We start from the raw sequence: 144,179 nt of genomic DNA, 5'->3' as shown, positions 1-144,179 counted from the left end.
AACTGTTTTTGAAAATCCTCTTGTATTGTGACCTCAGTTGTCAATGCGTGGACCACCTTGACCTCAGGGTCTCCCACCAATAGCTCTGGTGTTCCTTGGTTGGCCACTATTTCTCTCTCCCAGAGGAAGTGGGGCCCTGTAAGCCAAGTCGAATTGATAAGCTCCTCTACCTTCAGGCCCCTTGAAGCATGGTCAGCAGGGTTCTCCTCCGTGTTGATGTAATACCACTGTCTTGGGTCTGTAGATTCCCGAATTCTCTGGACACGGTTAGCAACAAAGACATGGAATCTTCTGGCTTCATTGTTAATGTAGCCAAGGACTACTCGTGAATCTGTCCAAAAGTATTCCCTGTCTACTTTCACCTCCAATTCTTCATGCAGCATATTGCTCACAGCAGCAGAGACCACAGCTGCAGTAAGCTCCAGCCGTGGTATAGTGACAACCTTTGTGGGTGCGACTCTTGCCTTCCCTATGATCAAGGCACAGTGGATCTTATCTTCACTCACTAATCTGATGTAAGAACACTGGCCATACCCGTAACTGCTAGCATCAGAAAAATGATTCAGTTCTACTTGCAAAACTTTCCCAAAGTTTAGAGGCATGAGGCATCTTGGGATCTGTATCTGTTCAAGGTTTGATAAGTCATTCAACCAACTCTCCCACCTTGGCCTCAACGCACTGGGTAGTGGTTCATCCCAACTGATTCCCTTTTGACACATTTCTTGCAGCACCCTCTTTCCTAATAGGACAAATGGGGCCAAAAATCCCAATGGGTAGTAAATAGAAGCCACAATTGAGAGAATGCCACGTCGCGTAAATGGCTTTTCACTGAGCAAGACTCTAAAGGAGAAGGAGTCATGCTCTACATTCCACCTCACTCCCAAAACACTTTGCACCGGAAGGTTGTCATGATTCAGATCAACATTCTTCACTTCAGCAGCACGGTCTGACACACAGATGGACTCCAGCACCTCTCTATTGTTTGAAATGAATTTATGAAGACATAGCTTTCCCTCAGCACACACAGCTTGAGCTTCTTTTATCAGGTTAATCGCCACATTAACTGACTCCACACTTGTTAGGCCATCGTCCACATAAAAATGATTTCTGATGAATTTGGCAGCCAAGGGGAACTTAACTTCATTCAAACTGGCAAGATGCTTCATGGCGTAATTAGCACAGCCTGGAGATGAGGACGCACCAAAGAGATAGATGTACCTTCATGCGATATTCTATAGGTTCTGTGCCCGTCTCTCCATTTTCCCACCACATAAAATGCAGATAGTCTCGGTCTTCTTTGACTACATGAAATCTATGGAACATCTTTTCAACATCACACATGATGGCAATTGGATGTTTTCGAAATCTGCAGAGTACCCCAGTCAGTCCATTGGTAAGATCTGGCCCCGTCAACAGATGGTCATTCAAGGCTGTACCTTCATATCTAGCAGAGCAATCAAAAACTACCCTGATCTTTCCTGGTTTCTTCGGGTGGTAAACCCCGTGGTGTGGAATATACCACACGTGTCCTGCCTCTGTTTGCAGCTCTGCTCTTTCCGCATCGCCATCTTTGAAGATACCTTCCATGAATTTCACATAGTCATGTTTGAATTTAGGATCTCTATCCAGTTTCCTTTTGAGGTGCTTTAGCCGGACTTGTGCAAGTTTCTTATTGTCTGGGAGGTAGGGTCTTGCTTTGAAAGGGAGGGGCATTTCTAGGTGGCCACAATCATTTTGATGCACACCTCCCTTTAAGATCTCCAGGAACTGGATGTCCTCCTGAGATATGCTCCTTTCACCTGGTCGGGTATCTGCAAAGTCCAATTCAAGCACTTTAATGGCAGCAGATGGCGCTATAGAAGGGAATTCTCTGACTGACACCCAGTGGCACAGACCTGTCACATCCTTAGAGTTCAAACACTGTGATGCACTCCCTACAATACTCCAGCCTAGGTCCGTTTTGACGGCATAAGGCTCGTAGTCGCCACCAGTAATTACCTGCCTAGGCGCCAGTGCTCTGGAGCAATCGTAACCAATTAAGAGCCCAACGCCACAATCCATCAGCATGGGCATTTCATCAGCTATAGCTGCAAGATGTGTCCATTTTCTAGCCGTTTCACGGGTGGGGATATGTGTACGTTCAAGGGGAATAAAATCTTTTGAGTAAGCAGGCGGCAAACAGATCAATTCATTTGAGGAGAATCCTCTAACTTTGAGTCCCTCAACTCTTTGGCTCATCACAACCGCATCCTTTCCCATCATGGTGGAAAGTTTTAATTTTACAGGCTCCCTCACTGCATGCAAACCTTCACATATTTCTTGGTCAGCAAATGTATGACTGCTTTGCGTATCCAATAAGGCGTACACCAACATTTCAGACTCTGTATTATGTGATGAGAGCCAAACTGGGACAATCATGGAGGTACTACCTGCTCCCCCCCCATTCACATAGCATGATGTTAAAGTCGTACCCCTTTCAACTTGCGAGACTCGTTGTAAAGATGACTGGTCTGCTACAGGACGTTCTTCATGCAAAAGGGTTGGATGGCGTCTCTTGCATAATGCACAAGTAGCTCTGTTTCTGCAGTCCTTGGAATTATGTCCCCTCCTCAAGCATGCAAAGCATAGTTTATTGTCAAAGACAAACTTTTTTCTTTCGTCTGCAGATCTTTCTATTAGTTTTTGACATTTATGTATGGAGTGGCTTTCTCCACAACATGCACATTTGACTAAACTAGGATCATTTGTCTGTGAGGTTTTAGGTTCCCTGGAATCTCCAGAGTCATCAGCATCATTTGAGTTAAAAGTAGCACATTCTGCATCTGAAGCCTTAACATTGGTGACAAATGTGTTTGCCCGTGACTGTTTGGTTTCTCTTAACAGCCTTTCATCAGAAGTCTTTAAAGCGTAGAGTGATGATACCGGGTTGCATGCTATGCGTGCCTCCTTTGAGATGAATGATGCAAACTCACTGAAGCCAGGATAATCATTGGCTTGGTCTAGTTTCTCTGTCACCAGCCGGTTCCATCTACTCGTCACCCAGTCAGGGAGTTTGACCAGCATCCTTTGGTTTTCCTCACAATCATTTAGCACCTGAAGGCCCTTAACATGAGGCATGGCATCACTACATGACTGCAAGAAGTCACTAAATTCTCTTAACTTAATATACTCCTTTGCCCCAATTTTCGGCCATCTATTGAGCCTCTCTCTGAAGGCACGCTGCGTCACGAAGGAATGACCATATCTTGCATTCAACTTATCCCACGCTTGTTGATAGGCCTGATCATCTTTCCTGTAAAAGCTGCCTTCCAGAGCAGATTTTGCATCACCACTAAGGTATTTTTGTAAATAGAACAGTCTATCCGCTGGATCCGAGCACCGTCTTTCTATAAGAGCCTTGAAGCTTGTACTCCATTCAATAAACTTAAGTGGGTCCCCAGAAAATATGGAGGGCTCTGGAACAGGAAGTCGTGTTAAGGACATTGACTCTTGGAGTGCTTGCAATAAGGATGTTTCATTCTCTGTGACTTGCTCTTGCGGACTTGGCATAGTATTGACGATTGAACTGGGATCAGCTGTATCACTGCGTGCTAGACCTAGCACACTTTTAACCTTTGGCTCTTGCAGATGTGATTTATTATTGACAGGTGGACTTGGATCAATTATACCACTGCATGCTTGGCTACATTGCCCAGTTTTGGCTTTTGACTCTTCCTCTGCATAAACTTTTAGCTTGGCTTCCATAACCTCAATATCTCTACGGTTTTCAAGCCTTTTCAGTCGCTGGCGTTGTGTCTCAATTTTTTCTTCCATTTCAGCTTCTGTTTTTCTTGCTGCCAGTTCTGCAGCGATCTCTGCCCTTCTAATGGAAATGCTAGCTGACTCCGATGCGGGGTTGGAATGATAACTAACAACTGAGGCTCTAGAAACTGTAGATCCGAATATGGACCTAGCATATTTATTATCAAACAGCATGCGTAATCTTGCCTTCTCTGCCTCAGGCTCAAAATCAATGTCATCTTCAGTTAAACGAACCTTCAGTAATTTAATTAGGTCTGCAGTAACAGCTACACATGCGTCAATTTTCCTCCTAATTTCTTGATTTGGTGGTGCATAGACTCGCAAATCATCATATAAACCTTTCAATACAGATTCTTGCTTCTCAACGACATCCATAAGATTACACAGATCACTCTCTGAACATTGTTGCTTTAACTTCGAGCGAATGTTTCGGGCTTCAGTCTTCCATTTTTCATACGCAGTTGTAAATTTTCTCTCCCTTTGACCATATTCCTGCTCTTTCAACTCTTGCATCTTTGGTGTCAAGTGTTTCTCACGAACTGATTTCCTGGTTTCTTCATTTGTCTTCGTCAAAACTAAACTAAGCTCCCTTTGTCTTGCTTCGGATTTCGCTGTGCATGAAGTGCAAGATACATGGCGATCCCTCACAACATCAACTTCATTCTCACTTTCTAGTGCAATCTCACCGTTGATTACTGCCCCTTCCTCTAATAGGGAATAATTTTGCCCTGCTAATTCACCACCCTGAGAGGTTGATTCACCTTGTACTGACATTTTTACAACTTCTTAAGAATGTGAGATGACTAAACTTCACATAAATATTTAACAGGCACTTAAAATTAAACATGCAATAAAACAGTTTGTCAATAAGGCACTCTCAGATTGAATACTATTAAACCAATACCCCTACATTCAACCATAATAGGCTAAAGGAATGACAACATAATTTTATCAACATTTAAGCAAAGAAATATCCATTCACAATATAACCATGTTTACAGCAATAAAGTAGCAGTTGCGATGAGAGCATTGAGTTTAAACTTTCAGTAATCACTTTGTCAAAGTTGCATGTTAGTAAGGCACAGTCTAACCTGGGAGTACACGGCAGTGGCTGTTGGATGAATGACAGGACCTGAATCCCACCGCAGCTAGTGTAGCAAAGCTGTGCGCTGAACTTGAGAGTCCCGAGGAGCAAACGTAACGATGAAGCTTGTAACCTGTAATAATCCACCAGGAATGGAAAACATGGGCGAAGGTCCGTAATCCACAAGGAAAGGGAGTAGCACAAGTGCGATAATCTGTAGTTCACCACGATAAGCAGCCGATTGAAGATCCAGGAACAGCTCAGCAGTCACACGTTGAATTCGGTAGGCTACCTCACAGGAGCAGAGCAGGTCTCAGTAGGATGGAAGTAGGCCGTTTCCACCGGCCTATTCTTTCCGCGTTTCAGGCACGTTTTCACTGTAACTATCCACTGGCTATAGCTTAAATTCATTGACTCCACGTCTCATACTGATGTCCAATTCCAATTTTATTTGCTGTTGGAACACCGTGAAAACTAAGACATACAAAGACAAACATACAACAACAGTTTTACACATAACATCACAACAAGAAACATACAATCAATCTTTAAAATACGATACATATAAAATAGTTCATTACCGTGTGCGCCTGATAGCCAGCAGTAGAATTCAGTTCAACTTCACATACAACTTAGAATCACGTACATGCGGCCTTATTCTTAGTCCATTCTGAACGCTAACGCGTCCGGGTCAAATAAGGAAAGGTCACGTGAACACACCCGCCCAAGTACAAATTAAACATGATCAATTTACATGAATTGCATAATCCAAATACAATGACTCAATTCACACAATATTCAATGATACATTCAAATAAAATCTCTTATTTCCTCTTATGCTTCAACTGACCTTCCAGCGTCAGCTACACTAGGGTTGGGCGAATGAAGCCCAAGGGGGCAGGCGAACGTTCGGAGAGCGTAGACACTATGGCGAATCTGAGGCTAAATAGTAGACCAGTTCACCTAGCCATCCCCATTGAAGCCCATTCAATTTTGGCGCCACTTTGACATCAAATAACGTTACAGCTGAAGCGTTTTAAGCCTTTATATTAACTTTTTCTATTTCCGGAGTAATACAACATTGTGTGATTGGCGTCATAACCTCGTAACTGACTTAGACTGAGTAATAAACTTTTTTCCGAAATCAATGCTAAAGTGACGTAATAAGCATATAGCCAGAGCGGGTGAAAGCGTCGCACAGGAGCAAAATAACCGTATTCTCTGGATAAGAACGAAAGCATCGGAGCACAACATTTCAGCGAAGTTTTGATGGATTGACAGTAGCCTTGGCTATGAATGTGGCGAGTGCTGTTTATATTAAATCACATTTATCTACGAACAACTAGGACATTTAGAACAGTAATGTAGACATGGTGGTAACGAAGTAAGTGGCTACATACCCAATCTCTCAGTGCAGCTATCACAAGAGTTACACAAGTCAGACTACGTGCCTACGTTACATTTACGTCCCCTGAGCCTGCGCAGAAAGCCTCGTCGACCAAGAGGAAACGGTTGAAATTTGCTTCACTCGCCTCGATTGACGTCTACGTGATGACTCTGTCCATATCTTTTACTGTCTATGATGAAGCCCCATGAGGCTTTGGAAGGTTCTTCCTGATTGTATCGTAAGTGTTTCGAAGTGTCAAAGCATCGAATACAAAACAGTGACATCTGGTGGTTAGCAAACATAACGGCGGCTCTCATTAGCGAGAGGATGTTTAAAACAATCACAGACGAAGCCACATGCCGACCAAATGGCCCTTCTCTGACACTGGTAAAACAAAGCGGAGAGACAACGTGTTCTGTTCCCTTGTGAGTAAAAACTATTAGGCCTACAGTCATTGGAATAAACATTATAGTTTTCATATGCTTCTAATAATTCGAATTGAAAATGTAATGTGCTTGGTTTTAAATAATGCTATGTTTCCTTGAAAACCTTAAAATGTCCTTGGGAGGGTGGTAGCGTGTTCGTATACCGCGCGTGTGACCGGGGTACAAATCCCGCCATGTTCATAATTGCCATGCGTTAGCATTATTTGATATTGCATGCTTCTCTATAGTGGTTGTTTAAGACTTCATTTGATGTTTTGCAAAAACTAATGGCAAAATAACATAGGCTAATTGCTGCAGATGACCACAGCAGTGTCAGATAACAGAAAACATATAAAGGGCATTGTGAAAACATGGGGCATTGTGTACAGTGGAGATTGTGAAGTGCTTGTGTAGGGCTACAATTTTAGAAGGGTGCTTGTGCAACAAAACATATGTGTTGGGGACTTTAAAGGTTTATCGAACCCGTAACGCTTTAGGGGTTTGATACAAGCACCGGTGCCCCTGTGTCAAATGTCCCATTTAAACTTTTCAGTGACGTCCGAAGCTTCGTACGTCATCAGTTACGTGACCTTACAACTTTGATACGCGCTCCGATACATTATGCCGAAGCAGATTGCTTCGCGGAAGTGATACGAGCTTCGGTGCCTCGGTGTCAGACTTCCCATCCCTACTATGTCTCTAGGCTTCCTCAGTCATTGTAAAGCTGCCGAAGCTGAACATTATCCAAAACTCAATTTCTCAGACGATCGTCAATTTGGCAGCTTGCTACACTCCTTCCTTCTCAAATGACTTGAAAAGGCTGTTTGCACAATTTCACAAATAATCACAGGGACCGAAAAATACCTAACATGCCAACTTTTTCCGGGTTTATCATTTTAACTTTTCCCCGCTGTCCTGCCGTTTTAATATTTTCCCGTAGAATATCCCATATTACTGTAATACTCTCATAACATTAGTCCTGCATTCTGGTCTGTCTCTGTGTTGTCCTGTTGTTACCCTTGCCCTTCCAGTGAAACAGATGTATTCAAGTCATCGTTTTGCTTGCTTGAATGCGAACTCAGAGTGATGTTAAACTAGGCCTATTTAAGTTAACGGCGTGGTTGTCGCGAGAGCACGATTCATTGGTGCTTGCAGTGTTCGGGCGTAAGCTATGTCTACGTGCGCACCTGCCAGGCTACTCGGCTACGAGTAGACAAAGAATTCCCCCTGTATATTCACTCCAAGTTGCCCTACCGTAACTTACCAACTCTACACTGTAGACCATAAACTCGCTATTTATATGACCAATGTATTTGTTCAACTTTATAAAGCAGAATTACGCACTGCTACTTGGAACGTGACACATTTTTGTTGGCAGGAGAGAGAATGACAGCGATTAACAAATTGCACTTGTTGCTGGTTACCAATAAATAGGGCCTACTATATATTTTTTTGCAACAACAAAAACAGAAAGGATGGAGACAGCAAAGCTAGAGATGGGCAGGAACAAGGTCAATTGGTAGAAATGCTTGTCAAAACGTTGGATGTGTGGATGAATGAAGCACAAGTATGCTTTATGTTAAGCATGCACACTGTTTAAAGTTAGGCTACACAGTAAACTACAATTAAACCAAAGTTAAATTTAGCTTTTTTAGGGCTGGATAAAGTTGACCAAATGGATATAGGCTGTTAGGCGTGAATAAAGTAGGCTACTTTGTTGCTCCAACCCTTCCAACGTTAATGGGGACGAATGTTGACATTTTCCGTATTTTGCGTGAGAAACCCGGGAAATCTCCCTTATTTTCATTGTTCAATGTTGACAGAGTTATGGAACGAAAGAGAACGTTATATGGCGACAGAAATCAACAATCAAACAAGCCACTTTGATTTTTTGCTGTTTTCATTAATACAAAAGATGGGTGACCCCCCCTCCTAGACAAAAAAAAGTTAGGTGACCCTCCCCTCAACAAAGAATAAAAAGACATGACCCTCCCCTATTTTCCTCCGGTGGCCCCGTATATAAATAACGAACAGTCCCTAAACGGATTTCTGTAGCTCAAACAACTCGGAATTGTAGTTGAGAACGTCAGTTATAATGACCCACATATTTAAAAAAATGTCGGGTTTAAATCGGGCTCGGGCTCATAATTACAGTAATGTGTCGGGCCGGGTCGGGCTCGGGCACAGTGTGCACGGGCTCGGGTAGGGTCGGGCTTGATTTTTTGAGCCCGATCTAAGCTCTAATCTGGATACGTTTAGAGGTTAGAAAGTGGTTAATATAGGTTTTTAATATATATGGTAGACCTCACAATTGACAGTGAATATTTTAGTAGAGGAGAGTTTAGCCAAGAAACGTGACATGGAAAATAGGTTTTGTCTACTTTGTGAATTTAATTTTTTTTTCTCTCTTCTATATTAGCATATTCTACAATTCTCCGGGTTGGTCAGTTGTAAAGAACTTTGTTGGCATTGCATCGGTTGTGAAGACACCGCTGTGCGCATATTTCACGCGGGTCATCATTGCCCTTGGACATCAGCTGGTTTGGAAATTGGACTAATTTAAAAAAAAAATTCTTTTTAAATGTATTTATTTCTTTTTTTACTTTTTATTTCTTAATTTGTTTGTTGTCTGTCTTGGTGTCACTACGCCTCTCCGTCCGGCATCTTTTGTCTTTCTGTAATGTGCTAAAAGAATAAAACTGACTTTACCTGACCTCAGACAGTAAAAGTCCTGCCACATATTTGCTCCAACCATTCACTCACCCCAGACTGATTCTAACTGGTACAACTCCAGCCAGGCAGATGAGCTAATTAGGGAAATCATCTATGTTAAATGCACAGGTAGAACTTTTTCTGGTATGATGTGGGGCTTCACATACATTTGGAGAGACAACCACTGATAAACAAAATCAACAGATGTGAAGTTGTCATCGTCACTTACTGTTGTCAAGTGGTGTCATTGCACTATATGGATGCAGCCATTACAGCCAGGGGTGTAGTGGTAAAAAAAGAGGTGGGTAAACTATGAATTTTGTGATCTAGAACCACGACTCGGTCACCAGTAAGGCAGACTATGGTATACCGGTGTGTATCCTGACCACATCGCTATAGGCTACCTGTCTGTGTGCTTCTGCCTTTCCTGTTTTCAGGTCCCGCCCACCTTTGATTGCCAAAGTGGAGTTCCTGCTTGGGTCTGATTGGTCAGCTATTAAAATGCTCATGATGGCGTCAGAGCGGGGCCTTGCTGCCCACCAGCATTCATGGTTGTGAGAGCCATGGATGTCTGTGTGTTTGTGTTGTATGTCCTATGAGTACACCTCTGCTAATTTAGGGCTGGATCTGCTCATAGATATGTCTTTTCTTGAGCTGTCTTAATGACTGTTGTGGACCTGCTCATTTTAAAATTACTATTGCAGTGTGTGCCGGGTTTGGCAATTTCTCCCCGTGGGGAGTTTGTGTGTTTGTGTGGCCTGAGGTGTGCAAGTTCAGTATGATCTGGACCTGCTCATTTTATATAGCCTGTGTGGTCATTGTTTGTTTGTTATTTGTTTGTTTGTGTGGTCATTATTTGTTTGTTACATTTAAATTGTCTTAGGCCGAGCCTACAATTCAATTTCAATTTATTGTGCTTATATAGTGCCAAAACATTACACATGTATCATGGCGCTTTACAGAATGTAGGCAATCAGAGAAAAAGAAAAGAGGGAGAAAAGGAAGAAAGAAAGAAGGAAGGAAGGAAGGCCCATGGGTAACAGGGGCGAGGAAAAACTCCCTAGAATTGGAGATACATATAGGAAGAAACCTCGAACAGATCCACGACTCAAGGGCCTGACCCATCTGCCTAGGTTCAATACGGATAGTAAGGTCTATAAACAATGACAAATGCATATGACAGTCAGGTGTGGAGAGAAGGACATGGTGTTTAAAGCACCTGAGGTGAAGGTTACAGAAGGTGGGATGATTACGTGTACGGTATGATAAAGCATAATCCTGATTTAGTGAGAAAGTGCAATAGTCCGGCGTCGTAATTGTCCAGGAAAGAAAGTTGTGATGGGGCCAGTGGTGGGTCAGCAGACAGGCCAGAATCCGGGCACAGTTGTCATAGGCAGGTGATGGGGCTGTACGGGCCAGGAATCCAGGTAGGGGGACAGTAATACAGCTGTCAAGGATGGGACTTCAGGTGGGATGGGTAAGAGGAGGGCCAGGCACATGGATGGTTGATGACTGGTGATGATATACCTCACAAGTGAGGTACAGTAAGGGAGAAGAAAGAGAAATGTAGAATGGGTTAGTATTACTTGAAATCAATGTGGTTAATGTCAAGAAGTGATCAGTAGTGCTATATATTGTTACAGTAAATCATAGTGAGAATGGGCAAGAGAGGGAGAGTTGAGAGAAAGAGGGTAGGAGAGAGAGGAGGGGGGGAGGGGGTTGTACGGCATGGCACATGAGAAGTCCATGACAGCACTATGCTATAGCAGCATAACTAAGGCATGGTGAGGGGTAGTCAACACCAGCGCAGGTATGGTCAGTGACCACCATCTCACGCGCGACTGGGGTGCCAGTCACACAAGGACTCAGCAGGGTGGTGCATTCCAAAATCCCCGAGATGGGTGAAGTTCCACACCGCACCATACCATACCTAACTATGGGAGGCAGTAAAGAGGTATGTTTTAAGTCTAGACTTAAAAATAGGGAGGGTGTCTGCTAATCGAATTGAGGAGGGTAGATTATTCCAGAGGAGGGGTGCGCGATAGCTGAAAGCTCTGCCACCTACTGTCGTTTTTGAGATTCTTGGAATTACAAGAAGGCCAGTATTCTGTGATCGTAACGGTCTGGGCGGGTTATATGAGACTAGGAGATCTTTAATATATTCTGGTGCCTGGCCATTAATGGCTTTGTACGTTAGAAGTAATACTTTGAAGTCAATGCGACTTTTAACAGGCAGCCAATGTAGAGATGCCAGGATAGGGGAAATATGTTCATATTTTTTAGTTCTAGTGAGTGTGCGAGCAGCTGCATTTTGTATAAGCTGTAAGCTCTTTAGACAGGTGTTATTGCAGCCAGCTGCAACAGTGCTGTTGGCGTGCCCGGTTCGCGAGGTGGCTGGTGGTGTGAGCTTCGTTATTTTCGCCCGGCGGAAGGCCCTGGGTGTCGGGTGTTGGCGGGACGAAGTTGTCCTCCAGATTGCTGGAAGAGGCGTGGATTTACAGTTCCATGATAGTTGTCTTGTCTATGCGAACGATACTCAGACTGAATGATTTCGCGGACGCCGGAGCGTGTGACGTATGGAAAAGGAGGTCGGCTTAAATAGCCTACCCTGCGGCGGCAGTGGGTGAGTTAATTGCTGTCAATCATCCCGAAGGCTCCTCCCGAACTTTGTTTAGAAAACAACATTTAGTTTAGTTTTGTTTTGTCCGGTGTTTCACCACCTTTTCCGTTAGGCATACTGTTATTTTGTAAACATTTAATTCATTGACTTCCTTGTTTGTACTGTATTTATTACTTTTCTCTTTAACTTGTGACGGCATCCACATACCCCTATAATTAAACATTCTGTCGTAACGTGTAGATACAAATTTTACAGGTGTTTTTGCCACTGTATATCTGCTTAGATTTGACTGAACTCTTAGTCCAGCCTCCTTCAGCATCAATCCAGGATTTATGACATGGTCAACTAGTGTAGCACGCATTATGCCTAGTCCAGGACTAAAAAGAGAATTTTGATAGAGAAAAATCTTAATCCATGTTTGGGAAAACCCACATTATCGGAGTGCAAGTGAATGTGAATCAGAGATAATAATCAATGTGAATGAGAGATAATAGTAAATGTGAATCAGAGATAATAATCAATGTGAATCAGAGATAATAGTAAATGTGAATCAGAGATAATAGTAAATGTGAATAAGAGAATCGTGCAGTTGTTGCATTTTGTGACCACTCTGATGCCTCCCGTAGCACAGTTGAAATCGCTACTCCTGTGTGTGTGAGTGTGTGTGTGCGTGCACATGGTGGAAACTTATGTTTGTGTCTGATGCGAGGGTCCCTTTTCGACGGGTTTGGGATGAAGGAGAGGGTTGATCCGACTGAGAGGCTCTCTCAGGGTCCTTATTCCCTCATTCCCTCATACTTTTGACCTTTGATACTACTGTTCCTAAACTAAAAAGTTGAGAAAATTTTAAAATTTAAGAATCTACTGCATCATGTTGCCTTGCACAAAAGTAGCCTCCCGTAATACTCCCATTTTATTCAAAGGTAGAACGCTACTTACAACTCCAGGCTTCCACGCATGCTTGTTTGTTTACACCGAATACAAGCTAAAGTGCAAAACGAAAGTAGGCCTAACGTTTGTCTACTGCCCCCATCAATGCAGATATTTAAAAAAAAACAAAAAGATAAAAAATACCATATATATATATATATATATATATATATATATATATATATATATATATATATATATATATATATATATATATATATATATATCCTTGATATCCTATGTTGGGTTTTGTGGAAGAGAAAATGGACTGTTTTAGTAGTAGTATTAGGCAATATGCAGTCAGATAGGTCACCATGGGCATATTTGGATTAGCTACAGATGGATTCACAAATAAATAAATTAGCCTACATTTGGCAGGATACTTGATATACAGGCTAAATGCAAATATGGCAATGTATTATATTATTTTACATTAACAAAATGTAAATAGAACAGACTGAAAATAAAGTAGGCACTGATCTTTAAAATCCTGTTTCCTGTAGCCTAAATGTTGTCAGTCATTCTTAATATTCACAATTGGTGCACTGGCACGTTTAACTGTTAGCTGCAGTGTAATGTTAGATTATGTGTAAGTTAAGTACAGAAGTGACTGTGCGCCCAAATTTTTATCTGTGCTCCTAAATTTTTTAACTTGGGCGCACAAGTGCTCCTGGAAAAAAATGTTAGTGTAGAGCCCTGGGTTTATAGGTTACTTGGTGTTTTAAGTCCCCAACGTCATCTTCCAGGCAGCGCTGCATGGAAGGCAAGGGTTAGGGTTAAGGTTTGGTGCCTCTAAGTCAACAGTCGCAGAGCTGCCTTGAAGTCGACAGTGGGGGCTTAAAACACCATTGAACGGAATACCAGAAGTTGTGTTAAGAGAGATATGTACGCAGTTTTAATGACATTTGAGTCTGTTAAAGAGAAACTATGCAGTATTGGCAATTTCTTTGCTGTTTTTCTCGGTTTTTGCTTCTTTTTGCTGGCTCTGTCATGACGAATGTCTGAGAAACTCCATTGCTTTCTTGTTCTAGCTGGTGCCTGGCGTGTATGTGTATTTAATAGGGGTGTCATGATTCTCCAAATCCTCGATTCGATTTAATTTTTGATTTTAAATTCATGATTCGATTCGATTTTCAATCTTTTTTAAAAATATTACTATTAATGCATTCCTTATATGTTATTTACTTTATTTTGGCCTTTTCTGTTTCGGGGGGCTTTTATTTTGATTTAGGTTGTAATGTAAACAGAACAAACATTAGCAGAGACGTGAACATAGTGAAATTAAACACATGAATGACAATTTGATTGTTTTAGCACACTCCGAAGAGACCCAAGGTTAGTGTTCATGGAATATGTACTTATCAATGCATTTTAGGCTTTAAAGTAATTTTGGACTGTAACTAGATGATCTTTTCACTTGCTACGTTGAGTAGGCTAAGTTAATGTTAGTGTGAATTGACGTGAATGAACGTCAAAATACTTCCACACCGCTGATTTCAGAGTTGCAAGAGGGGCTTCGATTTCGGTAGGTTTGCTGCCATCTTTAGGGGAAAGTCCGTAGGAGTCGATTGCCAAGTGTGCTCTAGAAATTCACAATTTCGTCGCCGTTTAAAAAAAAAAAAAAACATAGTCCAGTATTTTTTTTGAAATTGAAATGAAGTTGTATGGACTGGACTATGTTTTTTGTTTTTTTAAACGGCGACGAAATTGTGAATTTCCAGAGCACACTTGGCAATTGACTCCTACGGACTTTCCCCTAAAGATGGCAGCAAAGATGGCAACATTTCCGGAAAGGTACTGGCTTGATGAAATTCATTCTGGACTCTCTATCCGAGCACATAAAGACCTCGGGATACTTCGGTTTGGCTTTAGGGACCCTCTTCTCACTACCACGTAAGTGTAAGTCTCCCCCCGTGCTGGGCCCCCCGAAACCCAAAAAATGCAGTTTTTCCTAAATAACTACCTGAACAGTGGCACTGAGGATGAAGAATTTGTTATGGTATGTTGGTCTCAAGGGCCCACATCAACCTGACCCAGAGGTTTATGGTCAGTTTCAAGCTCAAAGTGTAGTCCTAGAATGAAATCGCTAAATCTTTCACAGGCCCATGTCAAAGCTAGCGCTTCTTTCTCTAGCTGGGCGTATCACTGTTCTGTTTCAGTCAGTGACCTGGAAGCATACACGACTGGTAACCATATCTCTGCTTTCTTTTGCAGCAACACTGCCCCTAGCCCATAGGATGAGGCATCTGCTGATATCTTAAGTGTACAGTTGGAGAACTGGCACAGAGGTGAGCTCGAGTTTGAGACTGCAGAACGCCCTCTGCTGGTCGTGACCCCAGCACCACATGTTCTTCTTAGACAGGAGTTCTCTTAGAGGTTTGTCCTTCTCAGACAGGTTAGGGATGAACTTCCCAAGCTGGTTCACCATTCTAAGGAAGCTCCTCAGCTCACTTATGTTCGTTGGCTCGCTCATGTCCTGTACAGCTTTTGTTTTTTCAGGGTCAGGTTTCACCCCGTCCGCTGAGATGATGTGCCCTAAAAACTTCACCTCTCGTCTCCCAAACTCGCACTTTGACATGTTGAGCGTGACACCCGCCTTTTCTGCTCGCTCCAGGACTGCATGAACTCTAGCGTCGTGCTGCTCCATCGTAGCTCCTCAGATGAGGATGTCGTCCACATGGCAGACTACACCGTCCACATGTCAGACCACACCGTCCACATGGCAGACTACACCGTCCAAGCCTGCTGGGACTTCTGATGTCATCCTATTCTGGAAATGCTCGGGGGCGGAGCTTATTCCAAAGGGTAGCCTGTTAAAGTGGTAACGCCCAAATGGCATAATAAAGGTGGTATAGCGAGCTGATTCTTTGGACAGTGGTATCTGCCAAAAGCCCATGTTTGCGTCGAGCTTTGAGAAGTACCGAGGCCCTGTGAGCATGCCTAGGGTGTGTTCAACAGACGGCAAAATTAACTTTTCCCTGCACACCGACTGGTTCAAAGGTGTCATGTCCACACAGATTCGGACTTCATCTTTATTCTTTTTGTGAGCAACAACCATGCCACAACACCACTCCGTTGGTGCCTCGACACGGCTGATGATGGCAAGTTTTTCCATTCTCTCTAACTCCTGCTTCACCTTCTCCATGAGCGGCAGTGGTACTCGCCGTGGTACTTTAAGAGAGAAAGGTTTTGCATCCGGCTTGAGTTTTATAGTGTAGGGCTTCTGGACCAGCCCAAGTCCATCGCAGAGTTTAGAATAGGTCATCCTTACTGTCTCTTGGTCTATAGGGTCTATTGGGCAGCCGTGGCCCACTGGTTAGCACTCTGGACTTGTAACTGGAGGGTTGCCGGTTCGAGCCCCGACCAGTGGGCCGCGACTGAAGTGCCCTTGAGCAAGGCACCTAACCCCTCACTGCTCCCCGAGCGCCGCCGTTGTAGCAGGCAGCTCACTGCGCCGGGATTAGTGTGTGCTTCACCTCACTGTGTGTTCACTGTGTGCTGTTTGTGTTTCACTAATTCACCGATTGGGTTCAATGCAGAGACCAAATTTCCTTCACGGGATCAAAAAGAAAAAAGAAAAAAAAAAAGTATATATAGTGTCAACTCTGACTACAAGTCTCACTGAAGCTGGCCTGCTCAATAGACCCATGTGCAGATCTTTGACAATGTAGATTTTCTCCTCTCTTTATAAGTGAGTGTTTCTGTGGCTGACCCCAGGTCTGTCAGTTTCGCACCACCAGGACCATAAAGTTGTTGCGTTCAGCTTTTCATCTCCGTGCCGGGGAGTTTATATACTTGCTCAGGTATGGCTGTTACATCGGCACCAGTATCTATTTTGCTGCCTCTTAGGTCTATATCAGCCATCCATGGTTCATCGCCAGAAGACACCACTCCGAGGAAAAATCCATCCATGTCCTCTGCAAGCTCATTCACTGTGTTGGCTAGTCTACACACTCTCCCACAGGGTCCTCTTTTGCCACAGTTGTGGCATTCAGCACTTTTTGCTGGACACTGAACAGCAGGATGAGGTGGCGATTTTTCCACATTTGTGGCATGTTTTGTGTTCTGTTGCACTCTGCGCCATTTTCTTAATTTTTGGAGTTCCCCGTGTCTGTCCTTTTGGTTTAAATTGCTTTGCGTTCGATGGCTTTCCTCTGGTCTTGTTCAGTGCATCTACAGCTTTACTAGCAGCGCTCAACTCTCCCCTCAAGTCAGTCTGCTGCCGCTTTACTTCCTCTGGGTCACGGCTGTATGGCAAGGCAAGGGAATCCTTGAAATACAAGACTCTTTATTCTAGAACACAACCCACATAGACTAATAACTGACCGGGACTGAGAGGAGACAGAGGGTTTACATACACAATAGGTAACAGGGCACAGGTGGACAATGATCAAGGTAAAACAAGAGACAGGTGGAAACCAATATTAAACTAACAGACTAATTAACAGAAAGACAGAGGACTGGACGAGACCAACAAGACATTAACGGGGAACAGGTGTGGAAACAGAAACGGAGGGAAAACTAACAAGACAGGAGGTACAGACCAAATAAGGAGATGGGGCGGAGACAAAGACAGGTGACAGGCAGGTAAACACAAAGCACATGGGGAACAAACAAAGGAGCACATGGCACCAGACCCTTACACTCTGACTCTCAGGGGCGGAGCCAGACATTGTAAAAATTCGGGGCTTAGCCCATTTAATTTTTTTTTTAAATAACCCCTTAAATAATGACTTCTAGTGAATTTTGTGTAAACTAATGGACACATTGAGACTTAAAAAATGTGAAACTAACATTCAACAGATTCAAGGTATCTGACTGGCACTACCCTGTGTAAAATTATAGTTTTGGGTCTTTCAAGAGGCAATATCTGTTCATATCTGTTTAGCATGTACTTAGTTAATTAAGCGTTTCTTATGGTTTGTATATTATAGTATTTGTTTATTTTCATTAGGCTATTGTTTGATATGACATTATTGTTTATTATTGCTATTCTCCTTCTTCCTCTTCCCTGATCTCATCTGTGTGACAAATATATATATAATATCTTATACTAATATAATAATATTATGATATAATTACAGTATGGCCAGTCATCATGATACAAGGGTATTTTAGAAGGAATGCATTAGCATCTTGACATAGGCGTTTCTAAATTATATTAATTTTGTAATTTCAGGTCCCTTTACACAGGTGCATAAAATCAAGCAAGATTATGAATGCAGACTGCATGGTGCTTGATTAACACACTTATGGAAAGGGCCCTTTCCTCTCAATATATCATTGTAATGTAATGTTGATGTTAGAAGAACAAAACAATACATCTTCAAATGTTCATTGCTTAATACATGTGTTATAAAAACAGAATCCTTGTCTGCTTTCTGTGTTTTTGCATGCACCTGTCAACAGGGGTGTAAAGACATATTTGTTCACCATGCACTTAGGCTGTTCTGAGTCATTGTTTGTATGTTATAGTACAGTATTTGTTGATTTCCATTTATTGCCCATTGATATTGCATTCACATTATTGTTTATTATTGCTATTCTCCTTATTAATGTAGTGTCACCAACATATAAAATAATATCAACTGACATTGTTATTCATTTATTCTGCTCTTATAACTGCTAATACAGTGCACATATTTATATTTCATTCATACTACTCTAAACCACCTTCTGAAAATCAACTGTATAGTACTGTTTCACTGCACCATATTTCTTGACCTGTCTCACCACCTGCCTATAGGCTACTTACACCACCTTACTTACAACACTTTGAAGAGCAAAAACAAAGCTCAGCACACCTGGGGCCTCATTTATAAAGCGTTCTTACGCACAGATTTGATCTTAGACCGTGCGTACGGTCAAATCCATGCCAACGCTCAGATTTATAAAAACCGTCTTTGACGTGGAAAAGTGCTTACCTCCACGTCAGGTTCAAACTTGACGTAGCCTACGACCATTTCCTTGTGGTAATGCCGGGGTACTGCAAGTAATCTGAGATCTAAGTGTGATGCATTTTCAAAATTCCAAGACCAACGATCTCATGTCTTTCTTTGCCATATGCATGATCAATATCAGAAGATTTTTAAAGACGTTTTTGGACGCAGCTTAATGTTTCATGGTTTGGCATAAAACTGCTAATGAGAACTTTAGCCCACTTAAGAAAGTGAAAAGACGTATAGCTTACTTATTTCACAATATCTAAAAAAGAAAACACCAAGACCTACGATAGAATAATTGAAACATTCTTACAGGTGATATAGTATATTTAGTATTCTCACCAATCTAATATTGACCATCAAATGTCCAATTGCCCTCGTTTAGGAGAGGAAGGCATTCAAAAAGGCATTCGAACAGTTTGATAATGTTGGAGGTTATTGTGCAGTATTGGGAATATAGGATAGTATTTGATCATACCGTTTTGAATGTTAAAAGTGAATAAACTTTTTTGAGAGGTGGATAAACTCTAATAAGAGGTGGATAGGCCTAAACTCTATTCCTGAAATTTCAGAGGTGGATAAACTGCGTTTACTCGCGTTTAGCCTCCACTACATCCTAATTTGCGCTCATAGGCCTATTCCCAGCTTCGTAACAGAAAGGTAATATTTGACTGTAAGCTATACAATGTAGGCTATAGATATTTTATATTGTAACAATCTTGCAAAGTTGTCTTAGAAAGGTCTTTATTGGTCACGCACCAAAACACACGAACGCATAATGCCTAATGCATAATGGCCCTTATGCTCCAGCACTAAACATCTATGTGAGGCTGTATCTACAACACACACTAGTTAGACCCGGTTATGAACACTGTAATCAACTATAAACATAAACACGACAGTCAGGACGCACAACATTGGTAACTTGCATGGTTAATATTAACATTCAACATAACACATCAACCGAACAGCATCATGGGAGCACAGTCATCAACAGCTAGGCTCAGATCATTACACAGACCCCCGAGACTTAGTCCATGTTCCCTTGACTCAAGTCTTACCCTACGTCAGTCCATGAGCCTGGCTGGGACGCGACGCTGGCGTTGTGGGCGCCCCGCTGTCGCGGCGGTGACTTCCGGTGAAGGCTGCACGGTGACCGGTGTTAGAGCCACAGCTCCATTGTCACCAAGTTCCACAGAGTCAGTGTCAAAGTCTCCACGACCCTCAGCCGAGGCAAGGGGTCAATACGGGGCCAGTCGATCACGGTGGAGAGCCACAACTCTCCGACGCTTAATCAGTCTCACACGATAGACCACATCAGACAGCTTCTCTAAGACATCGCACGGTCCGACCCACTGGCTAGTGAGTTTCGGGGAAATGCCTTTCTTTCTCTCCGGGCAGTACAACCAAACTTTATCGCCGGGCTGAATCTCCTGGCCGTGACAGCGCGTATCGTAAGCTCGCTTTTGACGCATTCCAGCTTCACTCATAGCCTGCCTGGCCAACTCGTGTACTCCTTTCAGTCTCTCGCGTCCAATCTCCACTTCCGGAGGCGAACTGAACACCAAGTCCACTGGCGTGCGTAGCTCTCGCCCGAACATCAGAGCTGCTGGTGTGCATTTCGTTGACTCTTGCACCGCTGTGCGATATGCCCAGAGCACCAGGGGCAAGTGTAAGTCCCAGTCCTTTTGTCGGCGGTCGGCCAATATGGCCAGCTGCACTGCTAGAGTCCGATTAAACCGTTCCACCAGCCCGTCGCTTTGTGGATGCAGAGGTGTCGTTCTCGTTTTCCGGATGCCCATGCGCTGGCAAACCTCAGCAAACACCTCTGCCTCGAAATTCCGCCCTTGGTCGCTGTGGAGCTCTTCCGGTGCCCCGAACCGGCAGAACATCTCAGTGACCGCTGTCGTGTGGGCGCTCTGATCTGGCACCGCATACGCCTCCGGCCACTTAGTGAAATAGTCCATGGCCACGAGCACGTAGCAATTTCCCCACTCTGTGACTGGCAGTGGGCCCATGACATCGACGGCTACCCGCTCCATGGGAGCCCCGGCTGCGTATTGCTGCAGCGGAGCGTGCAAGCGTCGCGTGGGGCCCTTCTTCGCTGTGCAGGCGTCACGGCAGTGAACATGCATTCAACATCCAGCCCGCATCCCGGCCAATAGAAGTGGCCTCTCAGCCGAAATGAGCCGCCCCCACTGCCCCATGCACATGTTCCAGTACACAGGCTCGTAATCCAGCAGGAACCAGCAACTGGAAAATGTCAGATTGTCTATCGGGAGCTCGCCAGTGTCTATACAACAGTCCTTGACGTGCTACTATTCCCGGCCACTGTGAATAAATCGCTTTGGTCTCTGGATCGAGTGCTGATACGTCAGTCCATGGCGGTCGCTGACCGGCTTCGATCCATGACCACACTCGGCCGAGCGTGGCGTCTTCCAATTGCGCCTTCCGGATCTCCTCCCTCGACATCACGTCCACCGGCGACTGCGCGTCCGTGGCCCCAGCTGCCGCTCTGCAGTGCTGCGTTGTGGCGTTGGGCTGCGGTGCGTTGTCTCCGGTCTCTCGATCACTGTAGCTGGTAGCGGAAGGCGGCGAGACGACCTCGGGGTGCTGTTGGCGAGCGTTGACTCTCTCGCTGGCGTGAAGCTGGCGAGCGTTGAGTCTCTCGCTGGCGTGCTGCTGACGAGCGTTGGCTCCCTCAATAGCGTGCTGTTGGCGAGCGTTGACCCTCTCATTGGCGCGACGCTGGCTAGCGTTGAAAACAGCGACTCTCTCTCTCTCTGCCAGCGGTGATGCAGCCTGTAGCCGACGATCGGGCTCCAGTTGAGCCGTGGCCAGGCTCCTCTCCTCCCTCCGGTGGCAGTGTTGGCACTGGTCTGCTGCACACGGACGCCTGGACAGGACGTCCGCGTTGCCGTGAAGGCGACCCGCCCTGTGTCGAATCTCCATGTCGTAGTCCTGGAGCGCCTCCAACCAGCGAGCCAGCTGGCCCTCTGGTTTTTTGAAGTTCAGCAGCCAGGTGAGCGACGCGTGGTCCGTTCTCAACAGGAACCGTTTGCCGTAGAGGTAGGTTCGGAAATGGCGCACTGCCACCACCACAGCCAACAGTTCTCTGCGGGTCACGCAGTAATTCTTCTCTGCTCGGTCCAGTGAGCGGCTGAAGTATGCGACCACTTGCTCGCCCTGCTCGCCTGCTTGTGAGAGGACGGCGCCGACGCCCACGTCGCTGGCGTCGGTGTCCAGGATAAACGGCAGTGGAGGATCAGGGAAAGCGAGCACTGGGGCCTCACATAGCGCCCTCCGCAACCGCCGGAATGCCGCGTCGCACTCCCGTGTCCACTCGAAGAATTGGCCTTTGTGCGTCAATCGATGTAGCAAAGTCCCGATTGAAGCGCCGGTAATATGACGCCAGGCCCAGGAAGCTCCGCAGCTCAGCACCGTCGCGTGGAACAGGCCAACGTCTCACCGTCTCCACCTTAGCTGGGTCGGTGGCCACTCCGGCAGCCCCCACTACATGGCCCAGGAACCCGGTTTGCCTCTGGAACAGGTGGCACTTTTTCGGGTGCAGTTTGAGCCCAGCACCTCGTATGGCGTCGAGCACCTTCTCCAGATGTCCTATGGCACCGGTGAAGTCTGTTGCATGACACAGGATGTCGTCCAGGTAAACCACGCAGCATGTTGGTGGAATGCCCGCCAGGACACGCTCCATCAGCCGCTCGAAGTTCGCTGGCCCGTTGCATAGGCTGAACGGAAGTACCCGGAACTGCCACAGCCCTTGGCCGATGGTGAACGCTGTCTTCGGCCGAGCTTCCGGGGCTAGCTCAATCTGCCAGTAGCCACTGCGCAAGTCCAGCGAGCTAAACCAGCAGGAGCCGGCAATGCTGTCCAGCGCATCGTCAATGCGGGGGAGCGGGTAGGAGTCTTTCCGGGTTACCTGGTTGAGGCGCCTGTAGTCAACACAGAACCGTCACAAGCCGTCCTTCTTCCGGACGAGTACAGCCAGCGCAGCCCAGGGACTACTGCTTGGCTCTATTACTCCTGCCGCGGCCATTTCCTTGATCTTTTCTTCAGCTGCTTGTCGTTTGGCGAACGGTAAGCGATGAGGTTGAAGTCGGATGGGCCGGGCATTTCCGGTGTCGATATTGTGTTGGACCAGGCTCGTTCGGGTGCAGTCCTCATCTCTTGCGGCAAAGATGTCGGTGTATGCTGCTAGTAGCCTCCGCACCTGGCTACCCTGTGCTTCACTCAGCCCCTCACACCTACGAGTGCAGAGTTCATTTACGGCTTGCTTTGTCTCTACAGAGGGCCGCGCTCTCTGAGCGGAGAGTGGTGATTGCTCAACCCGCTCTCCTGGCTCCTCTCTAGTGGGCGTGAGCTGAGCAGTGGCCTGGATGAGGCCTGTTGTTTTCGCGGGCTTGAGTTTCGCGGGCTTTTGTGGGGAGGGGCGGTGACTCAGCAAGCGGACCTGGATGAGACCTGTTGTTTTCGCGGGCTTGTGTGGGGAGGGGCGGAGTCTTGGATGGCGAGCACTCTTTGCGAGTTTGGTTTGGTTTCTGCAGGCTTGTGTGGAGCGAGTTGGAGGGTTCTTCGTCGCGCCAGCTCTCCGCACTTCGTGCTCTGTCTTCCCCGCAGTGTGCAACACTACGCTGCTCGTCCCTAAGTGTAGTGTGAACCGGGAAATGTCCACCACAGCCCCCCATTTCTCTAGCACGTCCAGGCCGAGAATGCAATCATCCTGAATGCTAGCCAACCAAAGCTGGCGGCTCGCCGTCTCACCGTTGATGCACACACACACCACTTTTTGTCCATACAGTTCCGCTCGCTCTCCGGTAACTGTGGTGATGCGTGTTTTTGTCTCTTCCCAGCCTCTGGGTCTGGCTACCAGCGTGCCGGGTAAGAGACCGGGGCGCACCAGCGAGATGGTGGAGCCAGTATCGCTCAAGGCGCGACACCGAGTCCCGTCTAGCGTACAGTCCACATAGAGTCCTCTTGTTTGGCCGAGCCGGCCCAGCCGTATGCAGTCCATAGCCAGGGAGGTAGTGAAACTTGAAGGTGGCATCCCTCCCGCCATGCCACCTCCCTCTAGTTTGACTGGGGCGCGCGCGTGAGGGGTGCTGGGGCGGGACAGTACCTCGCAATGTGCCCCGGCTCGCCACACCGGTAGCATCCGTCTCCGCTGGCCGGCCTCTTCCATTCGCGTGGGCGGCGTTGTGGTGGCTGTGCTGTGGTCTGCCGCGTCGTCTCCAACTCCCCCCCGTCTTCCTCCATCGATGTCTGGCGTACGCAATGCCTCGACTCCGTTGTGTGGAAGATGTTTTCCACCCGTTCGGCCTCCGCCAGTGCCACAGCCAGCGAGCTGGGGGCGCTCAGGCGAAGGTGTTCTCTCAGCCGCTCCGGGTGGATGCACAAACGCTTCCAGTGCCATCTCTTCATGTAGACTCTGGCTGTACGTTGGGCAGCCCTGCCGGGCATACAGCTGCAGGTCAGCCGCGAACTTGCCCAGTCTCTCGCCCTTGTGGCGCCGCCTGGAAGCGAGTTGTTCGCGAGCATCGCTGGTGAAGATCCTCTGGCCGAATCGTCGTTGCAGAGCGGCCTCGATTGCAGTCCAGGTTGCTTGCTCTGCCGGTGGCAGGTCTTCTAATACTTGTAGCGCTTCCCCCTCCAGAGCCAACGCCACCTGTACGCCTGTTCTCTCCGCCGACCAGCCATTCAGCTCGGCTGCCAGCCGGACCTGCACCAGGTATGTCGCCAGCGGCCTCTCACCATTGTAGAGGGGCAATTTGGCGTTGGAGCGCCCTTCTGCCGCCGTCGCACCGGGGACCAGCCGATTTCCATTGCTCCCATGTGGAGCGGGTTCCAGTGGCGGGATGCTGCCATTAGCCCGGTTCGTCTCCTCCTGTGGCCGGGGGCGGGTTTCTTCGTTACGGTCACGCTGCAGGCTGGCTCCGTCTGCTGGGCCCAGCAGGTGGCCATGGGCGAGCGCACTGTCGAAGAGCCGTCTTGGCAGGAAACTCATCATCGCCGGGGTATCGGTCGCAGCTTTCTCCTCCCGTCCAGTAGGGGTCGGCATCCCACTTCTGACACCAATGTAACAATCTTGCAAAGTTGTCTTAGAAAAGTCTTTATTGGTCACGCACCAAAACACACGAACGCATAATGCCGGGCCAGACCTGGCCCTTATGCTCCAGCACTAAACATCTATGTGAGGCTGTATCTACAACACACACTAGTTAGACCCGGTTATGAACACTGTAATCAACTATAAACATAAACACGACAGTCAGGACGCACAACATTGGTAACTTGCATGGTTAACATTAACATTCAACATAACACATCAACCGAACAGCATCATTGGAGCAGTCATCAACAGCTAGGCTCAGATCATTACAATATCATACATAGCGTACACAACCAAGGGACGGAAGTTATCCTCTGAAAGCAGGACATCTTCATATTTAGTGTTGCGTCGGAGTTGCGTAAAGAGGTGCAGAGCGCGCACCTGTTTGCTTTTTTTGACTGGCAGTGCCCAAGATCAGATGACAATACGTGAGTTGAATAATGTAGGATAAAATATAAAGGTAAGCCTAAAGCAAACAATAAAGGACAATGTTTAAGGCATTGGACATTATTGAAAGAAAATGATAGCAAAGATATGCAGAATGAATGAAAAATGACCGGCGAACTAGGCTACTTTTTCAGCAAAAACATAGCCTACCCTAAAAGAAACGTTAAGCCTACATGACATATCACGCTTATAATTTAGTCCTCTGTTTTGTAGGCTAAATCAGCATATTACCCTGGATCATATTGGAAACGTACAATAGCCTACTGTACCATAACGTACAGGATTATATAGGCCTAGAGGTCTTTCCTTCATAAGCTAGGCCTACCCATTTTTTCTACAAAGTAGGCCTAAACATACTAAATGTTGATTATTCACATTACTGCAAGCAAAAGGAATGAAAGCGAGCAGAGGACAATGGACATGGATGCATACGATCTCTTTCCAGAAAGCTTTGCTGGAAAAAACATAATTAGTTAAGCTATTCGAACTGACGCATATAGGCTAGTTAACATCAGATGGCATAGGCTAGGCCTATACAATGTTTTCAATATATAATTGTACATAAGCTACAGCTTTTAGGCCATTGATTTCATTAAAACATATGCTAATGATATTGATGAGGGGGTGTTTACAAGGCGGAGACCTAAAACCATCCGGCTGCGCACAAGTTGACGTTCATTTGTGATTTATAATGGGCAAATCTGGAAGGCTGGCGTACGCACGTTTTTTTGTGCGTACGTTCGTTTTCTCTGAATCACACGTACGATCATTTCAGAAATGATCTAAGATCAAATGAAGGATGGTTTCTACGCAACCCTTTTATAAATGAGGCCCCTGTTCTGTGCATCAGCAAAGTTGGAGGGTCAATTTATGAACCATCACTTCTAGCTGAAACATCACTTCTAGTAGGCTACATGTGACGTGTAGGCTAGAATAGAAGTCTTCATTGTCCACTACTGGGGCAATTCATCGGCAACACTTTATTTTAATGTGTCGCTGTTATATGCCTAATTAGGTACAGTGGTACAACCTGTGTAACAACATGTACTATCAGGTACTGTACTATCATTGTACTTGCATTATGTATTTGTGGGTACCTACATAGGCTATAGTTGTTACATTGTAATACTGAGTGCTTTTACAAAACTTTGCCAATTTGCCTAAATTTTCATCAGAGGCAAAGAGCTGACCTGAGACCTGCTGGATGGGGTAAATCTGGTCATGATAGATTTGATATACAAATCATTCTTAGCGCCAGTCAAGGCCTCATTGTCTTCAGTGTACATGTAACAGCTGTGCTGCTACAACCTTGTTACTCTTTGATACAGTGGAATAAACCTATTAAGTGTACCAGTTAATTACTTACATGTACATATGACATGTATGTTGTGTCTTCGATGTCTTGGAACAGGTCTACTAATTCACATGTACTGTGTGGTGTAACAGCAGACACGTTTCAACACATCAATTACAGGATGCATGACATCATTGACAGGATGTATATAATATGTACATGTAAGTACTTAACTGGTACACTTTATTTGAATGGGTTTATTCCACTGTATCAAAAGAGTAATAAATAACACTGTTCTGCCCTTCAGGCATTTCATTTGAAGTTAATGCTTTTAATTTTGTACAATTTCAGTTTCATCCAGACTTTTATTTTGATGTTTGTATTTGTGGGCTGTATAGGAAGTAGGCAGGAAAATAGTTTAGATCACGTTAGAATTTGTGTGTGAAAAACGCTAGAAACGGCAGGTTGATTAAAAGTGCAGACGGTCATTACCCCAGAGAAACTGCTTCTTACATGTTGATTCCCCAGCAGAGGCATCACTTGTATGTATCACATCTTTGTTGTAGCTAAGTTAGCTCGTTAGTATGTTAATTTCATGAGGTAAAAAAAAACGGAGTTATAAGGCAAAAAACTATGGATGCTAGTTTCAACATGTGGATGCCTTCAGGATAATGTTAGCTCTAGGAAATGTTAATAGTTAACTTTACATGTGATTTCTATACTTAAGGTATTGTTCATGGAAACTAGGTGACTTGACTAATTGCAGTACTTTGCTGTTTGTTTTCTAGTTTCACTCTCTTTCGCTATTTGATCTCTTGATCTTATCAATGTGGATTCAGTACAATGTGAAGAGTGAAAATAAATCTGCAAACAAGAATTTAAGGCATTCTTCATGTTCATGAATAGAAGAGAGTTTAGCTCACTGTCTAGTTGGAGTTAGCACACCTCACCGAGGACAGTACAAACACAGTTGATACATGTACTACAGTAGGCAGGGTTCCTACACATTTTCCATTTCAAAATTCCATACCTTTTCCATACTCAAAGTTTTCGGTACATTTTTTTTATTGTTTTAATTTTTAAAGTATATTTCTTTGGGCTTTTATGCCTTTAATGTGACAGGATAGTAGAGAGTGACAGGAGTGGGAGAGAGAGTCGGGGTGGGATCTGGAAGGGACCACGGGGCTGGAATCTAACCCGGGTTGCCGGCGTACGGTGCAGGTGTCCCATCCAGTTGCGCCATGGTTGGGGCCACGGTACATTTTTCTGACCATATTCTAGACATTGTCAATGGAGCGTTCTACTAGCATTGTGAAGAGCTGTATAATAATGTTTATTATTAACTTGGTAGCCCTTGGATACTTTTCGTTGAACAGTGCTGTGTTGGAAGGTGCACTCACATTCTGTAGATACAGCATGGAGAGAACTGCCACTCTCGGAAAACTTCCGGTTTCTGAACTGGTTGCAGTTCCTTCAGTGGTTCCACATGAGAGCGCTCGTCCACGAGTGCAGAATGCATGGAGGTCTATGGAGCTGTACCCCTCAAAATCCACTTTTCTTGGGATATAATTTTTTTTCAAGTAATTTGAATATTGTATTCGAAAGGGGAGGCAAAGAAAATACACTTGGTGGAGTATTATATTTTTTAAAGTCACTTAATTGTTCTAGAAAGCCTTTCAAACGTGTCAATGACGTCACTCATTAGCACAATGCTAGCGTGTTATGGGCAACGACCCAAACTGTAAGAAATCAAAAGGACATAAGTACTCGTTCATTAAACTTTTGACCTATAACCCATGTTGAAGTTATACAAACTACAATCAAATCTGAGATTTGTCAACGACAATCAGGTGAAAGAGACAAATTTAGCCGTCTAGCTCCATTGACTCCCATTCATTCTGCACTCATGGCGATCGCCCCCAGTGGAAATCTGGTGGAACTGCAACCAAAATTCGGTACAATGGGACTTAATACGGAGTGGCCAGGCTCTCCGTAGACGGGCTCTGATGTCAGTATAAAAAATAATGTGGAAGTCAAGAGAAAAGTTCCCGTTGGGCCAGAAGAGGCCAACCAGATTTTTATTGACTTCCACGACAGTCCCCGTGGAGGTCACTTTGGGACTCAGAAAACAAAATATGCCATTTCAGCCAGGTTTTACTGGCCTGGAATGGGTGTTGACATCGACAGATGAGTAAGCTGTGAAATTATTTAATTTTAGCTTCAGCTTTAAGCGTTTTCAGATAGGCTATTTGGACACTTTCTGGACAGCATTTCACATGTCTGCTTTTTAAACACCAGGTTTCACAGTGTGCTAAGTGCCAATACACCAGGCTGTCGATTAAACAAGAGACCCAATACATCCCAATATGTGTAAGCCTTTATCTAACAGAAAGTTGATAATAATAATAATTATTATTTATTATTATTTGTAAAGAATGACACTGTATTTGTTGTGATTTCAAGGTGGACCATCCCTTGGAGCTTATTGGGATGGATTTGGTTGACAAGCTGTCTCCAACAAACAAAGGGAATGAGTACATGTGTGTCCTAGTGGATTATTACACCAAGTGGTCGGAGGCTTATGCTATTCCGAATAAAAGTGCTGAGGTTGTATCTCAGTGCATTATAAACTTTTTTTACCGCTTTGGGGCACCACAACGGATACTGACAGACCAAGGGAGAGAATTTGTGAATGATGTTAGTAGTTTTGCTTGTTGAATGTTGAACCACTCTTAATTGAAGTTCAGGAGGATGTGTGGGATTCTGTGAAACATATTTATGGCTTACTATTGTATTATTCTACAAATGTTTTCAAAACAGATCAACAAAAATCTATGCAAGTTCCTCAATGTGGAGAGAAGTCTCTGTGCTCCGTATCACCCACAGACCAATGGTCTAGTGGAAAGATTAAATGGGACAATTCAAAGGTGAAGCTACATTTACAAAATGAATAGGCTATAAATATTTGTGTGTTTTGAATGAATTACTGATGACAATTAATAATGGTATGTTGTGCCTCCAGAGCACTGTGTAAACTCGTCGAAGACAAGCCTCAAGAGTGGGACGAGTATCTGGATGCTGTAATGTTTGGCTTGAGGACCAAGATACACCTCACCACTAGATTCAGTCCATTTTTTTTAATGTTTGGTATGGAGGCACGCTACCCATGTGAATCAAGTGAAAATTATGAGGTATGCCATAATGTGTATTTGACAGAAAATTGAAATTAATGTAAACATTACAAACTCATCCTACACATCCTTTCTTTCAAAGTTTGACAGCTCAGTGGAGGACATCATGACAGAACAAACCAGCGCTCTAAAAGAAAAGATGGACAGCATTGTCAAAGCCCATGTTAAAAAAAAAAACAGGACAAGAGGCACAAGGTCCTGAATCCATCCATTCTGTTGGTGGGGCAAAAGGTCCTGAGAAAAAATATCAGCAGAGGAAAGGGGACCTTATTATATATTGGACCTTATACAATTACCAGCATTGTCAATAAAAGTGCAGACCTGGTTGATGAGGTGGGGAAAGTATTTCCAAAAATCAACACCGACCATCTAAAACCATTCATCGAACCACAACCCCGCATTCCTCACAGAATCCGTACACAACCTACAGATGCACCACCAAACAAGAAAACACGTCTCAGCAGCTCAGAGCAATCCCCTCCACACACCCAAATCATTTCACCAGAAGATTCACAATCACCATCCCCTCCAACGACTCCTCTTGACCTTTCAGCTGCACCACCATACCACTGTGATTCACTAATAGACCTCACAACCAAACCACAACCACAACCTGTTCCATTCACTCCCCTGTCACCAGTGGACCTTTCCCTTCCGAAAACATCATCACATCTGTCACACCTGACCCCCAGCTGAAACCAGATCCACTGAGCTGGAGCCAGAGCAGGAGGACTCCCAATCCCCTGAGCTGGAGCCAGAGCAGGAGGACTGCAGCCGTGAGTCTGACACAGTCATCCACAGCCGTGAGTACGACATGTCTAGTAATGTATGCAAAAAGAAGAAAAATCATTTAAATTCTGTTATATTTGTGAAGTGTGCTACTATGTGTTATAGGTATCAAAAATGCATGCAGTGGGAATGACAGCCATGTACTATTATCAAAGGTTGGTCCATATAAAATATTTTATAAGGACATACTGTACAACAGCTTGGGCCCGGGAAGGAGTTGGAGAGTGAGGTGCGCATATCTTTGATTCTCATAATGCTTTTACCGGCTAAATGTATTCCTGTTTTTTCATGTTATGACCATGCTTAATATTGATGTAGGCCAATGCATGTCTCAGACTAATGGTGAGGCATCACAATAAGAGGTCCATAAAGATTTCCTACCATATGGACACGTTTGCCATTACAGCCATGTGGCCGAAAAGAAATCTAAAACTGAAGGTGTGCTAAATGCAATGTTGGTTGTGGTGGTGATGGTGGTGGAGTGGAGAGGGATCTGGGATTCAAACCAGAACACTCAGGGTGTTGATTTCACTCCTAGGGGCTGCAACTGTAAGGCACTTGCTTTGGATAATAACTACATTACCAATAATGGTCAATTCCTTTCAGCAAGGTCTTTGTTACAAATGTGTGATTGTTCTTATTTTTTGTCAGCTGGATCCAACCATGTACAACATCATATTAGGGATAGTAAATGACTGCCATCACTGGTTTCATGTTGTAAGTATTTGTGGAAGAGAACAGTTTCCTTTAACTTTCCCCTAACTGTTACGACCCCCTGTGCCCCTTCAGGTCCTGTCCTGTCAGTGCACGGGCAGGGCTGGGCCTGGTTAGGCTAATTGCATTATTAGGTGCACCTGTATTTGGAGGTGGGGGTACAAAAGGGTTTCTCTCTCTCTCTCTCTGTAGGCACTCTTTGGCTCTTTTCTTTTGGCTCATTTCCTTTCGACACAGGCACATTTCTTAATTTCTCCCTTTTCTCTCCCCTTATCTCACTAACTCTCTTTCTCTCTTGTTCTCTCAATTTTCTAACATACTGACACATTCATTGCATCCACGCAGGAACAGCATTACATACCACATTTTATTCCCCTAGACATTCGTTGCTTATAATTTTGCTCTATTTTCAATAAATTATCTTTTTGATTAAACATTTGTCGTCGTCTCCCTTTACGTTGCGGTCTGTGAACGAGCCGTAACACTAACCCATAATCTTTATCCTTTCATATTCTTCACATTGTCTATATTTCATATGTTGCCCAGGCTATCTATCCATCTGAAAAAAACTCTCCCTTGGAGAGTCAGACTTCAAAATAAAAAGGTGTTTGGAGACAACAAGGTATTTAGCAGCACCACAGTCACATAATGTATTGTTCGTTGAATAGTATTATCTACTTCTTTTTAAAGAACTGCACTGACTTCTTTTCAGAGCCCTGATGAGAAAAATGGGTGTGGCTGTGTCACGCTGGACATGTGGCACAATGCCTCACCCACTGCAGCGTGACACCACATCCTGTGGAGTGTTCGCTTTAAAAGTGTGTGACAGCAAATACATATCACATATTTCGATATCATAAAGTGGGTGATGTGTGCATGTGGGTTTATTTTGTTACATTTTCAGTTTGCAGAACACATCCTGAATGACACCCCAATGTTGTTTTCTGCCAAAAACATAAAATTGACATACTCTGTCATTCCAGTAGGCCTATCACTTTTTATAACTTGAGGTGTGTGTTGATGTGTGCTTTTTATGTGCATCTGAAATGTCCATTGCATGGCAAATTCATAGATGACAAAAATATATAAGAAGACCCAGTAGGGTCGAAACATTGCCTTTGTACATTAAATATGGAAGTCTAAAGCAGTGTTGCAGACATTATATATATTTTTTTCACTGGAGTACGTTTTTTGTCCTGCACCTGCCAGAAGGTGGGATGTGCACACAATAACTTTATTTTTTAAATTCATAGATGACCTAAGCAACCTGTGTCACTACTGTGGGGAGGCAGACACCTTTGATTCTGAAGAAGTTGTCTGGGTAGCCTAGGCCTATTTCTGGATATTGTTGGGTTGGTGTTTACATGGATTAGTAACCAGGAACCTGTACTACGAAGCGGGGTTACTGGCTTATCTGGGTAACTTCGAGAGTAACTTGATCACGTGTGGCGTAAGTTCCCGATTAACCCGTAGGCCTACTACGAAAGGTGGATAGGTTTTAACCGAGGTATGCTGCCATGGCAATTTACGCTGCATCTCAAACCTGCTCCGAGCAGGTTATGTTCTTGGTTAACCCGACGTTTCCGTTAACCACACCCTTTATAAGTACCACCCCTCCACTAACAATTCGAGACTATGTCGGCGTACCTGGATGATCCATACGACATCGGAGCGCAAATCGTGAGGTGCTGTCTTCGAGGGGTTTTAGAGACCGCCATATATATATATATGTTCTCTATGAAGATATAGATTGTCAGTCGAGGTTATTCGTTATCTTTGTCAGATGATCTAGGCAGAAGTCTCTAATGTCATAGTCATAGCAATGCCCTTACGTGGACATTCATGTTTTCCATCTAATCGGTGATGCTGAACATCTGAGCAAGAATACTGTATGTCCGAAAATAAATCGGACATAGGCCTAGCCTATGCTGAACATCTGAGCAAGAATAGCCTAAAATAAATCGGACATAGCCTAGGCCTAATAAATTAAAATCACCATTTTAACAAACTTGTTGAATTGAATGTCATATTACTGTACCCTGCACATAAAGGCTACACATTTCCACAGCACCAGAATCCGACCAAATGCCTCCCTCAACCCCTTCCACAATCGGCCTTCCACTATTATTTGCGATGGCCAACTCCTCTGCTACTGTAAAACACTCCTTACAGTAGTGTTCAAAGACACCTTTTTCTTGTTAGCTGTAAAACAGAGGCCAAGTGAAGGCTATAAGCATACTAGGCCTACATGTTTTCATAATTAAGAAATATTAATGCAAGCTATAACTATATAAACCTACTATTCAGAATAATGTGTTTGTGTTTCATTTTCACCTGCTGCCATGTGCGTTTGGCAATGGTGTAGCATCTGAAATGTTCACAGGATTAGGCATACACTAAATCAGTCAATGGGGGCTACTTAAACATTCAATTATCCTATTACTGTAATCTATATGCCCACTTCTAAATTGTGTTGCATCTGTAGGCATTTCTATTAACTCAAAATAGGCAATTTAATTATTTCAACTCATTTCAGACATTCCGCAAGCTATTAATCCTCCGTAACACATATTTGAAGAACATGTGGAAATAAAACTTTACTTTTAGGCTATACCCGATCTGCAATACCAGCCTTGCCTTGCTTTGTTCACCGCCGACGTATTTGATTTTTGTCGTAGAGTGGGTTTTAATTCCTCATAACTTGGCATAATAATTGTGCATTCCTCATCCGTAAAATAAAGTGATGGCGTCATCATTGAAAGTGGTGACTTGCGCTGCAACCCGCCCCTTTTATGTGAACGCGCACAAACTCCAATTAGGTTAACCCCGGCTCAACTAATCAACTTCATAATCAGCGTCGTAGTACCGATTAACACCACTTAAGATAACCAGGTTTTGTCAACCCCGGTTTAACAAAGTAACCCTGGGTTACATCTGGGTAGGTTAAGCTCCCTTCGTAGTACAGGCCCCTGGACTGCTATTTCTTTAAAATTATGAGTATTTTTGTTTTTGTTTCAGATATCCTGTGATTCCTGTGACAGATGGTTTCACGTAGGATGTGTGGGAAATCCCTCAGTGGAGAATCAATATTCATGCTATGCATGTGCTTATTAAAAATAAATGATGTGTGTGCTAGCATTTATGGAGAATGTTTTCTTTCCCTCCCCAGTCAGTATGTTTTGTGCAAATATTGTGAAAGCAGAATATAAAAAGCATTGTCCTTTCATTACTTTCATAAAATTTTATTAGTCAAGCATTGTTTATTCAGGGGAAATTAAAAATAACAAACGAATATACATAACACAATGTCTAGTTGTATAGCCTATACATTTGCAATCACAGTGGTTTAGAAAAATAACATTACGAAAAATAGCACAGCCCAGTGAAACGATGTTTTCAAATTCCAGCAGAACGAAAGAAAATACAGTTTGAAACATTTCGCTTGCCATACATCCAGTTGTGTTTCGACTTACGTTACTTCCAGAGGTGGAAAAAGTATGAAAATATTGTACTCGAGTAAAAGTACCAATACCTTGATGAAATATTACTCAAGTACAAGTTAAAATGCCGATCTGAAAATGTACTCAAGTAAAAGTAAAAAGTAGTTCATTTAAAATGTACTTTAAGTAAAAGTTACTTTGTTACTTTTTTTTGGGGGGGTGGGTACCAGAACAACCAGTTTTACCAGAGACTTTCTAATGAGGAGATACAGCACTTAAAAAATCCTCCATAGTAATGCATGGGGTTAGTTTGTAACAGTTGTCTACACATATCACAACCCTTCCGCGGCAAAACGTTGACATGTGAATACATTGAGCCAATCATGTGGTGTGTTGTAAAATACATTGAGCCAATCATGTGGTGTGCTGTGAAGACATCGTGCCAATCATCTGTTGTGATCTCGCTGCTGGAGCAAGATTGGTGTCGTGAAGCCTTACGCACACGCATTTCTGCCGAAATAGATGTATGATAAGTGCCCAAAAAGTGTTGCAATATGGCCGCCGAGTGGAGGTACTTGCCTGATAAGGATGTTGAGAAATGGAGATCTTCGTGAAAAATCACCGGAGTTCTCCTTTAAGTTTGAGCAGTAGTTGATTTTCAAAGTTAGTTGCACTCATCCTTGGGTCGCTTTGCAGTGAACCAGCACAACTGAAAAGCCCCTCACAGGCAGCTGAGGCAGGCAGGCCAATGTTGAGTTGCAGAGAGTTTTTTTTATATTTGGAAACGAGCAGAAGGTTCAGCAGATTAAAGGGCGTCGAACTGGGGAGGAAAGTGGGAAGTATAGGGCAATGGAGGAGAGGGCCCTTGAAAAGTGGAATACAGGGTGCACAACATTTTCATCAGGCATTAGTAATAACTCAGGTAATCCACACATAAAAAATCCAAACAACTCCATAAGTAGAGTCATGTGTAATGAAGTGGAATAACACAGGGAAAAAGTATTGAACACGCTAAGAAAAGGCACTAAGGCAAGGAAAGGGAAGGAACGAGCTGGAATCTGTAAGTAGTTAGAGATTAGTTATCCTTTCTATCTGCGCAAATTAATATAAGCTTGGTTAGTAGCTTACATATTGATGGGCTATAAAAAGGTTTTTCATTACCAAGGTGTCACACAAGAAACATTTCATGATGGATAAAAGCAAAAAGCTCAAACAGTTCTGGAAGTAATCTGGAACTAAAGATCAGGATTCACAAGAGGGACCCCTGGAATCTGTTTAGAACAATGGACCAAAATCACACCTGATACTGCGACTAATAAGTTTTGTCATACAGTAAATGTCTTGAAGCTGTCTTTACAAATGTGAGCACGCCTACTGATTAGGCGCACACTAATTGTGCCCACTTGTGGACGTGACACTGAGCCAATGGGCCCATCACTCCTTGGAGATATAATGGTGTTCTGTGAGGCTCGTAGGATGAAAGTTGCCGTCGCTGGCAGTAGGCTAATCTGGAGGAGCGTTTTCTTGTGCTTATTTCACGCTGGGCATCGGTAGGTGGACTTTTATACTAGGCTAACGTATGCGGTTGTGATTCATCTTGAACTGCAGTATCGTAGTCGATGGGCTTTAGCTATGTTTGTTTCTCTTGCTAACCAACAAACAAACCTTGGGCTGCTTGGTTAGTGACGGTAAGGGGGGGGGATGATTCATACTGTTTAGCTTTATGGTGGTTTTTAAGGATGTTGGCTGATTGTGCTGTTCCGTATGGCCCAATCTCACTGCAGTGTGACAAAAGCTCCCTGGAATCCTGCCTTATTTCACCCGACATTTGACTAGTAGACTACCCATGTTCATCAAGGTAGGCGATGCATGCTAATGAGCCTAGCAAGTAGCATAGTTGAGTGTTAATGTTCGTAGCGCAGCAATGACGTCTACAGCTGTTCTGTCTTGCCGTAACCAGGCCCTGCCTTTACGTTAGCTATGCCCTGTACATTGGCTCAATATTCCTTTTTTTCCATTTATAGCTGACGCGCCCTCCCTCCTCCACTCTGACCCCTCGGGCCTCTTGCCCATAGCACAAACAAGGCCAAGGTAGGCAGCAATGGCTTACTTGTACTGCCAGTTAACCATGCAATAATGATTGGGGTTGCTACATGGGTTTAGAAAAATGTGTATTTGTATGTTATTTATATTTTAAGATTTAAGTGCATACATTTTGTACTGATTAAAAGTTCTTTGTATTGATAACTGTAAAGTTATGACTTGTGGCATGTAGGTGATAATTGAAGATGATGTATGTTATTAGTAAAATCTTGTTTTCTTGTTTGCTATAGATCACAGCTGGCTGTCAGTATGACAGCCTGACCACTGTTTTCCCCTGATTAAATTTAGTTTGTGTTTTTTTGATTGTATGCTCCCTAGTGGTGACCTGCTCTGTCCTTAGCCCATTATTGTGCCTTCCAACGCCAAGTAGCGGCGCTAGGTTGGTTTATGGTCAGGTTGAGTTAGTTGGTTGTTCATCCCCAGTTTGTTTGTTTTCTGCTTTTCCCTTCTCCTACCCTGTCGGCACTGGCCTAGTCGGCCAGTGTTTTTGAGCAGCCCTCTTAACCATCCGCTCAAGGGCTGCCTCAGTTAATGTTCCCCTCCTGATTTTTCTCCCTTTTACTGGTTTGAGTTTTATTATTTTTATTTGTCTCCTCTTGTCTCCTTGCCCCTCCTAGCTGTGACCAATTGTAATTTTGCTAGATAGCCAATGCCTGTATAGCAGTAGGCTCCTTCTTAGTATATGCCCTAGTGGCCAGTGTGGGTTTCAAACCATTTCATGAGTGTTCTTTAGTGTGATTGATTACTCACTCCTGATGATTGCAGTGTAGTGGCACTTGTGGGTGCGTGTGAGCACAGTTTTGTTCCCTCCTAGTCGAGCGACGGCATATGGTATTTTGCTAACTAGTGCTTAAAAGACAGTCACAGCTGTACCCAGGGGTCCTTGTCTTTGTGTTATCCCCAAGTTTATTGGCTATTATTGTTTGTTTCTGTTCTGACATTCTCCCTGACCAAGTCTCCTTTCCCCCTCCTGGAGCAGTTAAAGAGAAATAAAAAGCAAAAATTATTGACCAAAGCTCTCTGTTCCTATCCATTTATTTGGGTCACCTGCAACACACTTAAGGTCCACCTTGTTACATTTGGCGCTGCGAGCAGGGTCCTTTTGAACAGAGGCTGTTCTAGGTGTTTTGTTTAGCATTGTTGTTTTTTAGTTTTGGGGGAAAAGTGGTTGAAGACCATAGTACTTCGGACGGTGAACCGGCAGGAAGGAAGCCATCCATCAGAAGGTCCCGCCACATCCTACTGCCACCATTTGGCAGTTACCTACTCTGTGTATTTGATAAGTCTAATTTTGTTTGTGTTCTTCCCATTTTTTTCCCCCCTCTCTCAAGTATGGACGGGGAAGAGATGGCAGCTCAACTTAGAGTCTTAACCGAGCTTGTGCAACAGTTACAGGCAGACAACAGTAAGCTCAGGGAAGAGGTTACTAAGATGGCCACCCCCACTCCAGATAATGTGGGTCCTTCAAGCAGCTTAACAGGTCAATATCTCACAACTGGACTGGCCCACCCTGTCCGACAAGGAACAACAGGACGCTTGGGCCTTGCTTGAGAAGTACCGTGGCACCTTTAGTCGGGGTGACGGTGATCTAGGATGCACCACTCTTGTCCAGCATACCATCCCCCTGCTTGATGATGCCCCTGTGCGACAACGGTATCGCCACCTCCCACCCTCGCAGTATGACTTAGTCAAGCAACATGTCCAAGAGCTGTTAGACCAGAACATAATCCGGCCCAGCTGTAGTCCTTACGCCTCACCGATTGTGGTGGTACAAAAGAAAGATGGTTCAATTCGACTCTGTGTGGATTATCGCCAGCTTAACTCCAAAACACGCAAGGATGCATTCCCACTACCTAGGATAGAGGAATCCTTGGATGCCCTGAGTGGAGCCACTTTGTTTAGCACTTTGGACTTAGCTAGTGGTTATAACCAAGTCCCTGTGAGCGAAAAGGACAAAGAGAAAACCGCCTTCTGCACACCGTTTGGGCTCTTTGAGTTCAATAGAATGCCTTTCGGATTGTGTAACGCTCCAGGAACGTTCCAGCGACTGATGGAGCGCATATTTGGCGATAAAAGTTTCCATGCACTGCTACTGTACCTGGATGACATCGTTATCTTCTCCACCACTTTCTGTCAACATCTTGAACGCTTAGAGATGGTTCTGGCCAGACTTCAGCAGCATAACCTGAAGTTAAAGCTCAAAAAGTGTAGTTTTTTCCAAACCGAGGTGAGCTACTTGGGACATGTAATATCTGCTGCGGGGGTGGCCACAGACCCAGAAAAAATTCGGGCCGTGGCAGAATGGAAGCGGCCATCTTCAGTTAAGGAGCTTCGCTCATTTCTGGGCTTCGCCTCCTACTATAGACGGTTTGTCGAGGGCTTTGCTGGTCTGGCATCCCCTCTGCACAAGCTGGTTGGAGCTCTACAGGGGACCAAGAAGCGACCGGGCCCAAGGGTTCAGGGGTCTTTTGAGCAACACTGGAGCCAAGCCTGTGAAGATGCGTTTTTAAGCCTGAAGAATCGGCTGATCCATGCACCTGTTCTAGGGTATGCAGACTTCACTCGACCGTTCATTGTGGAGACGGATGCAAGCAATTCCGGGCTGGGGGCAGTGCTGTCGCAGGAACAGGACGGGCACAGACGGCCCATCGCATATGCCAGCAGGGGGCTACGTCCTAGTGAAAGAAACATGTCGAACTACAGCTCGATGAAACTGGAGCTTGTAGCCCTTAAATGGGCAGTAACGGAAAAATTCCGTGAGTATCTCCTCGGCAATAAGTTCACTGTATATACGGACAATAACCCCCTCAGCTATTTGCGGTCAGCAAAATTGGCAGCTGTCGAACAACGTTGGGTGTCTCAGCTGGCCCTGTTCGACTACGAAATCAAGTACCGCCCTGGGACTGCCAATCGTAATGCGGATGCACTATCCCGCTTGCCTTCAGCTTCCACCCCCCTGACCCAGACTGTAGTTCTAAATGCCCCTGTTCCCCTGCAGGGTGTTGCACAAGGCCAGGCCCCCGGGCTGGGCCCCCGGGTGGGAACATCAAGTGTGAGCACCATCACTTCGGGTGCAACGTCAAGTGCCACCCTCGGGCTGGGCCCCCGAGGGTTGGAAACATCAGAGATGAGCACCATCACCTTAGCTGCAACACCTGGGCTGGGCCCCCGGGTGGGGGAGGCAACAAAGGTGGCCAGACCACTGCAGCAGGAGCGGGAGCTACTTGTGCAAGGTATTCCATTCCCCTTACAATGTGCACAGATTGGCGTGACTCCTGGGTTGGGCCCCCAGGAGGCAAGGTCAGAGGAAGTGGACGCAGCACCTTCGCGCAGCAAAGAGGACCTTCAGGCATTGCAGGCCACCGACCCTTGTATCTCTGCCTTCATGCACTTCTGGAGGCGGGGTCGCCCACCTAGGACTGCAGAGCTAAGGACCGCACCGGAGGGACTTCGAGAACTAACTAAACAATGGTCTCGAATCAGGGAGCGTGGGGGTGTACTGTATCGGGAAATTCAGATCCCTCCCTCTAGGGCCCAAGTATTCCAACTGCTATTACCAGTAGTCCTGAGGGAGGGGGTCCTGACTGGCTTACATGACAATCACGGCCACCAGGGAATAGACCGGACCACAGATCTAATCCGGCAACGGTGCTATTGGCCTAAAATGTATCTGGACATCAAGCGGTGGTGCGACCAATGCCAGCGTTGCACTGTGGCAAAGGCTACCCAACCCAAAGTCAGGACATTTCGGGGCAGCCTGATGGCCACTAGGCCTTTGGAGATCATAGCGATTGACTTCACTACATTGGACAAGGCAAGTAGTGGCCACGAAAATGTACTGGTGGTGACGGATGTTTTTTCCAAATTCACACAGGCCTACCCCACCTCAGACCAAAAGGCAAAGACTGTTGTGAAAGTCCTGACAGAAAAATGGTTCTTCACCTATGGAGTGCCTCAGCGTATTCACTCAGATCAGGGGCGATGTTTTGAAAGTGAGTTATTAACCCAGCTCTGCTCATTGTATGGAGTTCGAAAGAGCCGTACCTCCCCCTACCACCCTGAGGGAAATGGGCAGTGCGAAAGGTTCAATCGCACGCTCCATGACCTCCTACGAACTCTGCCTCCAGAAAGAAAGCGCAGGTGGCCACAGCTCCTCCCACAGCTCCTCTTCGCCTACAACACCACCGCACACCACTCCACCCAACATTCACCTTACGAGCTCATGTTTGGGCAGAAACCAAGGCTCCCAGTGGACCAGCTATTGGGGATTTCTGAAGAGGATACGCCTTACCAAGACCCGTCAGACTGGATGGCACAACATAAGGAACATCTTTCAGCTGTGTATAGCACTGCCAGACAGCAATTGGAAAGTGCTGCTGCCTACCGCAACCGGAATCACAACCAGCCCGCCCCCACCCTGCTCAGAGGTACACTTGTGTATCGTAAAAACCATCTCCAGGGCCGGCATAAAATTCAAGACATTTGGAACCCTGCCATCCATGAGGTATTAGAGTGCCTAGATGAGGTGGGAACATTGTACAAAGTTCGGCCTGTGGGTGATCAGGGCCCAGGAAAAGTGCTTCACCGTGCAGAGTTAAAGTTGGTCCCTGGTGAACCCAATGGCCGGCCCAACGATGCAACCCACAGCTCCCTACCACAGCCAGATGCTGATGGCCCATTGTCAGTAGTCCCAGTAATGATTACCCGACCCCCTGTTGCTGCTACCCTCCGCCCAAATCCCTCAGCCCCCAGTAGGCCGCCCGACTCTGACGAGCTTGAAGATGACCTCTGGGCTATTGCAGTTACACCTGCAAGTCTAATCCTTACGGAGGAGAACAATCCCTCAGCCAGTGCCGGATCAGACGACGTGTTGACTCACCCCCTGCACCCCAACAGCATAAGGCCACCCCCACTGTCAAGTGGGCATTCTTCAACACTGCCACTTGATGGATCCTGCAGTGGTAACCCTATAGCCGAGGTCCCAGTGGGTTTTAACACGGAGCAGACTGGGGAAGGACCCGCTCCCAACTTTACCAGTCCATCTCCAGGGGAGCCTCCTTTGATGCCTCCAGCTGGACCTTTCAGCAGACACTCTGAGGCCCTACAGAACTTGTCCCCAGAGCCAAACCTGGATGACGCAGCCTTAGACCATCAGCCCAGCATTAGACGCTCTTGCCGTAGTACGGCTGGCCAGCACTCCAACCCCCACCGTCTACCGCTGTCTGTTTTCCATGAACTGGGCCATGATGCAACGTCAGGACTCCGTAACGTTCCAACCCCTTGCCCCCCGAGCCACCCAGAGACGGTTCACCGGGACGGTGAACATTCAACGCCGGAGTGTGTGTGAGCACGCCTACTGATTAGGCGCACACTAATTGTGCCCACCTGTGGACGTGACACTGAGCCAATGGGCCCATCACTCCTTGGAGATATAATGGTGTTCTGTGAGGCTCGTAGGATGAAAGTTGCCGTCGCTGGCAGTAGGCTACTCTGGAGGAGCGTTTTCTTGTGCTTATTTCACGCTGGGCATCGGTAGGTGGACTTTTATACTAGGCTAACGTATGCGGTTGTGATTCATCTTGAACTGCAGTATCGTAGTCGATGGGCTTTAGCTATGTTTGTTTCTCTTGCTAACCAACAAACAAACCTTGGGCTGCTTGGTTAGTGACGGTAAGGGGGGGGGGGATGATTCATACTGTTTAGCTTTATGGTGGTTTTTAAGGATGTTGGCTGATTGTGCTGTTCCGTATGGCCCAATCTCACTGCAGTGTGACAAAAGCTCCCTGGAATCCTGCCTTATTTCACCCGACATTTGACTAGTAGACTACCCATGTTCATCAAGGTAGGCGATGCATGCTAATGAGCCTAGCAAGTAGCATAGTTGAGTGTTAATGTTCGTAGCGCAGCAATGACGTCTACAGCTGTTCTGTCTTGCCGTAACCAGGCCCTGCCTTTACGTTAGCTATGCCCTGTACATTGGCTCAATATTCCTTTTTTTCCATTTATAGCTGACGCGCCCTCCCTCCTCCACTCTGACCCCTCGGGCCTCTTGCCCATAGCACAAACAAGGCAAAGGTAGGCAGCAATGGCTTACTTGTACTGCCAGTTAACCATGCAATAATGATTGGGGTTGCTACATGGGTTTAGAAAAATGTGTATTTGTATGTTATTTATATTTTAAGATTTAAGTGCATACATTTTGTACTGATTAAAAGTTCTTTGTATTGATAACTGTAAAGTTATGACTTGTGGCATGTAGGTGATAATTGAAGATGATGTATGTTATTAGTAAAATCTTGTTTTCTTGTTTGCTATAGATCACAGCTGGCTGTCAGTATGACAGCCTGACCACTGTTTTCCCCTGATTAAATTTAGTTTGTGTTTTTTTGATTGTATGCTCCCTAGTGGTGACCTGCTCTGTCCTTAGCCCATTATTGTGCCTTCCAACGCCAAGTAGCGGCGCTAGGTTGGTTTATGGTCAGGTTGAGTTAGTTGGTTGTTCATCCCCAGTTTGTTTGTTTTCTGCTTTTCCCTTCTCCTACCCTGTCGGCACTGGCCTAGTCGGCCAGTGTTTTTGAGCAGCCCTCTTAACCATCCGCTCAAGGGCTGCCTCAGTTAATGTTCCCCTCCTGATTTTTCTCCCTTTTACTGGTTTGAGTTTTATTATTTTTATTTGTCTCCTCTTGTCTCCTTGCCCCTCCTAGCTGTGACCAATTGTAATTTTGCTAGATAGCCAATGCCTGTATAGCAGTAGGCTCCTTCTTAGTATATGCCCTAGTGGCCAGTGTGGGTTTCAAACCATTTCATGAGTGTTCTTTAGTGTGATTGATTACTCACTCCTGATGATTGCAGTGTAGTGGCACTTGTGGGTGCGTGTGAGCACAGTTTTGTTCCCTCCTAGTCGAGCGACGGCATATGGTATTTTGCTAACTAGTGCTTAAAAGACAGTCACAGCTGTACCCAGGGGTCCTTGTCTTTGTGTTATCCCCAAGTTTATTGGCTATTATTGTTTGTTTCTGTTCTGACATTCTCCCTGACCAAGTCTCCTTTCCCCCTCCTGGAGCAGTTAAAGAGAAATAAAAAGCAAAAATTATTGACCAAAGCTCTCTGTTCCTATCCATTTATTTGGGTCACCTGCAACACACTTAAGGTCCACCTTGTTACACAAACAAAGGCTTTTCCACAAAGTATTGAAGAAATTTCAGTAGGCACGTTCAATACTTTTTTCCTGTGTCATTCCACTTTAATACACAAAACTCTTATGTTTGGATTTTTCATATGTGTGTTAATATAATGTGTGGTGAAAATTTTGAATAGACTCACTGGAAGTTTAGGCTAATTACTGAAAAAAAAAAAAAAAAGCGTTCAATACTTATTTCCACCATATATTTATTTTACCTGAATATTTTAACTTCCAAATTAAATGTAAAAATGAATGTCAGACGAAATGTAAAGTTTGACTGACTGGATTGTGTATAACGTTACAAAACATAGTGAAAACTGTCTAAGGTCACTCTCACTCTCCCTTGCTAAAGAGCTAAATGGTTTAGTCCGCCTGCACGATTCATAAGGTAGTCTATCTTTTGTTTATTTAGTTGAGCATCGCTAGTAGTGGACCGCTAATTGTTGTGCTGCTGGTGCAATGTGTTTCTCGCCAAGAAAGCCAAGTCAGGTTACTAAAAACAAAGGCCAAAACAGGAAAAAGAGACATCAAAATGAGGGGAAACAACTGCTAATAAACTTCTTTCCATAGAAAGGTGAGCACAAACGTCAAAACACGAAATCCCATGGTGTTTGCTTGAATATCTCCGCAATCATTGGTGCTAAAACGAACTGAGACAACCCATTGGAATAGCGAAAAATACACTTTTATAGGTTAGGCTAATCTGATTCATCTCGTGATCCAGCTCTATCACTTTCAGTAAGACTGCATGGCGCCAGCTTGATTCATGTCCTGTTGTAGGCTACATGCTGATCATTATCACTAGGCTAGTGGTTGGGCGCGATTTTTTTTCTCTCCCTTTCTGTTTTCGTTAGTCTTAACTTTTTTTTTACTCAAGTGTGACGGGTAGGAGTGGGGTAAGGCTAGGGGGTCACCTGATTCATTCACCTGACGTGTCATTCACGTGACCTGTTGTAGCAGGTAGATAGCTACCGGGTTGCAGGCCCTTTGTTTAAATTGAATGGCGCGGCAAACACAGTGGTGAGAGCACTGTTTTGCGTGTGGATTTTTGGCCGGCGGTGATTTAACAGAGCGGGTAAGGTGAAGTTTATTTTAAAGCCGTTCACGCATATAGCCGTGTAAGATGCTCACCAGCATTTCGTATCCGTCTGATTTCTACTCACAGTACACTGCAGTCATCCTGCCCGTTTGCTTCCTTGGGCTTTTGTGCAACATTATCTGCAGGTAGTAAAACATTTTCATTGCCTTGTTTGTAACAAAGTGTCTTACCAACGAATGATTTTGTATGTATTTTAAACCGTAGCTCGCTTGGATTTGTTGGTTCCGAGCAAGAGGTCAGCCGACTAAATGCGTGCAGTTGCGGGGGATTTTAAAGAGGTAAATTAATTAAAGCTGTGGTACATTTTAATAAGGGGAATGTATAACTGTTGTGTATTGACTGTGTAACCTATATATCATGTAAACCATGTAGTGGGCAGGAAACTGATGGTTTTGTTTGTGACTTTCAGGAACGACCTGTAGCCACTTTTTCCCACCACCATTGATTGTGTAGCCTATCATGTATTGTGATGTCTTACCTAAACCGACGATATAGTGGTAGCTCGTTTGTATAGGTATCCTAGCTCATATCGATAGTACATCCATACTGGTATCTTATTTGATCTAAACCTATTGATAGTCCATCCACACTGGTAGCTTGCAGTCCTATTGATAGCCCACCCACACTGATAGCTGTCGGTGATCCAAACCTAGTCCATTCATACTGGTAGCGTGTTTGATTTAAAGCTTGGTCATTCATACTGGTAGCGTACTTGATCCAAACCTATTGATAGTCCATTCATACTGGTAGCGTGCAGCCATATTAATAGCTTATCCACACGGGTAGTTTGCTTGGTGTCTTAAGCTAGAGTAGCAGCGGTCATACTGGAGCTGTGGCATTAGGTCTATTTACGTATGTGCGTACTTTGTGTGTGAAACCACCTCCAAGTTGTTAGTTTTCTTTATATTTTGGTGGTGAGGCTTATTCTTTTCTTTGTTTTCCTTTTCATCCTTGCCATGATTACTGTGTGTGTGCCCTATTTGGGGGTTGAAATATTTGCTTGAAGATTATCATTTCAATGGTTTGCATTTGTTTTGTAGTGGGTACCCTATACTGAATACGGCTTAATACTACAACAGTATTGATTAGAGTACATCTATCTATTCATCCAGCTTTTATACCATGACAAACTACGTAAAAAAAAAGTGCTTTATTTTTGTACAGTCTCCTACTCCATTCATTCAGTTGAATACACCCTAGTGGGGAATTCTGGGTAATCTAGACCTGTGGTTTAATGGTGACTAGGTAAGCTTAATCGTGTAGGAGTCACACAAGTAACGGATGGGATTTTTGATGTAGCGAAGTACAATACTTCACTCAAAAAGTAATCAAGTAAAATACTGATTTTATAAACTACTTAAAAAATACAAAATACACAGAAAAACTACTCAATACAGTAACGTGAGTAAATGTATTTAGTTACTTTCCACCTCTGGTTACTTCTGTGAGTACGTACGGTCACCTAGCAATTCCGCAAGACTTTTAGTTTAGCAGTGTAAAAGGAAACGGGAATTCAGAGGGAACGAAATCGGGTGCTTCACCGGACCACAATGCGCAGCAGAGGGGTCTTGTTCCGCCCTGAAGGGACTTATTTTCCCAATAATGACCGGCGTTCTATACATTATCCCGCTTATTACACGGCTACCAAACCGAAACAGTAAACTCCCCACGATATGACTCTTTAGCCTACATAGCCTAGGCTATATGGGGCGCCAAATGTAACATGCCTTATTTCGGACAGAATGACTTTTGTGTGACTAAATACATATATTCGTTACAAAACCATGTTACATCGTAACGCCTTTTGTCCACGGAATGCACAAATTGGTTTGCATTGTGTCCACGAAACACTAAGAGAGCACATAATTTCGTGGACGAAATTGACTGGTGGCCTTTTCCTTTTGTGGACATAATGCTGAATGCACTATTCACTGTTGTAGACAGTGTAGACTACACTGTAGTAGAATGCACCTACACGCATCATTCTATGAATCCCATTTCAATTTCGTCCACAAAAGTATTGTGTTGTGAAGGCATTCCGTCCACGCAATAGTAACTTAATAACTTACAAAATGCATTCAGTGACATATGCTTTCATTCTGTGGACGAAATGCATAATAGAATCTATATGCTGGTTCACTCACTCCCTTTCAATCAAAAATAAGAAACACCTCCAGAGCATTGTCTACATGTTCTAAAATCATTGGCCAGCCTCTATCGTGCAGTTTCTGATATCACTGCACGATAAGGCAACATTAAGGAAAGTCAACTGCATTTTAGAAGACTACCCATGTCCTACATAGAGTTTTGAATGGCGGCCCCCTGGTAAGCGTCTGCTGTCTTCTGGCTAGGACTACTAACATGAGGAAGGCAACCTTTGCTTTTGAGGCTATGCCTTTTCAACTTGAACACTCTTTAGGCAAGTCAAGGCAGGTTGGCAAGTGTGTAAGTTGTGTAAGTTTATTTATTTCTTACACAGAGGCAATTCAAAGCTTTAAATGAATAAAACCAAAACAGAGATAAGAACCAAACAATTAGAAGATAGTTAAGTTAATAAAGTAGAACAATTAAAAAAATGTAGACTACATTGCACATACAGTATAAGCTATAAGCAATTAAGCATTCTAAAATACATAGTTTCAGTCATGGAATATGATTGGTATGTTTGATGCCACTGTAAAACCCAACACAACCCTTCAGGTGGACCACATTTCATTCTATATTATTTATGTGCCGCCACAAGTTGATACAAAATTTAGAGTTGCTGCACAATGTAATAAATGGAAGAACATCATTTATAGTTGCTGCATTATATAGTTAAAATAAAGTTAAAGTTTACTGATATGTTCACCTGGTCTAAATCAGAGCTTAGGTTGCAACGTTTGCAAGTTGGTACTTAATTTGGTACATTAGACCCGCTGCATTTTTCAAGCTTAGGTTTTTTTAAACTCTTTGAATTTTTCAGATTTAATACCTAAAAGTTATATAAGGCTACATTAGAAGTATAGCTCATGGATGATTGTGTTTTTAGGAGGTATGAGATGTTATGCATCATTTTCCTCTGGAAGATTTCATGAACAACCATTGGAAATACCAAAACATATATGCTCACATTTTACCTTGAATTTAAAAATACATTATTTTATCAGCCTTATTAATATTAAATACCCTCCCATAATTGAGCAAAATGAGATCTGACCCGTTTCTCCTAAAAAAAACCCCTTTGGTGACATAAGGAGCAATAAGAGGAGATTCAGAATGAAAAATGGTATTTGAGTGGTTGTTAGTTGATGATCCAAAAAAAGTAGCTTAGCGAAATTTTGGCATTTTGTAAAATCCCATTGATTTCTGTCATTGCAAGTTGATATTACTGCGCCACCGTCTATGCTTCAGGTTCAAATACGAATCATACATTGCGCCGATATATTTGCTTTTAATAGTCAACGAACTCCACTAACCACTCGGTGAGTTGCACAGTTTTGAAAACGAACGTTAAGGGTTGTTTTAGGACCTGTTTGAGTAGCCTACTACAGTATGCTCATTGCCAGCCACCCTGAGAAGTCAAAGGCGATTCAAAATGAGGTCAGAAAAGTCGAGACAGGACCAATCGTCAAAATTTCGGTGTCTACCACTCTCGTTCATCCAAAACAAACCAGAAAAGGGCCTTAAAGTGCTAAAAACCGGAATTTTCCTTTCAGTTACGCGCCTGGTGTAGCTCACACCTAAGCCGTCTGGCTGCTGCCTAATGGGCCTGGCTGTCTGTGTATGTGTATGTGAAGATGTGTCCATGTAACTTTTGACCTGTATGTCCGATTTTCATAAATGAGGTACCGTTGGAATCCTTTTTTCAGGCCCGAACCGGTGTAGCTTGCTTGTTCATTTTGTGTCGCTGGCCCTTGTCGTTTTCGCGTTATTCCCGTTTTCCGGCGTTTTTTGGTCCCATTGAAATGAATGGCGGAATGTTCAGGATTTGAATTTTGATTATGACATCACAGCTCTAACGGCTTAAAGGGGCGGTTCAGGATTTTGGACATAGGACCTCATTTCCAAGTTGGCAAGTGTGATATTTATCAGTGGTCAATTCATCCAGTCCTTCTAATTGCAGAGTTCGCAGGTGCTAGGCTAGCGCAAGTCATCGGTATGTGTTAGCCTGTCACTAAAAACAGTCTTGCCCACTCCAAAGTACTTGGAGTTAGGCTAACGTTAACGTTAGCTATTTGCTGTTGTCATATTCATGCTTTACGTGATGGCCGTTCATTCATAATGTTAAACGTGTCAACAAGTTAGATTCTGCCCCACAAGCCACAGTGGGAACGTTCAAGTAAGCGTTAGCACATACAAACCTATTAATGTTAGCTAGCATGCTAAGCATTGAAAATGAATGAGTTCGCAATAGCCACTGTTTTTTATGACCTGACGACCCCTGGAAATGCTTTAAAAATGTGATCAGCCAACTTGGCTCACTTCTTAAGACCCTTGGTATGGTGTTACAACGATGTGGAGTCGAAATTTAAATTGTAAGTATGGTTTTAATGTGTAAACAGACCAACCGCGATTTTGCAAGCTAAAAACAATGAAGTGAATGGAGTCATTTTAGTACCGCTGTCACGTCATCTGGAGAAATATTCTTTGGACGCCGCCATTGACCGATTTGCGGCTCCCATTGATGAAGTCGAATCACCCTATTGATTGGCTTTAACCCTAGCAACCACCATAGTAACTGTGTTATTTAGCATAGCAACCACCAGTACCCTAGCAACACCCTAGCAACCATGCTAATTACCCAAGCAACAACCTAGCAACCACCACTTTATTTCGACCCTAGCAACCAGCATAGCAACCACATTATTTATGCATTTTGGCTTATTGGATGTTGTGTTAATGCAGATAACTTTTGATCCGTGTGCCCGATTTTCAAAAATGAGGTACCGTCGCAATCCTCGGAAACGCAATTCTAGTTGCTCCTCATTTCTCCTAAGGGGGGTTTAGAGGAAACAGGTGAGATCTTGTCATTTTTTGGCTCAATAACTTTCCCTTTGGGCTTCAATTGTACCTGATGAATAGGGAAATAAACTGACAAAAGAAAGATACAAACACCACAAGGCTACTTCTCTAGATTTCCATTCTTAATATTTTTGAGTATTTCTTTCCAGGCCGTCTTCACTGCGTCCAGACTGGCTCTCTTCTTGCAGTACAGCCGGAACACCTGCTCACCAAACGTCTGTGGAAGGAGAAGAGAGTCCTGCCAAGACAATCAGAGTTTTAGTTGCTTTTCTTCATGTCTCCTTTAAAGGTCGACCTTCCTTCATGTCTCTACACATGAACGTGAGCATTTAGAACATTGTTAGTGTACACAGTTTACTAAAAAGAGAGGTTTTGGACAACTCACTCCTTGACTGGCATGATGGCAGCGAGCAGAAAACCCAAGGAAGTTGTTCAAAACCTTTCTTTTAGTGAATACTGTGTACATGAACAATGTTCTCAATGTTTGAGTTCATGTGTAGAGACACTGATGATACTTCGATCAAAGTTTCATGTTGTGTCGAGCCTTCTTAGCGTCAAAATCGCTATTTTTAAAACACTATCATGTATCAAAAAATAGTTCCCATTCAAAACAACATTTGACCCAAAAACGACAACACAGACAAGCTTGAAAGTGGCGCTTCAGACGTAATTATTATGCTTTTAAACGAAAGTTTGACTCGTTTACATTCACAAAAACACCCTAGGGTGCATTTTGGCGAGTTACACTTTCAGAGAGAAGTTTATGCTTCGACGTGCTAGGAGTCCAGTCAGAACTAGTGTCAGTTTTGATGCGAGACGGCTCCAGTAGTTCTAAACGAGGTAGCGCTTGAGAGGTTGGTTGCTTTATAACTCCTACTAGATGGGAGAATTTCTTACACAGGGGGGCTTTAACCCACAGGGTTACAAACAAAAAGCAGTAAGAATAGATTGAGAAGGAAAAATTTATATTTTGAGATCATATGTTTAACTTAATTGCACTTCCTAGCTGAGCCCTCCTCTTGTGTTAGGCCATGTCCAATAAAGGGGAAATCTGGGCCTGTATTTAGGTGATAATGAGTGAAAATTTTCGTTGGAGACCAAAAGGATGCAATGGGGATAGTTTAACCCCATAAAACTATAATATGAATTTACACAAAATTGCATATAGCATAGCCTTGAGAGTGTCGAATCCTACTCATCGAAACGTCCTATCCAGGCCCTAATGCGCAGGCATTCTACACATCACAGTCTTGACTGCAAATGCCTGTCATTTTATTGTATCTTCAATTTAAAAATAATTTAAATTTTTTTATTAAATGACCCCCGCTGTTTTCAAACATCAAGACGACAATGTTGTTCTTACTGTTGATCAGTGAAAATAATAGCCTCCCACCAAATCAAATGTAAAATTCCATGACTTTTCCCTGACAAAAAAGTCTGAATTTCCTGAATTTCCCTGACTTACTATATATTGATTATTACGATATACTGACCAATGACTTCAGAGCAGCTGTGTAGCGTTCAAAAATCTTTAACTTTTTTAGAGCGGGTATTGAATAAACAAAGTTGGGCTACTCAAGCATGCAGTAAATCTAATATCCAGATATTCATGCGTGGAAATATTTGTATTAATGTATTTTGGCAAGTACATTTTAAACCGCTACAACAAAATTCCCTGATATTCCATGACTTTGCCACCAAAATGATAAAATTCCCTGACTTTCCATGTCAAAATTCCAAAATTGTTTGCAAGACATTGGCCCAATCCCGGGGCCAAGTCCGGACTCACAGACTTTGCTGCGCGTTCTCATGGAATTCCTGAAATCCGGAAATTACAAAGGTAAACAAAAGCACGACACACGTGCAAAGTACAAGTGTCAGCAACATCTTTGTTATTAAACGTCGTCAAGTTAACATGTGATCTCGTGAAGTGCTGTCCCAATGTCATTTATACCTATCTGAGCCCATGTGGCCTCACACACTCACTCACTTAGCACCTGAGATCAATTAAGTCTGTGAGTCTTTAGTCCTCAGGGCTCACTTTGGGATTCAGCCATTGGGAGTTTATTAGTGACCAGCTATTACTTTATTATTATAATGGACTTAAAGGAGAAATCCGACGATTTTTCACATAGATTTCTCGGTCACTGAGTACTCTCGGTACGGGAAACCCTCCCGGAAATAATCGGTTTTACCTAGCTTGAGTTGCTGCAGCCAACAGCTTAACACCCAGGCAGCTAGATTACTCTCTGGGGCAGACATGGATAACATCCGGCCCATGGGCTATCCGCCCATACGTTTGTACGATACATACCACGTAAACACTCTCACTGATGTGAGAGTGTTTACGTGGTATGTATCGTACATACCACGTATGTACGATATGAACCGAGGGTGAACCGAGTTTATGCTTCTGCGTCGTACGACGGAGTATTAGGGCCACACATGAAGAAAAAAATATTTTTTGCCATGACGAGATTAAACTCGACATGTCGACTTTAAAGTTGCCATGTTGACATTAAACTCGACATTTCGAGAATAAAGTTGAAATATCATGTCGACTTTAATCTCGACGTGTCGACATTAAACTCAACATTTTGAGAATAAAGTTAGTTTGGAGAGAGAACGACCGCTCGGGACGATTGAAAGGGAGGACGAATGAAACATTGCAGTTTTCTTCGAGTCCTACACCATGTGGACAAAACATAGAACTAACCACGGAGTATGTATAAATGCGATGGTCAAAAGTAAACGTCATTAGCGGTTTATTTATTTATTGTAGGCCTATTATTGAAGAGTGTTTTTCATCTAACGGTTCAACTTCATGCTTATGCACTAGGTATACTAACTGCTCTCCCCAATCCCAGACTTTCACATTGCATGTTTGTTTGTAATGGATGCAAAACAGCCTGAATGTCTATGGAGGGATGAATGAAACTGTCCTCCCGACCATAGGCAACGCCGTGTATTCTAAGTAAATGCAGACATATTCCCTCGCGGGATCCAAAGAGTATAGGCCTATATACTTATACATATCTGTGTTTATAGCCTCCTATATGTATCGCAGGTGAGACATGGAAAAGCAGTTTTAGAAAAATGAGTTTTGCCATGTTAACCTATGGAGAGTGACGGCCAATGGGTCATGAAGGGCAGTTATTTGGATGTGCTGTGGCCTTACCCATGTGAAATAACATTTTGTAGCCTACTATAGAAACATTATATCATTGGAAACATGTATTATTCTAGCTATATAACACTGCATGGTAGGATATAACCGCGTGATACAGCGCTTCACGATGACTGCATTGAGTTAACAGAAGACGCAATATCTGAATATCTGCAATCTATCTGAAATAAGACCTATTTGAAGTAGGCCTATTATTCATGTCACATAGTGTAGGCTACATAGCTTAAACTGTAGGCTATGTTTAAACTGTATTTCGAGTTTAATGTCGGCATGTCGACTTTAAAGTCAACATGTCCAGTTCAATCTCGCCATGGCAAAAATATTTTTTTTCTTCATGTGTGGCCCTAATACTCTGTCGTAGCGTCGACACCACGCAGTTGCCTTTTAGGCCGGCGTAAACCTTTCGAAGTTGTGTCGCTCACCACCGCAGTAGTCAGAATGTCGAACTCTGATTACTTGGTGGTGATTCTAAATGCTGATTTCAAAACGCTCGGTCCTCCTTAACAGTTCCAGTTTGTCATGTGGCCCCTTGGGGAAATTAGTTGCCCACCCCTGCTCTGGGCATGAACATGCCCCCAGAGTGTAGTACCGAAGCTGCCTGGAAGCACGGAGATCTATGTGAAAAATCTACGAATCTCCTTTAAACCTGAACATTTAGAAATGAACACAACTAGTGAGCACTTCTGTAAATCATGTGGTTTCACTGTAGAGGTGTCACAATCTGAAGTCGAAAATAGATCTTGAAACTTCAAACTCAAAGGTAGAATCGATGATCTAGCCACACGCCCAGCCGTCACGTCCAGCATACATGCCTTCCCAACAGGCAAAAACACACACGTGTTGAACTGTGGCGCATCAACACTCCTCTAACTTTAGGCTGCAGCCAGTTAAAAAAACAACAACATATTAACCGACAGAAATCAAAGCCCCTCTTGCTGCTCTGAAATCACCGGTATGAAAGTATTTTGTCGTTCGTTCACATCAGTTAACACTAACTTACTCAACTTAGCAAGTGAAAAGAAGATCTAGTTACAGTCCAAAAGGCATAATTGCAGGCAGAATGCACATTGATAAGTGCATATTCTATGAACACTAACCTTGTGTCTCTTCGAAGTGTGCTGAAACAATCAAATTATCTTCTGTGTTGTATCATTTCGCTATGTTTATGTCTATGTTTAAAATCTGCTGTTTACTAGCTTGCGGTAGGAACATTGATATCGAATCGCGACATGAAAATAGAAAATTAAATTGAATCGAGGATTTGGAGAATAGTGACACCCCTATTTCACTGTCATTTTCATGAAATTTGGCATAACAAAAGTAGGTCTACCATTTCCTTCTTTTTCGCCTTTCTTTTGTCCATTTTGTTGTAGAAATACACATTTGTGAGTGGATCTTCACTGTTATTGCCATAGTTTGCTGTGATCACCTTGGGGAAATAAGAGATAATGTTAACAGTGTTGGTTCAGAAGTGACAGTTTCAGAGCTTTCTTATTCACTCTAAATAAATAATTATAATAATAAAATAAAAAAAACACACATGTACAACAATGTCCTGGGGACTAAATTCCAGTTCGGGATTTTTCTCCTGAACCTCGGACACCATGTCCTTCACCAGTTTATCCTGTGAAAGAGACAACCACGTTTGTTACACATGATCTTGTTCTCTAACAATTTGAGCTTCTGTTTCCCATTTGTTGAGATATTGTACAGTGGGCATCGCTTTCAAATGGCCACTTCAGTCGCGCATTACGAGGCGTGAAGCTGCGTGAAGCTTTAGTACCACTTTCAGCCACTGTGCGTCGCTCTGCCACTGTACATCGCTCTGTCAGTAGCCTGACTGCCGCCCCTTCTGAAAAAGCAGGAGGCTAGGCTACCTTTAAACGTAATTGTTACCGAGAGGAATCCCAGCCTACGAATTCAATAACAAAATAAATCGTAATGAAACATTACCTCGATTAAGGCTACTTGGGTATGGCTTAAGGCTTGAATACACGGCGGTAACGAAAATCGAAATCTGCTTTTGATAGCCTACCGGTGCTGCTCCACAAAACTAAAAATATCTTAATTTGCTGTCTGTTATTGTCAGTGTTGGGGGTAACGCAACTACGCACATCAAAACAGTGTCTTAATTTGCCCTACTTCTTGACTGCAATGAAGTCAATTGACTGCTTGACATGTCATTTTTATTTTTCTGTACAATAAACAAATACATCTGCTTTTTGCTGCAGAATTACATTCATATTTGGCTGACTGCAGACACGCCACTTTCCTCCCCATATTCCAAGATTTAAGATAGTAGCCTATACAAATAGCACTTCATACTATCATAAAAAAAATCGTTAAAACGAATAGCTATTTGCAATTTAACAAAACACTGGTCCTCATTTTGCGAATGCGAGGACGATATGCCTGTTGCACTTAGTTAGATGTCCGAGTCACGCATGTTTGAAAACCACTGGATCGTAATCACAATAATTTAACACACGACAGTTGGATAGCCTACTTCATCATGCCCCCATGCCTACATTTTTGTGGGTAGCATAAAGATCGTTAAAAACAATAAAGTATGGCTCTCCGTTTGGGACATCGAAAACTTATATTTTTAATACCGTCGAAGATGCTGACTTGCAAAAGCCTCGGGATAACACGTTATCTCCACTATCATCAGTCATGCCCCTTGATCAAAGTGGGGAATGAAATACAAGTTTGAGAACCACTGGCTTAACAAGTTACCTGCAGTCCAGAACACAGAATCTGTTGCAATATTCTGATGATCGGCGATGATATCGGCAAATGTTTGTTTTCCAAAGTAAGAATTTCACTTCACCATGCACCTTCGACAATGAATAGCTCATTACACTTGTTACTGTTAAACGTAGGCCTACCTGGTATCATTACAAACATTATTCTGTGTCCTAAAACTGGCATATTTTATGGCATTGTCATGTAAATCCGTTGCAAAATCTAGAGAAATGTGTGAGGTGGTCAGCGGGGGACAATTGAGACACACATTGGATTGTGTTATTACTTGAACATTCCACACTATCCACAGCTGTGGTAGGCCTATCAGGGGCAGGAGGATTACTGTCAGCGCAGGCTTTATATAAAATTCTTCAACAGAAGGCCGCTTTGCTTTGCTTCTGTAATCTCGGCTTCATTGAAAATGAGGGCTTCCCTCAATGACCCTCCGAGAATAAATAAAGGTTGAATGAATGAACGATTGCAGGCTTGCCCAAAATAAAGGCATGTGGTTTGCGCAGCCTACAGTAAATAACAGACCCGCCAGAATGTGCGTTATGATGCTTTTTTACGAGCAAGATGTTTTTGGTACCCTAGGCACACTGCATGTTCTTAAATAACAATGATCATCAGTAATATTCGACCATTAATTTGGGTAAATGGGCAAGCGTGACCACCTTGATTGGCTGATGATGCGGGCATGATTCCAAACACCTCCCTTACGATGATGAGTGACAGGTGACAGGTCTCAGAATGCGTGCGCTACACAAGGACGGAAGATGATGAATAACTGGGGCCGTAGGCTATTCACAAAGGCTTTTATCTTACTACTAGGAGTAGGTTACTCCTACATCGCACTTAAAGATTTTAGCTTGGAGTTTTCTCTTAAAAGTTATTCACAAAGCCTTTCAGACAACTCCTAAACTAGGAGTGAGTCTTCGTGGGTATGGATGACGTCATCACTCATGCACGAGCTTGACTGAAGTGACCACCTTGATTGGCTGACGATTGTAACGCGGGAATTCCAAACACCTCTCTTCCGATGATGAGTGACAGGTCGGAGAATGCCTGCGCTACACAAGTAGTGGAAGGACGGAAAATGATTAATAACTGAATAAAAAGGCCTAGCCTAAATGAATAAAGAGTAAGGCAAAACAAATAGCCTAGTAGCCTAATGAAACAGGCCTATGGATTGATGCAGTAGCCTACCTTTGCAACATTATTAAATTAATCTGTCACCATAGGCTACGTTTGCAAAGAGGAGAACATTTTAATTTGAAATTAAAACCAGAATGTTTAATTTGTCCTGCGTTTCTTCTACGGCTGCAAACGGGATTGACTCGCAGTTAACCAAATATTTCTTTATTAGGACAGGGCAGGCATATTTCTGGCTATTATTTCTAAACCAGTCTGCTAAAGTCTGTAGTGAAGTAGGGTTTTCCAGGCTCCATTTCTTTTTACAAGACACCCTGCTCACCTTGAGCCATCTACCGGTTGTTTGGGTTGTTGCAGCGTCTCACTGGAAAAATACAAATTAAAGTCGCGTGATACCGCGAGATCCCACGTGCGAGTGAAGCTGGCCAAGTCGAAGCACTGCCCACTGTAGTGTTGAAAATGCTGGATATATTTAAAAAGTAAACTAGCTTCAGCATAAACGCTATAGTTACAAACCTTAGAGATGGTATCTAGCTTGTAAGGTGGACTCTCTCCTATGAAATGATACAACTCTCTGCAGGTAACTCTTTGGAGGATTTTCTTTGCTTGTTTCAGGCCTGGCTCATCAGACTGGAGAATCTGGTCAAAGACTGAGTCTAAAAGGAAACACATAAACACAGTTTCTTGCAGGAGGTTCCCTGCAGACAAAACAAGGAATCTTTTTGTGTACACGAAGAGGATTGTTTGTGCTGTCTGGGCATTACTTAAATTCTTCTCCAGTTGTTGCCATCTCGCTAGGAGTAGTTCGTACAAGTCTATTACCAAATGCAACATCAGCTAATGTCAATGAACACAAAATGTGTAGGATTCGGTAATAGACTAGGAGTTGGCGGCGACCGGAAATAATAGTAATGCACTGACAGCACAAACAGTTTTCCAGGAAATAATCTAGATTGTTATCCATGACTGACCTACAATGATCAACTCTGACTAACCCACTAGCCTATTTACTCTCTTGAGTGTGATTGACCAACTACTGACTCGCATCATTACTTGCTGATCTGATAATTGTGAGATGACATGAGGTTGGATTACTAGGCCTGCCTATTTGATTGGCAGATTTTTCAATAAATACTTTAAATAGATAAAAAAACATAGTGCCCCCATACTCAAATAGCGGCCCGCGGGCCTTTTGTGGCCCTCGTGCTGTTTTGAAAAGTTTTTTTTAATTATTATTATTTGATTTTTTTTTTTAAAATTCAATCTCGCTGCACGCTCTTATTTTGAAACCGCGCGCCACGATCTCAATACGAGGCTGGGGGTTGCCTTCATGGCAACGATAAACAGATAGCACTCCAGTCCAGCCCTCCCAAACTCTCAGCAGCAGTCACACGTTTACCGACCGGAGCCGTAATGGCATGCTCGAAATTTGCCCGAAAAAGAAAACTGGACAGCGAAAACCGCCAGTTCCAACCAGAGTGGACAGAAAGGTTTGCGTTCTTTCTACCACCGTCCAGCACTCGCCCTCTGTGCTTATCATGTCAAGAATCTGTCGCGGCAATAAAACTAAGCAATGTGAAGCGACACTACGAATCAAAACACAAGCATTTTGAAGAGACATTTCCGCAAAACTCCGAGATCAGAACAACAAAATGAAATGCTCTTAAAGCATCATATCATACATCCAACCGAATCCTCCACACTTCTTTGACAAAGCAGCAAAAGGCAACACAATGCTCCCTTAGAGTAGCGTGGGTTTTGGCGAAGCACATGAAGCCATTCACGGATTCAGAGATAATGAAAGAATGCATGATTGATGTGATGGACACGTTGCTGGAAGGCGAAGAAAAAGAGGAAATGAAAGCCAAAATTCAACAAATTAAATTAATCAATTAAAATTATATTTTTATTTTAGTTTTTAATAAAAAGGAAATTTTATGTTATAAAATATGTTATAAATGTTATACATAAGTTATATTGTTATGATACGTTATCGTACACGGTCCCAATAAATGGCCCCTTGAGTCACTGAAAAAAAAAAATTGTGGCCCCTCATCATTTCTATTTGAGTACCCCTGACATAGTGGAAACAAATGGCATCACTGACCGACATGCAAGCATATAAGCCAAGAAAGTTGATCAGACATGAAAAAGGTTCTCATCATAGTAACGATTGAAAATACAATGTACATAATCAACATATAAAGACGTTAAGTGTTTCATTCAAGCGAATTTCTCAACTATCCTATTCCTTATAATTGTAATCAGAGCAGCATTAACTAATTGGCTAGTTAAAAAAAAAAAAAAAAAACTAACAAAAAACATAAAGTGAAAACAAATTACATCATTGACAGACATGCAAACCAAGAAACAGAAATCGATCGGAGATGAAAACGTTTTTCTTATAGTAACGGTTGAAAATACAATGTGTTGTGCTGGGTTTTATCAATAATAAAGACGCCAACACTTGACTGCATTCAACTCATTTATCAGTAACTTCTGTGTTCTGAACTCTCATCCTGGTGTTCCCTCTAAAACCGTCCGGGTACAACACATACATTGTAACATCCCTCCTTTTTTTTTAAAAAACAAATACATGAAATGTTAAACACTGAGCAACAGTAAACACAAAGTCCATTCAAACAAAGTCACGGAGGTGTGCTGGCCTTTTGATGACCCTGTCACATCTTGTAGTGATAACATCTTGCGCCGTCTGTGGGTCAGGTGAGGCTGGAGTGGGTGGTGTGGTGTTTATGATGGTCTCCTTTTTGGGTGAGACCCCAGGGGATGGTCTCAGGTGTCTCCGATTTCGTCTCAGGATGGTCCCATTCTCCAGTTTGACTGTGTATGATCTGTCCTTGACTTGCCCCATCACGGATGCTGGTGTCCAATATAAGTGGCGGCCCACTTCTGTCTGCACCCTAACTTGCTCTCCTTCCTGCAGTGGTCTCAACTGCTTGGCTCCTTTGTTGTAGTAGTGAGCCTGTCGGAGCTTGTTCTCCTGAACGGCTGTCTCAGTGTCTACTACTGCAGGCTTTAGCAGGCTGTCACACATCTGTAGTAGTGTTTTAGTTCTTCTGCTCATTAGTCTTTGTGCGGGACTGGCCTGGAATCCTTGTGCTGGGGTGTTTCTGTGAGCCAGTATGGCCAGGTAAGGATCTGATTTTGCTTGCATGGCTTTTGCCATAAGTCTCTTAAGGCAAAAGCCGACTCGGCCGACTCGGCTTTTCCATTATTCTGAGGATGTCGGTGATGTCACATGTTCAAATTCCCAGGCCTTGCTAAACTGTCTGAATTCATGGGAGTTGTACGGCGGGCCGTTATCAGAGATCAGCACATCTGGGATTCCGTGGTGTGCAAAGTGTGCTTTCAGTTTGTGAATGACTGACTGACCTGGTGTCAGGGAGATGGTCAACCTCCCAGAAGTTCGAGAAATAGTCCACGGTCACTAAATAGTCCTTGTTGTTGAAGGTAAAGAGGTCAGTTCCCACTTTGGCCCATGGTCTTAATGGGAAGTCATGAGGGTGTAACGGCTCTTTCTGCTGCCGAGTGTCTGCCTCTCTGCAGACACTGCATTTTGCCATGTATGTCTTCAGCTGTTCATGCATACCAGGCCAGTACACACATTCCCTTGCTCTCCTGAGACAGTTTTCAATGCCTGTGTGAGGCGTGAATCTTCTCCATGATTTCGGTTCTCAGGTTGTTTGGAATGATAGCTTTCTCACCTCTGAGGATGACATTGTTTTGCACACTTAGTTCATCTCTCATAGAGAAAAATGGCTTTACCACATCTTCAACCTGTGCCTTTGCTTCCGGCCACCCCTGTAGTATCCTCTGTTTCAGTGTCTGAAGAGTGGTGTCCTTCTCTGTGTTTCCTTTTGAATTCTCTGCAGTCTTTCTTCAGATATAGGTAAGTAATGAATCATGTTCACAATTTCAATTTCAGCTTCAACTGATCCCTTTGGTGCGCATTCTGGCAAGTATGCTCTGCTCAGTGTGTCGGCCACGTGCCTCAGCCTACCTGGGACAAATACCACATCTATTTCATACTTCTGAAGTCTTAACAACATTCGCTGTAGCCTTTTCGGTGCGCTGAGCAAAGGCTTCTTTGTGATGGTCTCTAGGGGTTTGTGGTCAGAGTGTACTACTACTTTTCTACCGTATGTATATTGGAGAAATTTCTCCATCCCGAACAGTATGGCCAAGCAGTCCTTATGGAGGGGGATAGCTGTCAAAAATATTTGTGTCCATAGATTTGATACACGTGCGTATTTGTCTGTAGTTGTGCATAAAATACATATTTGTGAATTCTCGAATGAGTCCAGTCGTGCATAAAATATATTGTGTGTATTTTATCCATCAGAATACGGATGAAAAAAAAATATGAATTCAAAAAAAGTACGAAATCAAACTTTACAGTTGGCTTTCTTTGGTATGAGTACGACTTCGCACAAGTGACTCAACTGTCAAAATACGTCATCGCCGCATTCACAGGCATTACTTGTTGAGAAAAGAAACATACAGAGCCATATAAAGGTACCCAAGACTATTTGTTCAACTCCACAGGTAGCTATCAGCTATCACAAACGTTAGCGCCGACGTGCCTAACCCGCAGTAATGGCACTGCCCCCGCCGGATTCGTCTTAGCGCATGCGCAGTCTTGATCTCGATCTATGTTTCTATTTTCATCCACCTGAATCTTTCAAAAGGTGTCGCAAATGTTGTTGTGTAGCTTGAGTGTTCCGTCAGTTTCACATGCCAGAATCCATTCTTCACATCACACACTGTGATTACATTTGCATTTGCTAGGTCTGGAAGTGTCATCGATCGTCGATAGTGGGAAATGTCGTCTCTTCAGTGCTTTATTTAGAGGTCTGGGGTCGATACAGATCCTCAGTTTTCCAGACTGCTTCTTGACCACTACCATGTTGCTGATCCAATCTGTGCTTTTTTCAACCTGCATAATGATTTCTCTTTCCGCCAAACTTCTTAGCTCCTCCTTCAGTGGGTTCATCAGTGCCACCGTAACTCTGCGCTTTGGTAGCTTTACAGGCGATACGCTTGGATCAACTTCTAATTCATACGTCCCTGGTAAGCAGCCGTCACCTTCAAATACATCTGCATATTGCTGTCTGATGTGTACCTCATCCAGCGGTTTCTCATCAGTGAATGTGTGACGATTTCGTCTATGGCCATGATCCTTCTGTATCCTCACTAGGTCCATGGCTTGTACTGCTTTGTTTCCCAGTAGGGGAACAGATGAGTGTCCTTCGACCACCATGAATTCAAGTTTGTACAGTTTCTTGGGTTTTGTATTTTTATCTTGCATTTGCCTAAGGCAGTGGTCTCCAACACGGTGCCCGGCTATGAGGCGCCCCCAGCGCACCTTCTAAAAATAGCCTTCAGGTCGCCTGCAGATCACGCTCTAAAAACACGCTCCATTGTGAAGTTTTCAATAGATATTTAAGTCTAGACCAGAACCATTTTAAAGATTGAATGGGAAACGGATTTGGAGCCAAAGACTAAAATTTAAAGCAGCTACAATTTGTAAGGCATCACCAATATCAATTTAATGTTACAGCTGTATGGCTACATACATTCTTAAACAACGGAAGCGGAGCGCATACACGCTGCTCGCATGCATAGATAGTAAAGGGGAAAAAACTTGCTCGTCTGGTGTAGCCAATGGAAGCATATCTTTGCAGAAGTTCTGTGGCCATTCTATGTTCGTCAAATACGGCTCTTGCATGATTGTTCAAGGACTGAACAACAATTGCTTTAGCTCACAGGCCTTTTCTCCTCCGTAGGCTACTGCCGTATAATAGCGCTGAAAATTTTGTGGCATGCTTGACTGAGCAGGACTGCATTACCTTTTTTGTCAGATCATGGAGAGATTTCAGGTGTGCAATAACTTTAAAAGGAGTCTTCATATGTTAGGTTGGTGTGGGTGATTACTATTGAAATGTTAAAACCGAATTGTCCACTGAAATCAGAACTTAAACAACCCCTGAATTCATAATGGTGGGTGGGTATAAATTGGGTACAAATTGTAACCCAAATTATTAATTGCACAAAAATATTGTTTTTTTTTGTTGTTAAAAAATTAAGATTAGATTCCCCATGCAAACTTTGAAATGAACAAACTGAACAAATATGTTGGTAGTGTTGCATATTGATATTAAAGTATTGAAGAATCAGATGAAAATACAGTTGCTTAATATATAAAGACTTATAGGCCTACAGAATATTGATAATTTAAAAGTAAAAATAACATAGGCCTATTATTTAGGAGGACTACCCTCGCAAAAAAGGGGTGAGGGTCTGTTTGTTTCAAATGAGTAGCCCTCCATATGATTTTGGGTCTTCAGGTAGCCCTCATTACCAAAAAGGTTGGAGACCCCTGGCCTAAGGGTTTTAAAGTGCTGTTGTTGTACATGACCAGGAGTTGTTGGGTGTCTGGATTCAACAGGTGTATGGGAATGATGTTGCAGCTCACTCCACAGTCAAGTTGGAATCTGACTGGCCTCTCTCCCAGTTGCAAATAGTTGTTTTCCTTGTGTGTGCTCATGTCCATCTAAATAGAGGCTAAGTATTTCCTGAAACTCATCAGTCTCTGTCACACTATGTATTTGCTTGGCCTGTGTGCTTGTGGCTTTGCACTTCGAAGCAAAGTGGTTGTATTTGTTGCATTTGCTGCAGGTTTTCCCATATGCCGGACAACTCTCTTTTCCATTCGTGCTGCTTGCCACAGAATCTGCAGTTTTTTTTATTTCTTTTGGTCTTGGTCCCTGATCCCTTGTTGCTTTCCTGACTGTGTGAACCTCTTCAATATGTTGACCTACGATTGTCTTTGCATTCTCTTTAAAGAGTGCTGCTGCTCTGCATATTCGCATGCATTTCTCCAGTCACAAATCTGCGAATTTAGAATTGTGTGTGGAATCCAATCTCTGATCAATGAGTCTTTAACAGTTCTGAAATTACATGTGTCTGCAAGCACTCTTAAATCAGTGACATATTTGTCAATGGTTTCTTTTTCCTCTTGGTCTCTAGAGAAGAATTTGTACCTTTCCACCGTTTCGTTTGGCTTTGGGTTGCAGTGTTTGTCAAAGAGATCTAACACTCTGTCCAATGTCTTGTCTTTGCCTGACGGGAGTATAGCCCATAGCTTTCCGCTAAGTTCTCTTCCAGTTTCTCCTATCAAATATTTGAAGACTTTTACCTTCGTTTTTTCATTTGAATCTGCTAGTGCTAGTGCGACGTACAGGCAGAACTCATCCTTCCACGTCTTCCAAGCTTTCGCCAGGCATGTAGAATTCCAATCCAAACTGGCGGATGGTTTCAGTCCAAACGCATCCATATTTTTTACTGGTCGTTGCGTGTCTACGTGTTCAGACTGTAGGCCTACTTCTTCCTCCTCCAAGTCACCGTCTTCATCCGACATAAGTCAACGTTCGTTTCATACCGCTGCCACCATGTTATGCTGGGTTTTATCAATAATAAAGACGCCAACACTTGACTGCATTCAACTCATTTATCAGTAACTGTGTTCCGAACTCTCATCCCGGTGTTCCCTCTAAAACCGTCCGGGTACAACACATACATTGTAACACAATGTGCATAATCAACATAGACGTTAAGTGTTTCATTCAAGCGAATTTCTCAAGTAGCTTATCTTGGCAGGCATCTTGGTAACAGCTTCTGGCAGTTATTTTGGGCAGCTATTTTCCCATTCAAATCATCATCATCATCAAGAACCGTTTTTTATTCAGGGAGAAATTGACTGAGCATCAAGCTCTTTTACAGCAATGCCCTGAGTTACAAAACATACAAACAACAATAATCAAAATAACAAAACTAGAACAATAAAAAGATACAAAAGACAAATAATAATAATAAAAATATATAATAATAAATAGAAAGAAAAGAAGGGGAATATGTATGTTTATCACCTGGAGAGAAGAAATACTCTTTTCTGATTGGCTGGCGGGGTGGCTTTTAATTCTGAATAACAGGACACCTATGAAGTAGATCTGGTAAAAAAAGTTTAATCGCCGTTCCATATCAATGCTTATGAATGGTAACTATAACAACCATAGTAGGACGACGGTTGAGCCTGGAGGCAGGCTTCACAACAACTTTTTAAACGTAACTGCGTGTTTCCTTTGCGTGCTATAAAGGCATGGCTTTACAGTGGCAACCGGGTGATAAGCGGGATAACGGCCTTCGAGGTGTGTCCAGTTATACGGAATTAATGGACTCGGGCGGAGTTCTCTGCCCCTCGCCCTCGTCCATTAATTCCGTATAACAGGACACCTCGGTGGCCGTTATCCCTTACATAAATAAAAGCTAGAGGTACCGCAAAGCGGTACAAAGTATGATCGCCGCCCAATCCAGCACATTTTTTCCACAAAAATGTCATGCTTGTCAAATTGTGTTCATTTTCTACTTTGTTCCTTTTTTGTGTGTTTGTAATTGAGTGTGTGTGTGTGTGTGTGTGTACAGTATGTGTGTGTACGCGTGCGTGTGTTTGTGTATGTAGGTGTGTTTGTATGTGTGTGTGTGTGTGTTTGTGTGCGTGTTTGTGCGTGTCGTGTGTGTGCATGTTATGTGTGTGTGCATGTGTAGTGTGTGTGTGTGTGTGTGTACGCGTGCGTGTGTTTGTGTATGTAGGTGTGTTTGTGTGTGTGTGTGTGTGTGTGTTTATGTGTTTGTGTGCGTGTTTGTGCGTGTCGTGTGTGTGCATGTTATGTGTGTGTGTGTGTGTGTGTGTGTGTGTGTGTGTGTGTGTGTGTGCATGTGTGTCTTTATGTATGTGTACATCAGGGAACCACCTACTCTTTGAGATAAGTGCCATGGGATATTTAACAACCATGGTGAGTCAGGACCTCAATTTAACATTCATGCAAAGGAAAACATCTCCTGCAGTACAGTGTCCCTGTCACTGCAATAGGACATTGGGATTGATATTTGTTTGGTGGCTTTTGGCCACAGGGAAGAGTGCCACCTACTGGCCAGCCACCAACACCACTTCCAGCAGGAACCTACTCTTCCAAGGAGGCTTCTTATCCAAGTACTAACTAAGCCTGCTTAGCTTCAGTAATTCAGTAAAGTCAGGGTATCTGAAGCGAAGCGGCGGTCATAAAGGTTTAGTCAGATTTTTTATTTTTTTTCGCATGCACAATTTTCCATCAAGGATTCCCGGGACACTGAAAGACCGGGGTGCATGAAACTTGGTGGGCATGTAGCCCCACAAGGCTAGCATGGAACCATTGTTTTTCGTTTTGATCTGTAACCCCCCCCCCCCCCCGCTGGACTGGACCCCACGAAAGGAGGTTAGGGCGGACACAGTTTTCTGTGAATATCTCAAGAACCGTAGGGCCTATGAGGACCACCTTTTTTTGTATGTTGCTCTTAAGGGGCCATGTCAACCCATCCCATAACCACTCATTTCATGTATAGCACCACCTAGTTAAAAATAAAAAAGCAAAAAAAAATTATGTGTTATCACAATATCTCTGGCTGACATGGTCAAAACAATGCATGAAATTGAAAGTGTAGGATAATTTTGACACCCTCTAAATGTATGCCAAGTTTCGTGGACTTTCGTTCATGGGGGGCCATACAATGAATTAATTTATGTGTACATTTAGTGACTGTACACCAACAGAGTTTTCTGTGAATATCTTGAGAACCGTAGGGCCTAGGATGACCAATGTTTTTCATTGGGTATACAAGTATATAGTATACAAGTATTTCAAAATATTTGTGTAATTTGTGCAATTTTAAGTGTAAAAAATTGCACAAAGAAAGTGCAAAACAACAAAATGGGCAAATGTGATCAGTCACCACAAACCATCCTCCTTGGCTTTAAAAAGACCATTTCAAGGGCCCTTTGGTAATTGCACTGTTTTACTGTTGGCCCATTAATGCCCATCTTTATGCAGGCCAGACTGTTGCCCTGCAGCCTGTTCCGCAAGTCTGTCCTGATCTCCTGAATGAAGTTTAGATTATTTTATAGTTTATAATATGGATGGAATTTGAGCGCAGAGCGCTTTTGAATTTAGAGGCTGGAGCGGCCGCTCTGTTCCGCTCCGATACCACTCACTCCAAGAGTCTGAGGCCCCGTCCACACGGAGACGCTTTTTGGGTTAAACGCACAGGTTTTGCATCGTCTTGGCCGATCGTCCAAACCAGAGGTTCCCAAACTGTGAGGCGCGCCTCCCCTGGGGGACGCCAAATAATTTGAGGAGAGGCGCGGAAGGTTGATTAAAAAAAGAAGGAAACACGTTTATTTCATGTTAGAACTATCTATATATTTTTTTCAATGATTATGTAATTGTCAACATTATAAAATCGAAATAAATCATAGAAGAGATGTATACTAAATCTTTGGGATAGTGGAAAGTATTATTGATCCCTATCCTGAGTGAGAATGTATTGTGCCAAACTTCATAACGTAATTTAGCAACAGTGCCGCCAGCCGAGCTAGCTGCAAGTTACCAGTGAACGGTAACTTGCAGCTTGGAGTACTGGAGTATTTTTTGGTACATAGCTAATTTAGATAAACTTATGGTGTGGGTGCTTGCGTTTCTTTAGGAATCCGCTGCCTTGGTTTGTATAGAAATGAATATTAAGTGACAGATACACGTAAGAGGTTGGACATACGTGACGGCAATATGTGACGTTCCGATAGCTAACTTAAAATGGACAGATTTGTCACATTTTATCGCTGCACGGCCCGAGCCTGATATGGGCAACAAAGCCCATGGTCCAAACGAATCCTGTAAACGCACTGCCCGAAACCGCACTTTTTTGAAACCTGGTCCCAGGGTGGAAAAATCTGAAACCGTAGCCCTTGCGAGTTTCTTTGGACGGCGAAACCGCATACTTGCATATTGATGATGTATACTTACGCATACTTGCATATTGATGACCTCAGCTGCTCTGGACTTGACACTTGCCTAACAAGTTTTCATACATGACATTACCTACGATTACACTCAGTAGGATAAATATCACAACTGGTGCTGCGCAGCGCCGATAGCTTATCATGACTTAGTGGACTTAACAGTGTTTTCCCTGTGTTTTCTTGATTCTAGCATTCTAGCTACTGTCAGTGACGCGAGAGAACTAGTCAGAAGTTATTAGGGAAGTGCGGTGTAAGTTTAAATTAATTTGTGCGTAGTGCCGGTGTCATTCATTCATTTTACATGTCTTACAACACAAATAAATGCATTCATAGTCTAGTGAAGTCAGATATGAGCATACAAAGACGCTTAGAACTCATGTTAAGCCTATGGTAGATGCGCACTAAATGCGAACACACAATTTGATGCAGGCAAAAGTATCGACTGTTACTAACGAAGGTATTATAGCAATATTATAAATGTGGCGACGGAATAGCCTAGAACTTGGGTAGGCTTAGCGTTTAGTAGCCTATGCACTTGCGGTGATAGCCAAAACTAATGTGAATCGCGGACTACCCTACAACCAAAGAAAGTAAAGGAGATTATTTGTGCCTGCGTTAGCCAAATAAAGGATGGGACTGCACCCTTCACAAACCGTAAAAATTAAGTTTAATAGTTTTACAGTTGACTACAGTTGACAGTTCACTATCGGTCCAAACAAACAATTCTGGTTTTCTTGCACTAGCCATTTTCGTCGTAGCCTATTCTGTCTGTCTGTATAGCCTACAGCGCGCAAGCTTTGGTCAATTCTGTAACAGAATTGTGCCACCTATAGGCCTGGGATATGAAGTAATGTGTTGAGTCGTGTTGAGATGGATCCGTTTGGACGCAAATATTCTTGATTCAAATATTCTTGATCGTTTTCACTCACCATCTTAAAAAGTCAACACTGCGCTTCGCTCAGGTGGCCGTTTACTCAGCCGCTCAATTCCGCTCCCTATGCTTAAAAATCATCCCACTGCAGTGAAATCACTCCATGTTCGCTCCAATTTAAAAGAGGGAGAAATAATCTACAAGCCGAATTGTCACCTTAAACAGAAAACTTAAATCCCAAAGAACAACGGCAATATATTTCACTCAGAACATTTATTTTAAAAGATAGTGAAACACCTATAGTGCAACAACAAACAGGCTTGGCAACGTTAATACATAAGCCTAAAACTAAAGGGAACAGTGGGATTAATTGCCTAAAAAATACAGGCTTAGCATCCAAGTTTTACTTTAGCCTTCTACTTGATATGAAGCATATTCAAATTGCTCACGGTTTTCTTTGCTCTCCGTAGCACACTCTCATGTTTCCGCGAAATGTGTCCTCTTAGATTTCAAAATGAATTTTTACTCACTGAAACTGTGTCACCACATAGTTATTCTTGCTCTGCATTGTTAGTATCTAGTTGTTGTGTAGGAATACTACACTTGTATGACTTATCAGTTTCCTTCCTAACAGTAGCGTAGCCAGAAATGTTCAAATGGGTGGGCACAGAAAAAACGGGTGGGCAAAGCGAATTTGATTGAACATAAGAGAGGCCTAGATTAGATACACCATACAAGCATTAATCATAGGCATGTTATATTTATGACATAAAAGAGGTATTTATTGAACGCATTTGATCACAGCTGACAAATTACGCAGAAACATTTTCAACTGGTGCAAAACAATGCACGAATGTCGCATGAAACACAATTGGATTGACCATATTGGACAACTGCCTTATCATAGGCATGTTTCATGCATGACATGAAAAGTGGAACTTATAGAACGAAAATGACAAATTACACAGTCGGCTAAACGTTTTAAACTTGGGCAAAACTGATGAACCCAGCATCGTCGGTGCGTCGCATAAATTAAAACACAAATTGAAGCAACAACTTGACCATTGGACAATCCTACCACAAAACCTTTCCATAGGCCTGCAACGTTTCTGACATAAAAAGTAGAATATGAACGCATTTCATCACACCTGACAATTAAACGGAGCTGTGGCTGTTCGTGATTTGACTGATGCTTGAGAGCGAGGAGCGGGATATTTGCACCGCTCAGGTCCGTTCAGCTCTGATTCGGAGGCATATCATGACATATGTAAAGATTATAAAAACTGATTATTTTTCGATTCATGGCACGTTTCTTATTATTTTTTTAATGCGTTCTGCGGAGAAGGGAGACTGGCGTTGGTCACGGTTTTGAATGAAAGTGAGAAAACAGGACAGAGTAACACGGTGGACTACTTTTTTTTTTTTTTTGATGACGTAGTTAAGGCGGCAGGCCTGTTTTTCCAAGGCGGCCGCCTTTATTGCAAAGTGCTGTGGGAAACTCTGGTGTAGGTTCCTGCTGGAAGTGGTGTTGGTGGCTGGCCAGTAGGTGGCACTCTTCCCTGTGGCCAAAAGCCACCAAACAAATATCAATCCCAATGCCCTATTGCAGTGACAGGAGATGTTTTCCTTTGCATGAATGTTAAATTGTGGTCCTGACTCACCATGGTTGTTAAAGATCCCATGGCACTTATCGCAAAGAGTAGGTGGTTCCCTGATTTGCTGGCTAAATACTTTACATTTGATGTTCCTTAACATTGTTAAATTATGGTGATTCACTAGTCCCCAACAGTATTTTGAAGGAAGGAACCAGTTCTGTGTGCATTATTGTAACAGCTGGGCTATGTTATTGGTAAAGTGGTTGAATAGCAAGCTACACATGCGCACACACATGCATGCACACAAACAACACGCACACAAACACATAAACACACATACACACCTTCACACACATGCACTCACACATACAAACACACCTACATACACAAACACACAAACACACACACACATAAAAAACTACAGTAACTGACATGCAGACACACTCACTCAATAAACACACAGAAGCACACATATACACAAAAACAACCACACACTCTGCACACACTCAATTACAAACACAAAAAAGGAACAAAGCAGGAAATGAACACAATTTGACATACTGTACGTGACTTATTTTTGTGGAAAAAATGTGCTGGACTGGGCGGCTGTCATATTTTGTACTGCTCTGTGGTACGTCTAGTTTTAATAATTCTTGCAATTTGTTCCATTTATAAGATGTAAAAACTGTAAAAGCTAATTTACCAAATTCAGATTTAATTTGAGGAGTTTGAGGAGATATAAAACCCTGTGAGTGTGTGTTGTGGCAGATTGATTTCACGTTCAGAAGAGAAGTTAGGTAAAAAGGTAACTTTCCCAGTAATGCCTTAAGGAGGCAGTGCCTTTCCCTCCTATCATAGACCAAGACCATCCTACATTTTGGTATAATTTACAGTGATGAGTTCTAAACCCATTTCCAGTTATAAAACGTAGTGAACTGTGGTAAACTGCATCAAGTGATTTCAGAGTGGAAGGGGCTGCATGCATATATACAATGTCTCCATAGTCTAGGACTGACATTATAGTTGCTTGAATAATGGTCATTCTGCTTTCTAAAGAGAAGCAAGACCTAATCCTGTAAAGTGCACCTAATTTAAAGGGACACCAGGCAACGTTTTTGTGTTAATTACTCATCTTCGTAAGTCGGTATATGGTTAAATGACTCATTACAGGGCGAATGAAGACTCTCTCTCGCCCGCCCTTACTGCCTGTAGGAAGAATATCCCGCTTGCAAGTTCAGTGTATCATACCCGCCGACCGAAGCAGGATCAGTTTACATCCTGCATCCACAGCACAGAGGCAGGCTAACGAAACGCTAGCGATTGTTGCAAACGTGTGTATAATGGCAGAGCAGCGAAACCCCTTGACAGAAGATGCAAAGAAAAGGAAAAGAGATTCAGACCGAGCGAGGGGGAGTTTCGTAGAGAAAAAGCACCAGGCTTGCCTGGTGTCCCTTTAATTTTAACCTTTTTTGTGAGATCAAGCACGTGTTCTAAATTGTAGTTTGTTATCTAGCCAAATGCCCAGATATTTGTATTGATAAACTTGCTCAATTTGTGTCCCATTTAGGGAACAAATGTTATAGGCATCAAGGTCACACTTTCTCGATCTAGTAAAGATCAAATATTTTGTTTTTGGTTAATTCAGAACCAGTTTAAGATCTTTCAAGGATTTCTGCACACAATCAAATGCACATTAAAGATATGACATTGCTTGCTCTACAGATGGTGCATAGCCATACAAGATTGTCATCTGCATAGAAATGCACTTCAATCAATATCAATATGTTTTATATAGAGATACCACAGTGCCACCTGTGGTTGTATAGAGTAACCTGTGGTAGCGCTATACAAAACATATCTATCTATCTATAAAGCAAGAAGCTTCTGTGTGTCTGTGGCACGCATATCTCGCTGACCGTTTGTCAGACTGATCAAACTTGGCAGGTGTCTTGCTACGGGCATGAGTAAGTGCAGTGCCAAATTTGACGTTGTTTGAATAAGAAATGCAAAAGATATCGTTAAATATATTGGTAAAAGAAGCACACATTGGCTTTCGCCACTAGCCCCTCCCCCTCCCACACAGCACTGTGCTGTAAGCTACCAGTGAGGATAGAAGCAAGGCGTTGAACTGGATCAGTGTATGTTACACGGGAAAAAGTTAAGCGAGTGCAACATGTGTTAACATGTCTGACCTCAACAATAAAGACCCCCTGTATGCGGTTTGCTTGCATAAAATGACTTTGCGGATTTTGCAACAACACGCTAACACAAACAGGTATGCTGTGGCTCTTCAAAATGATGTAAAAAAGGATGTGCAATAAATGGACACTTTGAATAGCCCAGGCTACTTTGGACTGTCTTTAGACTTTGAATAAGCAAACGACAATTCCAACTGCAAGGTCCTAAATTGAAACGAGCGATAATGGTCCCGAATTAAAGAACGTCTCAGAATGCCGCACATGCAAAGCATAACCAGCGACAAGCAACGAGTGGCAGACAGAGTGTGATGTCACTTAAATGAATAGCCCAGGCTACTTTGAACTGTCTTTAGACTTTGAATAAGCAAACAACAATTCCAACTGCAAGGCCCTAAATTGAAACGAGCGATAACGGTCCCGAATGAAAGAACGTCTCAGAATGCCACACATGCAAAGCATAGCCTAACCAGCGACAAGCAACGAGTGGCAGACAGAGTGTGATGTCACTTATAGGCCACCAGAGACTGTTTGAGTCACATCGTTGCAAATTTCATATGATCCTTTGATCCACAAAATGGTTTGTTTTCTCTATCAAGTTATTCAATAGGCTAAGCATATAGCCTTCACTCAAAACAGCTGTTAGGATTATGTCATTTTGATTTGTAAAAAATGTCACATGAAGCCATGCTTAAATTCTGCTCACTTCACATTTATTTTATTATCTGTAGGCCTATTCATTATTGAATGCTTATCTGGAATTATGTTTTTCCCTATCATCCTATTCTTAAAGCAGGCCTACCTGCAGGCATGTAATTGGGCTACAGGAATAGCATGTTTGAACGGGCACTGCACTAGTTGATCATAATGGTGCATTTTGCCCATGTCCAGGGTGGAAAGTAAAAAATAAAGATTTGCATATGACAAGTCAAATTGGTATTTTTAAAAAGAAGGGATCATAGAGAATAAAGAAAAACATATTTAAAAAATCTTTGTATATTCCCACAAGGTGTTTGGGTGCTCTGAAAATGACCCTGAAGGAATTTATTTTCTGTTCATTGCTTTTTCTGAGAGTGTTTCTTCTTATCTCAGACAGGAAAATAAATCAAGAGCCTATGTTGAGTACAAATATGTCTTCTGAAGGCCTACACAGAGCCCAGACAACATTTTGATCAACTTTGAGGACAGCTATGACCATGCAGGATCATCCAGACCAAACATGGTGATTTTGCTACATACTATTCCTATTTATGTACCAGCATGCAAAATTTGAGCCTCCTACATGGTTTAGTTCTTGCACTACGGGCTTATGAACTTTGACAAAAAAAGAGGCCGAACAAAATCGACACCCCCCCTCCCCCTGTAAAACTGGCTGTATCTTGGAAAGTATTGATCTTACATAAAAGTAATTTTATAAGTAATAAGTTTCCAAAATGCAGTTGGTAATTTTATAAAGTAATAAGTTTCCAAAATGCAGTTGGTTACATGTGTTTTTTTCACATCATAATAGGGACCGCCGCCGTGATAACGTTGTTTTTCCCACTGCCAGCCCTCGTGTGCTTTTGTCATCGGAATGTGTGGAGAACATGGACGCCACAACAAAGGTTAAAACATATGCTCATTAATCTTAAATAAACTGTATTTGGTTAAAAGTATGGTGTAAGACATTTCTTGTGAAAGGATATACAGCTTTCAAGTTCCTACTTCACATTAAAATAGTTTGACATGCAAGTCCACATGGACTACAAATTAACTACAACTTGACAAAAGTGATGACAAACCCCCAACTGGGCAACTCTTCCCCCAGTTCCCCACCAATCATTCCCACACGTAGCGTGAACGATGACATTTTCACTGGGAAAAATGTTTTTACCATGTGCATGAACGCACCGTCACGTTACAGGAAGGGGTGTAGACAAATAACGAGTTCAGTCAGGAAAACTCAGAGTGATGCAGATAATTGGTTTCGATGAGAACCAATCAGCACTAGCTCCAAACGCAGCGTTTGTTTAAATTTCTGTGGTCTGCAGGTAGACTCATGCAGCTCCTGCTAAAACCCAGCTAGCAGATAGTGAGGTGATGTTTGCAGTATGTGGCAAAAAATGTTTTAGCTTAGAAATCGCGCAACATCGCTTAGAGCACCTTTTAAAGCTAATGACTGATTCCAGTAGTTTGGTTATTTCAAAGCCAGTTTGCTATTGATTTTTTTTCTTTTTGACAAAATGTAAATACAGAAATGTTACAAAGACATACTTTCCGATGTTTTGGGCTCACTCTAACTGAATCACTGTGAATGCATGGTGATATTTTTGCAATAACATTGTTAATCATGTCAAAACACTACCACTACAAGTCAATTTCTTATTATATTTGTAGCAATATGATGATGGTGCTTCTGTAAACACCGCCTGACCTGTGAGTTTGGCATAGGCCTCCATGTCATTCATGGCTGTGGAGATTTTTTGGGGGTTTTGACTTCCCGAGCTTTCCTGGCTTCCCTTGATGTCGAAGTGGTCATTTGCTGCTACAAAGGCTTCTGCTATCCTGATACAAATGAAAAACTCAGTTTAATTTCCATCATGAAAGTACCACGTCAAAATGAGCCATTCTTAAGTAATTCTGTAGTATAACAGTTATTAAACTGATGCTAAGAAGGCTTACATGTGATCAATTATATTTTTGACAGGATGTTGGTATGCTCTACAGTGCAGGAGGTGTCTTGTGTAAAACATGTTGTACAGGTTACCAGCCTCCTGGAACAAAATGTTTTCTCTCATTAATTAAATACCCAGATATCCAGAGCCAAGACTGGACTTACTTAATGCTCTCGAATTACACCTCAACATGCTATGAACAGACTATAAAACACTCCATACCTTCTCTCTGTAGCAGATATGTTTTTTTCCATCCTCAATGGCAGTACATACACGAACAAACTTCAGTAAACGGCGGTGGTCAAAGCTTGTGCCAATGCCAAGGTAATAACTGTCCCTGTACACACAGATGGAATAAGTGGTTAGTGTGTGTGTTTGTGTATGTGTGTGTAATGTATTATTAATCACTCTGTCTCCCTTGAATGTAGTGTATGTCAGAGTAGTGTCAATGTTCAGGTCACTCAGATTGCTCTTAGTATTATTTTCTATATATTAGGGCTGTCAAACGATTAAAAAAAATTAACTAATTAATCTCATATTTTGAAATGAATTAATCTAGATTAATCGTGATTAAAAAATATTTTCCCCCTAAAGACTAAAGCTTCTTAAAGGGCATATTAAATACAAAATAAATCACCAAATCAATGAGTAACCACAAAGGGTGTGTATTTGGACACAACTACATCATAAAATACACAGAACTACATAGTTTCAGAGAGAAAATAGCTATTTGTAAAGAGCAATTTGTTTATGCACCAAGAACTTTATTAGCACCAGAAAAATCTCTGTTGTGCCACTGACACAAAATAACAAGAGAGTATTCAGCTCCTTTCCTCATTGAAACAATAGGCTCTTATTTGTTCTTTGAATTCAGTAACCAAAAAGGTGTATTCCAGTATTTACTGGCATCTTAAACATTGAACATTTACAAAGTACAAACAGATGCAAAAAGGTAACCATAAAGTAGCTGCTGGCTAGATATTAACTTAAGAGTCTTTCACATTGTAGCATGCAAAAAGTAGGATGCAAATGCAGTTTCAAAAAGAATAAAGCCAAAACCATAAAGTGTTATGTGCCAGGAATCAACTTAGAAATTCTAAATTTGACTTAATCTTTCTTCACATTCAGCCAATTGCTGAGACATACAAGTTTAGCAGGAGACAAAGCTGCCCTCTTTTTTTTTTTAACAATGTGCCCTGACAGTGAAAACAGGCGCTCGCAGGGCACTGTAGTAGCTGGTGTTGAAAGGAATTTACGTGCGATGGCTGCAAGCCTGTCATGTGCTGCCTCTCTGCTTGCCCACCATTTTAATGGACATTGCCTAATCTCAAGTTTTGGCTCAAGTTTATAGCGGTCAAGACATGTGTCTACAGACTCCTCTTCTTCGTCGTCGGTATCCATGTCAGAGGAGGCTAGCAAGAAGGATGACTTTGTTGGCCGGCGTTGTCTCTGTTTTCTCAGACAGAGATGCTTTTGCAGGTTTCTCCTCCAGCATTAGATTGCGGACTGAGGCCCAAACCTCATTTCGCTCGTCTTTGGGGAGGCATTTCAAGTCCTTAAACCTGGGGTCACACACTGTTGCGATCTTCAACCAAGGGAGATTGGTGCTCTCTGCGTCTCGCAAGGTCTGCTGTAAAGGTATTCTTGAATTTCACATACTGTAGACCGGGTCATCATCTGATGGCACCATTACTCTGGTTAAGTGGCACAAGGCTGGCAACACCACTGAACAGGAAATATACTGCTCTCCACCCAGTAGTTCAGATACATATCTGCAATGTAAAGTACAAGATGTTTTAAGGGCCTTAAATCATCACGCCGTCATACACAGACACACACACAAAAAAAAACAAAACACTGGCAGATTGAGGGACACTGCCACACATAGAGAGAGAGAGAGAGAGAGAGAGAGAGAGAGAGAGAGAGATTACTTACAAGGTTCAAGCAGTTCCTCCAGCTTCTGCAGTTTAGCTAGCTCCTGTGCCGTCAACATCGAGAAGTTGGTCTTGTGTTGAGCCAGGGTAGAGGCGAGCGGTGACTTACTTCGCTGGATACGCTTGATCATATCAAGGGTGGAATTCCACCGCGTGATGACCTCTTGAACGAGTGGTTCTTCCTGTTGCCCAAGTGCAGCTTGTTGTGCTCTTAATTAACGGTCGTTCGCAGGGCTGTGTTTGAAATGGCCGACAATCTTCTGTACAGCTAGAACATTTTCAAATCCACTCTCTTGGAGGGCAACGGTGATTGTTCTCTGTAGACTGTGTGCCACGCAGGGTAGATGGTCAAATGGAAGTAGTCTAGCGGCTGCAATCATATTACGGGCACTGTCAGTGCCAAGAGTGCTTATTTTCCCCACAGTAACTCCACTCCTTAGTGACATCAAGGAAATCATTAGCACAAGCCTCTGCATAATGTCGCTCTTCAGTTCTTCTCACGGTTATTGCAAACGACCGCAGTTCCCATGCATTGTCAATGAAATGTGCGGTGATACCCAAGTAATAATCATTGCTCACAGAAGTCCAATGATCGCCAGTAAGGGCAACGTTCAGAGCTTGTTTGAGCATGTTCAATTTATGTACCTTCTCGGCCTCGTACATTGTTTGTATACGTGACGTGACTGTTGCACGCGAAGGCAAACTATAGGAGATGTCTCCTGATGCAATTTGAATGATATTAGCCAAACCGTCTTCTTCAACTATGTTCATGGGTCGGCAATTTCTGGCTACCCAACAAGCCAAGGCATTGGTGAGCTTTTCACTCACGAGTTTAGTTATTCGCCCACGTAATTCTGGAATTGTGGACTGGCGGGTACTGCCAGGATTTTGGAGAGGGTTTCGCATTGACATGATATTTCAACGATGTCGAGCTTCTATGGTAATTAAATTCCGGTTTGCAAATTGTACATACCACTCTGTTTTTAATAATAGTTCCATCCGGCAACTTTTTAAATTGAAACTTTCCGCTTACCAGCCCCTCACCGTTCTCTCCATCTCTGCACTGCTGTAGGCTGCATCCGTTATGTGACGTCAGCCCCCCACAAAGGAAGTAGGTAAACAAAATTAGTTAATTGCGTTAATATTTTGTAACGCGATTTGCATTTCAAAATTAATCAGAGATTAACGCGTTAATTTTGACAGCCCTACTATATATGTTTTTCAAGGTAACTAATATAAAATATCATCATAACTGTGGGTCTTATGCTGTGAAGTAGCAGTAAACGTGATTGGTTCCCTTAGTCACATGACTCAGAGTAACGAGTAAGCTAGGAAGTGAGCTCTGGAGCGGGAGACTTGTGTATGGCTGATGTATTCCTGCAGCTTTCAGTAAACGTTGTTCTGTTATTGAAACCACCGTCTAAAGTGCATTATTATAAACCCACAAGATATCACAGTGGAGACGAGGATTACCGGTCTGGTCCTACCTGGAAAGATTTGAACTATGGCTATTGGCAAACGACATAAATACAGAAAAACAGGTCAGTGTGTTTTAGCCTGCATTGGACCAGAAACTTATGGACTGCTGAAGAACTTGGTAGTGCCAAAGAAGCCTGCAGAAATTACTTATAAAGAGTTGACTGAGGCATTGAAATTATCAGCATTATCAGCCGAAGCCGTTGGTCATCGCAGAGAGATTTCGTTTTCAAAAACGTGATCAAAAGGAAGGAGAGTCAGTGACTGATTACTTAGTGGCAATAAGACAATTGTCGAAGTATTGTGAATATGGAACTCACTTAGATGAAGCTTTGAGAGATCGTCTTGTGAGTGGACTGGCCGCTGAATCAATTCAAAGAAAATTACTGGCGGAATAAGAGTTGACGTTTGCCCGAGCATGTGAGATAGCATTGGCAATGGAGATGGCGTCGAAGAATTCTCATGAAATCTTGGGAAAAGCACAGAATGCAGCTGTTAATCAAGCCTCCCAATCATATTTTGGAAACAAAGGACAACGCCAGTTTAGACTTTAGTCTGAAAGTCAGAAAATGGACAGCGAACAGAGATGCTACCGTTGTGGGAGAGGGGGACACTCACCCCAGGAATGCCGATTCAAAAATTAGAAATGTCATGCGTGCTTCAAGACCGGGCATATTTCCAGAGTGTGTCGGAATAGGAGACAGACCGCCAAGGCCCAGTACGTGGAAGCTGAAGATCACAATGTAGACAGTGAGGATGACCCGTTAGGGGTTTTTACAGTTTACATGGCATCCAGTGGTGATGGAGGCATGAAAGTGAGTGATGAGGACATTATCATGCAGTTGGATACTGGGGCGGCAGAAATCTACATTGCCTCTCATCATAGTGAAAGGCAATAGGCCTGCTCTGTTTGGCCGAAATTGGATTGAGAAGCTGAAGCTGGACTGGAAAAGTATCTTTACAGTCGAAAAAGGACCTAATCACGGCGACCCGGAATTACAAGCAGTGCTGCAGCGCCACTCAGTGGTGTTTTCGGAGAATGTCAGTGCCATAGAGGATTTCAGAGCAACAATTAGAATGCAACCGGATGCACAGCCAGTCTTCCGCAAAGCCCGCCCTGTGCCATATTCATTGAAAGAGGCTGCGGAAAAAGAACTGGATAGGTTAGAAAAAGATGGAATAGTGTCCAAAGTGGATCGAAGCAAATGGGAGGCCCCGATCGTAGTTGTACCGAAGGCCGATAAATCCATCCGCATCTGTGGGGATTATAAGGTCACAATAAATAGCCAACTGGAAGTAGAGACTTACCCCCTGCCCAACACTGAGGACTTATTTGTGACCCTAGCTGGAGGGAAATGGTTCTCAAAGTTAGATCTTTCTCATGCTTATCAGCAATTGAGATTGGAAAAAGACTCTAACCATTAATACCCACAGAGGACTGTACCGCTAGCATCGCCTCAGCTATGGGGTTGCCAGCGCACCGTCAATTTTTCAATCAGTGATGGACCAGATTCTGCTGGGGCAAGAAGGTGTGACATGTTTTCTCAATGACATTTTGATCACAGCCAACACAAAGGCCCTGCACTTGAAAAGGCTGGAGGCAGTGTTAAACTGTCTTGCACATTATGGCTTGAGAGCAAAGTTGGCCAAGTGCAGATTTTTACAGTCCAGTGTAGAGTATTTGGGGCATCGGATAGACCAGGAAGGCCTGCACCCCACTCAGCAAAAAATGGAGGCAATTGTAAAGGCCCCAAAGCCCACAAATGTCTCTGAATTTCATTCTTATTTGGGACTGTTGAACTATTATGGACGCTTTCTGAAAAACTTGTCTAGTGTGCTACAGCCATTGCACGCTCTGCTAAAACGGGAGGAAAAGTGGAGCTGGACACCTGCATGTGAGGAAGCCTTCAAGAAAGGTAAAGAGATGTTACTGAGCAGCACGGTCCTGATACATTATGACACAGAGAAGCTGTTGAGATTGGCATGTGACGCATCTCCGTACGGGGTAGGGGCAGTCATTTCACATGTGATGGACAATAGGGACGAGAGACCCATTGCGTTCGCCTCACGCACTCTTACTGAGGCAGAGAGAAAGTATGCGCAAATAGAAAAAGAGGCGTTATCAATCATTTATGGAGTGAGGAAGTTTCACAAGTATCTATGGACGCAAATCACAGATCACAAGCCCTTGCTGGCTATTTTAGGGCCAAAGTCAGCTGTGTGTACATTGGCAGCTTTGCATATGCAGTGCTGTGCATTGATTCTCACGGCTTACAGTTATGAGCTAGAATACAAGATATCGTCAGACCACTTTAATGCTGATGCTATGTCCAGACTTCCTGTGACCGAGTTGGACAACACAGCACAGGAATCCAACATTTTCTACTTCTCACATGTGGAAGATTTGCCCATTTCAGCTCATGACATAAAAGTAGGCACCAGCAGAGATCCGTTGTTGAGCAAGGTTTGGAGTTATACCATGAATGGCTGGCCTAATTACATGTATGAGGAAAGCCTGAAACCTCAGGAAGCATGAACTGTCAGCTGAGCAAGGGTGTGTTTTGTGGGGTCTCAGAGTCATTGTTCCTCAGGCACCGACAGCAGATTCTCAAAGACCTGCACCATGAACACCCTGGTATCTGCAAAATGAAGGCCCTAGCCCGCAGCTATTTATGGTGGCCAGGTTTGGATGGCGAGATTGAGGACATGGTCCAGAACTGTGCTGTGTGTCAAGCTGTGCAGAAGGGACCTGCGGTGGCACATACCTGGCGGTGGCCTGGCAGAGGATTCATCTTGACTTCACGGAGAAGGATAGACAGTACTACCTAGTGATGGTGGATAGTCACTTTAAGTGGCTGGAGGTTTTCCACATGACCTCCACAACGTCTAGCCGAACCACAGAGGTGTTGCGCAACCCATTTGCGGCATACGGCCTTCCGGAAGAGGTCGTGTCGGATAATGGAACCCAGTTCGTCTCTGCAGAATTCAAGCAGTTTCGTAAAAAAAATGGAATAAAACAGATTCTGGTCCCACCATATCATCCAGCATCGAATGGTGCGGCTGAGAGGTCGGTGCAAATATTGAAGCGTGCTCTTGTGAAGCAGGTCCTAGACGCAAGTGGACAGCCCAGCATCTCGCTGCAGCACAGGCTGTCAAACTTTCTGCTCATGTATAGGGCTACGCCGCACTCAGTCACAGGTCGCTCTCCAGCTGAGCTGTTTTTAAAGAGAGAGATTCACACCCGTTTCAGTCTGTTGAGACCAGACATATCACACACTGTAGAGCACCAGCAGGCAAAACAGAAACTGTATCAGGACAAAGGGAGACTGAAATTGAGACAGTTTCAGGAAAACAACCAAGTCCGAGTGAAAAATTTCAGGGGAGGAGAAGAGAGATGGACTCATAAAGTGCTTAGGTCATGTGACATACCGTGTCTGGGAAGGAAACAGACAACGTTCCGTTCATGTCGACCACATGCTGTGGAGAAGAGGAGAACTCGAGGAACTGGAGCCATGCACACTTGAGGACCAAGACCTTACACCAGTGGTTCCGCCAGCGCCTGACCCAGTATTAGCCAGTGGAGAGAAACTGCCTTACTCCGACACCTCGGAGAAGGGCGTCTGTCTGGGCCAAGCATTGTCCGGCAATGCTACGTCTCCCCTGCCCAGCAGTAACAGCACCACTGCTGTACCTCCAGGGGTGCAGCCAAGGGGAAATCCAGAGAGACTCAGAAGTGCTCCCAAGAGACTGGAATTGTAATGAGTTGAATTGAGTTGTTTAAAAAAAAAAAAAAAAATGTTTACAGTGACTGTGCCTGTGTGAATAAGACTTAGTAAGTTTATGGTTGATTTTTAGTAACACAGGTCTTAAACTAAAAGGGGAGGAATGTAATAGACTGGGTCTTATGCTGTGAAGTAGCAGTAAACATGATTGGTTCCCTTAGTCACATGACTCAGAGTAACGAGTAAGCTAGGAAGTGAGCTCTGGAGCGGGAGACTTGTGTATGGCTGATGTATTCTTGCAGTAAACGTTGTTCTGTTATTGAAACCACCGTCTAAAGTGCATTATTATAAACCCACAAGATATCACAATAACTCATAGGAAATAATCAGTAAACGTCTGCTCAGTTTTTGCTGATATCCTTTGTAAGGCCTAAACACTGAGTGTTTGTGACCTACCGTGCAAAGTAGTCCCATTTGTCCACGTCAACTCCATTCTCTTTGTTTGCCACAATCTGAAACAGGAAGTCCTTCTCCTACATAACAGGTTTGTAAAAGTTAGAAAAGACAAATTCCGAGCCATGAGCTTGTTAATGCTGTTGTAAGAACTTACGCCTTCTTTTATAGGCCCTCCCATTATCAGTCTTCCAATGAAGTCAAGAGCATCCTGGAAATCACCTAGGTCACTCAGCCAAAACACTCCCTCCAGATGGTTCTTCACCACCAGGTGTTCTAACATCTTAACAGAAGCAACTTCATGCTAAACACAGAGACACACACACACACACACACACACAGAGAGAGAGAGAGAGAGAGAGAGAAAAGAACAAATCAGCTTCTGATTTCAGTTCTGCCCACCTAACATGGAGGGAGGAAAAGAAAAGTGCATCTGAAAAGGGGCTCTAGGCATGAGTAGGTCTTGCCCAACCAAACCAAGTCTAGGTTTAAAAGTAACATACAAACATATTATATCATATGATTTTAAGAGCCTACAATTTCAATCAAATTGTTAATAACTAACTATCAATCACAAAAAAACCTTCAATGTGGAGAAACATCTAATTGATCTTTCTAACATTAGTCAATTACAGCCAACCAATCACAATAATTATGATAGCAGTTACAGCTGCTATTACTGTAGTCTTATTATAAATATTATACATTCTGTTAATATCTTGTACCAAAATGTAGTTTATTATCAAAATGAAGTGGTTGCTGACATAAGTCAGCGGCATTAGTTTGAGCAAATAATTGAAGTGTTATTTTGATGTGTTGAATGAAAGTCAATGGGAGCCGTAAGTCTGTAAATAGAGGTAACCAAAGAATATTTCTCCAGATAGTTTGACAGCGGTCCTTTCTGCGGGAGTCTCCCAATTGCTCTGGTTCACGTCTGAAAGTTAACTGAGTTAACTGGGGAGGGAGGGTAATATTGCCTACTTGTTATTAGGGTTGCAAAGGGGCGGAACATTTCTGGTAAATTTCTGGAAACTTTCCATGGGAAGTTAAGATGGGGAATTTTGGAAATATTCCAAATTGGAAACTCATGGAATTAAAGTAAATTATGGGAATTAATGGGAATTTACGGGAATTAACTGATAATTTTGGGTAATCCATACAAACTGTTTCATAAACAAACATTAACATTTTGTTTCGTAATAAGCAATATGATTTGTTGGTTCGTATTTTCGCTTAGCTTAGCATACAAAGCTAGATAGCTTGCTAGCGGGAATCCCATTCTCTGCCTATGGTTTACTAGTGTGCTAAGCTAGCAACACTGAAACCACTGAACTGCCCAAGATAGGCTACACCACGCCACTCGCCACTCAACAACAAAATCCAATTGGTTGGAACATTGACTGACTATCACTTTGTCCAGTCAGAATCCCAGAAAATGGTAAAACAAATAAAATAAATATATAAAAAATATTGACCCCTAACCCTTTAGATTATGATTATTTATAAAGTTGTCAAGCTTAATCAGACAGCCAATATGAGCATATGGTTAATTAATGATCCCGTTAGAGCTTATACAAAATGACGTACACCCATTTGAATGAGGACAAAAGTGACGACAAACCCATAACTGGGCAACTCTGTACGCAAACTTCCCCCAGTTTCACACAAGTCATTCCAACGAGATGACATTTTCACTGGAACTTTTTCCCCCCATGCACATTAACGCACCATAGGTTTCCTTTACTGTATGTCTAGTGAGACGCAACTCGTTCACTTGGGCAGGAGGGGCAGAGCCCTAAAGATTCATCCACTAGAAAAGTAGATCCACAAAATATTTTTTTTAAATAAAATGTTGTTTGTTTATTATTGTAATCAGTGGCAAAGTACTCAATCGTGTTACATTTTTGTATAATTTGCAAAGAAATTTCGAAAAGATCGCAAAGATCTCGTTGATCATATCTGTAGTTGTTGTAGGCCTACTGTAACGTTACATTTCATTTCTGGTAGGGCAGTGACGTCACTGCCCTGAAGAAATTGAACAGCGCCTGCTGTTTGTCTATGTAAATCTGTCGACCGATAATGGAACTGCAGCTAGAGTGGTTAGTAGAAGGTCGGGTGGGCAGATCATGCCACTGCCCACCCTATGCGATGTCAGAACTTACTGTAATATGCCTACTGTACTGTAGTATGCCTACTGTATTAGTCCGCACGAAGTTTGTGAGGTCAGACAGACAGTTGAAAAATGGCGAGTGAACAGCGTGTGTGTAATAGTGTGGATTTTCTCTTAAAGAACTCATTCGAAAGACTTGAGTTTGTAGTTAAATTAGCTATGAAAGACCTAGGATCAGCCCGACATTAACATCGTATACCAACAAACAAAGGACAAGAGTCGGTCATTTAATCGGACATTTTCACGTTCGTGGTAGGCCTATGCCTGATAAGAAGCTCTGGTTGTCCTGAACGCAATAAAATGTTCTGTTTTCCATGCCTGCTTTTCCGATCTTCTGGGGGGACAAGGGGATGTTTGGAGTAGGCTAGTGTAGGTGTGTGTGACATGAAATATTTTTCAGATAAGGCAAAAAACATGAGGCTAGCATCTGATTTGTGCAAATTAGCCATGCTGGGGAAAGCTAATATTGCAGCACAACTCGATGAGGGCTAGTGTAAGTGCGAAATCGTGTTCAAATGTACTTCCAAGACCATTCAAAATGAGTTACTGGATTGCATGTTTGATGTAATGCAGGATCATATCATAACTGATTTGATCAGAACTAATCTAATCTGTGCAAGCAGAGGAGACTACAGACGTGTCCACCCACTGCCAATTAGTTGTAGTGTTTAGCTAGGCCTACATCTGTGAACACTGTGCAAGAACGATTTTTCTGTTTTAGATCCATTGATGGGCAGACGAATGCATATTCGATCTCAACCGTGCTTTTGGGGCAGCTTGGTATAGTTTGTTCACCTGAGAGTGCCACAGATAAAGTAAGGCTGATTGCACAGACATTTGATGGGGCTAGTGTCATGAGAGGAGCATCTGGTGGAGTGCGTAAGAAAGTGCAAGACGTGTACCCTAATTGCTATGCACATCAATTGAACCGGGTGATGGAAAAGGCAGCGTCAGCAGCATCCTCAGTGCGTGTCTTCTCGGATCTTTATGATTTCTCCGCTTTTTTCACAAGATGTCCGAAAAGATTTAAAAGCTTATTTTGGAGTGTTTCGAAATAATTGAAACATCTGGATATTTTGATACAATCTCAGTTAGAGAGGCTAAAGGGTTTTCTCGAATGCTCTTAGATCCCGAGTTTTTATTCCTTTTAGACCTGTTCTACAAGATCATGCCCAAGTAAAAGTACAACAGTCAGATGTCTACTTAAGTAAAAGTACTGAAGTACTTGTTTTTAAAAGTACTTGAGTATCAAGAGTACAAGAGTAGCCTACATGTTCTAAATATTGCATTACTACTGCCACAGTGCTTACATTTATGTACAGAAACGTCCTACATGGAGTTATGAAAAATGTTAATGTTAATACCTTGGATAATGTAAAAGGAATTGAAAGTAAAATCAAGTCATTTTCATCTTTTTACCATGTTGCCAGGGATGGGCAGTATTTCTAATACATGTATTTAAAATACGTATTTCAAATACAAAATACTATTTTGTAATTGAAACACTCGAAGTGAAAACTATCATTAACTTGTTCAGAAAATTCCCGGGATGGACCTGCTATGTCTTCATCCATTGTTCCGTCCATGGTTTCGTCTCTTATCTAAATCTGACCATGGAGTGGACTTTGGCGGAAAGCTGAAGGTGATCGCTGATAGGCTGTCCCAATCAGTGGCGCCTGCACAATCCAATCACGTTTGAGAGGGAAACAACAAATTGAGGGTTTCCGAAATTTTTCTTTTTTCCTTTTTTTTAGAAGAAGTAACTGGTACTCACGGTTATGGATAGAAATGTAGTGGAGTAAAGAGTACAGTATTTGCCTCTCAAATGTAGTTGAGTAAAGTCATGAGTACTCCCCAAAAATGATACTCGAGTAAAGTACAGATCCCTCAAAATTGTACTCAAGTACTGTGCTCAAGTAAATGTACTCGGTTACTGTCCGGCTCTAAACTTGACTATGAGAGCTGAGTGGTGTAAGGCGGCGTGAAGCTTAGAGTACGCTTGGAGCTCCAGTGGAATCTCCGTGGACCACCCTTAGTGTGTGTCCAGCTGCCGGTGACCTGGAACTATGCCAATTTTTTCATCAGATCATCAGACTCTGCCCCGCCTATTTGTCAACCCAGGAGCCTGCTGTGTGCATGTGATTGACGTTTGTGCAAGGTAGAAATTTGACTGAAATGGCATTAAATCAGGTTGTTTTAACTAATATTATGCTGCAAGATGGGGTTTTGTCCACTACATTTAAGTTCCCTGTTATAGACTAACTTGCCATATTAAAAATTCCCAGTTTATTCCCATTATTTCCCGTGGAAAGTTTCCAACTTTGAAAATTCCCGGAATTTTGCAACCCTACCTGCCATCGTTGATGTGACGAACTCAATGTAGTAGCCTGCTTATTTATGAAAGGTAATCCAGAGACCCTTTTGCTCGGGCACTCAAAATTTAGCAAGAGCTACAGCTACACCATTACACGGGGCAGCAGTGGCCTACTGGTTAGAGCTTCGGACTTGTAACCGGAGGGTTGCTGGTTCGAACCCCAACCAGTAGGAAGTGCCCTTGAGAAAGGCACCTAACCCCTCACTGCTCCCCGAGCGCTGCTGTAGCAGGCAGCTCACTGCTTCGAGATTAGTGTGTGCTTCACCTCACTGTGTGCTGAGTGTTTTTCACTAATTCACGGATTGGGATAAAAGCAGAGACCAAATTTCCCTCACGGAAAAGAATAATATACTTATACCACAGACTTTGAAACTATTGTGATTGGCTCAGCTGGCTAAGGGTGACATGAATGAATAGAACTCTATTAATTGGCCTAGTGATTTTGTTTAGAGACATTTGGCAAAGTTCTTAATATCAAAATATTTGTTCAGTCTTTCAATCCAGTCAATCAAGTCTTTGTGTCTTTTGGAGAAATTATAAACCCAATGACATGCAATTGTAATTTCTTATAAATAAAGTAACGAAAATAACGCCACCGTCTTTTATATTCTACCCATTTGATAATTAGGGCCCAACCACTGAAGGGCACAAGGCCCTATTGTTTTGGTAAGGATTATTATTATTATTATTATTATTATTATTATTATTATTATTATTATTATTTTTCTATATTATTATGAATGCCGCGCAGCGAAGCGGCGGTCATATAGGTTTAGTCAGATTTTTTTTTTTCTTTTTCGCATGTCCAAATTTCTGTCAAGGATTCCCGGGACACTGAAAGACCGGGGTACACGAAACTTGGTGGGCATGTAACCCCACATGGATAGCATGGAACCATCGTTTTTCGTTTTGATCTGTAGCCCCCCCGCTGGACTGGACCCCCCGAAAGGAGGGTAGGGCAGACACAGTTTTCTGTGAATATCTCGAAAACCGTAGGGTTTAGGAGGACCATTTTTTTTTTTTGTATGTTGATCTCAAGGGGCCATGTCAACCCATTCCATAACCACTCATTTCATGTATAGCGCCACCTAGTTAAACACAAAAAAGTAAAAATGAGGTGTTGTAATTCTGTTAGGCATCTGTGACCTAACATAGTCAAAACTGCACGAAATTGGAAGTGTAGGATCATTATCCCGCTGGACTGGACCCCCCGAAAGGAGGGTAGGGCAGACACAGTTCTCTGTGAATATCTTGAGAACTGTAGGGCCTAGGATGACCAATTTTTTCCGTATGTTCGCCTCCAGGGGTCATGTTAACCCATTCCATGTGCACACATGTGCATAAACAGATACACACGCACACACATACATTTACAGTAATCATACGTATGACACATACTCACACAGTAGACATATGTACGCATGCATGCACATGCACAAACACACATACGCAGGCGAACACACAAGCACGCACATACACACACACACACACACACACACACACACCCACACACATAAACATAAATTTGTACATGCACACAATTCAAGAATTTTTCCCGTCATCTACTCCCTGAATTTTTGGTCATTGATACCCGGGACACCGAACCACCGGGGTACATGAAATTTGGTGGGTATGTAGCCCCACTAGACTTTTACGGAAAATACCGGAAAATACCAATACCAAGCAAATGTATAGCAGCACTGTTTGTATCTTTCGACTGTCATTTATTGCACGTGCTACAAAATCATTCTGTGCAATGGAAGATTTACCAACGTTACACCGGTCTGATACAGTTTTGCCTATACATGCGTGAGACTGAGACGCCTGTTTATTTTGTTTTAAGTGCGTGCAGGGTGTGAGAGGGGAATCGATGTGCTTTGATTACAGCTTGGTAGTTGTAGTCTGTGAAATTAAAAAGCACGTGTGTGTGAAGTATCCAAACTATGACACCTTCATTTCATTATGGCTGCTTTAGCAAAACACCTTAAGCTACTGTGTAGTGGGTCCCATTTAGAAGTGGCTACTTCATTCGCGCTTTCCTTGACTCATGGAGCTGCGTAAATGTTATTACAACTTTTCGCCACGATATGACAGTTTAAGTCCGCTTGATACTGTAAGGCGTAAGCCATTGGTTTCCAAAGGAGATTTTATTTGTGTCGCCAGCATAGCCTATTGACAATTTATGTTGTAAATAGGCCTACCTTATAATCCTACCTGTAGCTTAGGGAAGCTAACAGCTTTCTATTAGGATCTAGTTTGTTAGTTACCGTTTTGTCATAACTCCCTGATGCATTTTTGCATTTAGAATAGCCAGAGCGTGTATATCTCAATCGGAAAATTAAACAATATCGGGTGCCTATGGACTAGGCTGAGTGAACCCAGCCTGATCTGCCCGCTATTTATTTTTTGATTTCTTAAAAGATTGAGCTTGGTCTGATGAAAGCCAGACTAGCCATGGACCTCAGTTAAACAATGCAAGGGAACATGAATCAGCCTATATTTGCACGAACAATAACGGACAAAAGCTCTTCAACTTTGGCCCGTTAAAATGTGTATGAACAGTCTAGCGACGCATTTCATCAAGGCCCATTTGGACATGTCAGTTATTTGCACCACTGGTTAGATGTAAAACAGCATTTCGTTTCAGACTAGGCTACTGTTACTTAATTTGTGCATTAACAATAACGTTTCAGACTACTGTTACTTAATTTGTGCATTGACAATAAAGTATTACATGAACTAAAGATGACTAAAATCTTATGTAGAAGAAGAAACATTCACAAAAAATCCATCCATCCAAAAATGACCTTTGTTTTTGATAGCTGTTGAAAACGGCATGGAACTGACAGAGATGTTTTTGTTTATAAATACATAAAAAAAATAAATAAAAAAAAATAACATTATGCTGATCCCTTTTGCTTTTCCCAAATACAATGTAGCCTACAGGTGTAAGTGACCTTTCATCAATCCAGTTGCAATGGATGAACTGTGATGAACTGCCCTACTTGTGATTGTTTAGAGATTTTAAAGGTTTTATAACAATGCTACATCTTCTTTGGCTATTCTACAATCTATTCACCTTTTCAGCACCAGTAGGCTACTTTCTGTGCAGCCGCACACACACACTCAGGCATGCCAAACAAGCATACACAAAAGTTTCAAGAGTGGGGGATGGAGTAAAATATGGAGACAAATTGAAGTGTGATTTATTTTCGCAGAACGGATGTACAGGACTGAGCGGCGGTCATATTTTGTACCGCTATGCGGTACATCTAGTTGAGTATTATTATTGTTATTCTACTTTTTTGCTTTCCTGTTTTTGAGGTGGTTAACATGGTCGAAAACTCTTGAAATTTGGCACACACGTCAGGTGTCACACATCGCAGTTAGGTACAAGAGCTTGACCCCGGGCGTGGCCCAGGGACTCGCTAGCGCCCCCTTAGGTGACTGATCCCGTTGTTGGCAAATATTTTGAGGTGGTTAACATAATCGAAAAGTCTTGAAATTTGGCACACACATCAGGTGTCACACAAAGCAGCTAGGTAAAAAAGCTTGGCCCCGGGTATGGCCCAGAGACTCGCTAGCGCCCCCTTACGCCCCCTTAGATGACTGATCCCGTGGTGGGCATATACTTTCAGCTACACACACCAAATTTGGTAGGTGTCTGTATCTCCCCAAGATGAACGACTTTCGTATGTACAATGCATTAGCCACGCCCAACAGGAAGTGAGGTATTTGGGATTTTGTGCAGACTAATATGTGATGAAATATGTGATGAATCATGATGCCAAAAGAGGTTCTTCCCATGGGTGAAAACGCATGAAATTTGGCACACACATCAAGTGATACAGTGAATAGACAGGGATAAAAGCTTGGCACCGGGCGTTGCCCAGGAACTCCATAGCGCCCCCTTATGTCACTGTGACTTGTGGTTGGCATACAGTTTTAGGCTCTGAAATTAGGAAACATGGCATTAAATTTCATTCTTATGCAGACGATACACAACCATACCTTTCCATAAAACCTGACGAATTAAAGCAACACCAAAGAACTTTTCCTCTGTCGCACGCACTATTTGTTTATCCAGCACTGGCTTTGGAAATAACAATGTCCACAGACAAGGAAGAATATGTTGCAGGATTTTATGAAAGTACGATGTATTGCAACATCAGATGCAAGTCACATTTGTAGTTTCTTATGTGTCATTCCATCGAACTACAGATCCGCTACCCGATCTGGCAAACTTACATAGTGCGGTTATAGCCGATAGAGGGCTGCGAAGCGAATGCAGAAGTGCCGTTCACCCTGTTATGAGTTGATGAACCACTGAAACGATTTTGGAAACATTATTTTAAGGTAGAAAAAACTTTTTGGTGTTGCTTTAACTCCGTTAGCCAAACTAGACACATGTATAAGAGACAAAAAGACATGGATGACAAATAATTTCCTGCTTTTGAACTCCGATAAAACAGAAGTCATGGTTTTAGGTCCTAAAAAGATGAGGAATATCCTATCCTCATCACAGGCTACATTTACTGATCTTCGACTATTCTCATCCACAAGTGTTACAAATCTAGGAGTTACAATTGACCAAGACCTATCACTAAGTAATCACATAAAACAGATTACCAAAACTTCATTTTATCATTTAAGGAACATTTCAAAGATAAGGAAGTCTTTATCCTTACTAGACGCTGAGAAATGAATCCATGCTTTTGTCACCTCAAGGATTGATTATTGCAACGCTTTGTATGCTGGCTGCAATAACACCTGTCTAAAGAGCTTAAAGCTTATACAAAATGCAGCTGCTCGCACACTCACTAGAACTAAAAAATATGAACATATTTCCCCTATCCTGGCATCCCTACACTGGCTGAGTCGCATTGACTTCAAAATATTACTTCTACCATACAAAGCCATTAATGGCCAGGCACCAGAATATATTAAAGATCTCCTAGTCCCATATAACCCACCCAGACCGCTACGATCACAGAATACTGGCCTTCTTGTAATTCCAAGAATCTCAAAAACTACAGTAGGAGGCAGAGCTTTCAGCTATCGCGCACCCCTCCTCTGGAATAATCTCCCTTCCTCAATTCGACTAGCAGACACTCTCCCTATTTTTAAGTCTAGACTTAAAACATACCTCTTTACTGCCTCTCATAGTTAGGTATGGTGCAGTGTGGAACTTCACCCACTTCAGGGATTTTTGGAATGGACCACCCTGCTGAGTCCTCGTGTGTTTGGCACCCCAGTCACGTGTGCGATGGTGGTCACTGACCATACCTGCGCTGGCGTCGACTACCCCTCACCATGCCTTAGTTATGGTCCTATAGCATAGTGCTGTCCGCCACTGTACATCGCTCTGTCAGTAGCCTGACTGCCGCCCCTTCTGAAAAAGCAGGAGGCTAGGCTACCTTTAAACGTAATTGTTACCGAGAGGAATCCCAGCCTACGAATTCAATAACAAAATAAATCGTAATTAAACATTACCTTGATTAAGACTACTTGGGTATGGCTTAAGGCTTGACTACACGGTGGTAGCGAAAATCGAAATCTGCTTTTGATAGCCTACCGGTGCCGCTCCACAAAACGAAAAAATATCTTAATTTGCTGTCTATGTTATTGTCAGTGTTGGGGGTAACGCAACTACGCAAATCAAAACAGTGTCTTAATTTGCCCTACTTCTTGACTGCAGTGTAGTCAATTGACTGCTTGACATGTAATTTTTATTTTTCTGTACAATAAACAAATAGGCCTACATCTGCATCTGTAGACAACAAGTACCAAAACATGATTAGTTCATAGATTTCACATTTTATACAACCCCACCCCCATCTTGCCTGTTCATAATTCTGAGAAATTATTGAATTGTGTGCATGTGTACGTGTTTATGTGTGTTTGTGTGTGTGTGTGTATGTGCATGTGCTTGTGGGTATGCCTGTGTGTGTGCATGTGTCATACGTATGATTACTGTAAATGTATGTGTGTGTGAATATCTGTTTATGCACATGTGTGCATATGGAATGGGTTAACATGACCCCTGGAGGCAAACATACGCAAAAAATTGGTCATTCTAGGCCCTACGGTTATCAAGATATTCACAGAAAACTCTGTTGGTGTACGGTCACTAAATGTACACATAAATTAATTTATTGTATGGCCCCCATGAACGAAAGTCCACTAAACTTGGCACGCATTCAGAAGTTGTCATAATGATCCTACACTTTCAATTTCATGCAATTTTGACCATGTCAGCCAGAGATATTGTGATTACAACACCTAATTTTTTGCTTTTTAATTTTTAATTAGGTGGCGCTATATATGAATTCAGTGGTAATGGGATGGGTTGACATGGCTCCCTGAGGTTCCATGCTATCCTTGTGGGGCTACATGCCCACCAAGTTTCGTGTACCCCGGCCTTTCAGTGTCCCGGGAATCCTTGACGGAAAATTGGCCATGCGAAAAAGAAAAAGAAAAAAAAAATACACAATTACAATGGGATCATAATTGTCTGGACGTCGAGAAAAAAGACGTCATCTGGCGTTACAATCTGCACCTGAAATTGGACGTCCAAAATACACGCAGTTGGAGAGGGTTTTCTTAAAGCATGGAATTTGTTTCGTCTCAACGCGGATCTTTGGTGTGAATTGGGTGTTATGTTTTTGATGTGTGACAGCTACCGTAGTTCTATTAGGTTGCAATATAATCCCTAAACACTAGATGGTAGAAGTTCTTACACATGGGACCTTTAAGTTTCAAATTTTAGAATGTAGTTCAAATAAAAATGTCTAAATTAGACCCTACCGTCCATTTTTTCGATCTTTCTTTCTTTTCTTCTGGATCTTTTTGTTCTTTTAGCAAGTTCATGAACAAACCATCATAAAGATGAGAAAAAGGTCCATGTCCTGCAAAAAACACAACTATTTGCATTACAATTGTATTAAGTCACTACAGCATGTGTCAGCTACAGTATAAGGACTTTATACAGAAAAGCTTGTTTTTGTTATTGATTGTCTACATATATGCATATATATGGTCATAGACACATTATAGGGCAACAACACAACACAAATTATAGGGTAACAACACAAAATGACAAATGCTCTAAATAATATTCTCTTTACACATGAAGGTGTTTTCAGATGAATGTCCCAAGTAGGACCTTCCAAACCACCTTATTCACTTTCCTAAACATACTCTCACCTTTCTTCTCTCTGCACCTATATTGTTCAGCCACATAGAGAATCTGCCAAGTTAAGTATTGCCTGTTGGTGAGAGCTAAGCTCCAGTTTGTGTTTGTTCCCACTCTGGAGTTTTTTTTTCTGTCTGTTGCTACAATATTGTGATTTCAAATATACACAGGAGAGATCCAAAAGATGAAGTAGTTCCAGGGCACTCTCTTTTCAAAAGAGTTGAAAAGTCTTTATGTTTATGGCTTGGTCTTATTAAACCTTTAGAAATACTCAGACGCGTTTCAGCATCAAGCTTTCATCAGGGAGTCAAACAGTTCTGTAGGGGAGGAGAGATCCTTTTGAAATAACATTCAACCAATCAGAACCTTCCAACTGGGAAAGATTGTGGCCATTAAGTATGGCCACAATCCAGGCTGTGGGAGGGAGGGAGGGGTTGTGCATATGTGCTAATATGGCATGTAAACAGTGTAGCAGTAAAACAGTAGGCTAGTGGACAGTCAGTACACAAACATGGAGAGGGTGGAGAGGCAGACAGACTATGCAGACAAGTCTATCTCTCCTCTTCCCTTTAGTGAAGCATTGAACAGTTCATTGGCCCTGGGGACAAATGACTTCCTCAGTCTGTTAGTTGTGCATGACAGAGAGCGAAGTCTCCAGCTGATCAAGCTCTTCTACTTTGTAATAGTGTGTAGTGGATGACATTCATTGTCTAAGATGTTGATCAGTTTGATCCTTTTATCTGATATTGAAATGATGCACACCAGTTCGGCTCCCACGACAGAGCCAGCTTTCCTTACCAGCCTGTCTAGTCGCCCAGCATCCTTCTTCTTTGTGCTTCATCCCCAGCATACCACAGCATAGAAGAGGACGCTAGCAACAACAGACTGGTAAAACATCCTTAGGAGCTTACTGCAGCCACTGAAGGACCACAGGCTCCTCAGGAAGTACAGCCTGCTCTGCCCTTTCTTGTAGAGTGCTTCAGTATTTGCTGACCAGTCCAGTTTATTGTCCAGTTGTAAGCCCAGATACTTATAGGAAAACCTTGTAGAAAGCCTGTGTACATGTGTCTAAAAATAGCCAGCAGATGACATCCTTGTATATTGTACATTACATTACATTATACATATATTGTAACGTACATATCAAGGACATCCTACAAAAGCTTACAAACCACACTCTAACATCAAGCTTATAGTGTAATACAACAATCCAACTTCATAGAAAGACACTTAAATCAAAAATCTTAATTTAGGCCTAGATATTTAGTTGCTTTTAATTCATAAATCCAAAAAGTTTCTTGTTGATTTAATGGTCGTTGATGCTGGCTATTTTTAGACACATTTACACATGTTCCTAATCCTATCCAAATAGCACTTTTTGAGATCACAGGAGAGATGTTAAGTTCACTGGCCAATCAACAGTGGAACCTCCACAAGAACAACAACGACAACAATGTATAATGAATATATATATATATTTTTTTAGTGTTTACGAGCCAGTACACACTCGTTAACACAATTCTTCGAATGCATATAAAAGGGTAAGAAGAAAAAGAGTTTTGTCTGTAAATATGGATATTTATGTTTATATCTGAAGAGCTCTTTTCCAAAACGCTATAAAATACTAAGTCATGTTTTTTAATTATGTATTTCAGCTAATATCAATGCAGTTGTAGTTGTGTTGTTTTGATTGAGTAAAGATAAATCAAATAACAATAATGTTTGGAAAAGAGCTCTTCATTTGTATTCAGATTTATATTTTTCAATACCAAGTAAAGTGCTAAATCATAAATACTTCTCCCATCACAGCCAAGCTCACCTAAGTCATGGCAGAGCCCAGCGATTTGGACACAGAGAACATCTCGCTTTGTTATCTTTAGCTTCGGCTGTTTTTCTTGAAGGGTTTTAACCAGTTCACCTGCTAGATAAGCCACCCTATTAAATAGCAGAGAAAGTCAAGGTAGCAAAATACATATTAAAATTAGGCCAAGTGGGACTTGGACTAGGAATATTTCCAAAACCATATGAAAGTATGTAACAGTACATCAGGAAACAAACAAATAAACAAAACAAGACAAAAATAAACAATATCTTACTACTACTACAGTTATTTGTTATTATTATTGTGTACCCGAGAGAATGTTCAAAGCGGTTGTGGGAAGCACCAGGAAACACCATGTAGGTTCCACTCAGCTGTTTGATGTTGCGCAACCTCTGGAACTCAGGAGTGTCGATGATGCGGACCAGCAAAGGAGGGATCTCGATGTGGCCATGTATAGGGTCATTGAACACCTGGGAGGTAGGGGATTACAGATATTATGCCTTTGGATAACTGGATATTCCTAAATTAATGTATGTATGTATGTAGGGACGTGCACTGCACAGACATTTTGAGGGGGCGTTGCTCTTACCTGAAAAAAGGGCACCCATCCCCTTGTGCCAGTGGCCATTTAATGTTGTTTAATGTAGCCTGGTGGTGGTTGTGTGTGTGTTGGGGGAGGGGTATTTTCATTATATCCACATCTTTTGGTGAGTATTTGTAATCTATAGCCTAGCCGTCTTTCTTTTTGACTTTTTGGTTTTGGACATTATTCAGAACTTAACACAGCTCAGGAGCCTATGGTTCATGTTAAGATTAACATGGACCACCACCCTTTGTTGGAGCAAACTAAGAAATAAATAAACTTGTTTGAGACTAACACTATTTCAGGCTAACATAAAATAAAATATAGATTAGGTTTTCGTTTGCTGTTTTATAACCTATATCCTACGCTGTTGATTGTGCTGTTTAGTTTGTTTAAACCAATGGGTTAATTTTGTGGGGAACAGAGTTCACAGGGCTACTCATCTGTAAGGATACTCCAGATGAGATTATTTTGGAAGTTTCTTACAACATCATCATGTCAATCATCATTGCCTTGTTTCTGAACGCCCTATGCTGCAAATTTAGGAGCAATGCACCTATTGTCTAAAGTTATTCATTAGCCTTAAAGTTACTCTAGGCTAATGTCTGCCTATTTGCGTCACCTATTGCCCATCTTAATGGTTCAAGTTCAAATTAACATATTCTCCATCAAATAGACTCATTATACATTTTCACATGCAAAAATGCAACATAAGATTAGCTGCCTAATATTGTTAACGTTAATGACACTGGAAAAAATATACTTCTAGCTGCACTAACAGTGAGCCTACTCACTGTTTTTTTCTGAATTTGAATTCCCAAAGTTTCATGTAGCCCACCTGTGACATCCATAGACATCTCTGCTCGCCGACTCGCATCACTATTCCAGCTGATATTTCCTTCCCATTTCGGACGCACCGATCTGCGCTCACACATAGAGGCTACTTTCACTTCCTAACGATGCTGATCCACTAGCACTACACTACATTTTGTCGTGTCGCATTCCACTCTATCGGTGCTGATCCACTAGCACTACTGTACACTACATTTTGTCGTGTCGTTCCACTCTATTCCTATGGGTGACGTCAAGCGACTTTAACGCGCCCGCAAAGCATTCCGGGAAGGCAGCGCTGCATTTGAAAAAATTACGCGCGTCAAAAAGCTGGCTGATGCCCATCTTTATGCAAATGAATCCGTTGAACGCCACACGACTATCCAATGAAAGCATGAGGTTGTAGGTCTATGGCAAGCGATTTTATCATTTACCCGCTAAATTTGACTATCTGGAATTAACATTGTAGATATCAACAACGTCTTTCTGACTAGTCGCAATTACATTTTGGATAGTTGGAATTGTCATTCAAGATATCTGTAACGTAATTGTGACTAGTCGAAACGTCAGATAGAGATATCTGTCATTTAGTTTTGACTAGGCAAAACTGAATTACAGATATCTGTCATCACGTCATTGAAAACAACATTCAACTCGACACACATCTTAAATGGCAATTGCAGATATCTTTAATTCAGTTTTGACTAGGCAGAATGAAAGGTGAAGATATCTCAAACGTCATTATGACTAGTGCAAATTATTGTGCAAGACGTTGCTCTTTAGTTCCGTAGCAGAGCCCATCTACTTATTAGACATTCTCTGTCAGCTAATTTCCCCTCCCCAACATAATCGAAGAAAAAGTGGGCTTATTTCCTTATTTCTATGAATGAAAGAAGAATAAGCAGGCTGTAATGTTTTGTTGACATCTAAAATAACTAAAACTGAGGGACACCGTGCAGGTTTATTAGACTCTCACGTTATCAACTGTCTTGATCTCTGTTTCATAGCCTACATAAATTAGTAGGCCTAGGCTAGGCTACTAAATGCACCAGCACCATACAGGAAATTCCATTCATAATGGTGTTGGCTGTAATCGAAAAAATCAAAGCAACATTGAATCATCAATTCTTGCTGCCAGCTCCTGTCTTGCATAGGCTGCAGCATTAAAAAGACGATTAAAAACTCCTTCGCCCTCTGGCTGCTCTGACATGGTGCTAATTAGTGCTAATTACAAAGTTAACAGTTAACAGGTGCTATGTGATTTGATGATTTGAACAACAACATGCTCTTCTCCCGCCTAAAGTGGAATGCGGGCCTAATTTGCATAGCAATACAGATATCTCTAATGTCATTTCGCCTAGTCAAAACTCTAATTCAAGATATCTATAATTACATTTTGACTAGGCAGAATGAAAGTTATAGATATCTCCAATTTCAGACATCTCTAATCAAAACTCATTCAAGATATCTATAACTTGATAATAGATATCTATAATCAAATTATGACTATCCCTAACTCCAGTTTGAGATATCTACAACGTCATTTTGACTAGTCAAAATTCCATTTACAGATATCTACAATGTAATTTCGCCTAGTCAAAACTTAATTCAAGATATCTGAAAAGGAACATGTAGATATCTTGAATTGAAGTGAATTAAAGATATCTTCAATTGGAGTTATGACTAGTCAGAATCAAATTGTAGATATCTCTAACTGGAATTACAGATATCTACAATTCAATTGCAGATATCTGTAATTCACATAGTGGATATCTGCAACTGAATTGTAGATATCCGTAATGATAAACCCCATAGAAATGAATGGCAAATGTGGCGTCATTTGTCCTAGGAAGAATGTCTTTGTGGATATCTGAAATGACAATTATGGATAGGAAGAATTCAATTGCGGATATCTAAAATGTTCGTTTTGACTAGGCAAAACTGAATTACAGATATCTGCAATACATATCCAGTCTAGCGGGTAAATGTTAAAATCGCTTGCCATAGTAGGTCCTTTGTTCTACCACAACAGTGCCTACCGAGGCACCATTGAGAGCATCCTCTCCAGCTGTATCGCTGTGTGGGGCGGAAGCTGCACTGAATACGACAGGAAAGCCCTGCAGTGCATAGTGAACACAGATGGAAGGATTATTGGTGCTTCACTCCCCTCCCTGAAGGACATTTACACCACCCACCTCACCCGCAAGGCGACCAAAATTGTGAGTGATGCAAGTCACCCCGCTCACAATCTGTTTGATCTACTGCCCTCTGGGAAGAGGTACAGAAGCCTGCGCTCCCGCACCACCAGACTCACCAACAGCTTCATACACCAGGCTGTTAGGATGCTGAACTCTCTCCCCCCTCCACCCTCAGCTACATAACATCCTGGACTTTGGACCCACAATGGCTGCCTTGCACTACTCCACTTGTACACTTTGCACACTTTGCAACTTGTTGTTGTTGTCCTGTTGTCCTGAAAGCACAACACTTCTGCTGCTCTTACATAACTTGCACCACTATGCCACTTTCTTACTTAGGTCAAACAGAACTACCTCAGCCATTTATTGGCCTGACTTTGCACTATTATATTGACTGTCTATGCACAATTTCAACCCAATTTTGCTGCTCTTATTTCTTCATTGTATGTGCCTTCTTATTTACTTATTTTTTTGTTTACTTGAATGTTATGTTTGTCTGTGGACTTAATTGGTAAAATATGTTTTGTCTTAACCGTGGGATAGTGAGAAACGTAATTTCGATCTCTTTGTATGTCTGGCGCATGTGAAGAAATTGACAATAAAGACTTTGACTTTGATTTCCCCTTGGGGATCTACAATGATACCAGGGCCTCTAGAGAAATAAATTGATGGATATCTGTCGCAGCCACTGAGAACTTTAATTCCTGAAAATGATATATATTTTTATTTTTGGTAAGGGGCAGCTCAGTCAAAGAGGGCAGACGGGCCCGGGCAACTTTAGCCCTGCCATGTGCACGTCCCAGTATGTACAGCATGTGTATATTCATTTAAATGCATGTATGTATTTGGGCAATCACGTTTCTCCACACCCTTACTCAAACATGGGCCTCATACCTTGGGCTCCTTTGGAATCGTCCACAGTCTTTGCAGGCAGTGTATGATATCATAAGATGCCTCAGCTCTGTAAAGGACAGGTTTGTATTGAAATTAAACTACATAATTCATTTTAGGACAACGTCCATCCTGAAATGACATTTCTCATATCTTAGTGTGTATCCTATATCTATACAGTATCTAAATCAAAAGGTAATTCATTACATTACATTACATTACATTTGGCTGACGCTTTTTTAACCAAAGCGACTAACAACATGGTAAATGTTCAGTCGAATGTCAAATGTTAATTCAGGGATTAAAGTAAAAAGAAATCCTGAGCCTGAACCTTTTTTTTTACCGTATTTTCCAGACTATAAGTCGCCCTTTTTTTCATAGTCCTGCAACTTATTCACCCCTTGCAGACACGTGACTTAAAGGAACCATATGTAAGATTGTGGCCAAAACTGGTACTACAATCACTTTCAAATTACTGTAGAGCGGTGTATCCCCTCCCCCTCCCCCCTGACTCAAGGTTGCCAAACCGGATGTCGAAACACTACTGACTTTGTGATTAGTAGATAGGTAGAGGGTGGCGCATCAGGCCAAAACACAACATGACATAACAAAACACAACATCAACATCAGTTGAGGGCTGCAACTTCACTTTTTAAATGACAATATCCTGGCCAAACTACTGCTGTCAGTGATATAAGTATTTGAAGTGAACATGATTAATTAATGTCTAGTGACATATCAGGGCCATTTTATGATTAATTGAAATACATTTCTTACATACGGTTCCTTTAAGTCACGTGACGGCTCCATGCTGGACGGTAAAAAGATAGGAGATGGACGGCAAATTACATTATGTCAAAATGATTATGATGAACTGAACACCATTACTATAACATCTTTGTAGTTCAATGTATTGCTGTTTGGGGTCTGATAGTCAAAGAAATATGCCAGTGGTGTTGTTAGATGAAATGGGTCATGATCGCAAATGTAAAGTTATTAAAACTGGTGGTAACAGCAAGGGGAGATAACGTTAGCGTTAGGCTACTGTAATTAACATTATGGTAAATGAACACCCATAAGTATGTATGGACTAAAATATAGCAAAGCGATTTGGTTACTTTATTTGTCTTGCTTTTATCAGCTGTAACATAGTCAAAACGTTAAGAATGTCATATCAGAACATGAAATAATAACTTAGCTGCCGCACTTAGAAGCTAGCTATTCTAGCTAACGTTTATTGTAGCTCATAGTGCTAGGGCTAATGTAACTCGTCAGTTTGTACGTTGCCCAGCGAATAAACTTACTTCTTACATGTCTTAAGTTAAAGAATTGAAAGAAATAGGAAATAAAAAAAACCTTGAACGGTATTATCTGTTTACATTCAGATCTTGCCAAAGACTTTGCCTAAATGCTTGTAATCTGCCGTCCTGTTCAGAGTCTATGGTTGCTATAGCAACCGCTGCTGTGCTTCATACACGGACGAGATAAGCATGCAATTGTGGTTGAAATACTCCCGAAACACAAAGAAAACAAACCAAAATATATCTATGCAAGAACATGGGACGTTGTTGTATTCCAAACAATAAACCAACCGTCGTGGAAGGGCATTACTACGGTTAAATCTCACTATAATCTCCTAGCTGTGCGATATGTCCAATTACAACCCATTGATTTGATTTGTGTTCTTGTTCTACTAGGCTATTTTGCTGTGGCGTGAACAAAACGTGACGTCACATGCAAGGGGCATCACAGTCCCGCCCACAGGAGTTTCCGGAAGTAAGAATTCAATGCAATTTCTCCATTGACAATTCGGGTACAAGCCATTAAAACTTAACTGCACATGGTAGACTCAAAACCAGCTACGGCTGTACTAAGCGATTGTGTATGCTCATATAGACGCCAAAAGTTCACGGGGCACTAACCTCGTTTTGAGATAAATGTCTTTTATTCGCAATGTCTTGGATAAGTACTTCATTACCCACAATCCTGAACAATCCCACAATCCCACAGTGATGCCTCTGATTGGTGGAAAGGCCGTTAAGGTCATAGTTTGAAACTTTATCAGCGAAAATTATTGACAAAGATGGCGGAGTCTTTTACTGCCTATGGTGAAAATCTTAATGTGAATAAAAACTTTCTAGACGAACATTGGTACTTGTATCAACAAGGATTGTGGTTTATATATCACACAAACTTAGCCAGGGCCGATAGAGTGGTGAAGTCCCGCCCCTTCCGTTTGCCTCCATGGGACCTATCTTTCAAAAAAATTTGAACGGCAGTCTATGGCGAAAAAGAAATTATTTTCTGGTCCCGGTTGACTTGTGCCTTGAAGTGTGCCCATATGATGTTTGTCAATTTTAAAGACAATTTTTCATGTAAAGACATTTGCAGTTTGTTTCGTAACTATTGAATTACAACATTGTGAAAGATCGTAATTCCAACGACTACAAACCCATCAGTCGCGCTAGTGACGTTAGCTCATTCACAGCCACACTAGATTGTACAAGCATACCAGCAACAGGTCTTAATTGGGCTTTCCTTGCCGAAGAAAATACCATGAGTCAGAGGATTAAACACATCAGGTAAGTTGTATTCGTCCATAGACTGTACATTACATACTGTTAAGTGACATAGCAGGCAGCAAGATGCAACCGTTAACTAGCATAACAGCTCTTATCGTTTCATTACGTTGGTGACGTACATCGTTCGAGACGAGATGTAGTCCACTGAGTGGATTCGCACAAAACCAACATAACTTTTGAAGTCTATCGAACAAAAGTACTTTCTTGACGTGAAAAATTATCTTTTAAATTCACACACATCATATGTGAAATTTGTGGCACAATTCAAACTGGACCAAAAAATAATTGTTATCTCTCCATTAACTCTCGTTCATAATTTTTTGAAAGATAGGTCCCATGGACCGGAAGTAGAAGGGGTGGGACTTCACCACTCTATACACCATCAAATAGAACACTGTAAATGCTAGTTTGAACACTTAACTTTTCAGGTAGCCGATAGGCTAGCTAATCATTAGCCTTTCAGACATTAGAATGTCATTATAATGCTGCTAACATTAGCCTACATGCTGCAACATAGGTATGAAATATATTATGTTTTAGTGACCTTGTTGTTTCTATGAACATGAATTGTTGTTTATATGAAACATCAACTTAGTCGAGGCATAAAAAGCCCTGTATATCCCCATTAAGTACTTAAACCTTTTGTAGGAGCCATGAAGGTGTTTATTATTATTATTATTATTATTATTATTATTATATACAATCTGACAAGGGCTAAGGGTAAGACAGAGAAATGGGATTGGGCCTTACACATATAATAGTGTTGCCAGTGTTCGCAAACATCTTAACCAGGGCCCAGTTTCCTGAAAGCATCTTAAGCCTAAGAGCGTCGTAAAGTCCCTCTTACGAACGTCTTAAGATTTGCCGACTGTTTCCCGAAACCATCGTAGCTTAAGAGTGTCGTGAAAACACTCGTGGATCTACGAGTGCTCCAGAGTTCTCGTTACCCTCTAAGAGCGTCTTAACAGTACTTCTCACTGAGATCACCAACAGGACATACAGAGGAATTACAACTTAGAATACATAATCCAATTTACGTTCCCATTCTTTATTGTGTTTACCTGTGATGAATCAGATTTTAGCATGCAAAATAGCATAGCCTACATTTAATGGTCATAATAATGTGATGAAAAGCGGACAAAAATGCAATCAAACGAGACGTTGCCAGAATAGTTTGACATTATCTTTGCTAAGTGAAGGCTATATTTTATTAGGCCTATGAGGTAAAAAGCAGAGAAAGCAACATGTGGTTTCAGGGGCGGTTCTAGGGGTGGGGCCACAGGGGCCCGGGCCCCATCTGAAATTCCATTGGCCCCTGTACCGTCAATCATCAATAAGTGTCAAACTTGTTGAGAACGACGATCAGAGATGCAATTCAATTAACTGGTGGCAGTAATGCACCTATAAAGCTTGAAAGCTAAGGCCACGTTTACACATAGCCAGGTATTTAGAGAAACAAATATTTTTTCCCCTCCGTTTTCAATAATAACATCGTGCACACAACATTGTTTTCAAAAAACTTGTCATTTACATCAACCCGCATAAATACGCTGTTGAGCGCCATAATAACTATGCCAAACCTATGGGTGGCAGTGTAGGGAAAGGAATAAAGCCATGCTGGCCAATCAAAATCCTCAGAATCGACACCAACGACTAACACGAGCAGTAAAAATGCTGACCTCCGTGCGATCCTTCGCCTCTGCTCCTCCATGTAGAGCAGTTGTTGCAAATGCAAACAGGCCAGAAGCGTTTGCACAAAAGTAAAAATTAGTAGCACCATATCAGCATCCATGATAATCCTGATCAGTAGCCAAAGAAACTGTAAACATCAGGCGCTCACATGACGTTAAGGATTTTCTGGCGCATAATGTGACGTTTAAGAAGCTAAAACGCCGTTTATCCCTGTTGACACGGCAGCACATAACCGGCGTTATCAGAAATCTCCACTTTGGCCGGAGGTTTTAGAAATAATCGTTTTCTGTGATAAAAACGGGGTTTTGGTGTAAACGAGAGGCCAAACCGCAGGGGAATATCTGCGCTTTCCCTTCGTGTAAACAGGGGTCTAAATCATACTAAAGAATACATTTGGCTAACCAGAAATGTCTCTGCTAATGTGAAGAAACGATACATTTGGCTAACGGAAGTATCAGCTAACGTGAAGAACCGATACATTTGGCTAATGAAAGTATCAGCTAGAATTCTAACGTGAAGAACCGATGGCAGCGTTTCATCCTCCACAGAAGTTTCTTGGTGAGTCACAAATCTCTATGTTGGTTATCATCATTATGTGAAAGGGACGTTTGTTTATTTGTTGCTGTCACAATATGTTAAGTTTGTCAATTATATTACGAAGCAGCAGCAAGCTTGCAGTGAACTGTTAACTGACTTAGTCAGTGAAGTGAACTGTTAACATTAACTTAACGTTATTCATTGTTAGCATGCATACTGATAGATTTTATGTATGGAAAGGTACATGTAATGTATGAAGTGTTTGAAATGGTGTTATATGAAATGCAGAGAAATGGACATCTTGTTTGTTTGGGGTCCGAAATTAATAATATTACATGCGCTAGTGCACCTTACCAAATGTAAATAACGTTCGATTTTTTTTGCTTGAGGAAAAAGTTTGGCAGCTGCTAACATGAACAAGAGAATACATGCCTAATAGCTAACCCTACAATTTTGTAGAGTTAATGTGAGCCATCATTGCAAAGTTATTAACCACTATTCTGAGTTTATTTGATTCATGGGCTTCGCATGAATTCTGTCTCAAAGTGTTAGGACAAGGAGAGTTTCATTGAGATAAATTGGTTACATTTTCTACTCTATTCAATCAAGCTTTATATGATTTTTGCCAGACGACATGCAGAATTAGGGCTGGGCGATATGGCTGAAAACTGTATCACGATATAAGTATTTCATATCAGTCGATATCGATAATTATTGATTTTTATTTTATCTATTTCAGATAAGGACCAGAAGAGAAAAAAGTTACATTTAAACACTTTTATTTTAAACTTGACCTTCCTCTGATTTGAATCACCTCAGTTATCAATCAAAGCAAACAGGGTAAAGAAATAGCAACACAATCATGAAAAACACTTAAATAAATAATTGTGCACATAAGTCTGAATGAGCAGCACTGGTTGAAGCCTGGAAATATTGTAAACAAAGTAATTTGCTAGTTTATCATAGTAAGTCTACTGGTTAGACTGTTCAGTTAACCCACGTGTGTTTAAGTTTCAAATGAATACTTTTTCTCCTTGGGACAGGCCCGTTTGAGTCTTCGGGATTGAGTTGATTAGAATTTAGCAGTCAATTTGAATGCAACAGTTTGAACAAATTCGTGCAGCGTGCTAATGATGCTAACCGGATTTAATAGCAATTCAGTCGTCTTGCAAGATTGTGAATGTTCGGATTACATGTGCATGCTGAGGAGGGATGCACCTAGAGAGAGAGAGAGAGAGAGAGAGCGCGCGCACGGGGCAAGGACTCATTGAGAGTCTGTGTTGAGGTAGGCCTACTTCTATTGTCTACTCTGGTAGAGTTGCACATACTAGCTACAATGCAAGATATATTTAGCCTATTTATTTATGGACAACGTAAGGCGGGAGGTGTGTGTTGCTTTTAATTATCGAATGTTCGATCGAACGCATTTTTATTGATATCGATTACATGTCTATTGCGATACATATCGCTATCGTTTTATCGCGGAAGGTGCTATTTCCTATTTCCACTACACTGAGCATATTTTGTCATTCATTTTAGAAACGCCAGGCTGACAGTGGGTTATGAAAGTTAATAACAATTAAGTTACTCAAACATGTTTAATTTTCTTCTCTCCAGACATTTCCCATTCTAGAGCAGATGGTTCTGTGCAACCTCTCCTAAACTGGTATTTTAGTTGTATATTGTGTTTTCAATGCGCATTATAAATAAATGGGGAAATTGTTAAGAATTGTATTGGCTTTTTTGTTTTTTAGCATTTAGCATTCAAGTATTTGAACATGGTAAGACTGGTGAAATGTATGCACCTACTGCTGTGGTGTAGTCTAGTTAGCTGTAGTGGGTATACTGTGATCAACCCCAAATAATAATACCTATCCTTGTCTGTTTTAAGTGGGTATACTGAGATGGTGATGCTTTTTAAGTGGGTATACAGCGTATAGTCCTGCATATCACGTAGACTACGTGCCTCTGCCTTACTGAACAAGGGATTTTCTGTGTATGGACGTTGACCGGTTCTTGGCCCCTCAGTGTATGATGTGGCCCCTGTCTCAGAAAAATCCTAGAACCGCCACTGTGTGGTTTAGTCTGTACTGCATCAAAATCTAAGCCTAGGCCTACACATTTCCTCACTTTCTTACTCGACTTCTTTCTTATCTTCAAATGTGTTCTTAAGTGACACCGTGAAATTATTGCATGGTGCAACAATCTAATCTTAAAATAATTACAATTATTTATGTCTGTGTGTGGTATATAACCTACTTGGGATGCTTATATGCCGATGTCAAAGTGTTTCTATTTTCGTATTGATGTGAAGTTTAAATGGTAGGCCTATAGCTGTGTCACCTGACATCACTGTCAAATTAAAGGATATTTCAGAACTATTAACGTGGACAGCTCCCCTTAAGAGCATCTTAGGAGCAGTGCACGCGCGTTCACGCTACGAGCATGTTCGGGAAACAGTCGTAAAAACCAAACGAACGATCGTAAGATGAATCGTAGAAAACCCTCTTAAGAGCGTGTCTCTGTCGTTATCGGGAAACTGGGCCCAGTTCTGTGAATGACAACCATTAAGTTTTTTGTTCCATGAACCAGTTTGAACAGTTTAACCAGTTCAATCAGTTCCTTAATTCACTGTCTATATATTGTGTAAATCCGTACTTACCCTATTCCTTTTTGGTGGAGATTCTCTCTAAATGTATCCATTGTAAAAGGCGTATCCATATATTGCAATTTCACCTCTTGTTTACCAGTATTCCATCTCTTCACCTCAATCTCCAGCTTTGAATCTGTTGATTTATATATCAATCGTTATGACTCCAAAAGTTTGTGAAGCCCCAATATATTACTGGATGACACATTATAGTTATCATGGGTAATTAGTTTACATCGTTTTTACAAGTGCCGTCACGGTTTCTGCATTGTCATCACACCATGTGGTTTAGTGTGGGGTTTTGCTCTTTGAATGGCAGGTTTCTGGCAGCTATGGTGCTACACTCTGGGGGCATGTTCATGAGCCCCCATGTTCATGCCCCCAGACTGCAGCGCTGTAGCTGCCTGGTTGCTTTAGCTGTTGGCTGCAGCAGTTCAAGCTCCGAAAAACAGACTTTTTTCCTTTTCTTACCCGTACTGACAGTACTCGGTGACTTCAAGAAACAGAATGTAGAAATTTGTACCTCCGAACACTTTGTCATCCCATTCAGAGAAATGGTCCAGTTTTTCCTTTAAATATGTGCGGATGTCCTCAGTACCCCACGTCCATTCTTTAGGGTCTCCTACTATAGCTTTGCTGGCTGTTGGTAAATAATGAAATTAATTAGTGGAACTGTGCTGTTGCCAAGTAGGGTAGCAGCTTTCCTACTTGGCAACCCGACTAACTCTGTCTATGTGTTGTGACTTGTGGGAGTATTTAATCGTTGCTGTAGGCTATGGGACGTATGTGTTGGTACCAGAATCTTTTCTTTTTCACATCTGTACTGCTTCCACTGAAGACGTAGCACATTGCTCCCCTCATATTTCCATATCTGTTATTTACACAACTAAAGACAAATATCACAAATAGGCTATGATAAAGAAAATAAAGAGTTAAATAGGTTACATAATTTATTAATTTATTTTCTACTTATTCAACACAACAGCACAAATTACAGATGCATTACATTGTGATTACATACTGTGGTGTGTGGCATATTCAGGCATTCTAGATTAAATCCAGTGGTTCCCATAGCTTTTCTGCTTGGACAATTTTCAGCTTGGACCCCTAATAATAGGCAGAAAAACTGTTGGTGGTTGCCTACAAGGCTTCACCCCTTGGCCCCAATGACTGATGGCCTACAATATTGGCCAAAGGTATTACAATATAGGAAATTGAACTGCTCTGGGCCTATAGATTGCCGTCTGCTAGTGTGTCTACATTGGCTCTATGTACGACCTCCCAACACATCCCCATTCGTGTTCAGGGTCAGGCTTTTTTTTTTCACTTTAAGCCCTGGGTCAAGCCCTAACAACATTCTACAGCCCGCCATTTGCCGGCATATAATTAATATCAACTCTCTCTTTCTCTAGCAAGCTAGTCATTTTAAGAGGAGATTGTCTCCAGGTGTAGCAACCTTTACAACCAGGCTAATTTTACAACCAATGACCCATACATAGCTTACAGCTTGCATCTTCCCCTCATTGACTGAGGTTCTGTGGAGGTGGAAAAACATTATGTGGCTTCTACAAATTTATCAAATGAATTGGGTGATTAGATAAAATGTCACATAATACATGAAGTGAACTTTACTTCACAATTATACATAAAAACCACTTCATGTCAACTTCGTCAAATTATGTTGTAACCCAGAATAAATCAGCAATAACCCCAGGTACCCCCTTTCACTAATTCCTAACGGTGGATGCAACTGTAGGACACATGGTCTCGTAAGTTTCCAATTTCGCCGTCGCAATTGATGTGTGTCAACACTGTCTTCCAAATATGACACTGTTTAGAATTTTGGAATAAATGTTGAATGTTAAATACATTTTTGTTCAGGTTATAGAGACAGCTTGCTACTGAATAAAAAACTAAATGGTTCCAATGTACAAGGCATGGTTAAGATAGAAAAAACATATACTTTTGTCAACTCAGTCGGGTTTTACATCTGACGGTGTCAATGTTTAAGCTGACAGAGTTAAAAAGTGCTCTCAAAAACTCTATGTAATGTATAACAACCACAAACCGTAATTATAAGCTAATGAAGTTAGAAGAGGCCATTGGAAAACTGTCAGTCAATTAAATCAAATATCTATCAGGTGTATAAATAAGCTTAAAGGAGAAATCAGGCCATTTTTAACCTCAAAATCGTTCTCCTTAGGGTCACCCCGTGTTGGGGGAAGAAAAAAACCTGACAAAAATCGATTCGACCAATTGATGTCTTGTTCCGTCTGTATGGCTACTGAGCGCTTATCAGAGGGTCGGCTCAAGGTCGGCAGAAAAAATGCTGGGTGGTGCAGAGAGAGACGATAGCTTGCAGTTAAGATTTTGGCCCCAATCCAACTGAATTCTGTGCTACTTGGTCTGAAATATTCTATGGGAATCCAGAAAAGGTTAAAATTGTCAATAAAGTTCAATCCACCTGAAAAGCATGTTTTGCGAGCAAGGTGTTTGAACTGAATAGTCTTGTAAAAAAAAAAGCTTCCCTGCGCTGGGAGCAGACCATTCATGCAAATTTGTATTCCAAGCTCATATAGGACAGAAAAAAGTTCCTTGAAATCTTTTATCAGCTGTTTGTCAACACCTTAAAGGAATTATCCGGAGTAAAATGCACTTTTTCCAGGTTAGTCTGGAAGTGACCCGGGCATATCATTTTGCCGCTACAAAACGCTATTTTTATACCTCTTCTACAGTTCCAAACAACATTACACTTACGTGGTAGTGAGTAGAGGGTCCCTAAAGCCAAACCGAAGTATCCCGAGGTCTTTATGTGGTCGGATAGAGAGTCCAGAATGAATTTCATCAAGCCAGTACCTTTCCGGAAATGTTGCTGCTGCAGCTGCCATCGTTAGGGGAAAGTCCGTAGGAGTCGATTGTCACGTCACGTCACGTGACATTTCAAAATTCCAACCTGTTAGTAAGCTAGGGTTTGCTGTTGCATACAACTTCATTTCCATTTCGAAAGAAATACTGGACTATGTTTTAAAAAAAAAAAAAAGGGCGACAAAATTGTGAATTTCCAGAGCGTGTTATTCCACACTCGGCAATCGACTCCTACGGATTTTCCCCTAACGATGGCAGCTGCAGCAGCAACATTTCCGGAAAGGTACCTTCCAGGCTAACGAGTTTTGACTAAAAACGGTAAAATCAAACTTTCTCAAAACACATCCGAATTACATGATTTTGATGTCAACTCAACGTATGTACTCCCAATCATCCGTAAATTGATCTGAAGTGCATTTTACTCCGGATAATTCCTTTAAGATGAAGGTTTTTGTACTTGTATTTGATTGAGTAAATAGTAGTAGATCTGAGTAGATCTGATTCACCTTATACCGCCACGCCCATTTTAGAAATGTATTTTCTTCTGCCTTGTGCTCAGTCTTCCAGTTGTCTAGTTCTGGCTAGTTAGTCATAACATGGCAGAAGAAGATGGAGAGGCTAACTTGGGAGGAAACGAAAAATGCCATCAGGAGGTCAGATGGCAAAATTATACTTTGCCACCCAAGGCTATTCACCTGCTGCTTTGCAAAAGCTAATGGGGATCTAAATAAAAACAAACCTCTACAAATTGGGTAATAATAATAACAATAATACATTTTATTTATAATGCACTTTTCAGCATAGATCTCAAAGTGGTACAGGTTAAAAACAAAAAAGATGATCAGTTTAAGGAAAAAGAAAAAGAAAAGGTTTTAAAAAACATCTAAGGGGACCAAAAGCATTGCTAAAAAGAAATGTCTTAAGACCTTTTTTAACAGTTAGTGGATTGTGGTGCCCTCAAGGTGTCAGGGAGGGCATTCCACAGACGTGGGGCAGCAGCACAGAAGGCCCTATCTCCCATGGTCCTGAGCAGTGTTTGGAATAACGCCGTTTAAAAGAACGGCGTTCGGTAACAATGTTATTTTTTTAGTAACGGGGTAATCTAACTAATGAAAATGCACTGTACTGTTCTTCCTAGGCTTCTTATTCTTATGCTTATTAGAGTGCATGAAAATGCACTCTACTGTTATCCGATTTCTTATTATTATTTTTCTTCTACGTATTTGTGCGTTTAATTCAGATTCAACCGTTTGAAGTAGAAACTTCGTTCAAACTGTGTTGCGTAGGCAGGGGCGTAGCACCAAATTCTGGGCCCTATGCACAAGTGGTGGCCATGCCCCCCCCCCACCAACCAACCACCGGCTGTAAGCATGAGGTTCACAACTAACTACTATCTAATTACACATTGAATTAATCTAACAACTCTTATATGTACTGTATAACAGAAAATAATCTTATTAGTCTTGGGAAAGAAGGCTGTTAACACTTGTTTTCCCTCATTTCTTTTTTTCTCCATTTCTTGCCTCTTTTCTTTTCTGGGAACCGGATTTAGCTTTCTTAGACTTAGACATCTTCACACCGTGACCGTCTGCATTGCCGCTTCGGCAGAATGAACGTTACTTCAAAAATGCGCCTAGCTGGGGAAGGCGGACTGAACCATTTCATGCAAGGGAGAGGGTACCTGCCCTCAAACAATGTTGGCTTGGACACAATTTAATACATCAATCAACTGATGCATTTACCCAAAATATTTGCATCTATATTAGTTAATAACATTTATTAAGATGTTTAAATTAAGGAAATTATTTATTATTAAGGAAAATAAAATTCAACTCCTTAGGGGCCCTCCCCCCACTTGGGGCCCGGGTAATTTATTCCCACTTGTCCCCCTACTACGACGCCCTTGTGCGTAGGTCTTACTTAGGTGACTTCAGCTATGTATTTTTCAACTTTGTAACATTTATACTTTTTGAACTATTAATTAAAAACTACTAAAAATTTCCCCATAGACTTAACATTGGCGATTATGACATCACAGTAGGGCACTTAGAATCCTATGCCAAGTGTTCCGGCCACTTTCAGCAACTGTCTGTCTCAGGCTTTAAGCATACAATCTGGCTCTATTAAGACTACAGATCCTATTTAACTGCTTCCTCTGCCCACAACTGTTTCAAAATAAAAGTCTCCACTACAATAATTCCCTATTAAATAATTTAAATAATTAAATAAGAATTTAAACTATCTAACTATTTAACTTTTCATCTATTCCAACTGTCAGTTATCATCAACTATGCCTCTAGCCTACTATATTAAACCACCACCTACCTAGCAACCAATTTAGCAACCATTGAAATTAAGCATCTATGTCAGTTTCCATAGCAACCAACATGATTATACTAGCAAACCACTGTAGTAACTCCTTTATTTCTGATAGTAGCTACCATGGACACCCTAGCAACAACCTAGAAACGACTTCAAGTACCCTAGCAACAGCCTAGCAACCACATTCACAGTTAAAACCTAGCAACCAACATTAACTTAGCAACCAGAATAGCAACCACCATAACTACTCTAGCAACAGTCAGTTGTCATCAACTTTGACTCCCGTCAACTGTTTCCTCTGCCCACAACTGTTTCAAAGTAAAACTCCTCACTACAATAATTCCATTTTAAATAATTTAACCATTTTAACTATCCAACTATTTAACTGTTCAGCCTTTCAAACTGTCAGTTGTCATCAACTATGACTCCTGCCAACTGTTTCCTCTGCCCACAACTTCAACTTCAAAATAAGTCCTCAATACAATAATTTGCTATAAAATAATTTAACTATTTAAACTATTTAACTGTTCGGCCATTCCAACTGTAAGCTGTCATCAATTATGGCTCCCCGCCAGCTTTTTTCACTATCTGACCTCCATCTTTTTACTTAGATTATATTTTAGACAATATTCAACAATATTTCATTCAGCAGCCATTTTTGCATTTTCATGCACTCGTAATTCCCTGGAATTACATTTTCTATTTACAGTGCATGAAAATGCACTGTACTGTTCTTCCTAGACTTCTTCTTATTACAGTGCATGAAAATGCACTGTACTGTTCTTCCTAGGCTTCTTAGGCTTCTTCTTATTCTTCTGTTTCTTCTTCTAACGCGTTTAATGCAGCTTCAACCGTTAAACGTAGAAACTTCATTCAAACTTTGTTACGTAGGTCTTACTTAGGACATTTGGGCTATGTATTTTTCAACTTTGTAACTTTTATACTTTTTAAACTATTAATTAAAAACTATCAGAATTTCCCCATTGACTTAACATTATGATTATGACATCACAATACGGCCGTTAAGCAATTAGAATCCTATGGCAGGTGTTCAGGCCACCTGGCCCAACTGCCATTCTCAGGCTTTAAGCATACAAACTGGCCCTATTAAGACTACACACCCTATCCAACTGCTTCCTCTGCCAAAAACTGTTTCAAAATAAAAGTCCTCACTACAATATTTCACTGTTAAACAATTTAACCCTTTAAACTACTGAACTTTTTAACTGTTCAGCCATTGTAACTGTTACTTATCATCAACTATGACTCCTACCCACTGTAGCTAGTTAGCTAAGTAACATGGTTAGCATGTTAGCATGCTAGTTAGCATTTTTAACAAAACTGCTAAAAATGATTAGCTAAGTTAGCTAAGTAACGTGGTTAACATAGTTAGCATGCTAGCATGTTAACATGCTATTTAGCATTTTTAGCAAAACTGCTAAAAATAATTAGCTAAGTAATATGGTTAGCATAGTTAGCATGCTAGTTAGCATTTTGGCAAAACTGCTTAAAATGATTAGCTAAGTCAGCTAAGTAACATGGTTAGCATGTTAGCATACTTAGCATAGTTAGCATGTTAGTTAGCATAGTTAACATAACTGCTAAAAAAAATTAACTAAGTTAGCTAAGTAACATGGTTAGCATAGTTAGCATGCTAGTTAGCATAGTTAGCATAGCTGCTAAAAATGATTAGCTAAGTTAGCTAAGTCACATGGTTAGCATACTTAGCATTTTAACATTGTTAGCATGCTAGTTAGCATAGTAACTTGGTTAACATTATTATCTTTGTTAACATAGTTAGCATAACTGCTAGCAAACATTAGAGCCATTCCAAGTGTCAGTTATCGTCAACTATCTACCTACATAATTTAACAATTTAAACTATCCACTTATTTAACTGTTCAGTCATTCCAACTATATTAAACCTCATCTACCTAGCAACCAATATAGTTTGTTTTTACTCTGTATGATATTTTACATCATATTTTTGCATTTTCATGCACTGTATTTCCTTCAGGAAATGCTTTTCTAGTTCTTATTATTTTTCTTCTTCTAACGCAGTTAATGCAGCTTCAACCGTTTAACGTAGAAACTTCATTCAAACATTGACGCGTAGGTCTTACTTAGGACATGTGGGCTTTGTATTTTTCAGCTTTGTAACTTAATTTAGTATTTAAGCATACAAACTGGCCCTATTTAAGACTACACATCCTGTTCAACTGCTTCCTCTGCCAAAAACTGTTTCAAAATAAGTCCTCACTACAATATTTCACTGTTAAACAATTTAACCCTTTAAACTACTGAACTTTTTAACTGTTCAGCCATTGTAACTGTTTCTTGTCATCAACTATGACTCTTACCCACTGTAGCTAGTTAGCATGGTTAACATGTTAGCATCATTAATATTGTTAGCATTTTTAACAAAACTGCTAAAAATGATTAGCTAAGTAACATGGTTAGCATAGTTAGCATAACTACTAAAATGATTAGCTAAGTTAGCTAAGTCACATGGTTAGCATAGTTAGCATGCTAGTTAGCATAGTTAGCATAACTACTAAAAATGATTAGCTAGGTTAACTAAGTCACATGGTTAGCATAGTTAACATTTTAACATTGTTAGCATGCTAGTTAGCATAAATGCTAAACAATGATTAGCTAAGTTAGCTAAGTAACATGGTTAGCATAGTTAGCATAACTACTAAAATGATTAGCTAAGTTAGCTAAGTCACATGGTTAGCATAGTTAGCATGCTAGTTAGCATAGTTAGCATAACTACTAAAAATGATTAGCTAGGTTAACTAAGTCACATGGTTAGCATAGTTAACATTTTAACATTGTTAGCATGCTAGTTAGCATAACTACTAAAAATGATTAGCTAAGTCACATGGTTAGCATAGTTAGCATTGTTAACATAGTTAGCATTAACATTGTTAACATTTAAAAAATGCTAGAAAACATTAGCTAAATTAACTAAGTTAAGTAACTTTGTTAGCATTATTATCTTTGTTAACATAGTTAGCATAACTGTTAGCAAACATTAGAGACATTCTAACTGTCAGTTATCGTCAACTATCTACCTAAATAATTTAACCATTTAAACTATCCACCTATTTAACTGTTCAGTCATTCCAACTATATTAAACCTAATCTATCTAGCAACCAATATAGTTTGTTTTTACTCTTTATGATATTTTATATAATATTTTTGCATTTTCATGCACTGTATTTCCTTCAGGAAATGCTTTTCTAGTTACTTTTCCCGTAGTTACAACGGCATTATCATTACTGGACGTTAAATGCGGTGCGTTACTTACTATGCATTGATTGAATAAACTGTGTAATCCGAACGCACCCCTGGCTCACAGCTAGTGAGGAGATGGGTTAACGACGTAAGCGATTATGATTGGCTAAGGCAGAGTCATGATTCATGAATAGCCAATCAGAGCCAGTGTTTTTACACACTTGCCAGCACACGCGCCACTCACACACGCAACAGCTAAAATAGAGATTCAACGAAACAGCAGAGGTCAGGAGCAATCCGATGAAAAGTTGGCATTTTCAAGGTGGAGATATAAGCACTACTTCAAATTCATTGTGGTCAAAGGCAAGAACGTGCATGTAATGTGTACGGAGCGAAGACTTTGTCGACATCCGTTGTAAGCAATTCTAATTTAATGAAGCATCTCACACACGCATCTAAAGCTAGTGGCCAAAAACACAGATACCTCCACCACAGATGATGGCTCACCATCCACTAGCAAATAAGGACTCGGAGCAAAGTCTTCCAAGCAGCAAAAGCTAGATCTTTCTGTCACACAACAAAAACCTATGACACAGGCTGAAGTCAACCGTAGGTCTGTCGATGTGCAATATCTTGAATTTCCCCTTGGGGATCAATAAAGTATCTCTATCTATCTATCTAACTATCTATCTATCTAATTAATATCGAAAGTTATGTAGCCTAACACCTCTCTGTTCTACTCATTTCAACTGGCTGCTCAAAACTGCTAAAAAAATCCAAATTCTTTCACATATTCTTTGACATATAGCAACTTTCTTTTAACAGTAACGCAAATAGTTACTTTCCCTGGTAACGAGTTACTCTTATCATAGAGTAATTCAGCTACTAACTACTTTTTGGAACAAGTAGTGAGTAACTATAACTAATTACTTTTTTAAAGTAACGTTCCCAACACTGGTCCTGAGTCTGGTTCTGGGTATGTGGAGGAGGTTTGAGTGAGTTGAGCGGAGGGAGCGTGTTGTGTTTTGTGGGTTGATCATTTCTTTGGGGGAGGGGGCATGTCCATGGATGCATTGGTGAGTAGTTGGAAGCCAGTGGAGTGAGTGGAGAATGGAGGTAATGTGCTCATGTTTCCGCACTCTCATCAGGATCCTAGCTGCAGAGTTTCGGATGTACTGAAGCCTCTGCAGACTCTTGCTAGGGATCCCAATGAGAAGTGTGTTACAGTAGTCCAGTTTGGAGGAGACAAAGGCATGAACCAGGGTAGACGATATGCAGCGGTGGCCTCCCGTATCATATGGAGATATGTTTTAGAGACAGACTGGCCATTCTCAGCACAGTACGTCTAAACATAATTAACAAAACATTAAGTCACCAAATTCCTAAATAAACGTTTGTAACTTTAGGATGACCGATTCCCATTGTCATATAATGTGCCCATGTAAATGTGGCCATACTGTATACCTTTAAGGGCATTCTGCTACAGCCCTACGCACGTTGCATCCCTAACGTAAGACCCATGTTGATTTGGAGAGTTAAGTTTAACACTTGCCTGTATGTTACCTGCACGTTTGCTTAACAATACAAAGTATTCATTGAAGTCTAAGACTTGTGTGGACATCTTAATTCTTTACACCCATAACATATGATTAACCTGACTCTCGCCAGATGAATTTCGTTCCGCCTAGCTCTACTCACATCCATCTGGGATCGGTTCTGTTGAGTGATTGTTCTGAGAGTGATTTCAGTACGAGATTGGCTCTATCATACAATCAGGACGCAGGGCGGGAGTTTCATAGATGTGACGTAGCGTAGAAGTGACTCTGAGACTCTTCTCAGCATCACAGGTTGGCTTCGATGTGAGTGGTTGAAGTAGCACGTCAATAGATGACGGACAAGTGGCTTATACAATCTTATGCAAGGATTTTTTAATAAGGCCCAGCCTTCTGAAGCACCACTCCAATGGATCGATACCAGATGGATGAGTGGAGCTAGGCGGAACGAAATTCATCTGGCGAGAGTCAGGTTAACATGATGCCAGTCAAATTGATAGGACTCTGCTATCTTAATGTATCACAATGAATGAACTGCTCAACGGGAAGTTTGAACACAAGGATGGTGCCCCACATGTTTGTTTACACGTAACAATTTTGAATTAAGTAGGATTTTAAAAAATATTGAAGACTTAAAAATTGGTTTTGTCCCTTATCTCAAGAATCAGTAAATGAATAATTAATGAAAAAACACAGATGCGACTCCAGAAAAACGTTTGTCAGACTTGAGAAATGTCTTTATGCTGCTTATGTATAAATGAGGATGTATGTTTCAGGAAGTCTATGCTGTCCTGGCTAAATGATGCTGAAGGGGCAATGAATAGTGAGGGACATCAGTGTAGGTGAAGTGCATGGCCACGCTTCCCAAAAGGGAGGGCAGTGTGATGGAGTGCCGTCACTACAGTTGAGTATGCGCTCTGACTGCCATACCAATGAGCCTGGCTCTTTGGCGTTGCAGTTGAGCTGCATGTTTAGAGACCCGTCTTCGAGGCCGGGTTGGATCACTGCTTTCTCCCTTCGCTACACAATTCTTTAAAAAGTGCTGTGTTATCATGACTTACCGCAGTATAGTAGTTCAGATGCTAGTTCAGACTTCAGTGTAGCTCTGCAACAAATCACATCAACTAACATTTAGTCAGTGAATCAGTCACAGTGAAACTCAAAGAGAAAGTGAAATTAAATCTGTGAATATCTATTCTAAGACAGGGAAAGTAGCCTTGTGTAGCCTAAATGCCAGCCCGAATTTACCCCACCCATAACATTTGAGGATATGCCTTAATTGCCATTTCTACATGTCTTTTAAAGGGCGCTGGGTGTCAGAATCTAAACATCTCACTACAGTAGCAGCGATTTTGGGTGATGTAGATGACTGCTCCACTGTTAGCCTGATTGGCCCAAACCGAACTTAACTGGGATGTGTTTGGCTGAATATCCAGCTCTCAATTATTGTGGGCAGGGTATATCCGGGCTTGCTTCCAGGGGATATTCCAGAAAGGAGGTTTAACAAACACTGAGAAAAAGTCTAGGTTGTCTGAACCTGTGATGACTGAACCCGAGCAGTCAGTTCCAAAACACCGGTTACAAATTAGTTCAATGAACTCCGTATTGGTTAACCTACAGTTGTGTGTGTTCATGGTGAACTTATAAAGAATCATCTATATTGAGAGTCTAAACCATAGATATTAGAAAGCTAGATACCGCTTTGGGCTCCAGAACATACTGTACGTATATAGCACCGCCATCATGTGGGGGGGCAACAATCACTGGAGGCCAATGCAGAACCATGTGTCTCTGATTGGAAATCAGACAGGTGTCTCTGATTGGAAATCTCTGATTGCCGGCAAGTGTAACATATAGACAGTAAGGTGTTTGCTCCTAGCAATATGGCGGCAGTGTTCACGTATGCCACCTAATAGAACTCGACAGACAATGCGGTATGTAGCTCTCTATGGTTGATGGTTGATCTATGTATGGTACAGTGGGCATTACTTAAAATTGGCCAGCTTCCCTCGAGATTCGCACGTGACCTCACGCGGGATCATGCGACTTTAATTTGTATTTCTCCAGTGACGCTGCAACGACGCTGCAACAAGCCAAACAACCGATAGATGACTCAAGTGAGCAGGGTGTCTCGTAAAAAGAAATGGAGCCTGGAAAACCCTACACAGACTTCACTACAGACTTTAGCAGACTGGTTTAGAAATAATTTAATAGCCAGAAATATGCCTGCCCTGTCCTAATAAAGAAATATTTGGTTAACTGCGAGTGAATCCCGTTTGCAGCCGTAGAAGAAACGCAGGAGAAATTAAACATTCTGGTTTTCTCCGAGTGCAACGATGATAGACAGACATCATTTGGACAAAATATAGAGCATATTAACCTCCGTTGCTCAGCCAAATGCCTTCCTGTTATGTCCTGTTATCACGGAGTTACAGGCGATAAACGATTTTTGATGGTCACAAGTTTACTTCATTAGCGGTTTATTTTTTTGATTATTAAAGAGTGTTTTTCATTTAAAGGTTTGACTTTGTGCTTATTCAGTAGAGCAGGGGTCTCAAACACCCTAGTAGAAATAGTAGAAATAGGGCTCTAAACTACAAAGTCACCAGCAATATGATGCAAACTTCTGGGTACTCAGATTACCCGCGATAGGAACTGATTTGACCAGAATACTTTATTGTAGGCCTTGTGGTTTAGAAACCATATACATCTTAGGTGTTGGTATACATCGTAGGTGTTTTCCTGTTAATTTGTTATGTGGGTAATATGAAAAAAGGAAAGTAAACCTGCTCAAATATGTTCATCCAGTATTTACTGAAAGGTGCATAATTTGAGGTGCTTGCCATCCAGTGGCAAATTAGATGGGTAAATTTACCCCCTTCATAAACTTTTGTTTTACTCAAAGATTTTTACATTTACAGTAGGACTTTATCTCTGACCACTTTCAAGCCATGGCCTTTTGAAATTTTGATATAAAAATCCAATGGTGTTGCTTTCTTAACCCTGACGCCTATAGTTTGCCAAGTTTAAAAAAGTTATGAGAGGAAAATATTTTTATTTGGTGTGAAACACACACATACCTGTTTTTATGCTTTTCATTTGTTTTATAATTTGTATTAATATTTATTTTATTATTTTATTTATAAGCTAAGGTTGCTAGCACACATTTACAGAAATAGCCGGCCCTCAAATCAGATGACGTTGGCAGAATTGGCCCCCAGCTCATTTGAGTTTGAGACCCCTGCAGTAGAGCATTTAGTGCTCTTCCCAATCCCAGACGTTCACATTGCATGTTTGTTTGTAATGGATGCAACCGCGAGATAGGCTACGCGTTTGACGGCAATGAGTTGTTAACAGACATGAACCAAGACATATAGTCCAGCAGCAATCTAGGGACTGTTCGTTATTTATTGAAGGGGCCACCGTAGGAATTTTGAGTGCTTCAGTCAAAAGTTGCATGACCCTCCCTTGCCTGCTAGAAATTGTTCAATGACCCTCCGACAGAATTGGGGAGCTCCTCGACCAGCGGCCAAAATGCACTCGCTTCCCTAGTTACTGCAACTCTCCACCACAGTTTCCATCGGGACGGCACAGCCCACACAAGCACCTGCAAAACTGCGACTTGCCCATATTATCTCCCTCTTTGGTAAGCCGTACCCTGACGATGTCAATGGCAATCAATCACGAGCAGTAGTTATCGAAAATATTCATGCTGAAGACACGACCAGCCTAATCGGCGGCGGCTAGAAGCTAAGTAACTGGGGTGGCTCACAGGTGGGACTAAAAAGTTAGCCCAGCTAGCTATCATGATGCTTCATATTCTGATCTTCTGACTAAGTTTGCCCGGTACCCTACTTATCTGAACTAACGACATGATCACTATCACTAGATATAAAGAACATGTTGACTTTCATTCGGTGCTGTTCACTGACAGTAACAAAAAAAGTGTCGTAATGTTATAAGCATAATACATTGAACTGAATAGGTGCATTATAGCCTCATAACGAGGCCTCTCAAATTCAGAAAATTGCATTAAACTAAAATCGGAAGACATTGTTATCTTTGTTAGACCATAGGGTCGTTGTCATATAAATGCTGTAACGAAATTCGAAGTGTAAATATACAAACTTTATGTTGAAAGTGTAACCGCGACCGTTTCCCATAGGAATGAATGTAAAACATATACCCTCCAAAACGAGACCTCCCGAAATTCAGAAAAAATACTAAATTGATATCAGGCACCGTTATTACCATCGGTAGATCATAGGGTAGCTGTGATATAAATGCTGTGACGAAATTCGAAGTGTAAATATACAAACTTTATGTTGAAAGTGTAACCGCGATGTCCATTGAAATGCATTGAAATGAATGAAGCGCAGATCAAGTAGTCCCCAAAGTGACGTCATCACCGAATTGCGTACAAAAAACCCGCTAATGCTAAAAACAACAAAAACTGGCATTTAACACCATTTGGAGACATTTTTAAAATGATATACATATATTGAGTGCTTTATGTACCCATTAATCAACAGTGGTGTTTAACCTGCAACACAGGCTTTAAAAAAGACATGACCCTCCCCTGCCAATTGTTGCTGTCTTCTGCCCGCGCTGCTTTGCGCCACAGCCACACACTGTGACGTTCTTAAATCAATCTTTCCCGTGAGCACAAATAATCATATGTGATTAATAATATGAGAAATAATCCCTGTGCACGGGGACCGAAACAATGCATGCCAACTTTTTCCGTGTTTCTCACATATTTTAACTTCCCCCCGCTGTCTTGCCGTTTTAATGTTTACCCGTAGAATATCCCATATTTTTATACTCTCATAACAGCCCTGCCATCGGGCCTGTCTCTGTGTTGCCCTGTTGCTACCCATTGCCCTTCCAACGAAACAGATGTCTTCAAATCATCGTTTTCCTTGCTTGAAGGCGAACTTAGAGTGATGTTAACCTATTTAAGTTTAACGGCGTAATTGTGGTGAGGGCACGATTCATTGGCGCTTGCATGTTCGGCCTTATGTCTATGTGCGCACCTGAGGCTACTCAGCTACTAGAGAAAGAATTTCCCCTGTTTGTATGTTTACTCCAAGTTGGCCTATAACTTACCAACTCTGCACTACCCTAACTGGCTATTTATATTTTTCTGTGAAATAAGCAAATGTATTTGTTCAACTTTATGAAGCAGAATTACGCACTAGGCTACTTGGAACATAACACATTTGACAAAGGACAGCTGTATGTTATAGTGACAAAATATTAACTTTCAGTGTTTTACGAAGCGTGAGAGAAGCGGGTTCTGTGTTTCATTCATGTCAATGACTGACGCGAGAGAAGCGGGGTCTGTGTTGTGTTGCGTTGCGTTAATTTATTTTCAATTGGGCATGCCGTGCCGTGTCGTCCACAGCTCAGTTCTGACAAAGCCGAAATTAGGCTACTCCTTTTGAAACAATGAGTGCGCGCGTTTGTATGGTTATATTGCTTGACAGGGGGGGGGATCCCAAGCAGCTTTCAGCCATAAGGCTACTTTGAGAACATTTCCTAATTCACCCGACACTAATATTCAAAATGTTGAAAACTATTTCGGCATAGCCTATAAGCAGTTTAATTAAATGTAATGTTAGATGTAAACAAACGGCCTTGGTGAGGCTTGGCCTCACAGATGCGCCCGTGCCTTAGATGGCAAGACAAATCTTCACGATAAAGGCCTATTAACTGACCGATTCACGTTGACTGGGGGGCAGGGGGGCCATCAGACATTTGTGCCCAGTTAATCCGGCCCTGACCCCAACAAATCATACCTTCCCACCAGCTGTGACAGTTTAAAAGAAGTCGAGGACTCCTAACTCACAGACCTATTCACAAACTGGTTTTGTGGCATTTCGCCTGTTTTGAAATCCTATGCGGCTACAGGAGCTTCCAATCGTGAGGAAGCAATTTTGCATTGTAGGCATAACTAACATGCAATAACGCCACCAACAACAACCAAAACTAGGCTACTCATTGTCAACATGTAAATTAAATGTAACATTATTGTGAATCAAATTAAAATGTTCCCTTTTGCAAACGTAGGCATAGGCATAGTAACAGATTAATTTAATAAGATACTACATCAATCCGTATGTTTCATTAGGCTACTAGGCTATTTGTTTTGCCTTACTCTTGATTCATTTAGGCTAGGCCTTTTTATTCAGTTATTCATCATCTTCCGCCCTTGTGTAGCGCACGCATTCTAAGACCTGTCACCTGCCACTCATCATAAGGGAGGTGTTTGGAATTATTCCCACGTTACAATCATCAGCCAATCAAGGTGGTCACTTCAGTCAAGCTCGTGCATGAGTAATAACGTCATCCATAGCAACGAAGACTCACTCACTCTTAGACTGTTAGTCAAAGATTCTAGAGCGCTCAGCTCCAGAATCTGTTCAGGAGTTGTCATTTTCCCTTACTAAGAGTAGGTCTGAAAGGCTTTGTGAATAACTAATAAGAGAAACTCCTATAGCTAAAATCTTTTATTGCTATTTAGGAGTAGCCTACTCCTAGTGGTAAGATAAAAGGCTTTGTGAATATGGCCCCTGGTGTCTAACCCAATGCATAGCCCATTTACACAAAATAATAGTCGAATATTAGGCTACTGATTATCATTGTTATTTAAGAACATGCAGGGCACCAAAAACATCTTGCTCGTAAAAAATCATCATACCGCACATTGTGGCGGGTCTGTTATTTAACCTACTTGCAAACCACAGGCCTTTATTGTGGGCAAGCCTGCATTCGAGGCAGGCCTTCTGTTGAAGAATTTTATATAAAGCCTGCGCTAACAGTGATCCTCCTGCCCCCGATACCACAGCTGTGGATAGTGTGGAATGTTCAAGTAATAACACAATCCAATGTGTGTCTCAATTGTCCCCCGCTGACCACCTCACACATTTCTCTAGATTTTGCAACCTTACATGACACAATGCCATAAAATGCCAGTTTTTAGGACACAGAATAATGTTTGTAATGATACCAGTTAGGCCTACGTTCAACATTAACATAAGTGTAATGAGCTATTCATTGTCGAAGGTGCATGGTGAAGTGAAATTCTTACTTTGGAAAACAAACATTTGCCGATATCATTGGATAGAGAATAGGCCTACTTGTTTATTTTTATACGTAGCCTACAATGGCCAGTTCAGACAAAGCCGAAATTACTCATTTTGAAACATTTGTATGGTTATATGCTTGACTTAAATCCCAGAGAGTAGGCTAGGCTACCGCACCCCACAGTGATGGGCCTAGCGGTGTGGGGTATAAACAAGCTGAGAATTTAGCGGTGTCACGTCTGCCTGTCACAGACGTGGGGAGCTGAAGCTTGGGATACAGTTACTACAGTAACAGTATTTTATTTTACTTCTTATGGAATATTTTTTTTCCACTTTTATAAGGCTTTGTTTGAATGCTGTTGGAACAAATAGTAGTTGATTATAAAGGCAACTTTCTGTTGCAATATTCTGTGTGTTCTGTACTGCAGGTAACTTGTTAAGCCAGTGGTTCTCAAACTTTTTCTTTCATTCCCCACTTTGATCAAGGAGGCATTGACTGATGATAGTGGAGATAAAGTGTTATCCCGAGGCCTTTGCAAGTCAGCATCTCCGACGGTAGTCTACCCTATTAAAAATATAAGTTTTCGATGTCCCAAACGGAGAGCCATACTTTATTGTTTTAACGATCTCTAAGCTACTCACCAAAATGTAGGCATGGGAACATGATGAAGTATCCAACTGTCGTGTGTTAAATTATTGTGATTACGAGCCAATGGTTTTCAAACAGTATGCGTGACTCGGACATCTATGCAACAGACTCATATCGTCCTTGCATTCGCAAAATGAGGACATACAGACTGCTCAGATAACAGGTGTACCTCCAGTTATGCACGGTTTTAGTCAAGTCATTTAAATGTGCTGGTGAAACAGTTGTGTACTCTATTGTTATTTATCCCTATTCACCCACGCCGTCAATTCTGTGGCGCAGTGCGTTAAGGCCGGCTAATGACAGCCGCGGTTACGCAGCAGTTATCAGTCCCCTGTCCAAGAGTTCGCATCTGGGTTAAGCCCATATTTTGAGAAATGCTGAATAGACCACAACCAATTTCAATTCTTCAACACGGTCACCGTTAGACTAGAGGGGAGAAAGAATGGGAAAAGATCTGGGCACAGTTCTTCCAGAGCTTCGTGCCATTGTTGAGTCGAGAGTGTGAATGAAACGAAGCTTATAGGCCATAGTGTGACATGCGTAAACCAATGGTGTAGAGATGACGCCACAGGGTTTTATTTAAGAGAGCCTACGTTTGTATGTAGGCAATTTATTTTGGGCCTACTAAAATAAATAGTATTGTATTTGTATTGGTTGTTTAGAGTAAAAAAAAAATCGGTCGGTCTTAACGCAAGTTTATCACCGGCAAGTCGGTCGGACTAAAAGGGGAAAAAAATAAATATTTGGGTCGGTTCTAAATTGACAGGGTCGGTCGGGTTACGGCAAACAAAAATATTTTTAAGGATGGCCTGGCAGTGTTTTAAGGATGGCCTGGCATGTGGCGCATTCGTCATCATAGTAAGCTGTTCCTGTATTTCTAAAAAAATGTTTTAGGCTACGTTGCATTGCAGACAAATGGGTCCATAACACTGTGGACGTCAATTCCGATGTAAACAGCAAATAACTCAAGTTGTTATATTGTATTGTTGTATTATATTATATTGTATAGTCGTTATATCAGAACAAGAGGCTTTTGCGCAATAGCCGGAATAATATGCACCCCTTACTTTGGAGTTAGCGAGGTAGAAAATGAGAGAAATAGTGTTTAAAATGTCCATTTAAATTGTAGCCTAATATAATGCACTGTTGTGTATTTTAAATCAGAAATTAGAATGTGAGGAGGTTGATATTAACTTTAAAGATTGCATCTACAATCGAAACTATCTACATGCAAATTGAATGTCCTTATGTCCGGTCTATGAATGTCTGCTTTAGTTGACAGCACGATCACTAGATTTTAATCGGTAAAGTTGAGGAGCTGGTATCTGTTAATGTTAGTGCAAATAGGCGGATTCATGTCCTTTGCAGTTTGCAACGGCGAGGTAGGCTACGTGGCAGGCGCCCCACAGAACGGTTTCATTTTGAGAGGTAGATATCCATGCTCTGGCTCCCCCTCTGCGATCCGTTCGTCCCCCAGTTTCATGCGCCAGTTTCATGAGCTTTTATGACAAAACCGTGACTGTGGTAGTTAACAAACTACGTCCTAATAGAAAACTGTTAGCTTTCCTGTCATCAAATGACAATGGTATCAGTTAGGCCTATAACACAACATCAATTGTGCTGGCGACCCAAAAACAATCTCCTGCGACCCACCCGTGGGTCGCGACCGAGACTTTGGGACTGGTATAGAGAGGCGTTAAATCATGAATTTTAAATAAATTAGCGTTTGCGATTGACAACGTTGTGATAAGTAGGCTATAACACTAACTTTGCAAAGTTAACTTGAATGCATCAATTTTGAACAAAGTTGTGTAGGCTACACCACGCCAGTTGTAGTCTGCATGAACAGTTCTTGCACAAGACACGTTTTGATTTGCGTAGAGGAGTATGGAGCTACATTTGTCTCAATAATATTTGTATATGCGCAGAGGGGGATCCACAAATATTTCTTGATTTGCATGTGTGTTTTGATATCTACAAATAAAAAAAATCATATTTGTAACTCGTATATTGATTTTTACAAATATAGATGTGCATTTGTAAATAAAATGCCATTTGTAAAACCGAAAATTTCATTTGTGAAATGTGATTCTGCATTTGTGGATCACCAGCACATGCATTCTTCGCTTTCCAAAGTTACGTGTTTTTGAGACGTTCTTCACATGAAAGTCACACAAATCCACACAAATAGGCCTACTTTAATTCACCGGCACACAGAAATCACAATCCAGTAGATGGGGACATCCACAAATATTTCTTGACTTGCATTCGTGTTTTGACATCCACAAATAAAAGAAAATCATATTTGTAACTTGTAAATTGTTTTTCACAATTGTAGATGTGTATTTGTAAATGAAATGGCATTTGTAAAACTGAAAATTGCCTTTGTGAAATCTAATTTTGCATTTGTGGATCACCAGCACACACAGTTTTCGTTTTCGCATTTTGGATCAGCATTTGTGGATCACGTATTTTTGAGACAAACTTTGCGCAGAGAAGCCACCCAGATCCACAAGTAGCCTGCTGACACTTTCTAATCCAGTAGATGGCAGTGTTGTTCTATGGGACTCATAACCAAAGATTCTTTGCTCATAACACACAGAGCTAGCGAACCTAGTTCTTAAATCTAACAAGTTATGCCTTTTACAACAAGCTTTTTGATAAGTGGTGTTTAATTTCCATAATCTTTGTTTAGTAAACGCATAAAACCGTCAGTTTGCAAGCGAAATCAAGAATTACGATCTTTGAGTTTGTTTATAGTTACCTAGCAACCGAGGCTTTAAGTGTTAAAACCAAAGATTCTAGAACAGAGTTATGAACATCAGACGCTTGAGTGAAATCTCAACCTTATTAGTGATTGATAGCCTATCTTATGCGCTGTGTTTAAGCAGGCCGTGAACAAAGGGTTAACTTATAGCCTACAGGAACTGACAGTGGTTGCTAGGTAACTATAAACAAACTCAAAGATCGTAATTCTTGATTTCGCTTGCAAACTGACGGTTTTATGCGTTTACTAAACAAAGATTATGGAAATTAAACACCACTTTTCCATCAAAAAGCTTGTTGTAAAAGGCATAACTTGATAGATTTAAGAACTAGGTTCGCTAGCTCTGTGTGTTATGAGCAAAGAATCGTTGGTTATGAGTCCCATAGAACAACACTGCCATCTACTGGATTAGAAAGTGTCAGCAGGCTACTTATGGATCTGGGTAGCTTCTCTGCGCAAAGTTTGTCTCAAAAATACGTGATCCACAAATGCTGATCCACAAATGCGAAAACGGAAACTTTTCAGTTTTACAAATGCCATTTCATTTACAAATACACATCTACAATTTTGAAAAACAATTTACAAGTTACAAATATGATTTTTTTTATTTGTGGATGTCAAAACACGAATGCAAGTCAAGAAATATTTGTGGATGGCGCCATCTACTGGATTGCGATTTCTGTGTGCCGGTGAATTAAAGTAGGCCTATTTACGTGTGGATTTGTGTGACTTTCATGTGAAGAACGTCTCAAAAACACGTAACTTTAGAAAGCAAAGAATGCATGTGCTGGTGATCCACAAATGCAGAATCACATTTCACAAATGAAATTTTCGGTTTTACAAATGGCATTTTATTTACAAATGCACATCTATATTTGTAAAAATCAATATACGAGTTACAAATATGATTTTTTTTTATTTGTAGATATCAAAACACACATGCAAATCAAGAAATATTTGTGGATCCCCCTCTGCGCATATACAAATATTATTGAGACAAATTTAGCTCCATAGAGGAGGTGCGGGCTGAAGCTAACCTGTTTGAGGGAGAGGTGCAAGGAGAGAATGCGTGCTCCATCCTGCGCATATCTCTACAATGAAATGTGTCTAGGCTAATCTATATTTTCAATAAGCAATCACTGCATGCATGGAAACAATAAGTCAACATATTAGAGATATCAAGAGTAACGCAGGAATGGACGTTACAGTTATTCAGTAACTGTAACGAATTACTGAAATTTGAATTGTACTTTGTAACGCGTTACCCCCAACACTGACAATAACGTAGACAGAAAATTAAGATATTTTTTCGTTTTGTGGAGTGGCACCGGTAGGCTATCAAAAGCAGATTTTGATTTTCGTTAACCACTGTGTAGCCAAGCAGTGGCGCCGGCAGGCGTAATCCTGTACGCACTGTGCGTACACATTTTTTTTCACGGCTTTATTTGTGAAATCATTCAATATTAGCCTACAACAATAAAAAAAAAAAACTTGTGTGACCACTAGCCTATATTTATTGACTCGTGCAATCTGAATATTGGCATTATTCTGAATAAAATCGGAATATGGAAACCATAGACTATAAAATATCGAAACATAACATTGTCATGACATGATAACGATTGACCTGTGGCGGTTTTCGGGCATGGCTTTGGGATGGGTCAATTCTGGCGCTTAAAGGAGAATTCCGGTGTGATATTGACCTAAAGTGTGTTGAAACATAATACCGAATGTGAACGTATGTCTCATAGCCCATCTCGGCTTGTCCCCTGCACTCCAAAATCTGGCGCTAGTTAGCCGATGCTACCAACAGCTTTTTCAATGGTGGTGCTTCGTCATCGGGCTAGCCATGCAAATAAATCACTGTTTTACACCATTTACGAGGCTCAATGTATCTCCACAGTTCATTAGTAGACTTCTGAGGGCCCTGACATTTAAAACGAGACATTGAGAACTTTGAAAAAGCACTGGTAGTTTACATACAAGACGATTTATACAGACAGTATCTTCATGAAGTTTAGCGTTTGCAGCCATCTTGAATTTAGTCACGATAAGTCGAGCGACGAGTAAGAATTAACAGGTATGATAAGGGATCAGATTCCAAAAATAATTCCGTGGAAATGCATGGATTCCAGTTGCTGCTACTGGAAGAAACTGGAATCCATGCATTTCCACTGAATTATTTTACAATACAATAGGCAATAACATGGTGGAGTTTTGTGTTTTAGGTGTGTTATCTTACTCACCCACTGATGCTGTCCTGAGATAATATCCAAGATGTACACCCCAACAAAGCTGCCGAGGCTGTTAGGGCTCCTGGATGGGTCCTGCAACACTGCACAGTACTGCGGACAGCAGTGCTCACCAGCCTGTTGAACTTCACTCTGGGATGAGCTACTGTCCCCATCTGCCTCCAGTCTGCTACGATCATCCCTGCACAAAATCACACAGTGGACTTACGCCCCTGATCCACTAGCACGCGATGCGAACACCGCGACGCAGTATCCCTATTAATTTCTATGAGAAGCGAATTCCGCACCCGCATAGGATTCTGGGTATGCGGTGCGACGAGTGCTGTGGCTGCGGCGCATCAAAAAGTTCAGCAATCCTCAACTTTATGCAAATGAATCCGTCCATCGCGAGGCGAGTATCCAATAGTAGAGCAAAACGCAGGGGAGGTCCATCATCACGTAGCCTAAACAAAACCTAATTTGCCGGTAGTGTGGTTACCGCCAACGTACAGAAACATGTCAGATGAGAAAAAATAATCATAGCAGTGTCTACATTTCCGTGTTTGTATGATGTGTGGCTAGAATCCTACAGGGACAACTTCATGATTGAAATGACCGCCCAACTTGCAAACTAATTTATAGATGTGACTTTCCCTCGGTAATTTCAAAATAGTGGAGGGAAACATTTTGTTTGGTTGTTTACTAGGCTACCTGCTCTTGCCTTGCCGTTTCCACACATCTACAAAAGGAAACGCCCATCAAAGCGTCTTCATGGAAGGTAGCGTCACGATTTGGGGAATTCGCATCGCGTGCTAGTGGATCAGGGGCGTCAATACCACCTGAGGCCCCTGCCACCCCCACCCCCCCAAACCGCAAATATTAATTATGAATAAATGATACCTGGCCCGCGATCTGACCCGCCTATTTACATAACGTGCGCTGTAGCTTATCATTATTGAGCCTATGTAAAACATTTACATAAACAGGAACAGAAAGCCCTCCTTAATCACGTCAGGCTACCCATGACCTCGCTTATCAAAAAGGCTAGCCTACTGCACGAAAACAAGCGTTGAACTTTTACAGCACTGGCTGTAGCAGGCTAAGTTAAAAGATGGATTACACATAGGATATGGACGTTTCAAGCTTTTCAAATGTGTTTGTTGTGTCGGGGGGTTCCCCAGGAGTTTTTTTTTTTTTTAATTCTGTCTACTTAACACACCATTTTAACGCAGCTTGGGAGGAACAGAAATACTTTTAGCCTACAGAACAAGCAGCTGGCTCATGTGACGTGAACATTGGCTACCTTATGCATTATCACTACGTACCCTACATGGAGACATATCTCACGTTAACAATGGAGAAAACATAACGAATGGGTTAGCACAAACTTAGCTTTTGATGAACGGAGATGCAGATCACTAATTAATTTCTTTGCGCAACAGCCATGTTCTGCGTTCACGCCAGTGAGACAAGTTTCAGCCTCTCCTCTAGTGGATACTGTGATCTCCAGTACGTGAAGGCCGCACACCCCAGAGCTAACTTGCTAACTAACTTAATGTCAAGTTGCATCGCACGTTTGCTCTGGGGTAGGAAAAATCAAAAGTGTGCCGCATTCACATACCGGAGAAGTGTGTAAAGCAAAACGTTTGCATTTCCGATTTCTCTGTCCCCGCGAGAGTTGAACAGGTGTGATAATTCCAAATCCCCATGTTATTTTCCCATAGGAAAATCTCAAGATCTCCGGATGTCCTTATATGGGCAAAGATGGTAGCTTTTTTGTAGGCAAACTTCAGAGGTCTATTATTTGAACTCATACGCAAAGTGAAACTAACTTCACCATGGACGGTGAGTCAGCGACATAGCAGTTCTACACTGTTATTTACTTTCACTATTGACTGACAAGGGGTTACCATCAGATAACAAACAACGCTTTAGCAGAAGTTAGCAAACGACGCTTTCTAGAAACGAGCCCCAGAACCGTACAATAATACAATTATTCCACCTATGAGCCTATGAGCAATGTTCGAACTAGTCATAAACAGAGTAACCAACAACATTTTTTAACCTAGGCCTATATCTAATTGGGGGCCTAGCAGCGAGGTTGCAGGACCCCATTGAGTTACTAGCTTTTCCTATTATTATTCTGCCATTGGAGTCTATGGCAGCCCATAGAACGCCTTGGTAAAAAGTGCTGAAATTTGGCAGAAAGTTTCGGGACTCTCCACTGACCACTCACGCTCATTTGCGGATCTCTAAACCCAGCCGTCTAGCGCCACCAACGGGTCAAAATTTGGCCAAAAATCGCTGGGTTGAAAGTTATTAAATTCGGCGCACTGATTCATGACCGTCCCATGATCACTCACATGATCACCAATTTAAAGAACTCTATTCCCAACACTCTAGCGCCACCAATGGGTCAAAACTGGATTGCATTCATGCATGTGATCATTGAACGGTAACCTGACATTAGCCAGATGAATTTCGTTCCGCTTAGCTCCGCCTAGCTTCACTCACATCCATCTGGGACCTCTTCCATTGAGAGTGATTTCTGCAACCGACTTTATGGTTCAGCCAATCAGGACGCAGGGCGGGAGTTTCATAGATGTGACATAGCGTAGAAGCGACTGTGAGACTGTTATTAGCGTCACGGGTTGGCTTCGATGTGAGTGGTTCAAGTAGCACGTCAATAGATGACGGACAAGTGGCTTATTCAATCATATGCAAGCATTTTTTGATTAGGCCCAGCCTTCTGAAGCAACACTTCAATGGATCGGTTCCAGATGGATGAGTGGAGCTAGGCGGAGCGAAATTCATCTGGCTAGGGTCAGGTTAATTGAACGGTGCATCCGATTTTCACAAATCAGGCCAGAGTCCTGCACGGGTTCACATTTTGATGAAACGGGTGAAAAATATTCTACTGTGTCGGATGCGGGTCGGGTCGGGTCGGACACGGGGGGGGGGGGGGGGCACGGGTCTAAATGGGGATACGAGATATGCAAAGTTCAACCTTGCAGTGGTCATTTCAAAGTTTGAGATTTGCATATGAAGGAATCATGTTTCTGGTTCACGGCTCTTGGCCATGAACTTAACTTAACTTGGAAAAAAAGTTTTATAGGTTAACACTTACGTAGGCATCTACAGGCTTGCAACAATCGAACTGTCATTGTCCTGGTATCCCTTGAAGCGTCAATGCAATCTGGTCGGTGCATTGAAACAATAACAAAAATATTTATTTAAGGTTTTCCAATAAACTGCTTACACAGTATAGAGTTTGGTTCCAAAATGCTATATCTCTACCCTGGCTGCAAATTACATTTGCTGTCGCTAGGGTGAGTCTAGATTTCTAGGCTACTATATCTCTGTTTTTATAAACATTTAAAAGTCATGCTATTTAATTGTGTATTTCAGGTAATATCAATCAAATTGCAGTTGTGTTGTTTTGATTGAGTAAAAATATATCAAATAACAATACCCAATTACAGTTCTACTGAAATTACTTGTGAAACAAAATGAAAAAAAAAATATTTATGAAAATTCATTCCAATGGTGGATATAGCGTTGTGAAACCAAACTCTTCATATCAAACCTTAATACAGCCCCGAAAGAGATTGAGTCAGAATGAGGTGAAATATGAAGAGTGTCTTAGTCTAGAGCAGAGGTTGGCAACCTTTGCTTTTTAAAGAGACATTTTTTAATCAAAAATTAAAACATTTACTCTCTGGGGGCCTCAACAATATTTAAGCCACTTAAACAGTCTTCAGTCAAGTGGTTGGAATTAGCTTACCGACATCACCTGAATTAAAGGTTAGCAAATTCAATTTTTTTTAAAGTTGATTCTAAATGGTTCTCATGCCCATTTCACTTTTGCCTTGCTCAAAACTGTTGCTCCACATTTATAATAGTAGGCGATCAATCGTAATAATAATCATAACAATACAATTATTAAAAGGATATTGCTGCTGGGAGAAGGAGGGACGCCGGTGCAGCTCAGATGTATTCTTAATTTTCAATTTATTTAGTACAAGGTGCAAAACATACGACTAACGTTTCGATGTAGTCACATCTTCATCAGAATGGGGGGTAAAGCCCTGATAAGGATTACCTACAGGTGTGATTGAGCATAAAGGGGGCGTTGGCTACCTGAAGATACACCCACAGCTTCCAAGGAGCTACACTCACAACATTAAGTCATTAAAGGCAAATTGCCCACAAAGCAGAGAAGTAATTAAAATGATCGAACAAGCATCTGTATAAACAAGCATACATAGTTCACAATACAATAGGGAAAAAACATTTAACATTAACAATTTAACATTTACAGAAAGCATGATAGATTTAATTCATCATTAAGGCCTAAAGGTTCTAAAGTGCCAAGTGCATGTATCCAATAAGCTTCCCTACATAGCAGCTTTTTAATAATATCACCACCTCTGGGTGGGGCTGTGATTTTTTTCTATTCCCCAGAATCTCAAAGATGCCGGAGAACCATGATTGGCCTCCTTGTAATGTCGTGCCATGGCATATGTTAGGTTTTGGGTGCGAATGGCGGTCTTCTGTTCAGATACCCGTATTTTAAGTTGCCGTTTTGTTTGCCCTATATAAGCCAGTCCACAGGGACATTTTAGAAGATAGATTACGTGTGTGGTGTTGCAGTTTATAAATGAAGAGATAAGACATTTCTTGCCGGTGAGAGAAGTACTTTGTGTTGGACAAATTTGAGCATTGTGCACAATTTCCACATTTATAGAAACCTTGTGGTGGGCAGGATAGCCAAGTGGAAGGAGGTGGGGTGGTCATGTCCGAGTGGACCAATCGATCGCGGAGGTTACGAGCGCGCCTAAATATAAATCTGGGTGGCTCAGCGCAAATATCCTTTAGTGTCGGGTCACTTTTTAGTACATGCCAGTGTTTGCGAATAATGTTTTTTATGTGTCCCGCTGCTGGGGTGTAGCAAGCGGAAAAAGATAGCCTAGATGTTGTTTGTGGCTTCGTTCTTTTCTTTAGCAGTAAGGCGCGATCTTTATTCAAAGCCCTGCCCCATGCTTTGTTAATATCAGTCTGATCATAACCGCGTTGTGCAAAACGATGCGCTAAATTGGCTGCTTTTAAATTGAAGTCAGTAGTTGTACTACAATTTCTTCGAAGTCGCAAGAACTGACCCACTGGTATGTTGCGAATTAAATGAGGCGGGTGATTACTGTCCGCTCTTAACAAAGTATTCCGACTAAGTGGTTTGCGGTAAATTGTGGATTGTAGGGTGTAGCTCTCGTCCTTAGATATAGTAAGGTCTAAAAAGTCAATGAACTTGTTGTTATTCTCCAGTGTGAAGGCAAGATAATCTGTAGTGGAATTGGCATAGATCAAAAAACTATTTAGCTCATTGATTGTGCCCTTCCATATCAGAAGGACATCATCAATGTATCTGCGCCATAATGATATTTTGGAGTAGAAATTAGAAAGTAGAAATGTTTTCAGTATTGTGGATACATTTTTCTTCCCAATAACCCATCACTAGGCAGGCATATATATGAAGGTGCAAAGGCACTACCCATTGCAGTCCCTTGTAGCTGTAGATAGAATTGATCAGAGTATTTAAAGAAATTATTCGAAAGAATTTTCGAATAATCACAGTTCCAATTATTTATAAGCTTTCACAGTTCCAATTATTTATAAGATTTAAAACATCTGTTGTATCCCCAAGGTATGATGGTAGGTTGTGAACATACGGTCTTAAAAAGAAATCAACAAATTGTGAGAGAGGCTCAGTGAGGCTCCCTATGCCAGATACAATGGGCCGTAGAGGGGGGTCAATGAGTCGTTTGTGAATTTTAGGTAGACCATAAAATACTGGACATCGGGGGTGATCACTGAATAGAAAAGCCTTTTCTTTATCGATAACCCAACCTTTTTTATGAGATGCATCAATATATTCATAAATCGACTCTTTTATCCTAGAAGTAGGATTTAAGGGAAGGGGTTGGTAGTGTTTTTCATCATTTAGTAATTCCAATATACCACAGTTATAGTTCTTTAAGCCCATGACAACAACAGCGCCCCCCTTATCAGCGGGACGAATAATAATGTCCTCTCTAGATTCCAAGGAGCGTAGCGCATCAAATTCACATTGAGAAGACCAATTCACAGACTTGGTCTTCTCAATTATCAAGAGCATAAGATCAAGGGAGCATTTGTTTAAAATGTGCTCCCATTTTTGCATGAAGGATTTGTCATCCAGACCAAATGACGGGATTTCGTTAATACATAAAACCGCGCGGAATGCGCTTGGCTCTCCAGTACTCAGACAGCGTTACGGAGTGCCAAAAAAATCTGGACTCTGACTTCTTTAAGTCTTCAAGTTCTCTACCAGGGACAGTATATTAGTCTCTGGCGGCTTGAACGTATCCTTAAAAAGTGAGTGTGGCACAATAATGTCAGCACCTTGTACTGGAGAGCCAAGCGCATTCCGCGCGGTTTACGTACAGTATTAACAAAATCCCGTCATTTGGTCTGGATGACAAATCCTTCATGCAAAAATGGGAGCACATTTTAAACAAATGCTCCCTTGATCTTATGGTCTTGATAATTGAGAAGACCAAGTCTGAACAAGAAAAATTAAAGACTGAGGCCATACGGGTGGAAGAGGAAATAAGAAGTAAAATTAATACGGATGCGTTTGCTGAGGTTACAGAAAAAATCTCCACCACTCTATCCAGTTTTGTGAAAGATCTACAGACTTAAAAAATGAGGAAATATGAACGTCATACTAAAGACTATGCGGATGGGACAGTTTATGAATGGCAAGGTAGTAGAAGGACATTTCAAAGGAATAACCGCCCGCCCCTACCGAAACCGAATAGGTACGGACCCCTATCTACAGCGAGTGAGAGAGACTCATCTGATGACCTGAGCGACGTCGGAGGTCGTTACATACCACCACAGCCCAACTCTACGTCTTTTTTGGACCAAGGCCACCATCGCCCAAGACAAAGACGAGGCGCGGCTCGAGGGGGAAGAAGAGAACCCCCGCCACCCACGCGTTGGTCCCCACGGAACCACCAGAGGAGACTGTAATCAACATCTCAGACTCTGACCTGACGGATGCAGAGAAAGCAGTACTTCGGAAAGGACTCTCGTTTGCCCCATCTAATCATATTGACTCCTTCTCACTGAAAGTGGACTCGTTTAAATTTTTTAGACAGCTACACTTGAAACATTTCTTTTCTAGGCCCAATGTCCTATTGAGTAACAGTATAAGGAAAAACTCTGATCCCATTCGAACCTATTAGAGAAGTGACCCCTTTCAAGAAGAAATCTAGGTTCCTGCCGTCTTTCAATTTAAATCCCACCATAGTCACTTTCAGTCAGCTAGTTGATCAAGATATGGCCAAACTAAACATGCTGCGCCCTTCCAAAAATAAAAACTTGACAAAATGTGAATTTGATGCGCTACGCTCCTTGGAATCTAGAGAGGACATTATTATTCGTCCCGCTGATAAGGGGGGCGCCATTGTATCTGGCATAGGGAGCCTCACTGAGCCTCTCTCACAATTTGTTGATTTCTTTTTAAGACCGTATGTTCACAACCTACCATCATACCTTGGGGATACAACAGATGTTTTAAATCTTATAAATAATTGGAACTGTGAAAGCACTGATATCCTTGTGTCTTTGGATGTACAAAGTCTTTATACATGCATACCCCACCACGTAGGTCTACAAGCAATGTCATTTTATCTTGCCAAACGTAGTGTTGATGTGTTGCCGCCATCAGAATTTCTTGTAAATTTGATCGAGATTATTCTTTCGAATAATTTCTTTAAATACTCTGATCAATTCTATCTACAGCTACAAGGGACTGCAATGGGTAGTGCCTTTGCACCTTCATATGCCTGCCTAGTGATGGGTTATTGGGAAGAAAAATGTATCCACAATACTGAAAACATTTCTACTTTCTAATTTCTACTCCAAAATATCATTATGGCGCAGATACATTGATGATGTCCTTCTGATATGGAAGGGCACAATCAATGAGCTAAATAGTTTTTTGATCTATGCCAATTCCACTACAGATTATCTTGCCTTCACACTGGAGAATAACAACAAGTTCATTGACTTTTTAGACCTTACTATATCTAAGGACGAGAGCTACACCCTACAATCCACAATTTACCGCAAACCACTTAGTCGGAATACTTTGTTAAGAGCGGACAGTAATCACCCGCCTCATTTAATTCGCAACATACCAGTGGGTCAGTTCTTGCGACTTCGAAGAAATTGTAGTACAACTACTGACTTCAATTTAAAAGCAGCCAATTTAGCGCATCGTTTTGCACAACGCGGTTATGATCAGACTGATATTAACAAAGCATGGGGCAGGGCTTTGAATACAGATCGCGCCTTACTGCTAAAGAAAAGAACGAAGCCACAAACAACATCTAGGCTATCTTTTTCCGCTTGCTACACCCCAGCAGCGGGACACATAAAAAACATTATTCGCAAACACTGGCATGTACTAAAAAGTGACCCGACACTAAAGGATATTTGCGCTGAGCCACCCAGATTTATATTTAGGCGCGCTCGTAACCTCCGCGATTGATTGGTCCACTCGGACATGACCACCCCACCTCCTTCCACTTGGCTATCCTGCCCACCACAAGGTTTCTATAAATGTGGAAATTGTGCACAATGCTCAAATTTGTCCAATACAAAGTACTTCTCTCACCCTCGCACTGGCAAGAAATGTCTTATCTCTTCATTTATAAACTGAAACACCACACACGTAATCTATCTTCTAAAATGTCCCTGTGGACTGGCTTATATAGGGCAAACAAAACGGCAACTTAAAATACGGGTATCTGAACAGAAGACCGCCATTCGCACCCAAAACCTAACATATGCCATGGCGCGACATTACAAGGAGGCCAATCATGGTTCTCCGGCATCTTTGAGATTCTGGGGAATAGAAAAAAATCACAGCCCCACCCAGAGGTGGTGATATTATTAAAAAGCTGCTATGTAGGGAAGCTTATTGGATACATGCACTTGGCACTTTAGAACCTTTAGGCCTTAATGATGAATTAAATCTATCATGCTTTCTGTAAATGTTAAATTGTTAATGTTAAATGTTTTTTCCCTATTGTATTGTGAACTATGTATGCTTGTTTATACAGATGCTTGTTCGATCATTTTAATTACTTCTCTGCTTTGTGGGCAATTTGCCTTTAATGACTTAATGTTGTGAGTGTAGCTCCTTGGAAGCTGTGGGTGTATCTTCAGGTAGCCAACGCCCCCTTTATGCTCAATCACACCTGTAGGTAATCCTTATCAGGGCTTTACCCCCCATTCCTTCCAAGGACTCTGATGAAGATGTGACTACATCGAAACGTTAGTCGTATGTTTTGCACCTTGTACTAAATAAATTGAAAATTAAGAAGACATCTGAGCTGCACCGGCGTCCCCCCTCCTCTCTGAAATATCTGTCCTGGCCTGGTTGCACCGGATTGTTTGACAGAAGCGCGGAGAACCCTCCTTTGTCTACTGATATTTCTGCTGGCTATGTAGGCTAAGCATACCTTGACCTTTTTGCTCAGTGTACAAATGCAATGTTCCATAGCAATTGCATTGTTTCCCTGAGAATCACACAAAACTACAAGCATTAATTAACTATCAAATTGATCTGTTTTACTTTTTAGGAAGTTTGATACCATCACTTGGTATCAAGCCAAGGCAGAGTTAAAGGGACATAAAGATGTGACATAGCCTATAAAGCGTTCAAATAAACATTTAACATATTTTACAGGCTGTGTAGGCTACAGGCTACATATTTTCACAAGTTAATAATGTAAGGGTGTAGGCTATTAAAATGTAACACTGTTACGTAACAGTAACATAACGTAATATTTTAATCTTATAGTATTCATTTTTAAGAAATTGTAAACAATATTTTATTCATTTCTATTTCTACAAAGCCAGGGAGCCAACCAGGGGCGTCACTAGACCCTTTTTACTGGGGCAAGTGCCCCACAATTTATAAGATGTTTTAATCCCAATAGAATCAAAACACGCACATTTGTGTCTGCATAGAATCGTTCTGGGCAGTTCCAGCGTTATGGATGTGACAATTGGACTCATATTGGTAAACAAAATGCCTTAAAGTGGGGGCAAAATTAGTATCAGTGAATTAATTTGCATACATTTTAATGTAACCTCGGTCTTCTGAATACTGAGAAATCCTCAAATTGCATATAATCAATTTCATCCTAAGAATACAAGCCATTTTATCAGCGTTATGGAATGAAATTCTAAAACATGAATACACTTTTGTGAGAGATTACAGGTTTTCTACAAACTCTGAATTTTGAAGGAAACTGCTGAAACTATGATATATGTAGCATGAAGGAGATTTGAATAAACACAAAAAGTGTGTTTTTGAAACTATGCGTCATTTTCGTAATGCATTATGTAGGAAAAACTGGCGTTATGCCAGTTTTCCATGCTTCCAGGCTATACATCAGCATTTAGGTATAAAAACATGTTTCAGTTCAAGTCCTTTCCAGTTGTTTGAATCTCCTTATCCTGATATTGGAAGTGATCTTACCTGTGTTGCTGCTTTTGCACTGTCAAGTCGTTTAAGTAGGCCTAGTAAAAGAGATTTTAGCTTCCACCTTTTTCCTAAAAAAGCCAGCCTACGTGCAGTGGCTTCACAAATTAAGGAGGGAAGGATATTCGGTGAGCAAACGTTTTGGTACAATTGAAGCACTCCTCTTCAGGTGATTCTTGACAGCTTAATGAACGGGATAATGGTTTGCCGACTTCAAGTAAGCTAAGGCACAGAGCCCATAGAGAAAGGGCAGGACAAATTGTGGTCACATGATTTCACCGAAACTTAATTTGGCTACAATGTTAACAACAGAAACCTGTTCCCAGATAGTAGGCTAAAATCAGATTGGCCGATAGCCAAAGTGTTCAAATTCGGCAAAGGCACAGGAGAGAAAGTGCCCATTTACAGGGCTTGTCACTGTTGACATGTGGTAGATATATTGCCTACGCTATGTTAGCCTCACTTTTCCTAAATTGGAATTGGTGAGTCTTCAAGTCATAATTTCTTTCTCCTGAAGTTTATGGATAAACTTATTTCCATATTACATTCTGATGGATAGGTAGCTACCAGGCTGACAAAATTCTATCACAAATGTTAAACTAGCAACTGATCAATATGATTCCATTACCAGTAGCAACAGTATATAAAAAAAATCATTAGCTCAGGGTAAGCTATTCCTATATTGACTCATCCCACTGTCTCCCTTACCTAGGGTCAGTAGGCACTAGATAGTGTAATATATATATTTTTTTAATAAGGTGAGTTTGTTCTATGGCCACAAAGCTACTGTGAACCAGAAACATGATTGTTCCCTCCTATTCAAACTTTGAAAAGACCACTGTAAGGCTGTACTTTGGACTTTGGAAAATGCATCCTAGGGTGTTTTGTGAATGTACCTGAGTCTTTAGTTTAAAAGCATAATTACGTCCGAAGTGCCACTTTTAAAGGAACCATATGTAAGATTGTGGCCAAAACTGGTACTGCAATCACTTTCAAATTACTATAGAGCGGTGTAACCCCTCCCCCTCCCCCCTGACTGGAGGTTGCCAACTCGAGGTTGCCAACCCTTTTTCAGGTGAAATGGAATTTTGGGAATGGGAATCCTAGGGGTTACTACTTTCATACATGATCGCGTCAAAATCGCAAAGGCTCGACACAACTTGAAACTTTGATCAAAGTAACATCAGAGTGTCTCTACACATGAACTCGAGCATTGAGAACATTGTTCGTGTACACATAGTTTACTAAAAAGAAAGGTTTTGGACAACTCACTCCTTGACTGGCAAGATGGCGGCGAGCAGAAAAACGAAGTGAGTTGTAAAAACCTTTCTTTTAGTCAACTCTGTGTAAACCAACAGCGTTCTTAATGCTTGAGTTCATGTGTAGAGACACTGATGATACTTTGATCAAAGTTTCATGTTGTGTCAAGCTTTCTTAGTGTTTTAAAAATAGCGATTTTGACACTATCTTGTATCAAGATAGTAGTGGCCCTCATCCCCATTCAAAATGCCATTTCACCCGAAAATGACAACGCATATAGCATTTGCTATTGCTTTTAGTATGAAAAGACTTACCTAGTGCTCTCTCAAAAGCTAATTTTGACTTAATTTAAGAAGACTTTCACTTATTTTAAGGAGTCTTAACAAGACAAATTTAGGCCTACTCAACGCCCTGGCAGACTAATTTGCTTGTTTTTAGGACAATTTTGTTTAACGCACTTGGTTTAATGCACTGATTTAGGTATGCAAAGTCCAGCCTTACATTGGACATTTCAGAGATTTGCATGGAGGAAGGAGGAAACAACCATGTTTCTGGTTCACGGTAGCTCTGTGACCATGCACTAAGCTCACCTCATGAAAAAGTTTTCCAGTCTTTGTCTGCTTTAAAAGTCATATACTGGATGAATGGAGTATTTGATCTTATTTTTTAGTTTTATAGGTTAACACTTACGTAACCATCTATAGGCTTGCAACAATAGAATTCTCTGTCCTGGTATCCTGGATAAGTGTCAGTGCAGTCTGGTCGATGCATTGAAATAATAACAAAGTTATTTGTTGAAGGTTTTCCAATAAACTGCATGTACACAGTGCAAAGGGGGGTTAATCCAGAAAGGAGGTTTAACAAACACTGAGATGAACTCTAAACTTTAGGTTGTC

General features: G+C 41.8%; 1 protein-coding gene and 5 long non-coding RNA genes across 6 annotated transcripts; 4 read left to right on the top strand and 2 right to left on the bottom strand.

Moving 5' to 3' along the window:
* The first annotated feature begins 27,064 nt into the window (after positions 1-27,064).
* Positions 27,065-29,941, top strand: LOC121709242. Its single transcript, XR_006031877.1, has 4 exons — positions 27,065-27,308; positions 29,065-29,136; positions 29,230-29,693; positions 29,789-29,941. It is a non-coding gene; the product is annotated as an uncharacterized LOC121709242 (long non-coding RNA).
* A 6,467-nt stretch (positions 29,942-36,408) lies between these two features.
* Positions 36,409-37,187, top strand: LOC121709238. Its single transcript, XR_006031873.1, has 3 exons — positions 36,409-36,450; positions 36,685-36,758; positions 36,925-37,187. It is a non-coding gene; the product is annotated as an uncharacterized LOC121709238 (long non-coding RNA).
* A 5,266-nt stretch (positions 37,188-42,453) lies between these two features.
* Positions 42,454-43,075, top strand: LOC121709239. Its single transcript, XR_006031874.1, has 3 exons — positions 42,454-42,535; positions 42,772-42,845; positions 43,012-43,075. It is a non-coding gene; the product is annotated as an uncharacterized LOC121709239 (long non-coding RNA).
* Positions 43,076-45,088: 2,013 nt separating this feature from the next.
* Positions 45,089-46,414, top strand: LOC121709241. Its single transcript, XR_006031876.1, has 3 exons — positions 45,089-45,261; positions 45,352-45,410; positions 45,490-46,414. It is a non-coding gene; the product is annotated as an uncharacterized LOC121709241 (long non-coding RNA).
* A 3,975-nt stretch (positions 46,415-50,389) lies between these two features.
* LOC121709021 (deoxynucleoside triphosphate triphosphohydrolase SAMHD1-like) lies at positions 50,390-119,788 on the bottom strand. Its single transcript, XM_042092029.1, has 16 exons — positions 119,750-119,788; positions 109,231-109,347; positions 108,720-108,843; positions 101,250-101,316; positions 97,053-97,213; positions 96,741-96,856; positions 94,534-94,634; positions 83,340-83,486; positions 83,186-83,262; positions 75,820-75,934; positions 75,605-75,696; positions 75,357-75,487; positions 57,890-58,029; positions 55,017-55,100; positions 54,807-54,905; positions 50,390-50,527 (listed from the first exon to the last, which is right to left on the bottom strand). The coding sequence occupies exons 3-16, from the start codon at positions 108,776-108,778 to the stop codon at positions 50,390-50,392; spliced, it is 1,527 nt and encodes a 508-aa protein (XP_041947963.1). The 5' UTR covers positions 108,779-108,843; positions 109,231-109,347; positions 119,750-119,788.
* An 11,645-nt stretch (positions 119,789-131,433) lies between these two features.
* On the bottom strand, positions 131,434-142,244 carry LOC121709237. The gene is made up of 3 exons (XR_006031872.1): positions 142,021-142,244; positions 134,551-134,619; positions 131,434-131,625 (listed from the first exon to the last, which is right to left on the bottom strand). It is a non-coding gene; the product is annotated as an uncharacterized LOC121709237 (long non-coding RNA).
* Between the last annotated feature and the right edge of the window lie 1,935 nt (positions 142,245-144,179).

Source organism: Alosa sapidissima, chromosome 5 (assembly GCF_018492685.1).
Source record: "Alosa sapidissima isolate fAloSap1 chromosome 5, fAloSap1.pri, whole genome shotgun sequence".
NCBI classification, from domain to species: Eukaryota; Metazoa; Chordata; class Actinopteri; order Clupeiformes; family Clupeidae; genus Alosa; species Alosa sapidissima.
This window is presented reverse-complemented; position numbering and strand designations above follow the sequence as displayed.

What these genes read in the sequence shown, in the direction of transcription:
- LOC121709021 (XM_042092029.1), bottom strand. Translation starts at nt 108,778, where the DNA reads ATGGATACGCCTTTTACAATGGATACATTTAGAGAGAATCTCCACCAA. An exon ending in ATATCTGCTACAGAGAGAAG is followed by an intron (nt 75,697 to 75,819) that starts GTATGGAGTGTT and finishes ATTTTGTTCCAG; the next exon opens with GAGGCTGGTAACCTGTACAA. An exon ending in AAAAATATAATTGATCACAT is followed by an intron (nt 75,488 to 75,604) that starts GTAAGCCTTCTT and finishes CATTTGTATCAG; the next exon opens with GATAGCAGAAGCCTTTGTAG.